The sequence below is a fragment of the Trichosurus vulpecula genome, chromosome 2 (assembly GCF_011100635.1).
Source record: "Trichosurus vulpecula isolate mTriVul1 chromosome 2, mTriVul1.pri, whole genome shotgun sequence".
Taxonomy (NCBI): domain Eukaryota; kingdom Metazoa; phylum Chordata; class Mammalia; order Diprotodontia; family Phalangeridae; genus Trichosurus; species Trichosurus vulpecula.
The window spans coordinates 374656315-374800493 of record NC_050574.1 but is presented as its reverse complement, the minus strand read 5'-3'; the positions used below and the strand labels follow the sequence as shown (position 1 = coordinate 374800493).

The 144179-nt window shown below is 36.4% G+C and overlaps 1 protein-coding gene across 1 annotated transcript; it reads right to left on the bottom strand.

The window, feature by feature from the left end:
- Positions 1-37888: 37888 nt before the first annotated feature.
- Positions 37889-124728, bottom strand: ADAMTS5 (ADAM metallopeptidase with thrombospondin type 1 motif 5). Its single transcript, XM_036745781.1, has 8 exons — positions 123458-124728; positions 110073-110205; positions 80004-80171; positions 50817-51100; positions 47893-48076; positions 47248-47423; positions 44123-44298; positions 37889-38472 (listed from the first exon to the last, which is right to left on the bottom strand). Exons 1-8 carry the CDS (start codon positions 124595-124597, stop codon positions 37905-37907), a joined length of 2829 nt encoding a protein of 942 aa, XP_036601676.1. The 5' UTR covers positions 124598-124728; the 3' UTR covers positions 37889-37904.
- Between the last annotated feature and the right edge of the window lie 19451 nt (positions 124729-144179).

The following is a 144179-nucleotide window of genomic DNA, read 5'->3' as shown; positions in this document are numbered from 1 at the left end:
AATCATATAACATAACTTGTTTAGCCATTTCCTAATTGATGGATATCCCCTCAATTTCTAATTCATTGCTACCACAATATTTTTGTACATATAGGTCCTTTTCTTTAATCTTTCTCTTTTTAATCTCTTTGGGATACAGTATCACTGGATCAAAGGGTATGCACAGTCTTATAACCCTTTGGGCAGAGTTCCAAATTGGTCTCCAGAATGGTTGGATCAGTTCACAACTCCACCAACAGTGCATTAGTGTCCCAATTTTCCCATATCCTCTCCAACACTTACCATTTTCCTTTTCTGCCATACCAGGCAATCTGGTAGGTCTGAGGTGGTACTTCAGATTTGTTTTAATTTACATTTCTCTAAACAATAGTGATTTAGAGCATTTTTTCACATGACTATAGATTTCTTCATCTGAAAACTGCCTTTGACTATTTTTTGATTAAGGAAGACTTGTATTCTTATAAATTTGACTCAGTTCTCTATATATTTGAGAAATGAAACCTTTATCCAGAGGTTCCCAAACTTATTTGGCCTACACCCCCTTTAAAAAAATGACTCAGCACTTCCCTGAAAATCTCCTTTCTTTAATGGTTTTTTGAAATTTGCATCATTTCAAAAATATTTAAAAATATATTTTTTAAAATGATGCATCTTAAATTTCATAATTTATTACAATTTTTTCCTGCATTTTTTCCTGCATTGAAATTTTGATGATACTATATTGCATCATGTAACCATATAGAATCATATTGTAAACAAGTTATTACATACACATATTCCTGCTGATGCATGCTGGATTTCCCAACAATGGGTGACATGCTTGCCTGTCAATACTTGGTTGTTAAGACCTGCCAGTGGACTTGACCACTAATATTTTATAACTTGCATTTTGTATATTTATTTGGAAAATAAATGTAATCACTATGACTTTAACTCTGTTACACAACAGATGGAATATGTACTATTGTTTTTCAAAAATTTTTTATCTTCTTTTTTTGCTTCCACTGCCCCCTTATTTTTATTCAATGCCCTCCTAATTGCACCCAAGACTAAGACACCCCCCTACCATGGATTGGTCCAGCACTTCCCAGGAGGCAGTATTATCCACTTTGGGAACCTATGCATTTATCAGAGTCACTTCCTATTAAGATACCCGCCACCCCCCACCCCCGCTGGCTTTCTGCGTAATCTTGGCTACATTGGTTTTGTTTGTGCAAAACCTTTTAAAGTTAATACAATCAAAATAATCCATTTTTCATCCTGTAAATCTCTCCCTCTCTCTCTCTCTCTCTCTCTCTCTCTCTCTCTCTCTCTCTCTCTCTCTTTCTCTCTCTCTCATTTGGTCATAAATTCTTCCCTTCTCCATAGATCTGATAGGTAAGCTATACCACATTCCCCTAATTTACTTATGGTATCACCCTTTATCTCTAAATCATGTACCTATTTTGGCTTTATCTTGGTATATGGTATAAGTTATTGGTCTATACTTAGTTTCTGCCATACTTTTTTTTCAGTTTCCCCAGCAGTTTTTGTCAAATAGTAAACCTTGGATCTTTGGGTTTATAAAAAACTAGATTACTATGGTCATTTATTATGGTGTATTGTGTACCTAATCTATTCCATTGATCCACCACCATTTCTTAGCCAGTATCAGATTGTTTTAACAATTATTGCTTTATAGTATAGGTGGATATCTGGTATGGCTAGGCCACCTTTCTTTAAAAATTTTTTCATTACTTCCTTTGATATTCTTGACTTTTTGTTTGTCCAGATGACTTTTGTTATGATTTTTTCTAGCTCTATAGAATACTTTTTTGGTGGTAATTTGATAGGTATGGCACTGAGTAAATTAATTTAGGTATAATTGTCATCTTTATTATATTGGCTCAGCCTACCCACGAGCAATTGATATTTTTCCAATTGCTTAGATTTGGACACCAGTGAAGAGTTTGTCCTTTTTATTCATGTAGAAAAAAACACAAATAAATGGAAAATATTGATTGGCCAAACCATAGTATTCATTTGGATGGGTTATCCTGAATAACTGTCCCACTTGTAAAACTTGTCCATTGGTGTGTGTGTGTGTGTGTGTGTGTGTGTGTGTGTGCATTTGTTTTACAATTATACAATTAGACTATCTGTGTGAAAAGTGTTTTAGAATTGTGTTCATATAGTTCCTGTGTTTGTCTTGGCAGGTAGACTCCTAAGTATTTTATATTGCCTCTAGTTATTTTAAAAGGAATTTCTCTTTCTATCTCTTGCTATTGGATTTTGTTGGTAATATATAGAAATGCTGATGATTTATGTGGGTTTATTTTGTATCCTGCTACTTTGCTAAAATATTAATTATCTCAACTAGACTTTTAGTTCATTCTCTATGTATATCATCATATCATCTGCAAAGAGTGATAGTTTTATTTCCTCATTGCCTATTTTAATTCTTTCAATTTCTATTTTTTTTCTCTTATTGCTAAAGCTAACATTTCTAGTACAATATTGAATAGTGGTGATAATGGGCTTCCTTGCTTTACCTGTCACTTTATTGGGAATGCTTTTAGATCATTTCCATTACAGATAATGCTTGCTGGTGGTTTTAGATAGATATTACTTATCATTTTAAGGAAAGTTCTCTTTATTTCTGTTCTCTAGTGTTTGTAATATGAATAGGTGCTATATTTTGTCAAATTCTTTTTTCAGCATCTGAGATAAATCATATAATTTCTGTTGGCTTTGTTATTGATACGGTCAATTATGCTGATAGTTTTCCTAATTTTGAATCAGCCCTGCATTCCGGTATAAATCCCACCTGGTCATAGTGTATGATACTGATGATATATTGCTATAATTTCATTGCTAGTATTTTATTTAAAAATTTTGCATCAATATTCATTAGGGAAACTGGTCTATAGTTTCCTTTCTCTGTTTTGGCTCTTCCTGGTTTAGGTATCAGCACCATATTTGTGGCATAAAAAGAATTTGGTAGGACTCCTTCTTTGCCTATTTTTCCAAATAGTTTGTATAGTATTGGAATTAATTAATCTTTAAATGTTTGGTAGAATTCACTTGTGAATCCATCTGTCCCTGGGGATTTTTTTCCTTAGGAAGTTCATCGATGACTTGTTCAATTTCTTTCTCTAAGATTGGGTTATTTTACTTCTTCTGTTAATCTGGGTGATTTACATTTTTTTTATTTTTATTTTTATTATTTTTTTTGTGATTTACATTTTTGTAGATATTCATCCATATTCATTTAGATTGTCAAATATATTGGCATATAACTGGGCAAAATAGCTCTCAGCAATTGTTTTAATTTCCTCTTCATTGGTTATGAACTCACTCCTTTAATTTTTGATACCAGTAATTTGGTTTTCTTCTGTCCTTTTAAAAAATCAATTTAACCAATGGTTTGTCTATTTTATTGTGGTTTTTTTTCCATAAAACCAGCTTCTAGTTTTATGGTTTTCTAACTTTAAATTTTATCAATCACTCCTTTGATTTTCAGGATTTCCAATTTGGTGTTTAATTGGGAATTTTTAATTTGTTCTTTTTCTAGCTTTTTTAATTGCATGCTCAGGGGCCATTTCTAGTTGCCCTGATTTATATCTTGCCACTGGACCCAGATGGCTCTGGAGGAGAAAGTGAGGCTGGTGACTTTGCACAGCCCTCCCTCACTTAAATTCAATTCACTTGCAAGTCATAGCATCACTTTCTTGATGCCATGGTCCTCTTCAAGAACAAAGGGCAAACAACAACAACAGCAACAACAATTGCATGCCAAATTCATTGATCTGCTCTTTCTCTATTTTATTGATATAAGAGTTTAGAGACAGAAATATTTCCTGAAGTGCTTTGGCTATATCCCATAAATTTTGGTAGGTTGTCTCATTGTTGTCATTCTGTTTAATAAAATTATTGATTGTTTCTATAATTTGTTCTTTGACTCACTTATTCTTTAGGATTATATTATTTAGTTTCCAATGAATTTTTTAAAAACTTTTTTTTTGGAGGCAATTGGGGCTAAGTGATTTGTTCAGGGTCAAATAGTATGTCTCTGAGACTGGGTTTGAACTCAGGTCTTCCTGACTCCAAAGCCAATGCTCTATCCACTATATCACCTAACTCCCCCAATTAATTTTTAATTTATGTCTCTATGGTCTTTTACTGAATGTAATTTTGTTGCATTATGATCAGAAATGGATGTCTTTAATATTTCTACTTTTCTGCATTTGATTGTGAGGTTTTTATGCCCTAATATATAGTCAATTTTTGTGAAGGTGCCATGTAGTGCTCAGAAAAAGGTGTATTCCTTTCTATTTCCATTCAATTTTTCTATCATATCTAACTTTTCTAACATTCTATTCCTCTTTTTAACTTCTTCCTTGTTTATTTTTTGGTTAGATTTATCTAATTCTGAGAGGGGAAAGCTGGGGTCTCCCGCTAGTATAGTTTTACTATTTATTCTTCCCATAAGTCTCCTTTAAAAATTTGGATGCTATACCGTTTGACGCATATATGTTTAGTATTGCTATTACTTCATTGTCTATGGTACCTTTTAGCAAGATATTGTTTCCTTTTTTATCTCTTTTAATTAGATCTATTTTTGCTTTTGCTTTGTCTGAGATCATGATTGCTACTCCTGCTTTTTTTTTTACTTCAATTGAAGCATATTAGATTGTGCTCCAGTCCCTTACCTTTACTCTGTGTGTGTGTCTCTGCTTCAAATGTGTTTCCCGTAAACAACATACTGTATGATTCTGTTTTTTGATCCACTCTGCTATCCACTTCCAGTTTATGGGTGAGTTCTTCCCATTCAAATTCACAGTTATAATTATGGTGTATTTCTCTCCTTCCTTTCCCCCCTTTTTTATCCTTCTTTTTCTATCTCCTTTCACCCTGTCCCTCCTCAAAAGTCTGTTTTACTTCTGATTACCACCTCCCCTACTCTCCTCTCTCTTCTCCACCCTCCCCCACCTTATCCAGCTCCTCTTCTACTTCCCTGTAGGGTAAGATACATTTCTGTACCTGAATGTGTATGTTATTCTCTCTTTGAGCCAATTCCTGATGAGAGTAAGACTCAGATATCACCTGATACCCTCATCTTTCCCTCCACTGTAATAGTTCTTTCATGCCTCTTCGTGTGAGATAATTTAATCCCATTTTACCTCTCCATTCCCTCCTTTCCTGGTGCAACCCTCTTTCTCATCTCTCAATTTTGTTTTTTGAATATCATTCCATTATAATCAACTTATACCCATGCCCTCTATGTATACTCCTTCTAACTGCCCCAATAGTGATAAAGTTCTTAAGAGATACAAATATCATCTTCCCATGCAGAAATGTAAACAGTTTAACCCTAATGAATCCCTTATGTTTTCTCTTTCCTGTTTACCTTTTTAAGTCTTTCTTAAATCTTATCTTTGAAACTCAAATTTTCTGTTCAGCTCTGGCCTTTTAATCAGGAATCCTTTAAAGTCCTCTATTCCATTGAATACTTATTTTTCCCCCTGAAAGATTATACTCAGTTTTGGGGTGTGGAGGGATAGTAGAAAATAGCTGGAAGAAGTTTGGATTTTCTCTTCTTTTAATGGGCTGCTTAACAGGTATGTTCAAGTGTGTCTCAGCAGAAGCCTTTTCCCCCCTACAGTTTCCTCAGTCAATTTCTCTGAAAGAGGAAAAGGACTCATAATGACAAAATATTTAGAGCAGCTGTTTTTGTAGTTGAAAAGAACTGGAAACTGGAGTGGGGTATCCATCATTTGGGATATAGCTGAAAAAATGATAGTATATGATATGATATGATATGAATATACTTTGCCGTAAAAATGATGTAGTTTCAGAGAAAACTAGGTGAGGAGACGGGAACAAGCCAAATCTTTATAAATATTATCTCATTTGATCCTTACAACAGCCCTGTGAGGTAGGTGCTATTATTATCCTAGATTTGAAGTTGAAGAAAATGAGTCAGAGATCAAGGGATTTGTTCAGGCTCATGTAGCCAGTAATGTCTCAGGTCAGATTTGAACTCAGATCTTCCTGTCTATGTCCAGCACTCTATCCACTGTACCCTGTGAAGACCTCAGTGAACTGATCCAGAGTTTTGTGAACAGAACCAAGAGAACAATTCGTACAATTACAATAATATTATAAAGAAAAGCAATTTTTGAAAGACTAGAACTCTGACCAACAAACCACAAATCCAGAGGTCTAAAGTTGAAATATACCACCTATCTTCTGCCAGAAAAATGATGGACTTAAAATGTAGAATGGGACATACATAGTCAATGTAGGAATTTGTTTTGCTAGTCTATGCGTATTAGTTATGAAGGTTTTATTTGAAAAAAATTTATTGTCCAATTTTGGGAGTGCATGAGAGGGAAAGTTAATAAATACTTTTTTTTCGAATATGTAATTTTAATTTTCATTTCCAAATTTTTTCCACCTCCTCTCCACCCATTGAGAAGACAAGAAATACAATATCCATTATATACATGAATGCATGTAAAATATATTTCTTCATTAGTTACAGTGCAAAAAAAAGCAAGAAAAATAAATCTTTAATTTTCACAAAGAGTTCATCAATTCTGTCTCTCATGGAAAAATGGATAGCATTTTCCATCATGGGCCTTTGGGAATTGCCATGGATCATTGTATTGATCTGGTGTTGGTGGTCCCCATAGGAGTCTAGGAAATTTCCTCTCTGTCCATTAAATGATCCCAGGCCCATTTCTTGGAGCCAAGGTAAGAGAAGGAGCAGGGGGACTTCCCCCCTCACCATTTCAGTTCATGGCATCTGTGCTGTGGCATCTTCGCCATCTGGATGAATACAGGAAAAAGCACAGCATAAAAAGTTGTGGAAAAGAGAGTTACTGGCTCACTTTCACCAGTTTTAAAGACATGCTGCCAACTAAAAGAGACTACCTTTACTCAGGTTGTAGGAGATGCAGTGGCCTCCAAAGTAGGCAATTTGGACATGCTCCAAAGTCCCCTCAGGTTGTCTCCATGTTAGGAGAACTGGGCATGCCCAGACAACCCTAGATTATACATGTACGTTAATTTACTTCAACTTGAATTCTGCTCTTGTTCTTCTCCATCACAAGAGCAAATGCCTTTGGTTATTGATGAAGGTTATTTCTGTTGTTATATCTTTCAAATAACCTTTAATGATGAGTATATATGGATTGAAGAAACTCATAAGAAATTCTTTAAGACGATGTTTTGCTCTCCATTCAAAAAAGGTGTCTCTCTTCCCCTACAAAATCAATAAACAAGCACAGCAGGATCCTAAATTCTCTACATTTTTCAATCATTTGGGAGATAGTAAAGGTGTAGTCTCTTTTTGAATATAGCTTGCAGAAACCTGCCTATTCCCTACTAACGTATTCATTGAAAATGTCCTTGATGCATGTTTTAGATAATTCTCAGTAAGATTTTATTTAGATGTCAGCATTTATTAATATTCTTTTGTCACCTTTGTTTTGTATTATTACAGTCCAGGATTTCCCCATAACTTTGTTATTACTCCTTTCTTCATTCCTTGTAAATTCATTCCTCAGTGCCTCACTTGGGTCACCTCTAGCATTGATTTTCTTCATGATATATATGACATAATATGTAGATATATTTATCTTCAATATGATTTCCCATCCTTGTTCTCTTTAGTATCATTTGTCCATAAGAAGGAACACATCTGTGACTGTGAGATTAGAGTCCAAGTGTGGTGGTAGTGCTGTTCTAGATTGCAAAACCAGTTTGTGATAAAAATCTTTGCAGGCATTTTCCATTGTTCTATTTGTGATCCTTCTCCTACTTCATTCTTAAATGACCTCAGGATAAGGTCATTACTTACTTGTGTATTTTGCCGAGAGAAGATATCCTGCATGTGGAGAGTACACTTGACTCCTAGTCAAGTCTGTTATCTGAGACCTTACTCCCAGTGACAAGAAAGTCTTGTGTCTGAGATTCAGTTGTCATGTAAGTCTTGATGGTGAGAAGCTTAGAGTCTGAGCACCCCTTGCTACAGAGGTCTGAGGTATACATGCATACATACACACACATATGTCAGTAAAGCAGGTGTGCACACACACACACACACACACACACACATATATATCAGTGAAGTGGGAAGAAGTGGTGTGGATGACTTACACATTTAGTAGAAGATTCAGGCTTCCAAATTCAGTCTATTCATTGGTAGGGAACAGTTGCAACTTGATTATAGTGCTAAAGTAAACAGTAGATTTAGAGTTCACAAGGTGAGGAAGCTTCCAAATTGTAATTAAGAGCATTATGGGGTGTAGCTCCACTCTTTCTAGGATTTGTGGTAGAGAAAAAAGAAGTTGAAGCTGGGAAAGGAGTCTCCATCTGTCTAGGGACTTAATGGTACATGGAGGAATATGGTATTGTCCAAGGAAGAATTAGGTGCTGGGACAGGAGCCTTGGTGTTAAAAGATATAACTTTCTTTATGGCGTCTCTGGTCAGTCAAAGGAGTTCCCTGATCAACTGGATGAACTATTCAGTTCATGTCTAAGGTTAAAGGGTCTAGTTTCAAGACTAGAACGTTGGTTGCATTTTTTTTTTTATGGAGAAAGAAGACATCTTCCTTGGAATTTCCTGGAGGATAGGTTTCACTGATGCTGGCTGAATGGGCTGGCATGGACTCTAGTGGAATATACTTTTATGAGAGCAATCCCTGCTTGTACTGGCCTATAAAAAGAGCCAAAAACCCTACTCAATTTCTTTCTCTGTTTCCCCCTATTACACCCTCCTACCATATTTCCCCCAGAAAGGCCAAGAGAATACAGCAGAGCTCAGGCTATCTTGGGGCAAGGCACATGGAAGCCACATGCTCTTATCTATGTGGAAGCTGTGGAAAGAGTAACCACAAGGCCAAGTGCCACAGAGATGGCAACCTTTCTACTCAAGAGACAGTAACAAGCAGGGCCATGTCGGAGTATCTGTAGTCACTAGTCCCAGTCTTAAAGAGGTAGTGGTATAACCTCTCAGCCTAAGAGATGACACTGAAGGAAAGAAGTAATATCGTCAAGAGGAGTGATCCAGAATTTATCACATATTGTATGTCTGAAACTTGAGGAATAGCACTTTACTATCATTGTTATTTGAATGCAATAGGTCTGATCAAAACAGGGTTGCTTGTCTAGCATCCCCAAACACATTTCCCTTCTAGGGGAGACCAAGTCCTCAAAGTAGTTCCGTAAGACTGAATGCCAGGATATATCCCTGGGGAGCAATGAGATCACATGAATGTCAGGGAGCTGACTCTCTACAAGCTTCAATCAATCCATCAATCAGTAAGTATTATTAAGAGATATCTATGTGCAAGGCACCATGCTAGGCACTGGGGATAAGAAGGAACCAAACTTTATTTAAAATTTGCTTTATTTCTGTTCTGGAGGGATTCCAAACTACAAAGTACTGCTATGAATCTTGATGAAAAGCAGTATTTGCTGGAATGTTGGGGATTTGCCCCTCTAGAAACTCCAAATGTATTGAGGACAGGCCATGAGTGTGAAGAACTTTAGAATCATATGGAAAATGGAACTCATTGGAGAGAGGGGGAAATTGCATAGATTTATGGCTACTGTGAACCCTTTATATGCTTTGCTGTATTGTTTGTGAATATTTTATGCCTTTACATTTTATATGAGGTGGATTAAAGGTAGACATATGCCTGTTGTTTGTAATGTGCTAGCTTGAGTTCTAGTGCCAGGATCTGGAGACCCTTTAACCTTAGACATGAACAATATTAGAGATATATTTAAAGATTTTCTTTAGTGTAAACTGTAGGTGGGGACATAAAAAGTTAAAGTGTTAAAATTCAGGACTATGCCTGAAATAAGGATTGGTTCATGTAAATCCTTGGCTTGGTACCAGAGGCCACAGTTTATGGGGGTAACATAGACCTGCAACATTGTTGCAGTGACTCAGGGAAAAGTAATAAGGTACTCAAGAACAGAAGTTTCTCATAGGAGATCTGCAATTGTGTAGGACCATATAAATAACTCTCAGTTTCCATACTGTGTGGGACAGTGACCCTTCCCTAAATTTCACTCAGAGGCTTCTCAAGGTAGAAAGTAGAAAGGAATTTTATTGCTTTCTCATGAGAAAGGATGCCACCTAAGCGGGGCATTCTAATTATGTTTTACATTTATTCGGTCTCAATAAATGGGCATGTCCCCTGAATGGAGTACAGGAGAGTACGAAGGACTCAGATGAACGCCAGTCCTTTTATTGATTTTTCCCTTCGAATCTCCCACCAGGCTCTTCATTGGCCAGATACAGTCCCCTGACTGCCTATGTCATGTCGTCCTCAAATGGTTCCTTTAAGTATGTGTACAAGCCCCTCACCTTTCACCGACTGACCTGAGGCCTGGTTTCTGCTAGATCAGAGCTCTGATTGAAGTACTTCCAATCAGTCACCTGACTTACATTCTGCTAAAGCTAGGGGAGTGGGTGAAGGACACCTTCAACTCTGCGGAAACAAAACTCTTTCTCCCATCTCTTACAATACTACTTATGCATAAACATTTTCTGATGTGTCATTATTTCTTGGGTTTTCAAAGGTTGTGCCAAAACACCATAAGCTTTGGAAGATCCTCTCCAAATGAAAATTCTTTGAATAAAGGTCTGGACATGGACTGTATTTGATTTGTGAAGGTCAGCTTGGCTAAGTTTGAAGAAGTGTATCATCAGAAATTTTGCTGCAGAGTAATAAATTTATAGACCAAAGTAAGTCACAAAGGACTTCATTCAAGGCATGGGAGAGTTGATATCTATATTGACAGAGTGAGTACAGAAACTGAAGGTATAGATCCATATGACTGTGAAAGAAATGAATAAAACAAACAATTTTTAAAAACTGAATACAGCAATAAAAAGGATAGTAGTTTAAAGTATTTATGGAAATCTTTACGTTTTGTAGTGGAGAGGGCACCGGATTTGGAGTCAGGTAGATCTAGATTCAAATTCCATTACCTGTGTGATTTTGAGCAAGTCACTAAACCTCTCTGGACCTCAGTATCCTAGTCTGTAAAATGAGAAGGCTGGACTTGATGGTCTCTAAGTTCCCTTCCAGCTCTAAATCTTTGGTTCTATCAGATCTTATATGTTTTATTTCATCCGATCCTCCTAATAACCTGTGAGACAGGTAATGCAAGTATTATTAGCCACAATTTTCATATAAGGAAATGGAGGATAAGAGATAGTATAATTTTTTTCTGGTTATATAACCAACAAAGTGGATATGTCTTCTGTCTTGAGATTCAGTGCTTTTTCTGCTACATATACTCCATATAATCCAGTTATTTCTATTTTATCTAGAAGGTCTTAGTACTTATATGGGTATGAGCTCAGTGTATTTTATAGAGAGCTCAATAAACCAGCCAACAAGCATTTATTAAGCATGTATGGGTCAAATACTATGCTACATTCTGGCAACACAAATATGAAGACTGCAACAATGCTTACTTTACTTTGTGGCATGACTATTGTTTCAGGATTGCATAGATTGTAGACTAGATGTGCCAGTACACTCAAGTGAAGTATTCCTATTCTCTTCTCCTTAAAGAAAAGCCAATTGCAATGTTCCCCTGAGGGTGTTAATTCACCTATTTTGTGCTATATTCATAATTTTGACAGCAGACTCCCTCCATACCTTGAGGTAGCTAGGTGGTACACTGGATAAATCATTTTACTTTACATTCCCCTTCACAGAAACTAAGAGTGTAGTGTAACCTATATAGAATTGGCATGTGCCCACACATGATTTAAACATGTGGAAATGGCTCACAGACAGCATGGGATGAGATATTTTGGGAATCTGATCTGCCTCTATAGAGAGAAAGCCAGCCAGGGTCTGTGCATATAAAACCAACAACCTAACTGGGGTGAGAGGTACAGGCAGGCCTCAGAAACACCTCAAGGCTGGATACTTTTCTCCAGTTTCTCAGAAAATGGATTAGAATTATATTTATCTGCCCCCTCAAATGTATCTGGTTCCATGGGAACAGTGGGGTCAGAACAAAAGCCTCTGCTTCCCTGATTGCTCTTAAGAGGGAAGTAGACCTTAACTTCTATTTGCCTACCTAGCTCTTTCCCACTCAATGCTGTTTACACAAAAGACCATTAAAACAACAAATAGTGATTGTACTAATTTATTTAAGCAAACCAGCGAATACAATTTGGACAAGTTCTACAGACTAGGATATATTTGACAACCCATACGAGTAAATGGGCCCTTCTCATGGGATATAATCTGATGGGATATAATCCTAGCTCAAATCAAAGGAAAGTCTCTGAAATCTCTAGGGAGGCAAGTGAGAAGAAATCACTTCTTTTACAAATCTGCAGCTTCCAAAATCTTCCTCTTTCTGGAAGAACACCTGGAACCACATGTTCTCCAAAGCTTTCCAACCACTTCACCAATCTACTCTGCCCATCAGGTGCAAAATCTCCTCAGCCTTCTCTTCACCAATTAAGAAGCATGAAAATTCAGCAGGGTGCAAAATGTCCCAGGTTTGGTTGGAAGCCTGGTTACATTAGTAAAGTCTTGAGAAATGAAGTGAAAGAATTTGAATACAGCTTTCTTCATTTTTCTTCTCTGGAGCTTAGTTTCCTCTGTGGAATTAAGTGGTTGGAATATATAATATTTAAGGGGCTTAGAATTCTATGATTCATCAGTATAATTTAATCATTAGTGATTAAAAATGCATACTTAAAGGTATATGCTTTTTGAGAGGCTAAAGGTTTTAGCTTTGTGTATGGACGGTAGATTACAGTGTTAGATTTTCCCCCTCCCCACATTTGTGAAGATTTTCTTTAGGTCACTATAAACACGTACTTTTTGAAGATTTTCTTAAAATGTGTTCTATGTAGGGCTACCTCCATTTCTAAATTGGATTTGAGATAAGCTCATCCTCTGAACACTTACCATTTACTGGATGGCAGGAAGCCAGTCTTCAATCAATTATATGCTTCTAGTAATCTAAAAAAAAATTGTATCATTCCCTTACCAATAATTGAGAGATGAGCATTTTTCCCAAGTAAAGCAGGATTTTGGAAACATGTAGACATAAACTAATTTTTATCATTTTTGTATTTAGTCAGACTTGATCAAATATTAGGGAAAAGATACTGCCTCAGAAAATAATTGATTAATTTAGCTTGTGATCTAAAAAAAAAAAAAAACTAGAAACATTCATTTAGCCAAATCCATGCCATGTCTAGTGAATCAAGGCCAAAGTAGAAAGTTAAAACAAACTAAAACACTTTAAGTTAAGAGATGGTACAAATGAAAATATCAGTCATTTGTATCACTTTGCACTAAAACTTACTGTTATGTTTGAGGGGGAAAACCTCAGGATTCCTTCTGATTCTGGTATTCCAGGTTCAAATGGCAAATAAACAGCATACATGTAAACATTAATAGCAACCTCATGAAAAGTACTCAGTGTTCCAGAATATTTTCTCCTACTCTTGCCATGTCCATCACCACACACCCCCAACCTGGCATGTGCACACATTGGCATAAACACAGACATACACATTTTTTGCCTATAGAGTCTTAAGATATTGTAGCTCCATTTTTGGTTTTGACCAGACTTGCAGCCTTTGTATTATTGGTGATTTTCTCTATGTATTAGGAGACTGTAATTGGTCAAAACCCAAACAAAATAAAAAGAAAAAGAAAAACCTCCCACAATTTCCCCTCCCTTTGAAGTCAAATAGCAGAGCATTAGAGCTCATCTGAAGGGCCAAGTTTATGAATATATGTTTTGGCACTGAATTGAGTATAAATCTGGTTGGTATTTTCACCATGATCCTTTTTGTATGTCATATTCTAAAACAAAAGAAACTGTATCCATAACTAATTATTCATGTTTGAGATTGAGTCTGAATTCTCCATAAATAGCATTGTACTTTTGCATTTCCTAGAAGAAATCTGCTATTTAATGTTAATGTTTTGGAAATACATGTAGTCCACAACGAAAAGTAAAATATTATTTAAAAAAAATAGGTGGAACAGAGATTTCATTCTCCTCTATGGTTTTTATTTGGCTATATGGAAAATGTTCCATCCAGCTCAGGAAGAAAATGTGCAAACCTGGCTCTATGCACAAAACTAATGACCTCAAAGGAATGAGCCTAATTTGCATACATTTCTTTAAGTAATTCACATGTGACTGAAAGCAGGAATCTAGGTGCCTTATTGTAATCGCCTGTGTGTTTGCCTTCCTTGCTGCATAATCCATCAATTGTCCCATTGATTCTCAGGGTTCATTCAATATGATAATGTCTCCACAGCCCCATGTGGTATACAAGGTCACATTCCACCAGAGTTTTCTTGATTCTCTAAAAACACACAAAGCAACAGTGTTCAGGGTAGTAACTTCTAGATAGCAAAGACAGACCAAAATATGTTGCAAGTATATAAAATTTCCCTAAAAAGTTGGGACAATACAGGAAATAGTTCCCTAAGAATGTTTATCATTCTTAGACAGTGTTGCAGGACTAGGTAGTAGCCTAATGGCTTTAAAGTTCATTCTCATTAGTCAACAGAATTTATTGAACGCTCACTGAAGGCAGAACATTGACCTAGGACCTAGTTGTGCGGTCTTTTGACTGTGTCCCAAGTTTTACAGAACAAACCCTTTTATTAAGGGAATTTGTTCTGTGAAGTTTAGATTCTGTCAAAGTGCTGCACTTGAGGACATAAAGGGTCACATGTGGCCTCGAGGCCACAGGTTCCCCACCCCTGATCTAGGTGGAAATGGGAAGATTAAAAGGGAAGTAAATAAGATCTCCACCATTGACCTAGTTATAATCTAATTGAAGAGACAGAGGAAATTTTTTTAAAATGAGTAAATGATGTAAAGTACATATTTTCCCTGAAAACTGCTTAAGCAGCAGCACATAATGGAAAGAATGTTAAAATTGGAGTAAGGAGGCATGGGTTTCAGTTCTGTATCAGATACTTGTTTATAAGCAAGTAACCTAATATTTCAGTCTCAGTTCCTTCATCTTTAAAATGAGGATAATTAGACACTAAAACCCTTACAGAGAAAAGGGCTTTGTAGACTTTAAAAACTACACTCATGTGAATTATTTGCTTATTTTAATAAAATTTTTTTTGTATTGAAAAATCTTATAGATACTTTTAAATGCATTAAAAGCTGTTTTATGATTAAATATATAAAAAAACCTTTCGTCATGAAAAAGTGTCTTTAGATCCAGAGAATAAATTTTTCCATTTTCTTTTGATTTCCAGGAAATAATTCCACAGTGGATCAACTACTTTGCCTAAAAAGAAAGTCACCTTTAGTGCAAATAACTTTTGAGACAAACATAATAATGATAGCTTACAATTATGTAGCATTTCACAGTTTACAAAGCACTTCCCTCAAAATGACCTTATGGATTACTATAGAAAAGGGCACTCAGGCCCTCCTTCGTTGTGTCCAGGGTTTTATAAAGTGAGAGAGCTGGGATTTGAACTCAGGCTCAGTCCAAGTTCAGTGTTCTTTCCACAGAATTATGTTGCCTCTCTAGCATATAAAGACATTTTTGAAAAGGCAAATTTATATTGTGAAAAGTGGATGATAGCAGAATCACAGTTTTTCAGAATTAGAAAGGACCAGGTGGCCATTTACTCTAATCTATACCTGAAATTCCCTCTAAAATGTTATCTAGTCTTTTCTCAGAAGAGGGGGAGCCCATTATCTCTCAACCAGTCTGTTTAAATTTTATATATCTCTAATCAGGAATTTTCTCTCTTATATCAAGCCAAATTTGTCTTTTTTTTTTAAACTTCCACTCATTGTTCCTTGTTTTGTTCACTAGGGCCAATGTATAACTCATAGTTGAAAAAAGTTATTGTGCTTTCCCTAAATCTCTTTGTCATGCAAAAAAGTCCAGGATCCTCAAACACATATTTATGGGACATGCACTTAAGGACCTTCACCATCCTGGTTGCCCTTGTCTGGGTACATTGAGTGTCCTTCCTAAAATGTAGCACTCAGAACTCTATGGTCAGACTAGCATAGGATGCAGCAGAATTATCCACTCTAAACGAATGAAAGCTTTAACTCTTATTAATGCGGTTTGATTGCATATCACACTGCTTACTCATATGGAACTTACAATCCATTAAAGCCCACAACCCTTATTCAGATAAATTGCTGTCTAGCCATGCATTCTATATCTTTTATTTGAATGAATGAATGAAAAAAGCATTTAAGGACTTGCTTGTGTCAAGTACTATCCTAAGTTCTGTGGACACAAATAGAAAAGTGAGATAGTCCCTATTCTTAAGAAGCTTGTACTGTAACTGGTGGAGACAACACATATAGTAGGCAGGATTTAGCTGCAGGACTGACTGAAAGGATCAATGGTCTGCCATCTTACTGGAAGGATTGTAGTTTTCCTCTGTTCATCAAAGCGGTGTAAGTGGCCATGTTTATCTTGTGGGGTGGGGAGTATGAAGGAGGTACCTAGAAGTGCTTGGTCCACAACCTTTGGGAAGAATAGAATGAGACTGAGGGTGAGGGCAGAGTGATATTCTCCCATTAAGGGTGGGAATGTGTAGGTTAGCCTCTATTTAGGACAGCAAAGGGGGAAAGGAGTTGTTATAAAAGTGGTAGGGAAAGGTTATCCTGGCAGGATCTGGGCAAGAGGTGAGGCAAAGACTCATATGATCTGGTCCACTCTGTGCCTTCTTTTAACTGGTGGGATCTGATCAGGGGTGAATTCAAAGGGCTTTTCACTGCTTGAAGTTGTAGACAATAAGAGTGACCCTTTCTCTGACCCTCTCTTATCTTCCCTTTCCCTTCTTCTCCCAGGAAGGAGTTCTTATTCCAAAGCTTATTTCTGGCCTTTAAGAATACAGCTAAAATTTTTGTTTAATTAGTTTGAATTCTGGGTGTAGTCTTATTGATCATTACTTTTTAATCTATTTGTTATATTATCTTGAAAAGAGAAAGGCAAAAAGAGACAAAGGGCAGTGAGGATAAAATACACAGATGATGATGAAAGGGGCAGGTGTTCAAATCTTCTGTTTAATTGCTGAGATTTGATTTTGGCTGGGCACTTAAGTAAATGAGAGAATGTTATTGATATTGATTTCATATTTTGTGAACTTTCCAAAGGTGAGTAAGTATGGATACAAGTCTTCTGCCCAAGGAGCTAAAAAGAACGATGGATATCTGGTCCAGTTGAGTAAGGTGGCTTATCACTGTATTGTTTTCCTACATACATTCCCAGAAGACATCCTCCTGGATTAGTGGAGTTGAGGACAGTGAATAGAAAGTTGAGCCCAGTGGGAGGAGGAGGGAAGTGGCTAGAAAAGGGCAAGTATGCCAAAATCACCAAGGTGAGGAACAGATGAGAGGGAATAGCTAGCTTCCTATTCCCTTTATACAATCAACTCAAACAGGCTTTTTGGCGAAGCATGGAAATTTTGTCTGGGATAATTTTTTTTGTGGGGGAGAAGGATGCTTTGTTTTATTTTCAGCTTTGAGTTTAAATATTATTTTAATTCTTTCTTGTTCTAAGTAGAATTTCCTTTATTATTACATTTTAAATGGGAAATACCTGTACTATAATATTTTAATTTTTAAAATTTTGATTTAATTTTTAAGTTAATTCATTTTTCCTTCATAACTTTGAGTTTAGATTTAAATTTAGCTCTAAAATTTACATCTTTTAGGGAGGCATAACTGTTTTTAATTTTGATTTTTTCTTTTTCAATAGTATTTTACTTTTTCCAATTACATGTAAAGATAGTTTTCAATATTCATTTTTAAATAAAATTTTGAGTTCCAAATTTTTTTTCTCCCTCCCTTCCATCCCTCCTCCTCAAGATGGCAAGGAATCTGATGTAGGTTACATATGTGCAATCATGGATAATATTTCTACATTAGTCAAATTGTGAAAGAAGAAACAAAATAAAAGGGAAAAGCCACCAAAAACAAAAAAAACAAAGAGTAGTATGCTTCAATCAGCATTCAGACTCCATAGCTCTTTCTTTGGATGTGGTTCCATGATATTTGAATTATTTCTTTCTGACTGCTTGCACTATTTTCTCCTTGACCTGGAAGCTCTGGAATTTGACTATAATATTCCTGAGAGGTTTCATTTTGGGAATTTTTCTTTATAATTTATGATGTCTAGGCTTTTTTTTAAATCATGGCTTTCAAGTAGTTGAATAATTCTTAAATAATTTCTCCTCAATCTATTTGCCAAGTCAGTTACTTTTCCAATGAAATATTTCATATTGTCTTCTATTTTTCATCCTTTTGACTTTGTTTTATTGTTTCTTGGTATCTGAGGGAGTTGTTAGCTTCTACTTGCCTGAATCTAATTTTTAAGGATTTATTTTTCTTCAGTGAGCTTTTGTGCCTCTTTTACCATTAGGCCAATTCTAGTTTTTAAGGTGATGTTTTCTTCAATATTTTTGTGCCTCTTTTACCAAGCTGTTAATTGTCTTTTTCATAATTTCCTTGTATTACTTTAATTTGTTTCCTGAATTTTTCTGCTACCAATCTTTTAACTCTTCTAGAACTTCTTGTTTAGTTTGGGTCCAATTAGCATTTTTCTTTGAGACTTTGCTTGTAGATGTTTTTTCTAACTTTATGTCTTGGTTTTCCTTGCCACTGTAGTAGGTTTTTATGGTCAAGTTCTCTTTTGTTGTTTGCTCTTTTCCCCAGTCTACTTCTTGCCTTTGAACTTTATGTTAAAGTTGGGCTCTGCTTACTTTGGGGTGCGGGGGGGGGCATTGTCCCAAGCTTCAGGCTTTTTTGTGCTACTGTTTTCAGAGCTAGTGCTGGGAGTCTATAAGATTTTGGTGCTGCCAAGATGTTATTATCCTGGGAAAGGTGGGGTCACTGCTCTCCTACTTTGTGCTCTGGCCTTTATCCAAGAAGGGCTCCTGCTCCCTTGCAAGTACTAATGCTTCTCTTTGGCCCTGAAACTGTGACCTTGTTTTCTTCATTAGCTTTTTTTTAATGTCTCTTTTTTAGTGCTTTTTTCTAAGAATGGTTTCTTTCTCTCATTTTCTTTACTCTTTCCGTCTATTCTGTTTTTTTAAAAATTCATGGTTTTTATGTTTACTTAGGCCTCCTTCATTTTCTATAATTCTAGTGGAATTAAAATTTTTGAGGTACCTATTTTGGGTTCCCCTCCTAAACAGTTTCTGTTGTTGCCTTTTAAATATCTTCCCTGAGTCCATGCCTTCCAACTCTTCATGTTGTCAGTTAATCCCTTCAGATAATACTCATTGTAAAGTCCTGAATGACAAATCATTAGAGAGGATCCTCCATATTACAGTGTAAGATGTGTCAAGCTCCCTGCCCCCTTTTGCAGACCTTTAGACTCTCCCTCTTGGAGACTGACAGGCCCTAAACAAAGAACAGGAACTCCTCTCCCACTGGAGAAACATTAACCTGGCCAGTTTTTAGGAATGAGGGTGGGGGGCAGGGGTGGCTCCCTTCTCTGGTGGGAAAAACTTTCTTTGTTCAGGGTCCTATAAAAGTCACCACATGGGACAGGCACATTGGGATCTCACCCATGGAGAGGATGCTTTGCCTGGGATCACCTTCCCTTTTGGGGCCTTGATCGAGCTGTGTAAACCGGGACCCCCACAGCTTTGAGAGGATCAAGTGCAGGAGTTTCCCCGAAAGGTGATGAATCTATGTCGTCTGTGTCTTTGTCTTTGTTGTGTTAACTGTGTTTGTTAGAAATTGTTGATTAATGTGGGTGTGGGTTTGGTAGAGTATTTCCCTTGTCTTTCAATAAAAACTTTATTCTGTTGGAAGTGTGTCTTATTGCCAGTGAGAATCCGAATCTGAACCTAACCTAGCTTAATCGAACAAGTCCCCATCTCCCTTTATAGAATATCTCTCTTATCCCATAGGATCATTCATCAGTGATAACCCATTCCCCCAATGGAAACAACATTTATGCCCCTTTTGGCCCTTCCCTTTTCCATCCTTCCTTTTGATTCCTCACCCATTCTCTGGATAGACACTACAGGAGTTAAAATGTCTTCGCTGCTAGTTTTTTAAAAAAATTTAATTAGGGAGCATTACATTTTCCCCTTTTTCTTCTTCCTCCTCCTTTTTATACACCCTCTCATTCTGTAATTTAGTCCCCCTTTAAAAATTGATTGATTTGTAGAGGAAGTGTTGTGAGTTTCATCCAAGATGTTTCAGGCCTGCTTCTGTCATCACTTCTACTTGACCACTGTTTTAACATACTATGTATTCATAAGTGAATCTCTTAATGGTTTCTCTCTTGTTATTTTGCTGTTGTCTTTCATCATTGTAATGTTTATTTACCCTTCTTGAATATCTATTGTCTAGGGTGTTTTAAAAGCAAATCATTTTTTTTAGTCTGCTTTTCTTTTAGGAAATATTTTAAATGCCTCTTTTTTATTGCACATCTTTTTTTCATTTGTGGTTAGGTTCAGAGTTACAGGGAAGGTCACCTTCCGTTTCAGCTTGAGTTCCATTGCTTGTCAGAACACATTATTCCATTCCCTCCTGCAGTTTCTGTTGGGTGCAGAATAGTTTTGTGGTATTTGAATTTCCTTTCCTTCATATTTAAAGGTATTTCTCCTGACCATTTGCAGAATTGTTGTTTGTCAGTTGAATTGTCAGTGGAAATTTAACTACTATGGATCTTGGAGTCTGCAGCATAGTTTTCTTTTCCTCCTTCTGGAGGTGATCTGTAAGTTCTTTTGATTGGCACATTTTCTTCTGTTTAAAAGTTCTGGGAAATTTTCTTATATTATTTCTTTCTCTGTGGTGTTCAAGTGTTTTTTTAATTTGTCACATTCTTTTAGGAGACTTATGATCCTTGAGTTATTTCTACACATCTTGTCTTTGAGGTCAATATGTTCTGCTTATATGTAGGTTGTGTTTTCTTTCAATGCTTGATTTCTCCTAGATTGCCCTTCACTTCTACACATTTACATTTCTAATAAGTTATCTTCTATTTTCTTTCTTTGCTGAGATTTGTCACCTATATATTCAAGTTTCTCTTCTTCTGCCAATCATTTCTTCCTATACACCATACATTTTGCTTTCATAATTCTCATTTCTCTTTTAAACTATTCAGACACATCCTACTATGGTTCCACACTCTATTGGGAATCCACCGAGTCTTCTATTTCATCAGGTGTTTATTAATTTTCTTTTGTCTTGTGATATTTATTCACAAGTACCTGAGCTCTTTTACTTGATCTGGAAGCATATTTTCTTCTGAAATTATCTTCTCTGTTAATATGTCTGCTTTTGTCTCTGAGTTTTCTTCCTCGTGAGATTTTTGATAATTTCAGTCTTTTCCTCTCCCTCATTTTCCCCTATTGCTTACTTTTTGGCCTACTTTTTACCCTTCAATGTCAGTTTCCCTGAGTGCTGAATCTCAAAGAGCCTCAGCCTCCTCTAATACTGGGTGCTTCACAGTTCACCAGTCTCAGTCTCTGAAGCTATCGATTTCTCAGGGGACAGACCTGGTCCCAGTTGGATACTTGGCACTTTTCCTCAGGCTTAGTGGAGTGCCGTACAGTCACAGTCATTCTTTTCCTGTTCCCTCTGTCCCTCAGTTCTCTGACTCAGAGGTTCAGCAGTCTGAACAAAATTATATCTTTGGAGTTTGGATCTCTGCAGCATTAGGAGGAGGTGGAGGTTGGGGATCAGGGTGTAGAGTTGAGTTCTGTGGCAAGCAAGGACATGTGTCCTGCCTGCTCTCTTCCATCTGTTCAAACTGACCTCTTTCATGGCACAGAGTGCTGTTTGAGTAAATTTCTACTCTGGATCTCCACAGCACTGGGAGGAAGGGAGTGGGTTAGGGTGCTGATTTTTGCTGACTTCCGTTGTATTATGTGTGGGTTGGCTTGTGCAGTTCAGCTTCTGGGAATGTGGTGGATTGTGGGAGTTAGAGGTGAGGGATTATTTGCTTTCTCTGCTTTTAGTTCATTAAGTTTTTACCCTGTTTGTGTTCTTGGTGTCCTAGATTGAGAGGAGAGCTGGAGTTGCTTTATCTTTGTTGTATAATTCTATTTTAGAGTGGTTTGAGATATAGTGAGGACTGGACAAAATGTTTAGTATTCCATTTTGTTGGTCACATAAACTGAAAGTCCTGTATTTTCTGTTCCCATTCAATAATCACCAGATGTATAGCATATCAAAATTTTCTAAAATTTTATTAAGTTTCTTATTTTTGGTTTATTTTGAGGGGTAAGGCCAGATGGGATACATGAGGCCCTCCACTATAACAATTTTACTGTGTTTCTCATAATTAATTTAGTTTTTCTTTTAGGTCTTTAAGTGCTATGCCATTCAGTACATGTATTAAAATTAATTCATTGTCTATGAATGAATGTTTTTGAAACAGAGTAACTATATTTTGCTAAAATCAACCTTTTAACTATATTTTGCTAAAATCTCCTTTGTTTCTTTTTGCTTTTGCTTTATCTGAAATCATATTTGCTATTACTGATTTTTTTTTGTGTTCAGCTGAAGCAAAATAGACTTTGTTCCAATCTATTTTAACTCTGATAGTTTTTATGTTTTAAGCATGTTTGTTATAAATGACCTGTTGTTGTATTTTGCTTTCTAATTCATTCTATCTTCCTATTTTATGGGTAAATTAATCATATTCACAATTATGATAATTAATTTCATCTTGCCCTCCACTCTACTCTTTTTTCTATCTGAAAAGGATGCATTTAATATTTTTGTTTTTTCACATTTAACTTTAAAGATTTCATGCCCGAACATATGGTCAATTTTTTTAAAGATATCACATGTCACTGAGAAAACAGTATCTTTCTCTTCTTATTCAATTATCTGCAGATATCTATAATATCTAGCTTATCTAAGATTCTGTTCATCTCCCTGATTTCATTCTTATTTATTTTTCACTCTACTCTTTTATACCTTTTCTTCTTTTTGCTCCACTTTCCCTTTTCATTACAGGTTCTTACTCTTTCCTTCTTTTAAGCTTAAAGTCACTATCTCCTTATCTGCTTAGGGTTTCTTTTATGATTTCTCCTTGAATCTGTTTTCTATCTCATAATGTCTTTTCTCTCTCTTCCTGTTTCTTCTTGTTTCCTTATTGAGTTGAATATATTCCTACATAAAATTATTGTAAGTATTTGGGTATTTGTGTGTTTTTTGCCTTCCCTTGGCCAGTTTAGATGAAAGTGAAGTTCAGGTGTGACACCCATTATCCCCACTTCTTTCAAGTTTGCACATATTTCTACTTGTGTACCCTGATTGTGTGAGTTAATAAGTTCCCCTATCCTTCCTGCCATTTCCTTCACTGGTGTATCTTCCTTCTTTTGTTTCTTCCTTCAGTATTGTCAAAATAAAACTATTTCTAGGTACAGAGGGAGAAGGGAAGAGAGCCGAGGAAGTTTGATGGCATAGTTGAGCAGTGGGTCTGGAATCAGCAAGATATAAACTTAGTGCCAAACTGCACTAAGACTTTTGGGACATACTATAAAGATTTTGGAATCATCTTTGAACCTATGGGAGCAGATCAAATTATCAAGAGAAATAGTATATAGGGAGAAGTGGCCTAAACTTTTGGGGACACACATGGCAGCCATAAACAGTGGGCATGACTTCAGTGAAGACCCAGAAAAGGAGGCCGAGTAGGAACAGATAGGAAGGAGAAGCCCAAGCAAGCAGTGTCATGACAATCTAGAGAGGAAAGAGTACTCAGAAAAAGAGGATGATTAACAGTGTCAAAGGCTGTAGAAAGTTCAAGAAGGAAGAGACATCCTCTGAAGGATCTAGGGAATTGGAGGTCATAGTAAAGGTTAGAAGGTCATATGGCATTGGGAAAGGTGGAATATTATGATTATGACATGTTTATGATTAAGGTTATGATCAGATACAGGAATTAGTGGACCATTTTGAGGTGATGGCAAGATCAAGGGTCTGTGTAGCTGAGATGGAATAAGAAATGAATAGATTGACAGACTGGGAAATGCATATATATGAGAGAGTATATTGGAGGTGGATTCCAACACAAGTTTCTCTTGGTTCCAGGTCAAGCATATGTTACACTATGCCACGCTATGGAAAAGGCAGATTCTTTAGAGAAGATTTTGTGACTTTGGATGCATCTCTATAGATTTTTTTAAACCTTCAGATTTAATATTTTAAACCTTAAAATCACTAACTTAATGTCGATTTTAATATGTTCTTCAGAATATATAGGTATGTATATATACTATGTTCTTCAGAAATTAATATTTTAACATGCCAGTCATCATAGTAGCTCCTACAGTAGCACACACCAAGGAAAATTGTATTGCATATGTCAATGGGCAGGTACCATCATTAAAAGTGTTCATTTAACTGTGGTAGATAGGACAGATATCCCCGTTTTTACAGATGAGAGAATTGAGGTTCAGAGAGGATGGGTGTTTTGGCCAAAGTAATATAATTAGTTGTAAATGACAGAACTGTCAGTCAAGTCCAGGTCTTCCTATGGATAAGACTTGGAGTGAGTTTTGGAGAATGGATTAAGCAATTATAACAGATGACAGAGCAGGTAGAACAATTAAGCTATTATTTTGTTTTTGTTTTGTCCATCAAGGAAAACAAAATTTGGATTAGAAAGGATAGAACAAAATTGGCTAATAAGGGCATATCCACCAGGATCTTCTAGTGAAAAAGGTGGGAAGAACTGTCAATCACTCTTGCCTCTCCCTTCACATGTAGAGTTTCCCTGGCAGCTCATGACCTTCTAGAGTATGGCTTTCATTTTGAAACCTGTATACTGTCTTATAGGAGAGTAAAGCAGAAAAATGGCTGCTGCCTCAAGACACTCTCCTGCCTCTGTGACTACTGACTCATATTACTAGAAGTATTTTCCCAGGAATTATTATTTCTCTCCCTCAGGTAAGCTCTCCACTCTATTAAACGTGTGGCTCAAACTCTCAGTTTGCACTGGCAAAAAATTTTTCATTGTTTGCAGCATCTCAGTAATATAAATCTTCCCTCCTCCACATTGTGTCTCTTTCTTTTCAGTTTCCCCATTTGTATGAAAGTAGACAGAATAAGTAGATATGATGGTAATCTTGTCTCAATACAGTTTCAAATCTATAACATGAAAACCCCCCCCAAAATCCTTAAAATGATAATAGGTATAATGTCAGTCTTTCAGTTTGTTTCCTTCTTTATACTGCTCTTTGTTGGGATGGGCAAAACCAGGAAGTAGATGAATGTGCAGTTAGTCCAGAAGGATCCCAAGTTAGTCTCATCAAGATTCTACCTTGTATCATGCCTTACTGACACTAGGAATCTCTGCACTTTCTCCTTTGCAACACTAGCCCCAGTGCTTAGAGCTGTTTTTGTCCCAGGCAATTGAACTATGGCTTGACTCAGGGCCGGTAAAGTTCAGTATAAGGAGCCAGGCTACTACTCCTCTCAGCCACCTGAAAGTCCTTCGATGACCACCATTTAAGGTCAAGGTACTCTCTGGGAGGAGGGCTAACTCATCTCTTTCCTAAATCAATGGGAACCAGGATCACTACATAGTGATCTAACTCATAGTTTACATAGTGATCTATCTGGAATATAGGTCTCTGATCTAAGGGATCGGTGATTCCTAAAATTTTTGGTTCCAGAATGAAACAGCCCTGATCTGTCTAGCCATCAGATCTCCAATCCTTGTAGGCTTCTAGAAGGGACCAGCAGTGCTACATGGAGTTGGAATCCAATATAACTGAGGAAATAGTAACAGAGTATCCCCCATGAAGGAACTAAATCAGAGGGTAATGGAAGAACTGACAGATGCTGTTGTTTAGCTAGTGTTGGTGACTTTTGAAAGATCTTGGACAATAGGAGAGGCACCATAGGATTGGAGTTGTATAAAGGTTATCTCTATATTCCAAAATGCAAAGACAGTAAATGCTGCAAACTATAAGCTGATGAATTGGGGAAATTTTAGACCATATTATGAAAGGGTTGGTTTGTGAACATTTGGAAGACACAAGAATCACTAATAGCCAGCATGACCCCATTGTCAACAGATTAACTTCAACAGAGTTACTAGATTAGATTAGGGGAATTATAGTTTGCTTAGATTTCAGCAAGGAAAAAAGTCTCTCATGCCATCCTTTCTGTACAATAAGAAGAGATATAGTTATATGTCTGTACACAGGGATATAACTAACTTATAGTTTACATAGTGGCCTATGTGGAATATAGGTCTCTGATCCAAGGGATCAGTGATTCCTAATATTTTTGGTTTCATGTACTCCTTTCAATAACAACAAAAAAAGTATTGTGAATACTCAGTGTAATTTAATACACTACTCAAAATGTTCTTTTATATTTATTAAGTGATTATAAGTAAATAATTTATGCCTCTAAGATAAAATTTATATCATGCAATTATAATTATAAAATATAAATTTTTATTCCAATTATATTATGAAAACTCCAAATATAAAAATGAAAACTCCAATTATGAAATAATTATAAATACTTTATGTGGGACATTCTGCGAGAATTAAAAGAAGTAATCCAGTAAGGTAAAAATCATATGCTTATTATTACCCGTAAACCTACATATAAAATTTCTTTATTTTTACAAATTTTATTGAATATAAATAACATTTAAATGAAATCAGTTACAACTTGGAAGATCTTTTAGCATAATATAACAATCATATGTAAACTTAATTTTAATGTTGCACTCCTTTATTTGAATAAAAGTTTGTAATATTTGGTTCAACACCAGACAAACACAGTCTTAAATCTGGTCCCACATTGAATTTATTTCCATATTTTGATTTAAAACAAGAAAAATGTGAAAATGCTTAGATACACAAATATGTAGTAGAAGATGGTAGGAGAATTTTACAAGCTCTCTTGCTGAGAGATAGAAGTTAATTTTTTTTTTTTTAGTTTTGGCCACCTAACCAATCAATGAAAATAAAAAGTCAGTTGTCATATAAAATATTTACTTTCTTACTGGCTACTGACAAGTGCTGTATTAAATGAAAATGTACATTTAAGTGCAAATATTGCTTTAAAAATGTTATGTAAACTAACTTTTATAAGAAAAGAATCTCTTCAGACACGACTTTTTTTCTCTTCTACCACTGGCACATCATCTATAGTCTCAGAGAAATCTACTGAACAAACTGACCAGTGCTGTCAACCAGTTCATTTGATAATTCGCTAGACAGAATAGTAACACCAGCAAAAGATAGGTTTAAATTGCAAAACTGCTTCAACACTTCAATGATAGGAAAAATAAGGTTTGTTTCTGCACAACATTCACGATAGGGCATGATGGTTTCAAGATAATGTACATGCCCAGAGATCACGGTTTTCAAACAACCTGATATTTGCACTGGAAGAATTTAAACATTCATAACAGAGGAGAATAATGGAGGTATTCTTGTACACTGTACAGAATGCAAATGAGGTTATATGTATATATCTGACATATACTGTGAATGAGTTTGAGGTTGAATGTTGAACCCTTGTACTTCTTTGAAAACGATTTGATGCAACGTCAAAAAACGGTAAGAACACATTGCAGTCAGAAGCAGTCATTTTGATGTAACCACTGCAGAAACACCAAAATCGTTGTGAATGTGATCTCATGATCAGGATTTTGAATCACTGCAGAATCAAACTTGTATGCTTCAAACATATACATGCCTGTTGTCACAGAGGAAAAATGTCTTTGTAACATAACTGGATGATTACTTACTGCTTAAGGTGTCATAAGGAATTTTTAGCACCAACATCTTTGACCACCATTGCAAACCTGAAAGGGTCTGCAAACCACTAAATGGGAACCACTGGACTAGTTGATATTGTCATTAGTTGAATTAAGAATGACCAAACCCAAAAGCAGTCATTAATCTGTTGATGTCTACATAGAAGGTCAGTTTGTCACTGACCCTATGATATTCAACATTTTTACTAAAGTAAAAAAAAATGGCCTATAGCTGTCATAAAATAGCTGATATGGTTGATAACTGAGTCAGAATTCAAAAGTGAGTAAGTGGAGGGAAATAGTAAGAAGACTGGAAAGGTAAGAAGAAACTAAGTTATAATGAGCTTTAAATGCCAAACAAAGGACTTTCTATTTGATCCTAGAGGTAATAGGGAGCCACTAGTTCATCGAATGGGGGAAGGGTACATGACATGGGATGTGGCTGTATGGGTAGCGAGAAATGGGCATATAATAGACATGCTGTGAATGTAGAAATGATAAGATGTGGCATTCTCCCAGTTATACAGGTTTGAGGAAGTACAAGGGACATAAGATGTTTTCACTCACATTTGTCATTCCTCTTCTATAAAGGAACCTGAAGCTCAGATGTATTATGACATGAAAATTAATTAGCAGCAGAGTTAGAACTGGAACCCAGGTCTCATGGCTCCTAGTCTAATGGACCTATCACATCCTTATCATCAAGGCTATTAACTACTTCCTAGTATTTTGCTTTTACTTCTGGTACCTCTTATCTGCTGATTAATTAAGCTCCATTAATTAATTCAATAGTTTCTTCAGGCATGGAAAAGCGGAGATATCACTCTTTCACCAATGCTTTAATAAAGAAATATAATAATTTATTTAGAACAAAAATTGGTTAATTTCACTTTCAAGATATCGAAACATCTTAATACCATAGAATAGGTCAAACGCAATTAATTACAAAGGGCATATTGTATTACTTAATTGGCATAAAGCTTATTGTAAAATCATTTCAATTTTTTAAAAACTGTTAGTTTTTTTCAGGCTTTGGCCCTGCCCAAAGATATGGAAGTTAGTTTTCAAGAGTTGGATTTCAAGTATTATATGCTGCAATAATACATCCATACTATTTAGTAGTTGTGACTTGTTTTAACTGCCTCTCTCCCTTAAATTTTCCTGTTTGAATTCAGAGCAACCAGCCTCTGCATAGCTCTCAACTCTGCACTTTCGCTCTTCTGGCTTTTCAATTACTTTCATTTCAACATTAAACTGCCTTGTACTTTGGAGAAAAGTCTATCTGCACTTAGTCTGGGCCTAACCTTGTTCTATTTTAATAACAGCCCCACTTTCTCTGTGTGAATCACACGCCTTATCACAGCAGTCCCATGTTTTACCACAACCAAATGTAGCCTGGAACAAGTTAACCTGTTACCTACCCCCAACAAATATGCTAGAAAAATATAAAACAGCTTTCTTTGTATTCTTCTGTTTCAATTTTTATGACACTTCTTGAATGAATGACTGTAATAGTCTTCTAATTCAAGTCCATGCTTCCAGTTTCCTCACCTCTTCCCCTTTGTCTCAACCAAAACATCTTACTCTTGACATTTTAACTTTCCTGCAGCTTCGTCACATCATGCTCCTAACCAAGAAGCCATGATTGTTTCTCTTGTCTATTAGGTTACCTTATCTATCCTAGTAATTTCCATTATTACTTAATTCAATAAGGTTAGTCTTACTATTGTCTCTAACCATAAATATTTATTACAAAGGAATGAGAACATAAAATGGAGAATAAGGGAGATTGCCTGTTGCTTAGTAATTCATTCTTACTACATAGAAAAGGAATGGATGTGTAACAAAGGTGAACTAATTAGACAGTGAATTCCATAAGCTCTCTTTCAATAGTCCATTGTATATACAATGATCTGTGCAATAGTACAAATTAAAAGTTTATATGAACAAGGAGACCAGATAACCAGCCTTTGATTTGACCTCCTACGGAAGATTAGTTATAGAAAGGAATGTTAGTTACGAAATAGCAGGGCAATAAAATGAATGCATTGGCAAAAGAGATGTACAGTATTTGTTAGTAATATATTTCAGTAGTAGAGGGATAGATTGCTTTATGTAAACTCTTTATGGGACATAAAGTCATGTGCTTGCAAAACATCACCACTGCACTATGCATGCTTAGAGATTTGCGCAAGGCAAACCCAGGCAAGAAACGTTTGTTAAGCACCTACTGTGCTAAAGTGCTGGTGATACAAAGAGAGGCAGAGGAGCTCACATTCTAATGGGTGAGAAAAAATGCAAATAACTACACATGTCCAGTATATACAATGCAAAGAGAGGCAGCTCCTTCACAAAAATGAGTAGGCAGCTCTGTCTTAACCTTAGAATGTACATCTGCCTTTTAGAGAAACCTCTCCTTGGACTGCAGATTTCTCTCCATCCTAATGCCATATTGTTCCACTGCATAAAACTATGTTTTTTCTTCTACTGATTCTACCCATCTTTCAAGGTTCAGTTCATCTATGAAGCCTCCCTTCACAACTCCAGTCCATATTTATTTCTCCCTTCTTTGAACCATCACAGAATTATATGGCAGGATTTAATATTTTCTATGTTGTTCCCTAGTTATTTCATGTGAGTTGTGTCCTGTGAACATGAATCCAATCCTCTGAATGCTTAGTAGTTATAAAATCTATGTATGTAATAACCACTTATTGGAATAGTTTTTATGATGCTAAAATAAACAGTCAATTTGATAAAACATTCAGTCAATTCAGTTTTTTGAAAGTCAAATTCCATAGCTAAATTTATTAGTACTATTAGTATGTTGACTTAATCATCTGGCTAACTCTATTCCTAGCAATACAAGTGCCACTTTGTCCATCTCAGTGAAGTGATATTTTATGACGTGGCATGATTTCAAACTTAGGATGTATGTGAGGGGAAAAAAGCGCTATTTTGGGTATGAAGTGAATCAAAATAATTTTGCATGTTTAAAAACATTATTGCTTTTGTCAAGTCAGATAGTACAAATGCTATTGGGAAAATTTTTTAAAAACTTTTTTGTTATCCCATTCCTTTATGAATAAGTGTGTTTTGATCATTGTTTTGTGTCATTAATTTTATATTCAGAATATTCTTTTTAAAAAATAGCATGTAGAGAGTAATGAGTACCATTGGCTTCAGGAGATTAAACTCTTTCAATGTACATTCTTGAATATAGTACACCCAAGGAGAATCACAACCCGCAGGCATATCATATGTAGCTTTCTAAGTGACCTAATATACAGTTTTATGTTTATTATTTCTATGTAATCTAGGTATGTAGCAATTGGTATGTACCAAGTGTTTAATTTCACGGAGCAAAATAAATAGTCACTAATCATTAACATGTAAACGAAACTTTTATAAAGAAGGTAAAATAACATGTCTCAAATGGCTCAGTTCAAATGGATTTTACCTGAAAAACTGATTGTTGAATAGTGTAAACTACATGATAGTGCCTCAATAATTATTCATATAGAACATAAATTTAAACAGTTTAAAATCCACTTAGAATTATGTATCTCTTACTTTTCCAAAGAATTTTGTTGTTGGGTTGGGTTTTTTTTTGTATTAACTATAATACATAAATCATGAATACACAAAGAAATGCAACCTTCTGAAAGTAGATGATCATGGACTATTACTATTGGTTGCTCAAGTACAATATGTATGTGTTCAGTCTTTTACTCTTCTGTGCAAATAACTTTCAAGATGGCTTTTTTCCCCTCTCATCTTTTTAATACTCAATTAGCGTTTCCTGCTTGGTGATTTGCTGATAATTCTGTATCATTTGGTACAAAAATAAAATAACAATGTATATCATTCTTAAATCATTCAAACTGAACCTGTCATTTTTTCTATTTGTTTAGATATTGGCAAAGTATACTTATAAAGCACTTACATAATTTCCACTAAGTGAATTTTATAATATATAAGCAATATTTTATAATACTAATTTCTAGAAGTACAGACCAATAACTTTTAAGCCATGCTTGATAAACATCCTTTCACAGAGAATATAGATATATATTTACATATATATTTATACATATAAACATATAATTACAGAGTCAATTTTTGCAGTCACAGAAGTAACTGATGTTCAATTTTAAATCTACATTTTATAGTCAAAGTAGGTAGGAATACTTTTAATATTCTGAAATATATTATGAATGCTAACAAAGATATGTTTAAGACATAGCAGCTTTGTAGTCTACAACACCACAGAAGACAAATAAAGTAGGCCAACAAATCCATTGTTGTCACTCAAAGGTGATATGGAATGTATGGATAAATACTTAAATTTTATTCATTGAGTATTCTGCTTCTCCAATTTGATTCTCTTCAATTTTCCATTCATCATAAATGTATATAACTACAATAGCATTTGTCCCATTCTTTAAATATAAAGATGAAACAGATGCTATTGTAGCTATACACATTTATGATAACTAGAAAATTAAAGAGAATCAAATTGGAGAAGCAGAATGCTCAATGAACATAGCCATGATAGCCTTAAGGACAGCAATCATAGTTGAAAAGAATGAACTTTGATTAATTATGTTTTCAAAATTTTTATAGTATCACACTCACATTCATTCTTACACAAAAGAATAATGATGTTTGCTTTCATTGAGGAATCATTAGAAAAAAGCACATATGCCCAACCCCCTCCCCACACATAGACTCACATGGTTATATCGCATTGAAATGCCATACTTTGGACATTATCACTGGAGAAGTCAGATAGTGCCCCTATAAAGCTTAAGTTTTCTTTGTTTATAATCACAGTCTTCCATCACAGCGTTAGACTTTTGTTTATTCTGATGAGTCTTATATAACCATGGGTGATGGGGACTGGATCAAAAGAATTGGTTAGGGTATTTTTGTTAGTTGGTTCTGTTTTGGGCATGGCAAGACTTTTCCATATAGTGAAACCATAAGATTAAGGCCACAAGTATCAGTCTTGCTTCGTTGTTACTGTGATATCAAGCCAGTGATCAAGCAATTGAACTGACTTATTCAAAAAATTTGGCCCTGACTTCCTTATAGGACATAGTTATTAACTTAAACCTAGATTCTCATTGCATCCTACACTGAGAATACGCTCAGCATAACAAACACCATAAAATATTAACTACTGAATACTTTCCTAAACTGAATATAGATTTCTACAAAACTGTTTTTGGTTTCCTTATGGATTCCCAGTCAATTTTTAATATCTACTTAATTGCATTGTACACAATCTGCTGACATTGGCACTTAACTATAATGACTATAGAGAAATCACTTTCATAATTAATGACAACGTAAGGCTACTAAATAGACTATTTCCATTGACTTGAATGGTCAGCTCAGGTAAGTAATTGTTTGAACAATGTGAACTTAGTCTTAGGTTGTAGATTTTAAAAAAATAGTAAAGTTTTACACATTTCTATTTATATATTCAGTCAGTCCACTTTGGCTTTTGGATTAGAATACCTATAGTAATAATCTATGTAGTTATTAATATTTTTGTTGACTTTTACACAGAAGAGTAATTCATCTTAATAAATATAGCTGTGAATCAATAAAAAGTAGAAGTGGCTATGAATTCATAAAGTAGATTAGGCTTATACCTCTTTCCTAAAATGGGAAATATTGTTCTATTTCCATTATCTACCTCCCAGGGGTGTGGTGAGGAAAGTGTTTTGTGAACCACATGGAGAAGGGAATTAGAGAGGAAATAGAGAACTAACAAAATTACCTACACCACTAGTATAATACTTCTAGAAAATACTGAAAAGCTATTATTAGCTATATCATTACATCCACTTAGATAATGAGCAAAGGCTTAGTGTGAATTTTTCAGATCTGATGAATGTATTTGTCAATTTTGATGTGACTGCACTTTCTGTTTTGCTTTTGTTTTTTGGTCTGACACAAACCACTCCTACAGGAATCACTGTATGTGTAAGGCATTATAGCCAGGAAATATATTCCACTGTTTCTGACGCTAACCACTGGGGCTCTGGAAGAATTCTACCTGGCACTTCCACCACAAGGACCCTTCTCCCCACCCCCAAATGGGCATCCAACACTCTTATACATAGTGAATGTATTCACTACCTAAATTATAGTAATATATATGATTTGAGCACATTCGTGAACTCCACCTGGAAAGGTTCGAACACTTTCTTAAATTCAATCCCTCTATACCTGGAACAGTGCTCTGAACATAATAGATATTTAATGTCTGTAGAAGTGAAATGAATTTCTTGCATCATATCAATGTAAGGGCAACATTTGGTGAACAGACGTTGCATCCTAAGCCGAAGCTTGTTTAAGAGGAAAACCCTAAGCCTTGTCTTAAAAAGATCATCATGGTAGAAAAAAGAGATGAATACTATCAACAGTGGAATGTCAAATTGAAAACTTCCTTTAAAAAGGAAAGGCATAGTATCAGAACATGGATATACATATGTATGCATGTATAATTTTGGTTGTTATTCAGACCTGTGATTGTATCAAATGATCCTTGGTGTGGACAATTTTTCTAACAATGCATATCAGCAATCTGCCTAGTGTCACACAAGGTCTTGCCTTTTCTGTCTTTAGATGTAGATATTTTAATATATATGTATATATGTGTAATATCACAAAGAAAGCTTTTCTATTAAAGATACAAAGGCAATCAGTGCAAACTCACAAAAATGTACTTCATTATACACAAAGGAAACATAACTTTTTAAAAAGGAGGACATCTAGCAAAACATTATATATACATATGCATGTATATATAATATATACATATAATATATGTATAAATATATATTATATATAAGAATTTGAAAAATTGACATTTTTATTAAATAAAAATAAATAATTTCATCACACAAATTCATATACCAGGTGCAAAACAGTAAATTCTCAGTGCAATATTTCTTTTTCATCTTTGTGATTGAATTCTGTCTTTTTAGTGGGATAAAATTATTTAGCTAGAAGGGTAAAAAGACTTGAATTTGCCAAATTCATAAGATTGTCCTATCAAGTACTTTTAAGCATGGAGGCAAAATTAAATTGCATAATCAGAAAAAAACTATTTTCACTCATTATTTTTCTTCATAAGGAAAGAAATTCTAGGAGTTATTAACTTTTGTAGGTGAAATTTCATTGTCATCAAACCTGAGCATTTCAATTCAACTCAAATTTGTTAGGAGGAAGCAGCCCTGAGCTTTAAGGACCCTAGGATTTTTTAGGCATAATGAAACTAAGGCATGTTTATAGGATCACAGGATCAGAATTGGAAGATGCCTTAAAAGTCATCTCCTGTAAACCCTCCCATTTTACAGATTATGATACCAAGACATAGAGATTTTTTTTTAAAAACAATGTAACTAGCAAAGAAGGGATTTGAACCCAGGTTCTCTGATTCCAAAACCAGCACTTTTTAATGCACCATGCTGCCTCCCACTTCTAAGCAGAAAAATAAAATCTATAGGACCATAGATCTAGATCTGGAAGGGACCTCAGAAGATTGAATTGCTCTCCTTTTCCCTAATGCATACTCATTATTTTTTTAGAGAAATGGAAGTGTCCATTTCTCTGAACTGCATCACTCAATCTTAGTCATTCCATTCTTTGTGCATACATTCTTACAATCATTCTACCCCTATCTGTTAATAATAGCAGCAGATACTGCTTGGACAGAAGAAACAGGGTCCTTTAAATAGAGCAGTTAGATATAGTGGTTTGTTTTTAACTCTCTATGTCATTTGAGTAATAAATATTAACACTGTAGATTAATATTCAAGAAGAATATCTTCCTCAGAAAGAAAATGAAAAGCACCACTTATTTTTAATGTCTACAATTTTTTATGGCTCCATCACAGAGAAACAGGAATGCATGTGATGATTTTGACTCAACTCAGGTTTGTTAGGAAGAGGCAGCCCTGAGCTTCAAGGACCCTAGGATTTTTCAGGCATGTTTATAGGATCACAGACTGAGAATTGGAAGAGGTCACCTCTTTTATATCCTCCCATTTACTTGCAATGATGAACTCAATATCCATCTTCAGCATGATCACAATCAAATGATGGAAAATTATGAATTAAGGATATATGTACAAGGTATCCAAGCAACTAGCTGAAATGTGAGCTTTGGTTATACAAGTAAACAACTCCAATTGATTTTTTTTACAGAACCATGTACAATGTGTTTTGATCATGTGAAGAAGTTATGTCACATAAGAGGGAAATCAAGAAAAATGGCCTGAATAAATACATTGGACATTATATCGGTTAGTCTCTGAGACTGCCAGGATAACAAAGCAGGTGTTATGCTAAAATACAATGCAATGGACTAAAATACTCTAGGCAATTGGAACATACAGAGACTGTTCATTGAAAAGACATAAATTAAAACACGGAACTCAAACACAGCTGCCGCAGTCTGTGTCAGGAAAGCACACCTGTCTGCTGGATTGGCATGTGTTGAATAACCTATATCAAATAATTTTTTTCCTTCTGCAAAATATTGAGTAATTCTAAAGTTAAATACTTATAAATAACTATTTAAATCAATGGATTATAAGCAATCTTTGCTTTATGCAAACACAATGCATAAAAATCCATGCCTCCATAAGATATATCATCTACCGGTGCTACAACATCAAATATATATGGTTATGACTATTATAAAACTAAGATAAAAGGATACTCTGAAGTTTCTCCAAGTTTAGCTCTTTATGATTCTTTTTAAGAAATTATAATATGGTCTAAATGGCGTAGTCTAAAGTAGTAGTCTAAAATTGTAAAGGCCTACATATTTTCAGACTTTAAACTCATGTAACCAAAATTTGGTTGGGAAGTAGAGAAATCTGCATTTTATGGTTAATCATATCATAGCTTTTTTTCCCCCTAGCATAATACTACTACAACAATATGTTTTCCATTTGGGAAAAAAGCTTTAGCATATGAAGTATGTTTGATATACCAATTATTTCTCTCTTTTAAAAAATAAATTATTAACTTCTACATGGAAAAGGTCTTACTGATGCTGATAGCAACCACAGCTGGATATCGTTAATTTCTGAGTGACAGTTAATATTTTTAGTAAAACTGAATATGTAAGATAATCAAAATACTAATTCCTTATATAATATAGTTTTTAACAAAACAAAATAGACAAATAGCACATTACATATTTTCTGGTAAGAGATTCTAGGATTTAAGGTGTTAAGGAGAGATACAATACTATTTGTTGGGTGTCTTTCCTTATTAAGGAAAATATAGCCTCTCCTATAGCTATTTTTAGGCACATGAAACTTTAGATTTCACTTGCAAGCCACAGGAAAAAAACAGTCAAGAACATATAATTGTCAATATTGTAAAATATTTGATTTTTCTAAATACTAAATTTCAGCATCCCCCCCCCGGAAGTTTTTAAAAAATCCAAATTCTATAGGCATACATACAAAATATGTTCTAATCAATTTGTCTGGCAACCTGAAAAATACAGGTATGAAAGCCTCTATATAAGTTTATAAGTATTCTGATAATCTCTGCTCAAGAATTTTTAAAATTACATTGTGTCATGGAGTTAGTCCTTTAAAAATATATTGTCTGCTATCAATAGCAAGTTTATATTTTCCAGTAAAATATCCACAGCTCTTTCTGGAAAATTAGGTAAAACTAAAAACAGCTGCAGACCTACTTTGGTCAATCACTTTATGTAGAGAATGAATTATTTCTAATAGAATCAAGTTATATAAAATAATATATTTACAAACAGCAAAAATAAATCATGACTAAAAATTATGATGATGTCTTCAAAGGCATTCTCAAAGAGGTAGGTGATAAGTGGGAAATAGATTTGTACTCTTCAAATACCTTACGAGCTTACATTCACTCATTTTTCTATTCCTTTTAGGCCTAGAGGATTTATAACAATTTTTAAGACTTTCTTTGTCATACTCCAAGGTTTGAAAAGCAGATGCTGCCCATAACTTGAATCATTAAAGTAATTACAATGAAGTTTAGATTTTTCCACCCAAGGTATGCCAGTACTGACTTGTTCAATTATTTTTCTAAACAAAATCATTACCATGTGCTAGCATTTCTTTAGGAAACACTGCTTGAATGCTGAGGGTCTCTGTGACAGCAGACATCCTTTTGCTAATTTTTTGTGTCCATCCTGGCATTGAACAGTCCTGGTGTGCCAGCCTGTGTCACATGTTCTAGAACAGGAAAGCCAAGGGCCTGTAACCCACTGTAGCTGTGAGGTCTGTGATCCCATTTTATTGCTTCCATGATGACTGACTGAGTTTGATTTGGATGTTGACTTTTTGGGAACGAAGAAGCTATAGCGGACATCTACTGTTTTGCTTGGGTCTGTGGCAAGAATCTGAACTATAAGAATCTCTTTTGTAGCTGAATATCCCATCCCATGCAAGAAGTCATCCTTGTGGCTCCAACCACTGTAGTTCATGACAGTTCCATTGATGTCAATAATAGTCTCTGATGTGGATATCATATACTTTCCATTGATCAAGTACTCACCATTTTTCTTTTTCAGGGCTAGGTAAGCAGTGAATCTGTTCTGGTCTTTTGCCTTGAATTGTCGAACTTTGATGTGGGTGGCACCTTCAGGTATCCTCACTACATCTGTATAACCCTTACTAAGAGACAGAGAGATGGAGGCAGAAAGGGAGAGACAAAGGAAAAGAGAAAGAGAAACAGAAGCACAGAGATAAAGAAACAGAATAGGTAAGTAACTGATGAAACAAATGGATATTCATTTTAACTTGGTATTACATTTCAATTTAGTCATGATTTATAGGATAGGTACATTTAGTCTAACCTTTTCATTATATAGAAAAGGAAACTGAGAGGCTCAAAGGCTCAAAACTCATGTTGTGATACTTTGGATTTTAAATATTCTAAAACTTTAGAAAACACATTTATATATTTTTGCAGTTAAAGTAAACAGGCAGTCAAAGATAGCCAAGAGAAAGTTTGAGTATTGGTACTTCTATCTTAATAATATAATGATAATTTTAACTCACATTTATATTACTTTTCATGTTTTACAAAATAAATATCTCATTGGAATCTTACAAAAACCACATGTGGTAGTTAATATAAGTATCATTTCCAGATTACAGATAAAGAAACTAAGCCCCAGATGAAGTTACTTCTCTGAGGTCACACATCCAGTAAATTTCAGACTGAGAACTTGAAATGGTTTCTTCAGACCCATAATCCAGTGTTTATTTCACTAAACTACAGCAAACTTGGATAAAAATTAATTTTGTTTCTAGTCAGCTTTCTTCCTTCTACTTCACTGACTAAAATGGAGATGACTCTGGGTTTACAAAGGCTAAGTACTGAAGACTAAGCTCTAGCTCTACTGTCTGGACAATCTTCAAATATGGTCCTAGAAAAAGACAGATTCAACTGCTTGATGACCAATATTAACTAAGAATGGAAAGGCTAATTATCATGTAATTGGTAAATCATTCGTTTATGGCAATCCAAGAAGCCAAAAACAAACAAACAGGACAAATGCCCTCAAATCTTGTGAGGCTTTCCGCCACCACTTCCACAACAATGATGGTTTGGAAACAGACAACAGAATGAAGGGTAATTAGAATCACAAATATCTAAGCTTATCAAATATTAACTTTAAAGTGACTACAAGAAGAATCTACCCACATCAATACTGATATTATTGTGATAAATGAAGATGGAGAAAAAACCAAACAAAAGGAAACTATATCCAGTGGAGGGAAGACTCATGGGTTCTCTGGGTAAAGTCAAAGGGCACAGACCACAGGAGCCATAGCATGGTTTGCTGCCTTTTCCATGATGGCAATCCACTTAAAACTGGCCAAAAAAAGGAAGATAATCTTCCAATGCTAAAACTGGCCAAGGTCAAAGCAAAGGTTGAAAGGAACAAGTGGGGATGTATGTTTAGACCTTCTAACACCTGGGTCAAAGCCGCTAAAAAGAACTGGTTGTTCTAACCAGAGTGAACTGAATTTAGTGACCAAGTTTCATCCCAAGTACAGGGCTCCTAATATTAATAGAAATACATAAGACATATAATAATGATCTATACACTGTCTAACTAAGAGATAAGATTAACCTTAAATAGGATACATCTTAATTTTGTTTAAAAATATGAATATGCAAGAATAAGAGTGGTTAACATGAACAAATCTTATGAATAAAATACATTTTAAAACCTCTTTAAAAAGTTGGCTTCATCTGCACCCAGAAGCAGTAAGCAACCTGATTTTGTGTGACACTTGATCAACTTATCTCATGGAAATCATGATAAGTGTAAGAAAAATGACCACTATGAAGAGAATGACAGCTTATGTACTAAAATCTATTGCAGAGGGTGAAGAATGTTATGAGACCCACCTCCCCATGGGATTCAACATATGATACTTGGTAACTTCAATATAAAGGTGGCCATATAAGAAGAACGTAAAAAGTTTGTTGCAAAATACAGCTAAAGGTTGAGGAACGAAAAGGACCAAAAATATGAATGCTACTCGAAATCCTCACATATACAAATCAAGAATAGTTTCTTCCTGAATTGAGTTGATAAGCCTGGAAATGGTGGGCAGCAGCAACAGGACAGAAAAAAGACACATTAAATTTGTTATATCTTAATAGAAAAGAAACAACTAATTATTAATAGGGGAGTTATATCAAAATCAGCTGTCTCTGAGACAGCAAACTCTCTACTAGTCAAAATCAGCATCAAATTAGAGCTAAACATAAAGATGAGAAGATGATGAGAACTGAAACAGTTCTGATCTATTCAAATGCTTAAAAATGAGCAATGAAACTTTAATAAATATGCATCAGTCACTACAACAAGGAGATAGCCTTGCCATTTCTTTTATATTGGCATAGTGCAATATAAGTAATTAGTATCTCTCCAATTATTTAATTGTCTTCATTTTTGTAAAGAGTAGTTTGTAGTTGTATTTAAATATTCCTAGTGTATCTCTTGGTAGGCAGAGTTGTTATTTTGAATGGAATTTGTTTTTCTAATTCTTCTTGCTGAGTTTGTTGGCAATATAAAGATATAATTTATGAGAATTTATTTTATATCTTGCAACTTTGCTGAAGTTATTGTTTCAGCTAATTTTTTGAGTGAATCTCTTGGGTTCTACAAATAAACCAATGTATCATCTGCAAAAGTGATATTTATTTTCTGCCTGTGCTCATTTCTTTTCCCCTCTCTCTTCTTTATTCTCTTGACACTAAGAAACCAACAAAACTTCACCTAGTTCCTGAGTATGTATATTTCTTAACTCCTGCTGTGACCCTTGGAGGCAGTTGGATTCAAATAAGACACATGTCTCTTTCCCCCCATTAGATTTTAAAGCACTTCATTATTTAGCCATTCCCATACCTATCTGACTTTCTGGGTTTCTCTTGTGTATCAGTAAGGCAATAAACACAACATCAACAATAATCATGAATATGCCTATGTAGTTCTGTATCACAAAGTATGAGAGACTCTCCATAAAGAAGGCAGAAGAAGTATAACATTTATTCAGACACCAGAGAACCATAACCAAATGTTCAGCTCCCACAGCCAGTTAACCCACTTCATCATAACAGCAAGGAACTTAAAACATGATACCACAACACGGAGACTTGTCATCCCAAAACCTCTCTGACCCCCTGCTGGGGTCTTCCCCAAAACAAACTCACAGTACACCTAAGTCAGCCTGTTCAGTTCTAACCATCACGAGGGCAGCCATTAGCAGCCATAACTACTCACTCTCTCTCTGCATTTCCTGTGATATAACTTCCTTTTCCTGTCAGGAAGCTCCTCCCACCACATGTGACTTAGGCTTCCCGTGATGTAAGCAGGCCACATGGCCTATTAATGGGTGGGAAAGATCTTCAAATCTAAATTGCTACTACATCTTGTTGCCTGTGTTAGAATTTCAAAGTGTCTGCTCAAGTCTGATCTTTTTATCATGAAAGCTTGAGTCCTCTATCCACTAAAAGGGACAGTTTCCTAGTTCACAATTTTACTTTACTAATAATGTGTCCTAATAGTCATACCACCACTGAAAAGTGATTTGCCTGAGCCTGATGAAGGAGATTGGTTGGAAAAGAGCAAGAGCTTTCCCACATATCAGATCAGGGACCCTAAACTTAGAAATTGTTCCATTCTCATATTTGGAGAGTTATTTTATTTCCATACCATTAGATCTATTAAATTGAAGATCAGCATCCATTCCCCATAAAGGTCACTGTGAGCTTGGAATGATGGAAGGAGGAAAGAGACCAAAAGTTTTCAGGTCGGGTGCTTTCTGGCAGGTAGTGGAAATACCTTTGGGGAAGTCAATGTAGATACACTGTGCTAATGGCCTAATTGGCATCACCTTGTAGACAAATTGTATATTATGTTCTCTTGCTGATTAATTAACTGAGTGATTAACTACTTTTCTGTAGGCTTGCGGAAAATAATATAGGACCCAGGGGAGATTGCTAATGCTATTATAGCACCTCCAATGTAACCTGGATACCCAGGTAAACCATGTCTGCACCACTGTTGTACATATGAACTAAAAGGCAATAGAGATGTATAGTGGATGCAAGTAGGTTGCAAAATAGTTTTGATTTAATTTAACAAACATTTATTAGAGCTTATTATATACAAGGAGTTTGGGGAAAGGCTTGCAGCAGTTTGGCTGGATTGTAAATTTTATGAAGGAGAATGTTATAACACAAGGCTAAAAAGAATGTTGGAGCCATATTATGGAAGGTTTTAAATGCCAGAATAAGGAGTTTATATTTTATCCTATATGAAGTTGGAAGCTACTTACTTTTTTTGAGCAGAAGTGCAAATTTATCTTATGAAGATTATTTTGGCATCTGTGTGGAACATTAATTTAGCATACTAACCTGGTCCAAGTAGAGTGAACCTTAATTGGTATTAAGAAAAACATATTTTATGTAAAACTTTACCTTAAATAGAGATTTGTTCAAAACATTTTTAGGATTTTGATATGAGAGCTCTAGCCTAGACCATATGCAGAGAGAATTAGTGAGTGAATCTTGTTAAAAATATTTTATGTTAAAGTTGGTAACTTAGCTTCCTGTGTACATAAAAACAAGCAACAGAGTAATGAACACTGGCAATTCTAATGTAATCATGACTCTGAAGTGCAAACACATGGGTGACATTGCTTTGTACAGTCACATTCTAAAATGAAGCACCAAAAGTACCACTATTGTATACAATAAATCATTTACATCATGTGTTATGTCAAATTGTATAACTGGGGATTCCATTTTTCAAAATCTCAAATTGAGTATTTTGAGGACATTTGAAATATCATATATGGAAAAGAGCTATAGATATAATACTTCCCCGTATGTCAGTGAAGGTAGGGTAGCTATCATATAATTTCAAGGTCATACTATAACCTCCCTAATGCTATCTATGATGTAAGATGACTAGTAATGGCAATCTTAAACCCAAGGGATATCATTAAGAAAATATACCCAAAAAGTGTGCTGTGCTGGTACCTATAAAACAAAAAAATATTTAGAAAAGAGTCTTTAGCATACTGAGTTTGGGATGAATAAGAATTGCATAAGACAAGAAGGAAATAGATTATGGTCAGTAGCAATTGAGGAAATATTCACATTGAGGACATTACAGGTTCATTAAAATATCAATTTTGCCATTAACTTTCATTTTAAATCAATAAATATTTTGTTCAAAGATGTAAAATAAAACACACCTTTAAAAATTGAGTTGAAAATTTTTATCAAGAAAGTGCATTGCACTATTCCATTGTAATATAGAACAATATTGAACCACAGGTTAGAACTGGAAGGGAACTATCAGAGATTATTTAGGGCAATATGCTCATTTTAAAGAAATGAGTTAATTGATCTCATATAATTTATACATGCTGTGAGTTGTTATTACTATAGAGTATTCCAAAGACTTTCCAAAGTCTCAAACTAGGTTAAGAATCTACTTCAGCTCTTGATGACTCTTTTCCTTGTGCCCTCAAGGCCAGAGGGCATCCTCATAGCCTGAAGATGGTATGGCTCCACATTCACAGCTCCCAGAGCTTTGCTTCTCTTCTCTTTCTGTCTTCATATTCACAATTTTCTATCACAGCAACACAATACATTTCCACCTAACCTCTACGGATTCATACTTCTTCACTCATAAGCCTATGTAAAATATGTTACTATATCCATTTGGAAATTTTAAATTTTGAATACCAAGCTTAATTATAATAAGGGATACCTGCATCATCACATTACCTTTTTTTAGTAAATGTTCCCATGACCTTGGTACAGCTGGAATTATCTCCTCCGCATACACCACACTTATCATATTGGAGCTTTGAACCAATAATGTTGTCACAACCAGTTCTTACACATTTCCCTTGAACACAGATTGAATTGCTGTATGGTCTACATTCAGTCCCATCCTTCACCTAGGCAATTAAGAAAAAATTAACTTAGAATTTCAATGACTTGGTTCATTTGGCGCACCTATAATTTCTACTCTGCAATTTTAAAAAGTTTGCTTAGAAGGATATTGTGCCTTCAAAGCATGTTGTTCCCAGAGCAATGAACTGGTGGTTGGCATTTTGTTGGGCAATTCCAGGCAAACCTTTGTTTTCACAAATCTAAAAATCTTATTTATAAAATGATCCAAAGTCCTCAATTCCTTTTCTGTATAGGTAACCCTTTCCAAAATTAATATTTTCTCTTTCATTGTGGTCACTGTGAAACCTGCTTCAACTGGAGGTGAGGAGTATTGTTTAGCAGCTAGATAGTGTATGGGGGGGCACATTAGCTAGGGATGTGCTAGCAAATGTTTAATAATTGACTGCAGCATGTTTGAACGGGCTCTAGCATATTTCTGATGCCACTAGGAAAGCTGAGGTGTTAGTGTATCACTATTATTAACTTAAAAGTAATCATCTCGAAGTTAAAACTAATATCTCAATTTAGGAGGATATAGCTTGACACATATACTAGCTGTGTGACCTTGGGCAAGTTACTTAACCCCAACTGCCCTACCAAAAAGCAAAAAAAAAAAAAAAAAAAAGAAGGATATAGCTATTTTCTACTGAATGGTCCCAAATCACAATGGAGATGAACAGATGGAGATGTTCTTGGTCAGTCTGAGGAAGTAACTCAAAAAACAGACTAATTGTGATCTGGCCAACAGACTCAGGAGAATCTTCTTTGGGGCACATTGGCAAGGTTCGTTAACCATTTTCATCTGATAACGTCCATTGGTTGCATTTTTGCTTTGATTCATGAACTCCAGAAACAGCGGTTTAGATAGATAAATAGAGAGATAGACAGATATAGATATGTGGGTGTGGGGGTATGGGTCTGTGTGTGTGGGTGCAAAGAGAGACAGACATAGAGACAGAGAGAATTTAAAAATTCAATTTAAAATTGAAGAAAATTTGATAGGGGTGAACTAATTTAAGTTCACTTAGGTTATTTACCATTTAGAAAATAAAAACTGGAGTGGGGAGGAGGGTAGAAATGGGGAGAAAATTTTTAATTCAAACTCTTGTGAAAATCAATGTTGAAAACTAAATATATTAAATAAAAAAAATTTCAAAAAAAGAAAAGAAAAACATTTGAGTCAGATTTTCATAGATATTCTCATGTTGTACTTACTTGTTTAGTTGTTGTTTTGGTTCGGCCTTACAAAGACAGACTTCTACTCTTAGGGTAGAAGCTCTTTCCTTTTAGATCAGAAACTCATCTGGGAACTTAAAGTATAGAACTTGGTAGCCTAAGGGCATGGAGGCAGCATTTGCTTATGGGCAAATTAATGGAACTTATCTCTCTCCTCAGTACAAAGAGGTTGAGGGCTGTTTGGCCTATATGTGGTCACTGCATGAGATGTTTCTGCTTAGCTGATTTTATTTGTTATGAGAGAGGATTCAATCTCAAAGGATTTTTTTTTTCTCTAGAAATGACTGTAGTATAAAGACAAAAGACAACTTAATGATTTAAAGAGAATAGCCTGGAGGATAAAAGGCTAGGTGACTTGCTCATTGTTCACAACTAATATAGTACTAGAAACAGGGATTCAACTCAGGTACAACTAATTTATCTATTTTATAATTTTGAAAATTGTAATTTTTGATCTGTAAAAAATTTAAACCATAAAAAGAATATTAGATTGTTATGAAGTTTAACCAAGTTTTCTTAATAATAAAAAAGAGGAATATGTTTACTGTCAAACTTAGACTTACGAAGGATTTAGGGCCTTTTAGAGTAGTTGTGTTACAGTATATACGTGTATTTGTGTGTGTGTGTGTGTGTGTGTGTGTGTGTGTGTGTGCGTGCGTGTGTGTGTGCATAGTTATTATAGCAATACATCAAAGATCCATAGTATAATTGTGTAGGAATGCCCTCCCCCAAACATAGATTGCAATCTGTCTGTCATTTAATAGATAAATGTTAGAATTGCCTATGGTTCATAGAGATTGGCATATGCCTATGGATTTATAGCAAATAAATGTTAGAATTGTGGTTACGATCCAGTTCTTCATGAGTGCACAACCAGTACTCTTAACAACTACAAAAAGCTGCTTCTTAAGGGAAAGAGAGATAAGAGAAAGAAAATTAGAGGTAAACCTCTTAATCACTAATGCTGTCACAAACTTCCCTTGAATACAGATTGTATGGTCTGCATTTAACTCCATCCCTCATCTAGGTCATTGAGAATACATTAATTTAGAATTTCAGGAAGGAATATAACTTTGGTTCATTTGGCATACCTATAATTTCTGCTTTGTAATGTTAGTTTTCTTGGAAGGATACCTGAAAACTGTGTAGTCAAAGCATACAGTTCCTAGAAACAATGAACCGAATTGTTGGTGTTTTCTTGGGAGATTCAAGGCAAGGCTGTAGTTTTGTAAAACTAGAAATTATATTAGGAGATCTAAAGTCCTCAATTCTCTTTTTGTATGTGTAACCCTTTCCCAAAATATAATTTCTTATTTTATTTACCAAAAATTTATTATATACCCAATATCATATATTTGGTAAAAGGTATAGAGGTAAAGGTAAAGAGAAAAACAAGTAAAGCACTTTTATGTTAGTCATTGAGAAAACCTTTGGGAAAATATACAATATATAATAGCACTTATTCAGTACTATATAAAGGAGAAAGATTATTTTATGTTAATTACTATAAAAATCCTTGGAAAATAGGTATATGTATCTTCTTTATATATTTCTTAATAAATGTGTTTAGTTACTTACCAATCCTAAAGAAGGTATTTTGTTTGGTGTTTGAAATATTTGCTACCATGAAATCCGAACAGCACCCAATCACTTTTTCTCTGTCATAGAGCTTATATTGCCAAACAATTTAAACACAAATAATAATTAAATGCAATTACCTTTGGGGAAAATACCACATAGTAGCCTGTTCCTTTGGCTCGACAGGTCAGCTTGCAAACATCTGCGGGCAGAACTCCTGCATATTTGGGGACCCACTCCACAAATGTCTTGATCCCTTTTATATCTGACTGAAATCCATTTTTAGCTTCACATTGTTCCTGACGAAAGGCTTTAGCTAGAAAACAAGCATCTTTGCATTCATATCTATATGTATATTTGATGTAAGTACCAACATATTGGGAATTTCCTGTTAAGTCTTGGAACATTTGGAGATTTTCTTTTAGAGACAAGATGTAAACATCAACTCTGATTTTTCTTTTTCTCCTCCCTAAATATTCATATACTTAGAGCTAACAATGAGGTAGTTTTCTCCCAGAATTTTGGCTGTCATCATCATCATTATCATTACAAAAATATTTTTCTAAACTGCCCAATTATTTGACTACTGTAGGAACCAAGAGGTCCTAGAATGGCATTCCTTAAAAGTGCCCTTCCATTTCTACCACTTTTCAAAGCTGATGTCATCAATATGAATAATCTCTCCACTGATGCAGGTCACAGCATCCTGTGAGATTAATCTCTGTCTGCTAATGTCTACAACTATTAAAAGGAGAAGAATACAAGACAAGTGTCATGGAACATACCATATGTTGGGCAGGCTGTGACACTGCAGGAGCGGTAGATGGCCCTCTTCCCAGTACAGTATCGTCCATTGTTCCTAGGTGCTGGGTTATTACAATGGCGAAAAGCAAATTGAACTCCTCCCCCACATGAACGGGAACATTGGCCCCAGGAACCCCAGGAACCCCAGTTGCCATGGTTTGATGTCTGAAATGCAAAAGAGAAGATGTTTCAAATGGAAAAAAAAACCTTGCTACAATTTATAATAACTTTTGGGGAGATGTTTGGAAATTACTGTTTTGATTTCAGTTTTCATGGTAGTCATAGGATTTATGGCTGGGTGGGAATTTAAAAGGTCATCTAGTAAACCCTATCTCATTCTATTGATAAGGAAACTGAGGCCAGCAGAAGGCTAGTCACAATTCAAGATCACACAAGTAGTGAGCAACCAGGCCAGGATTTAAGTAAGTTTTCAGAATTTAAATTCTGTTTGCTTTCTACCATACCACTTCACCATGTCAAACTATGAGATGTTGCAGAGACTGCAGAGTCCAGAATGGATGCAGTGCTTATACACAAAGAGTTAACTAAACAGTTACTTGATCCTTTCCTAGCACAGCAGGATCCAAGTGGTTCATATTATCTAAGTGCCCAGTAAAAAGAAGGCATCGCCTCATGGTACCTACAGAATATCCTTCTGCCTATGGGTTTTAATAGAGTATTTTTAAAAACAGAGCAGGCTCAGAGCCATCTTGTTACCTACTATTACCCTGGGTTGTCCCCTATTCTTTTACTATTACTGATTTTTTTTCCTCTCATTAGATTTTCTATCTTATAACTTTAGATAAGGCCTGCTATTGATAATGAATATATTCTGTAGCAGGGAAATCTAAAGAATCTGGTAAGTGGATCATAAAACTGATTCATAATTATAACTTTAGGATGCAAAGCATATAAAATTTATTATTTCATTTGATTCACATAACCCTATGGTGTATATATATGTAGATAGATAGATATTGGTATATATCGATATGTCTATAACTATATATCTATATAACTGTCGTCTCCTTTTCACAGATGAGGCAACTGTCTCAAAGATGCTAAGTTACCCAGTGACACAACTAGAGCACACTGTCAGTGATGGGATTGGATCAATATCTCTCTTGGTGTTAAGCTCAGTGTCCTTTCCATTATATTATGCTGCTTTTCCTTGTGAGTCATACATCAATTCGTAAGTACAGAATATTAGAGCTGAGTAGGACAATGAAGACAAAGGATACAATGTCTACTTACATATAGTGATACATTGAAAAATTAATAATTTCATCAGTGTGAATATCACCACCACTGCAACAGATCAAAGCCCCTGCATCTTTAGCATTTGCCCTGGTAGTCAATCTGCTAGGGACGAGCCTCTCCACACTTAGCCAGGCTGTTCTTTGAATGACTGCTGGATGTCAAATGTTGACAGGCTGTTCTAGCTCAGCACTCTCATAATTTATGTATGAGATGTAACATAAGATCAGGACTTTCACGAGAGTCAAAAATGCAGACAAAAGTGTGAAGGCTCTCAGAAATGAAAGAGACCCCATGTAACAATTTAGGTTTTCTTTTGCCCTGTAACAAAGTCTGGCAATGGTCCAAATTCCTTTGGTTAGTGAATTTTGTGGAAGACTTGTAATGACTATAGAAACAACCCAGGGTGTTTCAAAATACTGCTAGGAAGGGGATATATGGAGGTTATGTGACTGCCTTATAAAATTAAAAAAAAAAAGAAAAACAAAACATGATGCTCCTATCCTGCTGTACTGAGGATCCGAGAAGGATTAGAAGTGAGAAATAGAATATTTTGCTCCATCCCTGCAATGAACGGTAGCAAGTGTGGACTTGAAATTAGGAGTTGTAGAGTTACTCTACACTAGGAGTCTTAACTGCTTTGTTGTCACAGATGCTTCTGGAAGTCTAGTTAAGCTTATGGACTCCTTCTAAGTATCTTTTGTGGCCTACATTCATAATGGAAAGAAATGCTTTTAGTTAGAGGTTAGTGAAAATAAAGACACATTTTTTTCCCCATCCAAGTTCACACAGCCCTTGAAATCTATTTATGGACCCCTAAGGGGTTCGCGAGCCACAGGTTAAATAAGAACCTCTGCCCTAGATTCTGTGGTAAGGACAAATGACTACTTGGAAAAAAAATAAACAAGAGCGCCCACACTGGTGCTACCATGATTTATAGAGTGGTGTAAAATTTTTAGAAAGAAAAGCACTAGATTTGAGTCCTGGCCCTGTCAGACTACATCAGCTGTGTGACCCTGGGCATGTCACCTATCTCCTCTGGGCCTCAGTTTCTTAATCTGTAAAATGAGGGGGGGCGGGGCTGGACTAGATGACCTCCTTCTAGCTTTACCATTCTGTGATTGTGGTCTCTTAGTTGTAGCTCTGTTATAATGTGCTCGAGCAAATTTAGTTCTCTTCTGGATCTGGCTTTTAGTCTGCCTCTAACTGTGTGACCCAGGGTAGCCATTTAACTTCTCGAGAGCCCAATCAATTTCTTCATTTTAAAAATTAGGAAGTTGGATTTTAGGATATTTACACTCTCTTCCAATTCTAAAATTCTTTGAAATGCTAATAATATCAGAATGTTGAAGTATACACAACACAGGTTTTCATGTAAATACTAAGTGTTGACCCACTTCCCCAGTAGTTAATTTCATTCAACAAGCACTTGCTAAGCATCTACTATGTGCAAGACACTATGCTGGGAATTATGCATATAAATAAATGACCACTATGGTTAAAATGAGCTAGAATACAAATTTTCAAATTGAAAACACTTTCTTCACTGAATATTTTTGAAGATTTGTTATGGCAGTCCTAACACCTGCCAAATAAATCAACATCATTTTTGAATTTCTGGATGGTGTACAATATAGAAATAATGTACCAAATAATATTTTTTCTTGGTTTTGTCGACGCACTTGCCCTGAAGGCAAATCCTTCCTTTCCCACATGGCGTCCCCTCCACAGCTGGCAGCTTCTTGGTCAGACACACCATTTGGCCCTGTCGAACAACTGCACACCACAGGCGAACACAGACATCCATGCCAGGACATACTGTGTACTCAGGCCCAAATGCCAGCTTGCATTGATGGATAGCATCATATGTCTGTCCTGGGAGCTCTTCAGGGCCCAGGATCTGCTTTCTTGGTAAGTCCAGCAAACAGTTACCTGAAGGGATAATCCAGGTTTTGTTATTACTTTGTTTCTAGGCTTTAAGCTAAGTTAAATTATGACCTCAAAAATAAATACATAGGCGACAGCTGAATTGAAGTATTATTATGAACCGCTTATTATATTTTGCACCATGGAGGAGAAGCAGGCTAGAGAAAATGGCTAAGGGGCATGGCTTCTCTGAGCATGCTTTTGTATCCTCAATTGTGTCAAAAAGTCACTTAGTTTCTCTGTTTCCTTACTTGTAAAATAAAGGAATTGGAGAAGATATCTGAAGTCCCTCTCTAGTTCTAAGCTTCTGTATCTATATATTCAGGAGTATAAGAATTTTAATAGGATATGTATACAAAAAGCCTTGAAGATTCAAAGGAATGAGAGAAGAGTCAAAGTTTGGGGGCAAAGGTAGGCATTGGTTTGGAGCCATCCAACTGAACGGGTACTGGGTACTGCCTACTCACAAGCCTGACTTGCTTACTCTTTCTCTTATTTCAATATCCTTTGGATTCAGCTTTTATAGGAACTTGTACTTGTTACATATTTTTGTAATAATAGCAAGGACTCAATTATAATCTTGAATATGTGACTGCTGAGTTACCTTAGCTAACTCTCAACCACGGGGTGCTTTAGTTTTCCCACCCATATAATAATCACTATTCTTACATTCCTGAAATATCTTGAGGATGAAATAAATGTTAAATATTCAGGAGAAAGATAAAATTACTATTCATATGGTAGATTATAGCTAATCAATTAGTAATGTGTTAGTAAACAATTATTAACAAAATTGACAAGGTTAATATTTAGTAATAATAAATTAGTAATGAAAATTACTAATAATCAATTTTTAAATGACACAATTCTAAGACTGGAAAGGCCCTGAGAGTTTATCTAATCCAACTCCCTAATCAATGAATGAATCCCTTCTACAGGATCCCTGACACTTGGTCATCCAGTCCCTACTTGGATTTGCCCTTTGACAGGGAGCTCACTACACTAGTGAGGTTCACACCTATGGCAAACCAAATAGGTTAAAAATCATAATTTTCATGTTTAAATACAGAAAAATTCAGGAATTGTTCCATGTGTTGCTGGGGAAGGAGGTGAACATTCTAGGCTTCCTGGGACAGCCATTCCATTGAACTTCTTGCATCTTCTCCAGCAGCCTCTACACTGTTGCTTTGCCCCAGGGAGTATACCTTCACCACCTCTACCTTCCAGCTATGAAGGCCAAATCCCTAGATACTATAACACATGTGAACTTATTCCTCAACGATTAACATACTCCCACCCCATTGAATCCTTCCCATGCTATTGCTCAAACCTCGTTGTCCATCCCCCATTGATCCTTCCCTTATTCTCATCCCCCTCCATCCAGCTCCTCCAACATCCTACTTTAAGTACGGTGTTCTCTGGAATGCCAGTTCCATAGTTTACTTTCACCTTAAACCTTTTTTTCCTTTATTTCTACTTTCATCTTATACTCAGTGAGACCTGGTTCCTTCCTGGTGACATAGCTTCCCCCACCACCCTTTCCAGCACTGGTTGAAGTTTCACTCACATCCCCTGAGAAGTCACTGCGCATGGTAGGGGAGCTGGAATACTCTTTGCTCCCTAGTGCCACTTCCAGGGTCTCCTATCGCCATCATCTCTCCTTCTTTGGGGTCATGCAATCACCCACCTAGGATTCTGATAGCTATTACTACCAGCTTCCAGGAAACGGCTTTCTTCCTTAACGAGTCCAGTGCCTGGCTCACAGTCTTCTCCTCTCCATGTATGCACTAGAGAACTTCAGCATTGATATTCTCTCCAATATCCTAACCTCTCAATTCCTCAATTTGCTCATTTTCCATTTTTCTCCACCCCACCTCAGCTACTCACAGAAATGGTCATACCATCACCTAACAAGTGTTTCACTACCAGGTTTATGAACTCTGAAATTCCTTTATCTGATCATAACCTGTTACCCTTTGACTTCTTCTGCCTTGCACCCTCTAACTCTGTTCTTTGTCATCACTATAACTTCCGACCTATCCACCCTCAGTTCTTTGGCAGGCTTTCACCACTGTGCCTGCTATATTTTCCTCCCAACCTCATATTGACTCTGACTCTGTTATTGACCTTGCCCTGCCAAGTCTCAACCTCAGATTATTCTCTGCTTAAACTTCTATTCACATGCTGCCGAATGAAAGAAAAAAATTTTAAAAATCAAAAACTATGTTGGCTGGATCCACTACAACTTTGTTGCATATTATCAACTAGGTCCTCACCTCAGCAATCTTTTTAACCCTTTCTTCATTGATTCACTATCCCATTCATGAGAAGCTTTTCCAAATCTTTTTACCCCTCCTCAGATCTCCCGTGGCTCACATCCTCTACCCTCTCAGGTAAGAACTTCACCTCATATTTGACTGAAAAATGAAGTTATTCACTAAGAGCTCCATTTTCTGCTCTCCTCCTCATCTCACATGACTCAGATTCCTTTTGACCACCGTATCCTTCTTCATCCCTTTCTCCCAGGAAGAGATGGAGTTTCTCCTAGGTATGGCAAACCCCTCTACCTGCACAAGTAATCCCACTCCATTCCATTCCATCTTCTCCATCAGACTGACTCCTTTTGAGATAAATGATTTTAATCAGACCCCTATTTTTTCCTATTTTACTCCCATCAGTATTAATCAATTTGGTGTTATTCCATATGGGTGGTGATTACATTGATATGCTTATCTAGTAATATACAGTTAGTCAGTCTAGTCAACTAATTTTAGCATATGAATTACCTCTATTAACTCATATTTTACATGTATTATATTTACGGATAATTAGATAAAGTAAGTTCTTTCTGTAAGTTCATTTTAAACTACAAGCTAGAAGTACACTTGTGTAAAGTTCACTTGCCTAACCACAAGAATGCTGACTAGGGGACCCCCACCCTTCGGCCTGTAGAAGCAAGGCCAATGTGGGTGAGAAGACAGTAGGACTCCGGGCCTCTACCCTCTTTGCGTAATTATCATGACCATGCCCAGTGTGGGATGTCTTGACATGATATGGAAAGTTCCCCAGCTTATTTTTGTACCTCTGGACCACCTCTCGGCCAACATGAAGAGGGGCTCATCTTATGACCACTTAGTCAGTGGAGATGATCCTTGCCTTGCCCATCCTGTGGCCACCCATAATGATGCATCATTTCTGGACCTCATGGCAGGACAATAGCAACCAATGAGATTCTGTATTTTATTTTGCCTCTTTTGTGTGTATTTGTATCAAGCACTAGAAAAATGAAGCCCTGGGGACAGGGGGCATCTCAGATCATGAGGAAGATATGAGGTTTTATTCATTAAAGGAGGCCAAGTCTCTTTAATAAAAATGGTTATTGACTCAGAGATCTGCCTCAGTTTCTTCTGTTGTAAGATTGGGCATTTTTGGACCCCATACTCTAACACATTTACCATTTCATTTGCTTTCAATATCTCCCTACTAGCTGATTCTCTGTTATCTATATATGCTACAATATCTCTCCCATCCTTAAAAAAAAACCAAACAAGCAAAAAACCTTCGTTTGATCTGTTAATTTCTACTACCTATCATCCTATAGCTCTCCTCCATTTCCCAGATAAATTCGTTGATGAACCCATCTACCATTGGTGCCTTCAGTCCCTTTCCTCTCACCACTTCCCAACTCTCTACAGTCTGGCTTCCAATTTCGTTAGTCAACTGAAACAACTTTCTCCAAAGTCACCAATGATTTTTTAATTGCCAAGTCTAATGATCTTGTCTTAATTTTCATCCTTCTTGAACTCTGCACCCTCTGATACTATCAAAGACTTTTTTGGCTAAAATCCCACAGAAGGCAATTGATGTCTCCCATACTCCCTTCTTAACTTGCCAAAGTCTGGCTTTTGACCTCATCACTCAATTGAAACTTCTCTCTCCAAAATTACCAGTTATCTTTCAATTGCCAGATCTAATGGCCTTATCTCAGAGATTCTCAACCTTTTTGACACTGCGTATCACCCTCTTCTCCTTGATATTCTTATACCTCTAAGTTCTTGTGACACTGCTCTCTCCAGTTTTTCCTACCTGTCTGACTCTTCCTTTTGCTGGATCTTCATCCACTAACTGTGGGTATCAACTAAGATTCTGTCCTGGCTTTTTTCTTCTCATATATTACTTGCTGATCTAATCAGCTTCCATGTTTTCTACTATCATCTCTAAACAGATGATTTTCAGATTTGTTTTTTCAGCCCTAACATCTCTTCTGACCAATTTTAAATCTCTAGCACCTAACTGGATATTTCAAACTTTATATGACATATTAAATCCAACATGTCCAAAATGGAACTTGTGATTTTTTCCCCTTTATACCTTTTTCCCAACCTTCCTATTAGTCTGCAACTACCACCATCCTCCCAGTCACCCAGGCTCACAAACAACCCAGGCATCATCTTTGACTCCTCACTCTGAGACGCCCCCCTATATCTAATCAGTTGCCAAGTCCTATTGTTTCTATCTTCACAGCATCTCCCCCTTCTTTCCTCTTCCACTGCCACTATCCTGGTGGAGGCTTTTATCACCTCATTCCTGGACTATTGAAACAGCCTGATGTTTTGTTTCCCTACCTCAAGTCTTCCTCCAATCCAGTCCATTCTCTACTCAGCTGTCAAATTGATCTGTCACTCCTCTATTCAGCCAACCCCAATGGCTCCTTTTTTTCCTCCAGGGCCAAATATAAAATCCACTGCTTGGCTTTGAAGCCCTCCATAACCTAGCTCCTTCCTACCTTTCCAATATTCTTATTCCTTACATTTCTCCTCACCATCCCCTTCCAAAATACCCTGCCATGCAGTTACATTGGCCTCCTTGTTATTCCTCAAACAACTCCAATCTCTTTACTCTGTACATTTGTAGTGATTGTTCCCCATCATGGAATCATCTCCCTCCTCATTTCCTCCACCTAGCTTCTCTGGCTTCCTTCAGGTCTTAACCAAATTCCCACCATTTACAAGAAGATCTTTACATTTTCACAAAACCCTCAATGCTAATGCCTTCCCTCTGTTGATTATCTGTATTTATCCAGTATATATTTTGTTTGTACAACATTATTTGCATGTTGTCTCCCATTATACTATGAGCTCTTTGAGAGCAGAGAATTTTTTTGTATTATATTTTGGGGTTTTATTTATTTTTTTGCTTTTATTTTTCCTCAAGTACTAAACATAGTGCATGATACATACATAGTGCATGATACAAGTAGTTAATAGATGCTTTTTGACTTGAGTTGATTTGAAATGTTTTAACTTTATTCAAGTTTCTTCAAATTACATGCCCATGTATTTATCAAACTATAATTGTAGCAATATATAAAAAATGAATAAAGAGAGTACAGTTATTTTTATGTACTCAGCCGAAGTGTTTGACGTGGTAAAAATTCTTAAGAAATGCCAGGAAAAGTATTAAAAATGGATAAGCAGAATAAAATGAAGGCTTGGACTTTCCTCCATTCCCCACTAACTCTCAAAAGGACCCTCAAAGGGGAATCATATACCATGTACAGAGCAATTATAGCTTAATTCATAGGACATGAAAGAGAGAAACTCTGTTATCTAGAAGCCTTATGAGTTGATTCAACACCAGTCCCCCACCAGACTCTACACTCTCAAAAGGGACACACAAACTAACTTAGGGGCCCCATGATACCTCTTCATGCTGTAAAGATTTTGCTTGCATATTTCACTGGCAACTTGTTCCCACTCAAAAGGCAGACTATGATTCTTTCCAACTATGTGAGGAGTAGGGAGAATAAACATGTTGCCTTATGCCTGGGGTGGCTCCTAGGACACAGATTCCCAAGGCTGTAGAGATTCTTCCAAGATCATCCTTATTATATTTCCCTAGCTTTCCAACACATAGCAGATGCTGATTCACTTCCATCCAGAGAAGGAAAAAACTGCCAGGGAAAAACTGGGGCAGGTGGCCAGCATGAAGAGATACATTATGTCTGAAAGAAAGCAGACTGAAACATAGCTGGAGACAGTTCTTTATGCACCTCCCCTCAGGCTACTTAGGGCAAGGATACTGGTCAATGAGCCATAAAGCCCCCAACAGAGAAGGACTTTGAGGAAATTCTTCATTATAAGCCTGGAGGTATACCCACCAAAAAGTAAGATATCTCGAAATAGAAAGAAAAATATACAGATACCAAAAACTTCAAAAGGAAGAATATTCAATAAAAATCTACAACATGGGTAATTAAATTAACAGAGAAGACGAAAAAACTAGGAGGAAAGATGAGTACTAAGTTCTCAAGATTATAAAGCTCTCAACTAATATTACAAGATTATCAAAGAAAAATGAACCAATACTTTGTGAAACACAAAAAGCTGAATTATTTTAATAGGGCTTGGAACAACAAAAAGAAATTCAATTGTTTAAAAGAGAAATGAAATTTGTAGGAGAAGAATTTAGGAATGACCAAATGTTAAAGAAGAAAGAAAAGACTCTATTAGCAGATCAGGGAAACAAATGAATCTACTGTGGAAAGTTCACTGAAGGAAAAGGGTAACTATTAATAACAGATACTTGTAATACACAAATAGTAAAGTGGAGGAAAATCTCACAAAAGAGAAACAAAAGGCAATAATATTAAGGGAACAAATGATTATTACACAAGACAAATCCACTGACCCCAAAGACAGGATATGCAGAGAAAACTTAAGAATTATAGTTCTTCCAGAAAAAAATGACAAATAAAAAACCTGAACATTATAATGCATAATAAAAGACCTTCCAGAACTCTGCATATAGAAAACAAAGCACCAATTGAAAGAATCCATTAATTGCCATAAAAACTTATACATCCAACTACAAGACACATAGTAATTAAATTTAATAATACCAATGAAATAATAAATTCTACAAATACCTAGGAGAAAGATCTCAATATAGAAAGGAAAGAAAATTCAAACACAAGACTTTTAAACTCACTAAAAATATAGGAGTGAAATAGCATTTTTGAAAATAAAGGAATTCAACATGAAAACCAAAATAAGCAGAAACAAGAGAACATTGTATAGAGTAGCAGCATTATTGATTTAAGAACAACTTTGAGTGGCTAAGTCATTTTGACTACTATAATTACCCAAATTAACTACAAAGGACCTATAAAAGAAGATGCTTTATGCATCCAGAGAAAGAATTGATAAATAGAAGTATATATATATATATATATACATATATATATACTTATATAAATATATATATTTTTTATATATATATATAAATATATATATATTTATATATACATATGTGTATATATACACACACACATATCTATGTCTAATGGCAGCCATTTCTAGGGTAGGGATGGGGAGGGGAAAAAAAGGAAAAAAGAAAATTACATGATAATTTTATTATATATTTAAAAGGAATAACAAGTTGTACACAATAGATTTGCAGTTTCATGTGCAATCATGTGCAAATTAACTACAAAGGACCTATAAAAGAAGATGCTTTATGCATCCAGAGAAAGAATTGATAAATAGAAGTATATATATATATATACTTATATAAATATATATATTTTATATATATATATAAATATATATATATTTATATATACATATGTGTATATATACACACACACATATCTATGTCTAATGGCAGCCATTTCTAGGGTAGGGATGGGGAGGGAAAAAAAAGGAAAAAAGAAAATTACATGATAATTTTATTATATATTTAAAAGGAATAACAAGTTGTACACAATAGATTTGCAGTTTCATGTGCAATCAGTTTTTAATTCTATGTTAGGGAAATGTGTTTTATTTCATAAATAAAAAATAAATAAATAATAAAATAAATCAAATTAAATTTTTAAATGACATATATTGTAAATCTGAGCCTATCCAGCAAAGAAATAAGATGGATATTAAGCAAAACAGAGATGTTTCTGGGGGAAACAACAACCCAGCAACATATTTGAACAGAACAGTAAACTTGCAAATACATCAAATACAGATACACAATTACCAAGGAAACAATCATCAATCGAATAAATTACACCGAATTTATGGGTGTTTTATTTTAAAGAGAAAGAAAAAGAAAGAATAATTTACAGGGTAAAATTTTTAAAAAGTAGATTAAAAAATCAGATAAAAATGTACCCAAGGCAATAAAGTTGTAAGTGGAATTTAAAGAAATGGAGAGGTACAGACTAAAATGGAAGCAACAAGGACTAAATCCCACCACTCCACTTCAGGTGGATCGATATATCAGGTGGGATGGACTTACAGAATAGAAAGGGTACATAAACGAGGGGAAAGTAGGAGGTGAGAGAAGAGCGGGTGAACAGTGAAAACATGTCAACTTCTATAGTCTCTCAACAAGAAAGGTGACTACAGGAGAATAGGAGAGGTAGTACAAGGGGGAGTTGAAACTGGTGGAATTAGAGGAAGAGTTTTTGGGAGAGGGAGTCCCATTCAAGAATACTGCCATGGGGGAAGATGTGAATGCATGTGATGGCAGATGGAGATTTTTTAAATGGGTTTTAGAGAGGGCGTTGTGCCTTCATGGATGATAACCTGTCCTAGATGCAGCTGGTACCCAAAAGGGTGGGACTCAGAGATGAGGTAGATGCCTTGGCCAATGGGACAGAGAATGATCACTGGGAGGACAGGAGGTAGAAGTCGATCACAAATGAAACCATAAACTACTCAAATTAACAGAACAGCAAATAAAGACCTTAAATAATCCAGTCTCAGAACAGGAATTCGAATTAATTGTAAAGGAACTGCCAAGGAAAATATTTGGAGTCCGGAGATTTGCAGAAGAATTCTATCAAACATTTAAACAGTCAATAGCCCTATGATATCTTTTAAAATATTCCTAAAAATTGAGAAAGTACTTTAGTATACCCAGGAAGTTCATTTTGCCCCTGTGGCTTTCTCAGCAGTTCACTCTGACCTTGGGCTTCTCACAGTGAAGTAAACTCCTCCCCTGTGGCCCTTTCCTCTGAATAGTCAGTTCTTCCCAGAACCTGCCTTTTAAGGAAAGTGCCCAGGCCATTAATGTGACTGTTCCCCTTTAGGCTCCATTCCAGACTTTCCTGGATTTTTTTTTCCTCTCCCACTCCTATTTTTCAACTTCCTTTTATGTGTTGCCATCCCCCGTTAGAATGTAAACTCTTTAAGGGTAGAGACCTTCATCTTTTTTTCTACTTGTTTTTGTATTATCAATGCCTATCACATAACAAGTACTTAATAAATGCTTACTGACAGACTAAAGAAAAAATATGTACACCAAAATCTTTAATAAATGTTGAATCAAACTTTAAATAAGGTCATGTCAAACAGATTATAGCAATGTATAAGAAATGATATTATCAAGTTGGATTTGTACCAGGAATGCAAGAATGATTCAATATTAGGGATATAATTGACATAAGCATACTAAAAATCAAACTATTCAAAATGACATGATTACATTAATAGATGAAGAAAAGGCCATTGACAAAATACAACACTCCTTTATGCTAAAAATCCTACCGAGTATAGGCACTTTTTTAATATGATAAGAAGTAGCTAGCTAAAACTAAAAGCTAGCTTTGTATGCATCAGGAAACACTAGACGCTTCTCAATAAATATAGACATAAAGTAATGATGCCCCCTTGTCCCACTATCATGGTTTGATTAAGTTCTTGAAATGCTAGTAATAGCAATAAGAGAAGAGAAAGAAATTAGAACCACAAACACAGGCAAAGAAGACAAAATGAGGTAACATTTTCTGTTAACATGGTGTTTTACTTAGATAATCCTAGGCAATAAGCAAAAAAATTAGTTGATTTAATTAATAGCTTCAATAAAGTTGTAGGCTACAAAATAAATACGGAGAAATCAATAGCATTTCTACATAGTAATAGCAAAATCCAGGAGGCAAAAATAGAAAAGGAAGCCTAATTCAAAAAATATTTAGGAGTAAATACTTGCATAGATTCAATCACAAAATGTTCCTTAAGGAATGAAAGAACAACTTAAATAGTGGGAAGAAAATTCAGTGTTACATAGCTGGACCATGTCAGTATAATAAAATAGCAACAATACTGAAGTTACTTTAAGTTTGTACTATTGTGAATACCTAATGGATACTTTATAGAGCTGTGCAAAATCATGATGAAATTTATTTGGAGGAAAAGATCTTGAATATCAAGCAGAAAAATGAAAAAAAAAATTAGGAAAGTGGAGTACTTCCAGACTTCAAGCTACATTATAAAACAGCAATTAACAAAACCTTTTGGTACTTGTAAGACAGTCTCACTTATTCATTATTGGTAGAGTTGTGAATTGGTAGAACTATTCTGCAAAACAATCTGGAATTATCTAAATAAAGTGACTAAAATGTCCATGCCTTTTGACCCAGAGATTGACTCCAATGAAGTCAATGACAAAAAGCCCCACATATTCCAAATATTTGTACTAGCACTTTAACGGTAGGAAAAAAAAAACAGAAATAAAGTGGATGCCCATTGATTGGGGAGTGGCTAGACAAATTGCGGTACACAAATGTGAAGGAATGATATTATGAGTTGAGAAATGATGAACATGTTTAATTCAAAGAAGCATGGGAAGAGCCCTTTCCAATAAGATTAGTGGCAAAGTAATCAGCAAGACAAGAAAAAGAAATTGAGGAAATAAGCATAAGCAAAGAAGAAACAAAATTATCATTCCTTTTGGATGAGTGCTTCCCTCATGAGTTAAGGTATGGTATGTGTTAATAATCCTTCTGGACTCACATCTCTTCTCACTTGCTGATCTCTTATATAGGTGCAACAGTTTGCTTCTCAAGGTGCTCCCAAACCTGGAAGCTCTCAAACCACTAATGACATATACATGAAATGTCTTAGGATCTAACTTTAAAAAAAATCTAGCTTTTCTGGAAAGCAATTTGGTATTGTGTTTAAAAAAAGAAAGGAAAAAGACAGAGAGGAGAATGTCTATACTCTTTGACCTAGAGATCCTAATGTCAGGTATAAATGCTGAAGATTTAAAGAAAAAAATAAAATATTCACCAAAACATTCATAGCATCATTCTATATGTTATCTAAGAACAGAAAACAACCAAAAAAAGGTTCACAAGATGGAATAGCTGAAAAAAGTACAGTGCATGAATGTAATGGAATTTTACTGTGCCATAAGAAATAATGAATAGGAAGAACTCAGAGGAACGTGGTATGGTATGGCTAACATTTACCATCATTTCCCTGATTCAACTTCCTTTCCCACACCGACAATATGGGAGGCCAAGGTCCCTCTTCCTTCCATAATCCTTAGGGATTATCTCTCCTTAAAAGAAGACAAAACTGTTCCCAGGTACTAATTGTTTTTGATTTTCTGACACAACTTCCTGGTCACCAGAAGGCATAAAAAATCCCAGCCATTTTTGAAGACTGAGTTATCATGTCTTTCACCGTAGCCTAACATGATGACCAGACTTGTTTCTGCATGGTGATGGGAGGTGGGGCACAGAGAGGGAGAGGGAGACAGGTCCAAAGAAGCTGAATGTCACTGTAATTCTTGTTGCACATCCTTGCTTTGTTAGAACATCCTTTTGTCCCAACATCGAACCTAAACTAAGAGAGTGCTGGCATGAGAATTACCTCTGACACAAGAGAAGGTTTATACAGACTTTGTAGAGTGAAATAAGAAGAACCAAGGAAACAACACACAAAATACATGAATAATATACAAAATAACTACAACAGTGTAAATAGATAAAAACAACAATGAAACTGAAAAAATTTTCCACTAGGCTGTTCTCCTGACTTTATCATTGTCTCCAACAACTCATCTTCCTGCAAGATTGAATCAACTCTGAAACTCAAACCTCTGGCCCTGGGACCCTTCCCTCTGACTGGAGAGAGTTGAGGATGGACAATAGAGAATGCCTTGCAGATCCTCAGCTTAAGGAAGGAGCCACCTCATCCTTCCTCACCCAGCTGCAGGTCTTTATCATTCCCTGCCTGTTCTCTCCCTCCCTGCTGCCCCCCGTCCCTCCCCCCCACCCCATTCCCCACAAGTACTCTCTTCTCTCCTCTCTTTTTAGCTTCATTTTACATTTTATCTTCCCTCATTAGGTTGTGAGGTCCTTGAAGGCAAACAAATCTCTAGCACAAAGCAAGCGTGTGGCACATAGTAGGTTCTTACTAAATGTTTATTGACTGTGTAATTATAATGACCAAGCATGGGCCTAGGGAAGACATTCTAAACTGCACATACTTCTTTATTTTCTTTTTTGTGCCACAAAGGTGGACAATTATGGGTGTGGGATAATCCCTATGTTAATGAATCAATCAATAAACATTTAGTAACTGCCTACCACTCAATGTCAGATAGTTGAAGTGCTGATTGGTTTTGCTGTGCTGCTTTTTTTCTCTGTTTTGTTGTTCTTTGTTATAGTGGATGGTTCAATGGGTAAGAGAAGAGAAAGGAATATATTTTGGAAATGAAGTTAATGTAAAAATGATACAAATAAAAAGTGGATTAAGAAGAAAGTAACAAAGAGAGAAAAAACTAAGTTGCAAAAAGATGGGTTATCACACAACATCACTATTCCTCTCTTAAAGCTTCATAAATACAACATAAAGCTAAACAAGAAGGACAATATAGCATTGCAGACTGTTAAACAAATTAGATTTGAATGACTTGTGGTGACTTCTAAATGGGATTTTTAAAGAATACACTTATATCTCAGAATTCAATGGTAGCTTTATTTTTTTAATGAACAAATAATATAGTTTAAGGGAATCATAACAATTTATAAATTATAGAAACAATAAATAACCATGTTAAGAGAATAACAGTGAGAGCAAGTCAAAGTTGCAACTAAAGCAGTTGGATGAAAATGTATCTCTGAAAAAATTAATAAAAGAGAAAAGAGAAGATCAATGAACTTAATATTCAATCATAAAGACTAAGTAACAGAGAAATTAAAATTCCTAAAACAAATATAAAATAAATATTCAAAATTAAAGACAGAAATTTTAAAATCAAAATGATAGAATTGACAAATAAAACTAAAATTTCCAAAGAAAACCAAAATCAATAAACCATTAGTCAATGTGATGAAGAAAAAGAGAGAATATCAAATTATCAAAATAAAAGATGTACAAGATAAATTCATAGCAAGTAGACAGAAAACATGAAGAATTATCAGGCACAATGACTTGCACATTTTAAGCACTTAAATGCTTGTTGACTGACAAAAAATGATCTGCAAATATATGCCAATAACAATTAGAATTCAAATGAAGTAGACACATATTTATAAAATACAAAATGTCAAAATCGACCAATAAATAGAGGTCTTGAGCTATGTCAGAAAAATTAATCAATCAAGCAAGGGTGGGGAAAAAATCCTGAGCCAAATGGATTTGCTGTTAAATTCTATCAATATTTAAAGAGTGTCTCACGCTTCATCTGGTCTTTGCTGCATTTGATACTGTTGACCACCCATTCCTATTAGGCACTTTCTTCTCCTTGGCTTTTCATGACACTGCTTTCTCCTAACTGTCCTCTTGCCTGTCTGGCCACTTTCAGTTTCCTTTGTTGGATCATCCAGGACTCTGTCCTGGACCTTCTTCTCTCTTGAAACTTTCTCTCTGGATAATATCAACTCCATGGATTCAACTACAATCTTTATACACCTGGCCCACAGATCTTTATGTCCAACCCAAACATCTCATCTGCACTCCAGTATCGTGTTAGCAACTCTCTATTGGATATTTCTAACCAAATGCCTCAGAGGCATCTCAAATTCAACATGTCTAAAACAGAACTCATTATCTATACCCACAATCCCATGTCAAAAACCGTAACTTCTCTATCTCTGCTGGTGGCACTTACCTTCCTTTTGAGCATCCAGGTTTGCAAAGAATTTTCTTTGCAAAATTCTTTGCAAACAATTCCCTCTCCTTCACCCATCATATCAGATCAATTGCCAAATCTTGCTTAGTCATCCTTACCAATTGTTTTCTTCTCTCTACTAGCATAGTAACCACTTTTTTTTCAGGTCAATTCTCCTTACATTCATTTTCTCTCCCTTTCCAGTCTATCCTCCATGCAGCTGCCATGTCACTTTCCTATTCAGGAAACTCCAATGGCTTTCTCTTCCATCTAGGATAAAATGGAAACTCTTTGGTTTGGCTTTTAAAGCCCTTTGCAATTTGGCACCAGCTCTTCTGTTCAAATTTATTCTGCTTTAATCCCCCTTACATATATACCTTCCGGTCAGATTGTCCTACTTTCTACTCCTAGTACAAAACATTCCATGTCCTACCACTATACCTTTGCACAGGCTTGCCTGGAATGCTCTGCCTCCTCATCTCTGCTTCATGGAAACCCTAGCATTCCTCAAGGTTGCAGATCAGGTATCATCTCCAACAGCAAGCTTATCTTGGTGCTCGCAGTTTCTAATTTTTCTTTCAAATTGCTTTGAATCTATTTTGTATATATTATTTAATTTTCTGTGGATACATTATTACTCTCCCATAGAATATGAGGGTAAGGGATTTTAAAATTTTATTTTAGTATTTCCACTGCCTAGCACTGTGTCTCACACATTGTTATTATTCAGTCATGGCACCATATGGGGTTTTCTTGGGAAAGATACTGGAGTGGTTTGCCATTTTCTTCTCTGGTGAATTTAGGTAAACAGAGGTTAAGGAATTTGCCCAGGGTCACACAGCTAATGAGTGTCTGAGGCCACATTTGAACTCAGGTCTTCTTGACACCAGACCCAGCAGTTTATGCATTGAGCCATCGAGCTACCTCAGTAATGAGACAGAAGGTGCTCACCCAAACTTCTTTCATGAAAGAAATATTCTAATTTCCAACCCAGGGAAAAGCAAAGGAAAGGAAACTGTAGACCAATTTCAGTAATACATATTGATGCAAAAAAATTGAAATATGTAAATAAAGTCATTGTAAGGGGATTGCAGCAATATATCCAGAAAATAATTCACTACCACCAATCAGAATTCATAACAAGGATACAAGGTTGGTAAAACAGGGGGAAACATTTAGGAAAGCCTTCAGAATAATCAATATAAGAAAAAACCCAACACATTAAAAAAAAAAGATTAGAAGACATTAATGTTCCTCTCTCAAGTCTGCATAAATCTAACATAAAAATAAACAAGAAGGAAAATATAGCATTAACTGTATTGACTGCTTAACAAATCTGATTTGAGTGACCTTGGGGTGACATCTAAATGGGAATTTTAAAGAACAAACATATATCTTAGAAACTAGTCATTTATTTAAAAAAAAACCTTGAAAAGTATCATCTTACAGGGTCCACTCCTTCATATAATGATGATGATGATGGCGATAGCATTTATATAAGTGCCTTAAGATTTGCAAAGAACTTCAAATATTTTTTCTCATTCGATTCTAGTAACAACTCTATGAGGTAGATGTTATTATTATCCCTGTTTTTCAGAGAAAGGAACTGAGGCTGAAAGGTTGATTGACCTGCTCATAGTCATGTAGTTATTAAATGTTTGAAGGAGGATTTGAACTGAAGTCTTACTGACTCCAAGCCTAGTACTCATGTCTGTTATGCCACGTAAATGTCTAATATGATCAAAAGCAAACATCTCAAACCAAGGGCTAACATTATTTGCAATGGAGAAACATTATTTGCTTTCCCTCTGTAGAAAGGATATCCTTTTTCTCCATTAATATATAACATCGTTCTAGAAATTCTAGAATATAAGCTATAGAAAAAAAAATTAGAAAAGATAAGAAATAGAAATAAGACATGACAAAATTAAATATATGTAAACAGCAGGAAAAAGGAAACAAAATAAGAGAAACTGCATTCCCAATATCCCCAAAATATCTGGGAATTAACTTTCTAAGATGAATGAAAGATAACTACAAAATACTCTTTGCAAATATAAAGGAAGAAAGATACTGTGCCAATATAACAAAGCAACAATACTATTTAAATGGATCTGTAGATTTCTAGCAGTCAAATGACCAATGAGATGCTTTATAGAGCTAGATAAATTAATAATATAATTCATTCAGAAGAAAGATACAGAATTTCAAGGGAAATATTGAAAGTATCATAGCATTACCATAATATTACATTATATTATAAAGTGGCAATAGTTAAGATTATTTGTTACAGGTTAAAATGTAAAAAAGCAAATCAGTGGAAAATAATATATAAGCAAGAACTAGAATAAAAATGAAAACAATAATCCAGCAGTTGAGAAATCTGATACTTTGGGGAAGGATTCCCTATTTGACAAGAATCACTGGGAAAAACAGAAAACAATTTGATAGAAATTAGTTCTAGCCTAGCATCTAATACCAATTATCATACTGAATTCCAAATTAATTCACATCCCGAATGTGAAAGGTAACATGATTAAAGAAATCGGTAGAGTTAGGAAGAAGGTACCCTTCACAACTGCAGCTAGGGAAAGAATTCCCAACAGAACAAGGGATAGATGTAACCACAAATGCCAAAATAGACAATCTGGATTACATAAATTAAAAAGCTTTTGTACCAACCAAAATCAAGAATATAGAGAGATAGTTGAGTGAGAAAACAAACCTTTGCATCAAATATCACTGATAAAAATCTGTTATACAAAATATATACGAAATTGACACAAATATAGGGTGTTCCAGTTTTAGTTTGAATTTTCGAGAGCTCAAATTGCACTCAGACTTTTGGGACATCCAGTATATTTTCTTCTTCAATACATAGATGGTCAAAGGATATGAATAAGCAGTTTTCAAAAGAAGAATTTAAACTATAAATGATCATATGAAAATATACTCCAAATCTCAAACTGGATGTCCTATAGATATCTAAAACTCAATATATTCAAAACTAAACTCATTATTGTTTCTACCAAACCTTCCCCTCTTCCTAACTTCCCATCACTATTGAGGGTACTACCATCCTACCAGTCACCTAAGCCCACAACCTAGGTGTTGTCCATGTGACTCCTCACTCTTTCTCATCTGCATTTCCAATGGTTTACCAAGGCCTGTTTATTTTTCCTTCATAACACCTCACATGCACATGCACAATCTCTCCCTTGAACTGCTGCCACCCTGGTATAATCAGTCAGTCAGTAAACATTTACTAAGTGCCTACTATGTGCCAGGAACTTGCTAAGTGCTGAAGATTCAAATTGGAAAAAGAAAGACAGTACCTGTGTTTAAGACTCTTAAAATCTAATGGGGGAAGACAACTCACAAAAGGAACTGGGGAGGAGAGAAGATGAATGAGTCCAAGTCTCAGGGTGCATAGCCAGGAGGAAAATGAAGCAATGCAGACCCTCATCATCTCACATTTGGACTACTGCAGTAGCATGCTGATTGGTCTGACCCACCCGTCAAAGTGATTATCCTAAAGCAGAGGTCTGACCATGTCATCCCCACTGTTCAATAAACTCCAGTGGCTCCCTATCATCTTCAGGATTAAAAATTAAATCCTCTGCTTGGCATTTGACATCTTTCATATATAACCTACCTTCCTAGTTGTTAGACACCACCACGTATCCTGTGATCCAGTGACGTCGGCTTCCTTGCTCTTCCCTCACACAAGATACTCTATCTCCCAACTCTGGGAATTTCTGCTGGCTGTTCCCCTTTCTGGAGAGTTATCCTTCCTCATCTCCACCTCCTGGCTTCCCTGGCTTCCTTCAGGTCCCAGCTAAAATTTCACTTTCTACAGGAAGCCTAGACCTGATCTCCATTAATTCTACAGGGTGCTCCTAAAGTCTGGACACATGGGCAATTAACAGCAATGTGGAGTTATTGCATTGAGTTCACATGGCACATCAACCTTTGCATCACAAATGATGGAAATCATATTGAAGATGTTATTTGTTAATATTCCAATTAAATAAAATGTTGTTGAAAATTTCATTCATTTCATTTCTTGAAAATATGCATTTTTGCCTACGTGTCCAGACTTTAGGAACACCCTGTAGTGTCTTCCCTTTGTCCATTATTTCCAATTTATCTGGTATTTATCCTGTTTGTACATAATTATTTGCATGTTGTCTCTCCCATTAGACTGTGAAGTCCTTGAGAGCAGGGACTACTATGTCTCTTTCTACCTTCAGCACTTAGCACCATGCCTGGCACATAGCAGGCATTTAATAAATATTCATTGACTAACTTTCTGAAATCATTAATAGTGAAAAAAATAATTTTTTTGAGATTTCACTTCAGATTCCATAAGTTGGCAAAGATGACCAAAAAATGAGAATAGTCAGTCTCTCAGGGGTTGTGGGAACTATGGGAATAGGCACACTAAGAAATTTTTGGTCCAATAAATTGCTCCAATTATTCTGGTTATCAATTTTGAATTATGCAATAAATGTAAGTATTCCTGACCTTTGACCCTATGATCCCATTACTGGGCCTATATCCCAAAGAAATCAAAGACAGAAACAAAAGGGTCAACATATACCAAAATATTCATAGTACCACCTTTTGCGATAGCAAAGAAGTGAAAACAAATTGGCTTCCCACCAATTGGGAAATGATTGGAAAAAATAAAAAACAACTGTGGTATATGAATGTAAGGAAATGCTACTGAATTGGAAGAAATGATCTCTGAATAACTGAAAGAAATATGGGAAGATTTTAATGAACTAACACAGGATGAAATAAGTGAAACCAAAAGAACAATACACAAAACAACAACTATGTAAATTAAAAGATCCGATCATTAAAAGGGAGTCAAATTCCAAGCAACCCAAAAACCAATATTGGTCCTGGAGATTATATAATGAAATAGACTTCCCTAATCCCAGTAGAACAAATGAGACTCCTGCAGCAGGATTTTTTATAACTCATCAGACTTAGTTATTGTATTAGCCTGAGAGTCTAATATCTGCCCTCAATAAAGGAAGGCATTGGGAGGAGTTTGGCAGTCTAGCCTTCAGTTCTCTAATCAGAGCAGAGAGGAGGCCGAGGGAGGTGGTGTCAATTAAGGCTAGAGTTATCTGCATGGTACCCAGATTAGAAGTGACGGGCTTATCCCACGAGGGGTAATTTGTTCCTTGGAGCTGAAAGCAGGTAGAACCAGCATATGTAAAATGGAGTGGTTTACTAGGTCACAAAGAAGTGACAACATGGGTTTGCATCATTTTGTCTCAACAGTTTCATATTGAGGTACTAATGTTTCATCTTTATAGCTTTTTTAAACCATAGGACTTTTAGAGACCTTTTTCTTCTTCTAAACTGAGCTTGTAACTAATAAAAAACAATTAAGTAGAAATATACCCCATACAGTCACCAAGCTTGACAATATAAATAAAATTCTGAACTAAAAGGCACCCACTTCTCTCTAATGAGTAGGGGGTTATATTTCATTATATTTTTCTTCAATATCAAATTGTTGGTTGGCTTTTAAATTGCTCAGATGTTGGCTATTGTTTGTTCATGATAATTTGTGAGAAAAAGTAAATAAGTTATGAGTGAGAGCCTAAAGGGTTTTGTTCAAATACGGGTAGATGAACCTTAGTGCATGGATATTATGACTTGTTAAAATCCTGGCTGAGGTTCATTTATCATTAAAATTGTTTTAACATACCTAAGGGCATAATTGTTCTTACACATAAATTGATCCATCAAGTAGAATATTTTGTTTCATTTTAGAAATTAGTTGAAGAGAACTGTGAATAATAACATCAGGAATACTTCTGTCACTTTAAAATTTAAGACCATTGTGTTGTGGAAATATATCTTATTTAAAATAGAATCTGTTGCATTCCAGGATCCCTACTCTTAGAAGTCATTGTGAATTCATCTCATTAAATATAGCTAGTCTTCAAAATTAAAACTAAAGATTAAAAATATACACAAAAGATAAAATAGTAGAAGACTATCTCCTTTCAATTACCACAACTAAAACAAGGAAGAATAATAGAATCTGAATTTTTAAAACAAAAAAAATTGTCTATAGAGTTAATTTGATAACTGGCCATTTAAATATTATAGATTTATTATAATTAACAAAATAGATATTTAGATTCTTGAGATTTTATCAATTCCAAGGAATAAAGTATCATCTCCTTGAATATGTCAAATGAAAGATGCTTTTTAAAAAAAATATAGATGTCAGGGGAGTGTGCAGTGAGTCAGGGCTTTATGGAATCATCACAATGTCATCTGAAAATAACATCTGCAGGGCTTCACATAAGGGATCCCTCTTCCATTTGATCTCTTTTTTTTTAGTTTTTTTCTCCCTCCATGTGTCTTATATTTAAATAAGTTTTTGAATTAAACTATATTTCATTTTTAATAATGAAAGTCCATCTTTTCTTCCTTCTCACCCCCCCATAGGAAGAAAAAAACAAAATTCCTTCTACAACCTCATAGAGTTGAAAAAAATTTCTGCATTACTTATGTCCAAACTAAATAGGTCTGAGATTAAATCACCTCTCTATCCAGATGCAGTTAGTTAGCACATTTCATCATGAGTCTCCTGGGTCTGCTCACTTCTCTGTCATAATTTCTTACACCACATATTCCTTCATATTCATGTATGACAACTTGTTCATCCATTTCCCAATGCCCAATGATGGGCACCCATGTGATTTCCAAGTCTTTGCTACTAGAAAAATGAAGGAGCTGCTAGAACTGTTTTTAGAAATATGGATCCTTTTCATTTTTCTTTCATCTCTCTGGGGTATAGATTTAGTAGTGGTATCATGGGGCCAAAGGATTTTTACAGTTTAATATTATTTTGGCCATAGTTCCAACTTTCTAGAATGCTTTCCAGACTGGCTGGATCAGCTCACAGCTCCAACAACAGTATATTAATGTACTTGTTTTCTCCAGCATTTATCATTTACCATTTTTGTCATCTATGCCAATTGGAGGAGTATGAAGAAGAACCTCAGAATCATTTTAATATGCATTTCTTTATGTATTCATAATTTAGAAATTGTTCTATATGGATATTGATAGTTTGGATTTCTTCCTCTGATAGTTGCCTATTCACATCCTTTGGCCATCTATCAGTTGGAGAATGGCTCTTATTTTTATAAATTGAATTAGTTCCCTACATATTTAAGAAATGAGACCTTTATCTGAGAAACTTGCTGCAAAACAAAGGTTTCCCCCCATTTATCCACTTCTCTTTTAATTTTAGTTTCATAGCTGTGGTTTAAACAAAAACTAATTTTATATAATCAAAACTATCCATTTTACTTCCTGTGAACTTATCTCTTGTTGGGTCATGGACTTTTTCATTTATCCACAGATCTGACAGGTAATTTCTTTGTTTCTTTTCTAATTTGGTTGTTATCTCACCCTTCATGTCTAAATCAAGCACCCATTTGGAGCTCATCTTGGTATACAGTGTGAGATGTTGGTATACCTAGTTTCTGCCATATTGCTATCCAGCTTTCTCAACAGTTATTAAATGGTGAATCCTTACATCAGTAGCTGGAATCTCTGGGTTTATCCAACACAACAATTCTGTGCTCATTTGCTTCTGTAAATTGTGTACCAAACAACTGATCAAACTCCTTATTTCTTAACCAATACCAAATTGCTTTGATAATTACTACTTTGTTGTAGAGTTTGAGATCTGGTACTGCTAGGACCTCTTCCTTACTACTTTTTTAAAAATCATTTTCCTTGAGATTCTTAACTTTGTATTCATCCAGATGAACTTTCTTATTTTTTCTAGCTCTATAAAGTAATAATTTGGTAGTTTCATTGGTATGGCATTGACTAAGTTAATTTAGGTAATATTTTACATTTTTATTACACTGACTCAGTCTTTCCACGAGCAATTCATATTTCTCCAATTACTTAATCTGTCTCTATTTTTGAAATGGGTGTTTTGTAGTTGGATTCTTATAGTTCCTTGTAGATTGGCAGGTAGACACTCAAGTATTTTATACTTCCTATGATTATTTGAAATGAAATTTAAATTCTATTCCTGCTTGCTGGATTTTGTTGGTAATATATAATCATCCAATAAACATTTATTAAATGCATATACAGAAATGCTGATCATTTGTGTGTGTTTATTTTAGATCTTGCAACTTTGTTGAAGTTAAGTGTTTTGTAGTTGACTCTCTAGAGTTGTCAAAATAAACTATCACATAATAAGCAAAAAAAGAACATTTTTACCACATATTCTTTTTCTTGTCTTGTTTCTAGAGCTAGCATTACTATCTCTCTATTGAAGTTATGGTGATAATGATCACCTTTGCTTTATGCCTGATTTTACTGTAATGGTATCTAATATTACATATAACACAGGCTCTTAATTTTAGATAAGTTTTTGAAGAGGACCAATAACATCATGAGGAGATGTCTTGACTTAAGCATGAATTGGAATAAAGCGAGCCAGAGCTACACAGTCATCAGCCTCACTCTCTCTTCAAGTCATCAAAATCTAGTTGCAAGACAAAAGTCAAGATGCCTTCTGATGCCCCAGGATGAAGTAGATGACCTCGGCATGTTCAATGTCTGACTAAGCTGTAAGTGCTCCACAGAGCCTACTTTAGCTGCCTACATAGCCAATGGAACAAATTGTACTCAAATGCCCATTCCACCAGGGGAAGTCTTCACATTCTTGAAGTAGCCAGTCCCCTAATTCACTGATGGGTTTGAAGCCTGTTGATTACTCTCAACCTGGTTTAGCCAAGATGATTTTTACAGGGATATGGCAGCTGTGCATGCTACAGTTTCTTTACTCATGATAATAAGAAAAAATCCATTTATTCTTGTCTTGTAATTTTTTTTTGAAAAAAGGAATGGATGTTGTATCTTCTCAAAAGCATTTTTTTTGCCTCCTCGATGTTTGTTGTTTTTGTTACTAATATGGTCAATTATATATATAGTTTCCCCGATATTGAATCAACTTTGTATTCTTTATATAATTCTAACCTAGTCATAGTGTATAACTTTGCTATATTGCTGTAGTCTCTGTGCCAATAGTTCATATAAAATTTTTGCACTAATAGTCATTAGGTATATTGGTCTATAGTTTTCTTTCTCTGCTTCAATTTTCCCTGTTTTAGATATCAAATCTGTATTTGTATTGTAGAAGGAATTTAGCATGACACCCATTCCTCTTTTTTCAAGTAATTTACATAATATTGAAATTAAATGTTCTTTGAATGTTTGATAGAATTCACTTATAAATTCATCTGATAACAGAATTTTTTGAGGTGGGGAAAAGAAAAAAGAAAAAACAGAGCTTTATTTATGGTTTGTTCAGTTTTCTTTTTCTGAGATTGGATTGTTTTCTATTTTTGGTTCTGCTAATTTGGATATTTTATATTTTCACAAATATTCATTCTCTTCATTTAGATTGTCATTTTAATTGTCATATAATTGGCCAAAATAGTCTCTGATTGTTCCTTTTATTTCTTCTTCATTGTTTGTGAATTCATCTTTTTCATTTTTTATCCCGGTAATTTTGTTTTCTTCCTTCCCTTTTTAATTGAGTTAGTCAATGGTTATCTACTTTATTGAGCTAAAAAAAAACAGCTCCTAGTTTTATTAATTCAATGTGAATTGGGTTTTTTGCTTTCAATTTTATCACTTCTTTGACTTTCAGTATTTCTATTTTGGTTTTTAATTTGTTGGCTTTTTTTGGTTGTATGCAGTTTGTTGATCTGCTCTTTCTTTCATTGATGAAAATATTTAATGGAGTAACTTTTCCCTAAAGATTGTTTTGGCCATATCCCCCAAAATTTAGTATGTTTTCTCATTGTGGTAATTATCTTTAATGAAATTTATCATTGTTTCTATCATTTTCTTACCCACTCATTCTTTAGGATCAAGTTTATTCTTCAGTTAATTTTAAATCTTTGCTTTAGTAGTCCTTCACTGAATATAATTTTATCACATTATGGCCTATAAAATATGTTTAAATTTTCTACTCTCCAACACTGTCATGAGTTTTTTTAATGTCCTAATATGTGGTCAGTTTTTGTGAAGGTACCATGCATAGCTGATAAATAGGAACATGCCTTTTATCCCCATTCAATTTTTATAGGTTTGTCATATCTAAATTTTCTAAAATTCTGTTTACTTCTTTCTTGTCTCTTGTTCATTTCTTTGTTAGATCTATCTAGCTCCAAAAGGGTATGTTGAGGATCTCCACTATTATAGTTTCCTTATAACTCATTTAGCTCTTCCTTTAAGAATTGAGATAGTACATTACTTGGTTTGCAAATGTCCAGTGTTGATATTAATTCCTTGTCTATGGTACCTTTTAGGAAAATGGAATTCCCTTATTTATCTTTTTAAATAATTCTATGTTTGCTTTTGCTTTGTTTGAGATCATGATTGCTTCTACTGCTTTTTAAAAATTAAGCTGAAGCACAATAAACTTTGCTTCAGGCTTTTGCTTTAAGTACATGTAAATCTTTATGTTTCAAATGTGTTTCTTTATACGGCATATTGTTGGATTCTGGTTTCTAATCCATTCTGATATCCTCTTCTGTTTCAGAGGCGAGGTCATTCCATTGGTATTCACAGTAATTATTGTTAATTGGGTCTTTCTCTCCATCATCCTCTCATACTTTTGTTGTTTAAATAGGGTTTTGTACCACATGCCAAGTTGTTAATTCTCTTTACATATTTTTTTCCACAGATCCCATTTCTCTTCCCATTTTCATCTATTGTTTTCCTTTGTTAAATCATTTTTAGCTCTTTAAAAAACCCCACTCTTGCTTCGTCTCTTCTAGGAATTCTAGTTGAAGTTGAGAACGATCTGTTTTTCTTTAAGTCTTTCTTGTAGATGCTTTGGAGTCTTTCTCTTCTTCTGGCATTGTGTATGGACCGTCTCTGCCATTTTAATAGCTCTATGTGCTAAGGTTCTTTTTTGTTTACTTCCTGACTTCAGGCTTTATGTTAGGGCTAGGTTGTGAGCACTTCTGGAGGGAATGTCTGGGCTGAGCTTGTGTTTTCTTGGGTCCTTTTGTAGCTTTCTTAGAGTATCAAGTGTTTTTTTTGTTCCTGATCTCAAAGACAGCTCAAGATGTGGACCTGCAAGCTTTCAGTGCTCCAAAAGTGGTTTGATCTAAGGAAAAATCTGACCTCCTGGTCTGAGTTTTGCAAGTTCCTGATCTGGGACTGAGGAGCTCACCTGTGGACTTGCCCCTGGTTGTACTTTTAATACATTGCTGCTGACCTCACCTATAATTAGCCAGCTTGAAAGTTCTGGTTCAAAATCATACAACTCATAGTTGATGTGGAATACTTACCTTGGTTAGATTTCCAGTTCGGGTTAGGTTAGGCTTCAGACTAGGCTAGGGGCTGGAACTGAGACCTTGCTCCCTTCTTGAGGTGAGTGTTACAGTACTGTGGCTTGCTTCTACACTTTCTCCTTGCTTAATATTCAGCCTAGGGCCTGCAAGTGCTTCTCACTTGGAATTCCTAAGTATAGGTCCTTTCCTCAGACCACCCTGGATATATGAGGTGGAATTGGATAGAGAGCCATGCTTCCCACCAGCACTTGTTCCTGAACTCTGAGTTGGGTTCTATCTGTGTAGTTCTGGGACCATTTATTTTTCTTGGTACATGGCCCTGGTCCTCTTTCAGTTGCTTCAAAGAAGTGCTCCTGATTGTGTGCTCCCAAGTAGACCTCTGTCCTCATGGTCTGCAAACCTCTTTTTCTCCTTTTGTTGGTCTAGGCTGGAAATATGATTTGCTATAATATTTTTTCTTGGATTTTCCAATCAATCTGATGTATTGTCTATATGGTGTGTATATCTTTATGGAGGAGCTGTGTTAGGGTGCTAGGCTATATTTTTTCCACTACTTTGCCATCTTGGTTCCACCATCTTCCATTTGATCTTATTGAGTTGTTCACAGATTTTCTCTCCTTCCTCATACAATATGTAAAGATATTGGTACATAAGCTCCAATTATTTTCACGATAGTTTTCTTGAAAATACTTATTATGGTATTGTAATACAAAACGACCAAGTTTCCTTTGAAATTATTTTTCTTTTTGATTTTGTAATATGATTTTTAAAAAAAACCAAGCTCTTTCAAATCCTTTATTTGCCTCTCCAAGACTATCCTTCCATTTAGCTATAATTTTCTTTTGTCTTCTGGCTCTACCCTTAGAGAGAATGCTAAAATTGGTATGATTCAGTTACTCTATTTTACAAGGATCTCACATTTAAAATACTGATAATTAAGCTGATGAGAGAAGCAGATCTTGAGAACCTGGTATAAGGATTCTTTTAAAGACAGAAAGAACTTTCATGCCCTGTCAAACAAGGAATTATGATTATCTTTTGTCATATGTGTATCCTATATGTGTCCTTCACTGGTGCTCTAGGTTTAAGACCACTTTTCCCATAGTGGTTTTATATATTTGTAGGGGAAAGAACCCAAGGTTAATGGGGGAAATGTTTTTAACAACTCTTCTTATGATCCCGTCTAGTATGTGCCTTTGTTAGAGCTAATTGAGATGACTGTATTAAGAAGCACATGGGTAGAGGCTTGGGAGCTATAATATTAGGAATATCTGATCCACAATATTGTCCCTAGAAACTAAGAGTAATAGTCACATACCTTCTGAGGACTCACCCTATATGTAAGATTTAGATTAGAGAAGTAGCACAGATATTTATACATACACATACATACAGGCATGTATATGTATATATATAAAATGAATAAAGAACTAAAAAAGGATAAGAATAAGTAATATAATTAAAGAAGTATGGTTAAAAAAATTGGCTGACTGTGATGGGAAGGACATCAAGCCTACGACAAAGGACCCCACACTGAGTTTATGGGAAGACATGGACAAAAGTACCAGAGAATGGGCAAGAAAACTGCATTGCATTAATGGGACTGCATATTCATGTAAGTATTTTTGGGTTCTTTAAATAGCTGATTTTCAATAAAACTTAAATTTCAGAGAATATTTTAAATGTTATTTTCTTGCTGTAGTGTAATAGTTACTCACCAATTTGTAACATAATAAAGCATCTCCTGCCTTTGTACTCAACAAGATAAACCTAAAATTTATTTAGAAAACTTGAAGTGTTTGCAATCATTCAAACCGTGGGTTGATTTTTTTTCCATTTCTATTCTTTGAAGACCATAAAACTTATCCACAAGTCATTTTGAAAAGAAAATCTTCCACTTTGTTTTTCTTAGGGAGAGAGCAAGAAAGAAGCTAATTCACCAGCCTACAGGCATTCCTGTAGATGGTTAAACCATTCTGATAGCTAATAATAGATGGGCAAGAGAAGCAAAATTAATTGTTTCCTATCTGTTAATTATATGTGACAAATAGCTCTAAGTCACAACAGTAACAGTGTATACTTAGATTTTAGATAGTATCCTTAGATTTTTCCAAAGTATTTGACAAGGCTTCTAATGCCATTATCAGGGACTGGATGGTAGAAAAAAATGGAGAGTTACTGAGCAGATCATCAGTTACCCAACCTTACTTAAAGGAAGTGATAAGATGCTCATCCCTGATACACTTATTAGGTGAGAACCTATCTTTTTTGTTCAATAGGTGTGAATAATCCCTTCACTCTCCCCACCTCTTTGAATAACTAAAAAACTTAGGTAAGACAGTAAGTCAATTTTAATTTAGTAAAGCTTTGGAACCTTAGAGACATAAGCAAGTAAAGATGTACTTCCACTTAATCCCTGAGAAAGAATCAATTCCTCTCAGAGCCCCAGGCTCTCTCTTGATCTTTGTCTCCTCTGTCTTCCCTCCTGTTACTTCCTTGACTAGAAAAGGACCTTGTAAACTCTGGGTGTCTGGAGGATACCTTATATACCTTATTGGTTTCCTAGCATGGTCACTGGACCACAGCAGCAGATAGTGGTGACTGCATCAGGAGCCAACAACATACTGGATGTCTACATCCAAGCGCTCTCAAGGCTCTACAAAGAGCTGATACAGAAAATCTACACCACACATAGGGGAATATCTTGAGAACTCCAGCAAAAGGACTTCCAGAAGCTGTGTTACCGTTTTGCTCCATGTGTACTACAAGCTCAATTCTCCTTTCTCCTGGATTTGGTAGGTATTTGTAAAAGAATATGTTATAGACTTTTTTGGGGGGAATATTTTTTTATCGATGCTCTTACTATACCAGCTTAGTAAATACCTCTTTCTAAAAACTAATTAAATCTGGTTGACTGATATTGAATGATGATTGTAGACAGAGATACACAGGTGGGAACTTGAGCTATATAGCATTAGGAAAAAATATCAAAGGTACCCCTTGAGTCACACTTTTGAGACTCTATTCATTAGTGTGTAGGAGTTGGGATAGTCACTTCAGAGCATGTGTTATAATGGATAAATATGGGCTAAGTGACAAGTAGAGTTGAGTGGATTCAGAACTATTGAGAGACCATACCCAAAACATAGTTACTGATGGCCTTCTTTAGACTTCAGTTCAATTTAGTGAATATATATTAAGTACTGGAACTCTTCAAACAGAGACTGAATGCTTATCTGTGATGCCATAAAATGGATTATTGCTTAGATATGGATAGAGCTACATGGTCTTTGAAGTCCCTAACAACTTTTAGTTTATGTGATTCTCTGATATCTGCAAAAAGTCTCAAAGGAAGACAGAGGTGAAAATGAGGATAAAATCCAGGATCTCAAAGTAATGTTGAGGTATTTACTTGATAGCCTTCAAATTTTCTAAATTTCTAAAATTATCATCATTATTTAACTAGTGAGGTTGGTATTTTATGTTTTCTCCATTATCCTCTATTGTAATGATTAACTCAAATTGGATTTATTGAAAACTTCAAATTACATGGATATAAAATAATACAGTGCTCACGAGAAACTAAATGGCTTGATTTTATATACAGTTTGAACTGAAACAATACATACCATGACCATCATCCAGGAATTCTGTAATGGTTGCTGACGTACATTTGGACCAGGGTTTGGAAGCATCGATGCTAGTTAGGATAGAAGACATCAAGCGTTTATCTTCCATGGAACCGTAGTTGTCTTCACAAAACTTAGAATCATCATGAGATAGTCCAAGTAGATGTCCTATGAGAAAAAAATAATAATAAATTCAATTCATAGATGCTGAAAGTACAAGAAATAATGTGTGATAATTTTTAAAAAGTACTTGAGCACTTGAATTAGAAGGCCTAGGTATAAATCCAAGTTCTGCACTTACAGTTTTGTGACCTTAGGAAGTTCACAAACATTCTGATTCTCAATTTACCCAGCTGAAAAGCTGAGACTAACAATATTAGGACTATCTACCTTACAGATTAGTCAATAAAAATGAACCAAAATACCATATTTGAAGCACTTTGCAAAGGTAAGCTGTCATTACTGGTTTTCCATGATACTTAAGGTACAAAGAGCTAGTTAAATAGTACAATCTTATAATAATAAGCATCATAAAAATTAAGACAACACAGATTCTGATATTTCAAGCAATTACAATGCTGTTAAAAACCCAATTCTAATCAATAACCTGGAGAGCAGACTTGATAGAAACCCTAAAAATACGCAGCGTCCATTGCTACAGCAATAGATTGAGTTTCCTGAAAAGCCTAACTCATATTCTTGCCATTGTTCACTGAAGAGGAAGAAGATACTTTGTACTTTGAATCTGGGCTCTCGTGTGTATGTACATGAATGGAAAAGCAATGGGCTCAATGGCTGAAAGGAACCACAAGTTTAAAAATAAACCCTGCAATTCTTAAAACAATTGAAAAATGGCATATGAGTTGTTTCTTTAACTCGTTAAATCACCATCCCCTTATGTTAAGCTTGTTCAGTCCCTGCTGGATATCTGGCAGCTATTGTAGCATTGTCTCTGAAGATTCCATCCCAACCAGTATCCATGCTAAAAGGTTGTATGTTGGGTTGCCAGGATGGTTACTATGTAAGACTCCAAGGAATTCTGTGGGTCCCTGCCCCTAAAGCTAGAGCTTCAAACAAGCACACATATCCCAAGATCGAAAAGATCGAATAGTAGTAATAGCACCAATAAAACATTCCTCCTATAAGCCTTGCTGTCCCATAAACACAAAAAGTAACAGTGGGAACAGGCGGAACAAAATTCAGTACACTGGTTGTGAAGCATACACATAGAGAACACACGGGGTCAAGGTCACTCATGCCTCTGGCATTTCGGTGCTCTCATGTCCTCTTTCTTTTTGTAATGTCCTCTGGGTCTCTATTGGGTGGGTTACTCAGCTGGAACCTCTGGACTTGATTCCCAACTTCCAGGACTTTTATCTTGAATCTGTAGTTGGCTCTCTGCTGCTGGGGATTACTCTTTTTCAGGCAGTTAGGTGGATAGAGTGGTTAGAGTGCTGGGCTACAATACTCAGGAAGATTCGTTCAATCAGTTTACTGGCTATGAGACCTTGGGCAAGTTACTTGTTTAGTTTCCCCAACTGTAAAATGGGGATAATAATAGCACCTACCTCTCAAAGTTATTGTGAAGATCAAATGAGATAATATTTATAAAGCCTTTAGCACAGTGCCTGGCACATAGTAGGCACTTAATAAATGCCTATTTCCTTCCTTCCTTCCTGACTTCCTCCCTTCCTCCCTTCCTTCCTTCCTTCCTCCTTTCTTCCCTCTCTTCCTCCCTCCCTTCCTTCCTCTCTCCCTCCCTTTCTTTCTTCCTTCCTTTCCTTCCTCCCTCTCTTCCTCCCTCCCTCCCTTCTTCCCTTCCTTCCTTCCTTTCTTCTTCCCTTCCTTCCTTCCTTCCTTCCTTCTTTCCTTCCTTCCTTCCTTCATCTCCTGTAGACTGCCAGGAATCACTCTCCTTGCATCTCCTTCCATCTCCAGATCTGGCAAGCTGCCTGTTTAAGGTCCACACAGGGATAGGCTGATCTTGGGCCAGCCAATGGCAAGCTACCCTTCTAAAGCCATCAAGCTTGAATACAAATTTATAACTCATAAAGGGATATAATAGGAATATAAAGGATTATGTGATGGTTGTTAGGATAGAATATAAAGGAATATAAGTCCTCCTGTACATTTTGTTTAAAACTTTAACACGTTGTTGTCCCTTTTATATGCCCCTTATTTTTTGTCATTATATCAACTGGTCTTGGAGATTGGGCATCAGGGAATCAATTCATCAACTGATTTAGGTATCTGGACCTCTCCCCTCCTCCCCAAAGTAGTTTTAATCCAACCAAACCACCTGGTGATATAGTGTCTAAATACCATAGGTCAATTATAGTCACTCTCCCAGAAACAATTTACCATTAAAGATTTAGCTCTAGTAGTAATACCTCCCCTTCCCATCAAACAAAATCCATTACCATCGATGGCATGGAGAAAAGGGCTTCTATAATGTAAATATAAAGCAATAATTATGCCATTAAAAAGAAATTTTCTCAGTTTAGTATACAGTATCATATTTTACTTCTAAAGCATTTTCAATTAAAATCTCATTAATTGGAGGAAATGTCTATACAAATTAATGAAAAGTCTGAATTATAGATGTTTTTAAAGACATGCAGTTCTATGAAGGGCCTCCTTTAGTAAATATTTAATATATTTATATGATATTAGCACTATGTGTATTCAACTTCTATAAGGTCCTCTAAACAACTTTTGTCTAAAACCTGTTTAACAGGGGATCTTATCTACACTATTAACACTAGGGGCTGAGCTATCCTGACTGGGGAAAGTCCACTTTAGCTAGCCAGCTCTAGATCTCTGATCATGCTTTACCCTGACCATCTCTCTGCTAAGCTGCCATGTGCATAACACCCTCTTTCCCACTTTCTACCTTTTACTCTGGGGGCAGTGAACATATCAATACGACCACTGCTTCTGGAAGGGATGCAACAATTGAACGTTTTGTTTTACTACTCATCATACTTGTGACTTTCTAGATCAAAATATCCTTCTCTAGGCATAATTCTGCTATGTGTGTTCTCTCTCCCATTAGAAGGCAACTTTCTTGAGAGCAAGGGCTGATATTCATTTTTATTTGTATCCCTGGCATTTAACACAGGGCTTGGCACATTTGTTGTTCATGTCCAACCCTCTGTAACCCCATAGCACACCAGACACTTATATCCTCCACTATCTCTCAAAGTCTCTCCAAGTTCATGTTCACTCTTTCCATGATACAATCATGGAACTTATCCAATTATCCATCTCATCCTCTGCTGTCCCCTTTTCCTTTTGCCTTTAATCTTGCCCAATATCAGGGTCTTTTCCAATGAGTTCTGCCTTCTTGTTATGTGGCCAAAGTATTTAAGCTTCAGCTTCAGTATGTGACCTTTCAGTGATGTGAAAGGATTCATGATTTTCATATTAATTAATATGATATGTGTAATGAATATACTAATAATTTAGGTTTTTCAGAGCTACTATTTCACCAGCAGATTCTGGCTTGGGAGTCAGAGACTCACAATGCAACTTAGAGTTATCAATCACTCTGACATTCCTGTGTTTGTACTGTGCCTATAAAAGTTAAGTAAAGTGAATCAAAGAATGTAGAACCTATTCCTGTCACAGAACTCTGTTCCTGTACCCCACCAAGTAATGACCCCTAAGACTTGAAACAATCAGCTTGAAAACTGTTCCCACAAGACTCAAGAACACTTGTATTGTTCTGCACTCGTGAGTTTGTGCTGGGAAACCACTCAGGCCCTAGAAATGATTGTGTTGTAATCCACCTTCTCTCCCCTTTCCCACTTGTGATTTATGTATTTAAACTGTGCCTTCATTCCAGCATGTAGAGCCCTTCTTCTCAGGAGAACTACAAAAGTCTGCAGGCTGCATTCCCCACTCTGAAAGTGATTAATTAAGTCACTACTTGATTCCTGGCACTCCTGTCTCTGGCCTGCTTTCTGCAGCTCCAGCTATTCACAGGTTAGAGATCAGTCCTGTTGGGACTACATTTAAAATTCTGTTAACAATGAATAGCCTGAATTATTTTTTTAAGTATAGACTGATTTGATCTACTTGCTGTCCAAGGGACTCTCAAAAGTCTTCTCTAGCACCACAATTCTGCATAGAAAGTGCTAAATAAATTCATTTTTATTCATTCATTCACAAATCATAAAGAGTGTAACTATAAAGGTCAAATTTAAAAATATCTGGATATAAAATCAGGCTATAACTCAATAAAAAGCAGTTATTAAATACTTTGTGCCAGGCACTGTGCTAAACATTGGGGTACAAAGAAAGGTAAAAAAACTCAAGAAGCTAACAAACCAATGGGGGAGATAATGTATAAGTAACTAGGTGCATGCAAGAAATTTGCACAGTAGATGGGAGATAATCTCAGAGGGGAAAGCATTAGGAGTTGAAGAACTAGGAAAAGCCTAATGTTGAACACAGGATTTGAACTGAGACTTGAGGGAAGGTAGGGAAACTAAAGGCACAGGAAAGGAGAGAGAGCTTTTTGAGTATTGGGTGGGGACAGCAGCCAATGTACACAGATGAAAGATGAAATATTATGCTGAGAGCAGCAAATAGGCCACTGGACCTGGATTTTAGAATGTGTGAAGGAGAGAAAAATAAGACAGCAGAAAATGTAGGAGGGTACTAGATCATTAAGATCATTAAACATTTAAACATGTCAAACTGAGGACTTTATGTTTGATCCTAGAGGCATTAGGGGGCTACTAGAGTTTATTGAGTAGAGGAGTTGTAGGCATGGCTCTTAGTTCAGGTTTGATGTTGTGAAGAAAAGAATCAATCTTGAGTCACTGAACATTTAACGACAATGGAAGTTTCCTTAGGTCTAACATAGCAAGGATATTCAGCAAGGATACTGTGGAGCATAACTTCTCTGGACACAATCCCCCTCATCTCTATCCGGAAACCCATCCGATCAGTCAGTCATAAGGTATAGTGACTTGCATGGTCTTGGGCAACATTTGAGAAGCTCAGAACCCACATGGCTTGAGCTTTTTATTGGCCCTAAGTCAGGAAGCTACATCCAAGAAGCTGGAGCCAATCAGATTTTGTGAAGGAAGGAAGCTTTACCAGAGAATACTAACGAAGATGGAACCTGAGGAAGTTGTGTGGGATTTGTGTATGGTAAGAAAGCTGTGTCAGGGAAAGGAAATTGCATCAGGAAACTGCTGTCATACCACAGGAGTAATGTAGTCAGACCTATGCTTTCGGAATACCACCATGGCAGCAGACTGGAGGATGGAATGGAGGGAGGAGAGACTTACGGCAGGGAGATCAACTGGTAGGCCATTGAAATAGCTGAGATGAGAGATGATGAAGGCTTGAAGTAGGGTGGTAGTTGCATAAGTGGAAGAGTACATATGTGAGAGATGTTGTGAAGATAGAAATAACAAGATTTGGCAATGGACTGGACATGTGGGATGAGAGTACAGAGTAGATGATGGCACCAGCTTAACATCTTGGGCAACCAGTAGCATGATGGTGCCCTCAACAGTAATATGGAGGTTTGGAAGAGGGGAAAAGTATGTGTGTGTGTGTGTGTGGAGATGGTGAGCTCTGTTTTAGACATATTAAGTTTGAAATGTTTATGGGACATGTGTTTTAAGATGTCTAATGAGCAATTGGTGATTTAGGATTTAGTTCCATATATAAACATATGTATGCATATGTGGATGTATACATACTTTATATAGATGGGTACAGAGATCTTTTAAATCCACTGGAGCTGATGAGATCACCAAGTGAATTAAAATACAGCAAAAAGAGACGAGAACCCAGGACAAAGTCCTGGGGGACACCTATGGTTAGTGGGTATGACATCAATGAAGATTCAGGAAAGGAGACTGAGAAGGCAGAGAGAAAGGAGAATAGAGGACTGTATCTCTCTCTCTCTCTCTCTCTCTCTCTCTCTCACACACACACACACACACACACACACACACACACACACACAAAACCTGGAAAGAGTTTCCAGGAGAAGAGGATCAACAATATCAAATGCTACAGAGAGGTCAAGGGCAGGATTGACAAAAAGTCATTAGATTTGGTAATTAAGAGATTTTTGGTAATTAAGAGATTTTTGGTAATTTTGGAGAGATCAATTTCAGTTGAATAATGAGGTTAGAAGTCAGATTGCAGAAGGTTTATAATGGAGGTCCTTAAACTTTTTTGTGTCATGGACCGCTTTAGCTATGGAGCCTATGGATACCTTCACAAAATAACGTTCTTAAATGCATAAAACGTAATATATAGGATTAGAAGAATTATAATTAATTTCTAATCATATTGAGAAAGCTATCAAAATGTTAAAAAGAAAAGCATGTTCATGGATTCCACATTAAAACCCTTGATTTGGAAGAAAAAGTGGAGAGAAAAAAAGGCACCTAGTGTAAGACAGCTTTTTGTTTTTCTACTACCACCATTAGAATGTAAAATTCTTGAGGATATAGTCTGTCTTTTCCTTTCTTTGTCTCTCCAGTGTTTAGTACATAGTGGACAATTAATAAAAACTTATTGACTTGACTCAGTCATGGAGCACAACTCAGAGAAGAGATATGGAGTAGTGGGACTGGTAGCATCAATTGATGAAATCAGGAATACATAAGGAAGGCATAGGAAACCATTCATGCTGAAGTGGTTGTGGGAAAATATGTACACTAGTTCATTGTTGGTGAAGTTGTGAATTGGCACAACCAATTCCACACCCTTTGACCAAGAGCGTCTACTACACAGCTTATACTCCTATATACACTAAAATGTTTGTAGCAATATTTTGCCCTGTAATAAAGAATTGGAAACAAAGTAGATACCCATTAATTGGAGAATGGTAAAAAATTACATGAATTCCATTAATTCCTTTAGAATATTGCTATGCTGTAAGAAATTATGAATGTGATGAATATGGAGAAGCATAAAAAGACCTACATGAATTGATGCAGAGTGAAGAAACCAGAGTCAAGAAAATAGTATACATAATAACTTAGCAATGGAAATAGAAAGAAAGATACACAAATCAAAAATGAATGTTGCAAAATTACAAAGAAAATTCATGACTTCAAAGAAGAAAAATGAGAAGATATTCCCAATAGCACCCCCTTGCAGAGGTGGGAAGTTCATAGGGCTGGTACATGGAATACATTTTGAGACTTTTCTGACATATTAATCAGTTATGCTGACCTTTTTCTTTAAAAATATTATGTGTTGAAGCAAAGCCAAGATGGTGGAGTACAGGCAGAAACTCAGCTGAACTCTCCCAACATTCCCCTTCAAAAAAACTTTAAAATAACACCTCAAATCATATTTGGATTGGCAGAGCCAATAAAATGTCAGGGTGAGAATTTTTTCTAGTGTAAGACAATTTAGGAGGTTGGTAAGAGAGGTCTGTGACATCAGGGTAGAAGCCTGTCTGGAGCACATGTGTGCAGTAGCAGCAACAGCAGCAGGCCTTGAAGGCAGTTGCAACAACAGCAGCAGTTTTGGACCTCTCAGCCTGCAGATGATAAGGAGGCTGGATACCTGGTCAGAAAGAGGTTACGAGTAACCCTTTGTTGGCACTGGGTGTAGCTGGCACTGATTGGCATCACTATTGCCCATAAGCAGTTCTAGGTCACAGTTCCAGGATGGAGAGGAGTGCTTATAGTCATTTACAAAGGAGCAATGACCCTGGTCAAAGTTGCCAAGGCAAGGAGGAGCACTAGCACTAGCACTTGTGGCTACAAGGGAGAAGGAACCCTTCCTGAGTAAAGACAGACAAGGAAAGCAGTGAGAAAGCTCTCTCCACATCATGCCACCACAAGCAGTGAAAACTTGCAGACCTCCAGATCTAGCTTTGAAAACAGCAGTACAAAAAAGCCTGAAGCTTGATGCAAACAAAAAGTTCAAAGTCAAGAAATAGGCTGGAAAAATGAGCAAATAACACCATCAAAGAGAGAGATTGACCATAAAAAGCTACTATGGTGACAGGAAAGACCAAGATACAAATTCCTAAAATAACAACATGAAAACAGCTACAACTAAAGCAGCAAGGAAAAACGCTCATTGGACCAAAGCCCAATAAGAATTTCTGGAAGAGTTATTGGAAGAGATGAGTGGTAGAAGAAAAATTGGGAAAATAAATGCGTGTTATGTAAGAAAATTATGAAAAGAGAATTAACAACTTGGTAAAAGAGGCACAAAAACTACTGAAGAAAATAACACCTTAAAAATAGAATTGGCCTAATGGCCAATTTTTTTCATTGAAGAAAAGAACTCTTTAAAAAACAAAATAGGCCAAATGGAAAAGGAAGTACCAAAATTCACTGAAGGAAAGAACTCTTCCAAAAGCAGAATTGGCCAAATGGAAAAAGAGGTACAAAAGCTCAAAGAAAATAATTCCTTAAAAATTAGAATTGTGCAAGTGGAAGCTAATGACTCCATAAGATATCAAAAAACAATAAAAACAAATTCAAAATACAAAAGAGAAGAAAATGTGAAATATCTCATTGGAAAAACAACTGATCTGGAAAATGGATTAAGGAGAGATAATTTAAGAATTATTGAAACCATAAGCAAAAAAAGAGCCTAGACATCACATTTCAAGAGATTATCAAGGACAACTGCCCTAATTTCTTAGATACAGAGGGTAAAATAGAAATTGAAAGAATTCATTGATCACCTCCTGAAAGAGAACCCAAAATGAAAATTCCCAGGAATATTATCACCAAATTCCAGAGCTCCCAAGTCAAGGAGAAAATACTTCAAGCAGCCAGAAAGAAATCATTTGAATACTGTGGAGATATAGTCAAGAGCACACAAGATTTAGCAGCTTCCACATTAAAGGAATAGAAGGCTTGGAATATGATATTCCAGAAAGCAAAGGAGCTAGGATTGTAACCAAGAATAATCTACCTAGAAAAACTGAGTATAATCCTTGGGCAGGGGGCTGAGGGGAGGATGGGAATAGATATTTAATGAAATAGAGGACTTTCAAGCATTCCTGATAAAGAGACCAGAGGTGAATAGAAAATTTGACATTCAAACACAAAATTCAAGAGAAACATATAAAGGTAAACATGAAAGAGAAATCATAAGGAACTTAATATGTTTAAACTATTTACATTCCTACATGGGACAATGATGCTTAAAACTTCTAAGAACTTTATCCTTATTAGGGAGTCTACATAAACAGAGGGCATGAATGTGAGTTGATTATGCTGGGATGGTCTTCAAAAAAAATGGGAGTGAGAAAGAAGGATATACTGGAGAGGGCGAAGAGAGAGGGAGAATGGGAAAATTATCTCACATAAAAGAGGCATCAAGGAACAACATTTATGATGGGGGGGGAAATGGGGGAGTGAGCAATGCTTGAAGTTCATTCTCATTGGAATTGGTTCAAAAAGAGAAGAATACATATATAGAGACTCAGTCACGTATAGAAATCTATTTGACTCAATAGGGAAATAGGAGGGGAAGGGAATAAGAAATATGGCACGATGTGATAAAATGGAGGGTGGATTAAAGAAGGTTATGATCAGACACAAAACAGACTTCTGAGGATGGACAGAATAAAAAGAGAGAAAGATAAAGACACATATAGCATTAAAATAAAGGTTTGGAGCAGAATCTATTGTGTTTCAGCTGAAGTAAAGAAAGGCAAGGGCAGTAAACATGACCTCGAACAAAACAAAAGCAAAAACAAACCTAATTAAAAGAGATAATAATTGAAACTACACTTTGTTAAAAGGTACCATAGACAAAGAAGCAGTATCAAAAATTTGTATGAGTTTCTCTGATAAAGGTCTCATTTCTCAAATATATTGGAAACTGATTCAAATATATAAAAATAAGAGCCATTGATAAATGGTCAAAGGCAGTTTTCAGAAGAATAAATCAAAGTTATCTATAGTCATATGAAAATTGCTTTCAATTATTATTGATTAGAGAAATGCAAACTGAAATAACTCTGAGATACCCACCTGACACCTATCAGATTGGCTAATATGACAGAAAAAGAAAGTGACAAATGTTGGAGGGCATTTGGAAAAGTTAGAACACTAACACATTATAGGTGGAGTTATGAACTGATACAACCATTCTGGAGAGCAATTTGGAACTATGCCCAAAGGACTATACAACTGTGCATGCTCTCTGATTCAGCAATACCACTACTAGTTCTGTAGCCCAAAGAGATAAAAGAAAAAGGAAGAGAACCAATATGTAAAAATGTTTATAACAGTTTTTTATGGTAGTAAAGAACTAGAAATTGAGGGGATATTCATCAACTGGGAAAGGGTTGAACAAGTTGTGTTGTATGACTGTGATTGAGTACTATTGTGTTATAAGAAATGATGAGGGGGGGGTTTAGAAAAAATATGGGAAGACCTATATGAACTGATGCAAAGTTAAGTGAGGAAAAAATGGGGGATCATTGTGCACAGTAATAGCAATGTTATAATGATGATCAACTGTGAAAGACTTGGCTACTCTGATCAATACAACAATCAAAATGACTCATGCTATCCACCTCCAGAGAGAGAGCTATGAGTGCAAATTGAAATATAATTTTCTCACTTTATTTTTGTGGCTTTTTTCTATATGGCTACTATGGAAATATATTTTGCATAATTTTACATTTATAATTGATTTTGTTTTACTTGCCTTCTCATTAGGTATGGGAGGAGTGAAAGGAAGAGAAGGAATTTGGAATTCAAAATTTAAAAGGAAAAATGTTGAAAATAATAGTAAATTAATTTTTTTAAAGAAAAGATATTATTTATAATGTGGGATACCTCTCTGTGAAGGGGAGAGAAAAGGACACTAGAGGAAATTATAGATAATATTAAAAAAGGACATTAAAATTTATAAAAACAGAGAATCATGTAATTCCTGAGGAATCAAAATGTGGGGCAAAAGAGAAGAATGCACAAAGAGGATTTAGCATATTACCAAAAAGTCTTGTAAAAGAGATCATTCATGAAATGCAGCATCTGAAAAGGAAGTGGGCTAATCCTGTAGCTAGAATAAATGATAACAGACAGCCTGTGTGCTGAACTGGTACTAATATAATGTTAAAAGACCTAACAGTCTTCCCACATGTTGTATGGTACCCTATGGAGGATTCAGGAGAGGACAAGGAAAAGAGACCCATAGAATGGGTAGGGATGCGAAGCAATTGCACCACTGGATGCAGTGTGCCCAATGACAATACCAGAGATCTAGTGACTTGTTGAAGAGTGATGCTGAAGGGTGTTGAAGGGTGCTGATAGCCATGAAAGACTAAAAGCTTTTATCTATATGTATTTTTTAAAATGGTTTCAATAGGAAGAGAAATAGATATAAGAAATCACATAAATTACATAATACAGTTATTAAGTGGTGCTGACTATAATGTTGAGATTTGGTTTTGTTTGCTATTAATAACAAGTGAGGGTTCAAAGGTTAACTTTATGTGCTACTATAACAAATTTGAGATTTAACAGATAATTAATTGAGATCTAATTAGATTAGTACTTTCATTAAGTAAAATAATTTTTTGATGTTGATAGCTCGCTAAAATGTCCAAAAACTATAAATTGACAAGAAGATGTAATTTAATTAGATGAATTAATGCACTGAATAGTAAAAATGTCAGCAGTGAGGTAGTTCAGTGGATAGAGCATGGGGCCTAGAGTCAGCAAAATCTTATTTCAAATCTGGCCTCAGACACTTCCCAGCTGTATGACCCTGGGCAAGTCACTTCACCCCTATTTGCCTCAGTCCTTCATCTGTAATATGGGAACACACTGGAGAAGGAAATGGCAAACCATTCCAGTATCTTTGCCAAGAAAACTGCGTGGACAAGTTCATGGGGTAACAAAGAGTTGAATACAAATGAATGACTGAACAACAACAAAAAGTGAAAATGTCAATGTGGTATGTAGGATCTAGCTCTCTTGCAATTTCTATTTCTCTCCGAAAAAATATCAGACAAGTGCTTCAATTACTTTACTAACATATGAAAAATGGCAAAGAATGCTTTGTTATTGAATTTATTTCATACCTCACTCAGAATTCACAAAATACTGTTAACTCTGCTGTCTCAATGCAAAGATGAAAAAGTACGCCTGGGAGCATTTGTGATACTGCAGATTCTGATAAACAACCAATTATTGGAAAGTAATTTGTGATAGAACTATAGAAACCCCAATGATAGATTTAATTTGGGTGAAATAACATTATATTTAGGACCAACTGATGAGTTTTAGATTCAAGAAGGTAATCTATTATTTAAAACACTGGTCTGGAAACAGAATTCTAGGTTTGTGTTTAGGAACCTAAATCAAGCAACAGACAGGGACACTGGCAAACACACCTTACAAAGAAGAAGTTCTGTTAATTATTTAGGGGGATATACTTCCTATGAACTCTCTTTTTTTCAGTAAGGTAATGTCCCATTACTCTCATCCTCCCCCAACACATGCATGCTCCCACACTTGTGTTTTCCTGCTGGGATTAAAGATGCTAAAAGATAAAGCCTTACAGGGTTGCACAGTGACTCAGTATCTCATTTGGGATCTAAAGCCGGGTTTGTTCAAGACCATGATGGAAGAAGATCTCCAAACTATGCTGCAGACTTGGGAAATTTTTTTAAAAAGAGTTGGGAAGAGAAACATATACAAAAGGCTATCATGTGGGGAAAAGCCCATGTGGATTGGCCCCTGACGACTAGAAGCAGTGGGTAGAAGTTATGGAGAGACAGATTTAGGCTTGATAGTATAGCAATCTAAAAGGAAAAATGGCTCTCTTTGGAGATAGTGGGTCTCCTTCTAGAAGTCTTCAGGTAAAAGCTGCTATGGAACAGTCTGTTGGGGAGTTGCAGAAGAGATTCCTGACCGAAATAAAGATTGAGATCCTGCCCGATATTGAAATTGTTATACTCCAAGAACGCTCATTTATGTCATTGTTTATCTTGAAAAAATTCTGACAGCAGAGTCTCATGTTTGAATCCAGAAGAAGCCCATTTTAAGATGGGGAAATTGAGACAGATGAAGGGACAAACCCCAAGTCACAAAGGTATTAAGTGGCAAAGTTGGTATCAAATGCAGTCTTTTGATTCTAAATCCAAATTGCTTTGGACTGTACCATACTGTCTTCTATTTTCTAATATTCTTTGGAGAAGTAGGAGAAGGGTTGAGGAATGATTATTTTATTTTGTAATCATCAGAATAAAAAAAAAGGAAACTAGTATCTGATATATTCACTTCTCCTTCCTGCCTTATGTTTCTTTACAACTCTCTGCGAGCCTGTGGAAAGTTTCTCGTCCAATTAGAATTTCCATTAAAATTTATTGTTTTTAATATTGCTAAAAGTTTCCTCTAGAAAAAGTAGCAACAGATACTGGTTATATTTCCAAATAGTGCTCTATAGATCAAAGAAAATCCAATCCATAGTGTATTTTCCCAAAACTTAATGCACGTTAATTAAAACAATAGTGTTAGGGAAAAAGAAAAATACTCTCCTAAACACAAAACAAAAATTCAGGTCCATTCTCTCTTTGCTTTAGATAGGTTGAATTTTGATATTTGATTCTATGAATCTGGATTTCAGTTAAGATGTTTCAAGCACCTCTGAAATTTACCAAAATAGAGACTTGTTAAATATAGTCATAAATGAGGATGTACGAATCATCAAATTTTCCTCCATTTACATATAGCAAATTGGAAAATTGTCCAATATCAGTAAAACTATTTTTTTCTAAGCACTCATCTCAGAGTTCAAAGGACGTTAAAGTTCATTTAGTCAATCCGGGACTAAAAGAGTTATTATTATAACCCAATCTAAATATGACTAAACAAGCCAAGAACGTAAGTTCAAGACGCAAGTTATAATTATAATAGATACTGTACAGTTTATGTTTGCATTTTCAAATGGTAGCTGATAACTTGTTTTCAGGTCCAGATTCTTTCTTTCACCTGCCCCTTCTGCCATTGAGAAATTAAGAAAAATAAAAATGAATACAAATATATATAATCAAACAAAACAAAATCCCCTGTTGACTATGTCCTCCCCTCCCCCAACATGTATGTACACATATATGCATATATATAATATATGTATGTATGTATGTATATCTTCTGGAGTTCAAATGTGACCCCAGACAATTACTGTGTGACCCTGGGCAAGTCACCTAATGCTGTTTCCTTCGGTTCCTCATCTGTAAAATGAGCTGGAGAAGGAAACGGCAAACTACTGTAGTATCTTTGCCAAAAAAAAAAAAAAAACCAACCCAAATTGGGTCATGAAGAGACAGATACACCTAAAATTACTGAACAACAACAACAAAGGAATTTGGAGTTATGACCAAAAAGTTGTTAGACTGGGTACATTTTCATTTCTCTAATCACTAGTGATTTAGAGCATTTTTTTTTAAAAATAGAGCTATTGATACCTTGGAGTTTTTCCTCTGAAAATGATTTTTCATATCTTTTGATATGTGTAATATTTTAATGTATTTTGTTTTTTTCCAGTGACATGTAAAACCATTTGTTAAAAATTTGAGTTCCAAATTCTCTCCTTCCTTTCCCTCCCCCTTCTCTGTGAAGGCAAGTAATTTGATATAGATTATTGATATGCTTAATATTTGTTTTCTGCACTTGTTTGTGAAGTTTTTATGACTTAATATATGGTCAATTTTGTGAAGGTGCCATGCACGCTGAGGAATAGGCACATTGCTTTTAATTCTTGTGCAATATTTTCCATTTCTAACTATCATATCTAACTTAAAAAATTCTATTCAAGTCCTTCATTTCTTTGATTTTTAGTTAGATTTATCTAGGTCTCAGAGAGGGTAAATTGAAGTCTCCCACTACATTAGTTTTGCTATCCATGTCTCCCTTTAATTCATTTACATTTTCCTTTAAAAAATTTAAGCCATTTGTTTTACATATGTTTAGTATGGATATTAATTTATTGTCTATGGTACTGTTCAGAAAAATGTGGTCTCCCCATTTATATTCTTTAATTAGATTTGTTTTTGCTGTTTCTTTGCAGACATCATAATTGCTACCCTAGCCTTTTTTTAAAAAAAATTCAGTTAAAGCATAAAAAGTATATTTTTTTTTGATTGAGCCCCTTATTTTATTTCTGTGTGAATCTTCCTGTTTCAAGTCTGCTTCTTGTTGGATTCTGGTTTCCAATTCGTTCTGCTATTGTCCTCCGTTTTATGAGTGAGCTCATCCTATTCACTGTTATAATCGTTAATTATGTATTTCCCTTCCACTTATTTCTCTTTGTTTAAGAGTTTGTTTTACTTCTGACTAATTCCTCCCTTAACCCACCCTACCTCTTATTTTTCCCTTTCCCCTTTGTTTCCCTATTAGGTGAAATGTATTTCCACACCCAACTCTGTGTATGTATGAGATTCAAGTTTTGCTCACTTCCCCTACCCTCTCCTCTTTGACTTGTACTTGTGAAAAAAAAAATTTCCCCATCCTACCTTTCTCTTACTCCCCTCCCACTGTATTCCTTTTCTCTGCTCTTTCCATTCTTCTCTTAAGGGTATCAGGACATAACAGAACTACTTCCAGGCAAGCTATTAGACTCCCTCTATGATGCCTGATGAGAATAGGATTCTGAAGAGATGGATGTTTCATTCGTCCAGATTAGAATATAAATAGCTCATCCTTATTTAGTCCCTTTTGTTTACATGTTCATTCATATTTATCTTTTTATGCTTCTTGTGTTTCTCTTTCAAAGTATCTATGCAGTTCTTGTCTTTTCAACAGGAATGCTTGGAAGTTTAGTTCATTAAAGGTCCATTTTTATCCTGTAGGAACTATTCTCAGTTTTGCTGGGCAAGTTACTTTTGGTTGTAAGCCTGTATCCTTTGCCTTGTGAAGGTAAAGGCTCTCCACTAAGCACTGTACTCCTTTAACACTGGGGACTGAATTGTGTGTGATCCTGCCTGTGGCTTTTAGGTATATGAATTCTTTATTTCTGACTGCTTGCAGTATTTTTTCTTTGACCTGGAAGCTCTATCTTTTGCCTATAATATTTCTGAAAGTTTTCATTTTAGAGTTTCTTTCAGGAGGTGATCAGTAGCTTCTGCCAATTTTTACTTTGCCCTCTGGTTCTGAGAGATCCGGGTATTTCTCTTTTATGATGTATTGAGACATGATGTCTAGGCTATGAGTGTACATCATGATTGAGTGTTGGGTTTACTAACAACCATGGCTTCAGTGCTCCTTCACAGGAATAATTGACTCCAAAGTTGTGGAAATACCTTGTGATTGGGCTGAAGATGGTATTATGTAGGCTTTGCACCATGCTGAAAACATATTGAGAGATGTAATGTATAGGCCAAGGACAGAGGAACAATAATAATATTATCTATGCTGCCTAAAGTAGTGATACCATCTAACATTAACAAAGAAGCAACTCTTAATCAGTTTAATTAGCAAATCAGTTGATAAGTTTAATTAGTAAGCCTCCTGCTGATGATGATAACCAGAAAATGAGAAAACTGGAGGCATTCCTGGTTAAAAAATAAGAGGAAAAAATAAGGAAGCTATTAATAAATAGAATGTCACCTAACGAAACTTATGTATCATCTTCAGTGGATCAAGGCATAAGGACAGCATCAACCCTGGTAGCTCCAGATGAAGTATCATTACATAAGAAGAGTACAGCATATTAGGGCAGCTAGGTGGCATAGAGTGCTGGGCCTGGACTCAGAAGGATCTGAGTTCAAATCTGGCCTCAGACACTTACTAGCCGTGTGATCCTGGACAAGTCACCTAACGCTGTTTCCTTTGGTTCCTCATCTGCAAAATGAACTGGAGAAGGAAATGGCAAACCACTACATCTTTGCCAAGAAAACCCCAAATGCTGTCATGGAGAGTCAGACATGACTGAAACAACTCCACAACAAACAGGATATATCTACCAATCCTAATGTGGAGAAACTGTTGCCCTTTCCAGGGGAAAAAAATACTATCTGCCAAATGAGAAACCTTTTGTTTCCTGACTAATGATTTCCTGCCACTGATGAGTTACAGAGATGACAAAGCATCAGGGATAAGAAATGTGAATGTTTATCGAGACCCTTTAGAGGCTGAGTGTGTACACTGGAAATACGATGTCCAGCAACAATGATTTTTTTTAATGTTTGAAAGTGCTGGATGGTCAGTTTGTCAATATTTAAAGTACCTATATGAAGTTGCTAACTATCTCTGAGTAGGCAGAAGTGATGATCTTGGACTTTGTATTAAGATTGGAGAGGCTACTACAAGGGAAAATGAAGAGAGGTACAGTGTATGTGGTGGGCACGTATCATGTCAGGGTGGCTCAAGTATTCATGGGGACTGTGTATGACCCTGGAAGCACAGTAAAGATCCTTCCCTACTCTCCGCGCCTTACCATTTCCTCTTTCATAAGTGTTGAGAAATCGTATTTTCTCAGTGACTTTGAATAAAGTCCTTGATGTCATGTGAATAAAACACATCTTTAAATTCTGAAGAGACAACGCCCTGCATTGAAGTCTTTTTGCTTCATTCTTATTGAAAGCCTAACCAGAAGAGGCTTGATCAGTCCAGCAATCCATCCTGCAGCTGCCCTAAGTTAATCAATAAAGAGCAGTTGTCCTTTCTTTGCTACATACTCTTCAATCCAGTGACATGGGCCTCCTTGTTGTCCCATGAGCAAGACATTCCAACTCTTAGCTTTGAGCATCATCTCTGGCCATTCCTCATGACTGGAATGCTCTCCCTCCTCATCTCTGCCTACTGGCTTCCTTTAAGGGCTAATCTCATATTGTACAGGAAGCCTTTCCCTGCCTTCCTTAATTCTAGTGCCTCTCCTCTTCTAATTACTTAATTTTTATCCTTTGTATAGCTTGTTTGTAAATATTTGTTTGCTTGTTGTCTCCCCCATTAGACTGCTAACTCTTTGAGGACAGGGACTATTTTTGCCTCTTTTTGTATCCCTAGCACTTAGCATAGTGCTTGACACATAGCAGGCACTTAAGTGTTTTATTGATTGGCTTTCCCCAACTTTGATCAGATTGAATGGTTTTAGGAAAATAATCCTTCAGAGTGAACCGAATGTTTCAATTTTCTGTTTGATGAATCTAAGCTATTATCCAGCTTTGTACCCCTTTTAAATTTTGATTATAAATTTTGAGTCATATGAATTATTACTAGGTCAAATTATTACTTGAGTCAAAGAAAGTTTCAAAAACAGAACAGATTTCTGTCCCTTTGAATCTCTTTCCTTCTAAGTAGGGATGCTTAGAACACAGTAAATTTGTCTCTGATGGACTTCTAGCTTCAAAATACTGAGTACCTTTCCCTCACAATGTCTTGTTACCAATGCAGCTATAGCTTTATCAAATGAAGGACCAGTCCCATGGGTAAAATAACTGATATAATTGATGATTTGAAAGAGAGAAGGATCTATAACAAGGGGAGCATACTGAAGTAATAGAAAAGTCTTACAGTATCCCAAGACATCTTCCTAAGTACGAGCCACTTGAGGTCAAGCAAGAAGATACTCTGACGACCCAGACTTCACTTCAGGAGATTTATTCATGTCTTCTATGTAAGAGAGAAAAGCCAAAAAGAAAAAATTCCTCCCCTCCAGAAATAGGAAATAGACTTGGCAGTTGAGGTCAAAAGAGTCTGATGTCAGAAAAAAACAGAGCCCATAAAAGAACTACCTTTGGTTGGTTACACAGGTGAACCGGATAGTCACAACATGTTACACATTCTCTACTGGGCTCTCACTGCTGCTAGGCAATCCCACTACAATTCCTTTATCAGTTCACTATTCTGACTCTCCACAGTGGCTCTTCCAAACCTTTTCATCATACTTTACAGAAAAAAAATTGAGGAAATTCACCATGAGCTCTCTCTTCTTCTCTCTTCTTCATCTCCTATTACTCAAATGTCTTTGCCACTTTATTCTCCTTCATCCCTTTCTCACACAATGAAGTGGCCTTACTCCTCAACAAAGCTGACCACTCTATGTGTTCAAGTGAAGCAATTGCATCCTGTTTCCTCCAATAGATTGCCCCCTCTATAGTCTTTCACTTATTTTCAACCTCTTCCTATCTATTGATTCATTCCCTCCTGCCTCCAAACATACCCATGCCCTCTTGACCTTTCCATCCCCTTTAACTATTGTCTTATATCTCTTCTGTCCTTTATGGCTAAACTTCTCAAAAAGGCTATCTACAATAGGCACCACCACTTTTCCCTTTCTTCTTAACCCCTTACAATATGGCTTCTGACCTTACCATTTCATCAAAATTGCTTTCTTCAAGATTACTAATGATCTCTTAGTTGCCAAATCCAGTGGCCTTTTCTTTATCCACATTCTCCCTGACCTTTCTGAAGCCTTTAACACTGTCAATCACTCTCTGCTCCTTCGCATTCTCTTCTCTCTGGGTTTTCAGGACATCCTGGTTCTTTTCCTACGTATCTAACCACTATTTTTCTGTTTCCTTTGCTGGATCATCTTCAAGATCACATCTTCTAACTGTAGGTGTCCCTCAGAATTCTGTCTGGGGCTGTCTTCTCTTCTCCCTCTGTACTACTTTGCTTGGTGATCTCATCAGCTCCCATGGATTTCATTACCATCTCTAGGTGGATGACTCTCAAATTGACCTGTCCTGCCTGAATCTCTCAGCTGATCTCCAATCTCCAAAGGCCTTTCAGACATCTTGAACTGGAGGTCCAGTGGAAACCTTAAACTTAACATGTCCAAAATGGAACTCATTATCTTTCCCCTTAAACCCTCTTCCCCTCCTAACTTCCCTATTACTATAGAGGGAAACAATATCCTCCCAGTCTCTCAGACTCCTAACCCAAGAATCATCTTGGACTTGTCACTATCTCTCACTGTGCATATAAAATTTATTGCCAAGGCCTAGGGATTTCACCTTTATAACAGCTCTTGAATATATCCCCTTCTCTATTCTGACACTGCCACCTCTCTAGTGCAAGCCCTCATCATCTCCTTCATGGACCATTGAAACAGCTTGCTGGTAAGTCTGCCTGCCTTGAGTCTTCCCCTACTCCAATCCATCCTCCATTTGGCTACTAAGATGATTTTCCTATAGCACTGGTCTGACCATGTCACCCCACCCTACTTAATAAAATCATGTGGCTCCCTATTGTTTTCAGTATCAAATACAAAATGTTCTGTTTGGCATTCAAAATCCTTCATAATCCAGCCAGACACATACTCTTTGATATAGTGACACTGGCCTCCCAGCAGTTCAACAAACAAGACACTCCATTTCTTGTCTCTGGGTTTTTGTTTTGTTTTTGCTATCCCCTATGGCTGGAACATTCTTTCTCCTCAACTCTGATTACTGAACTCCCTGGCATCCTTTAAGTAACTAAAAATCTCTTCTTTTACTGGAAGCCTTCTCGAATCCTTCTTAATTCTAGTGACTTCATTCTGTTAATTACTTCCTGTCTATCCCATATATAACTTGCTTTGTATATATTTGTTTGCATGTTCTCTCCCCCATTCAACTATAAAAGGGTAAGGATTGTCTTTTGCCCTCTTTCACATGCCCAGTGTTTAGCACATTTCCCAGCAAATAGTAGGCATTTAAATATTGGTAGATGGATTAAATATGCTCAATGTACTCTATGGAGTGGAGTGGAGAATCTAGAATTAGTATATCTGAAACTGAACACCATTGAAAGAGCATCAGGAAACCTGAATGGTTGAGGATAAGGGCACTCCCAGACCTTGTCAAAGCCAACTTATACACTACCTAGTCTACCTGGCTTGTGGGACCTTGTAAAGTTCTGACTTTGGGAACTGAAAACATAGTATTCTGCTGTGTTAGCACCTTTATGAGAAATCTTCCCAAAAGATCACCTTTCAGTCTATGCAGAGGCTAGGATTCTGCAGATTGTGTGAGAAAGACTAGGTATATTTGGGCTATACTGGTATGAACTTCAAGTTCCCTAAAGAAGCTATGGGAGTCAGAGAAAAGATGGACACTGTGGCTCCAATGTGTGCAGAGCCAAAAAATATCTCTGGCATATAAGCATTTATTGGAACCAACTCCAATCTCTTCAAAGTACTAGCTGAATATTGCAGGCAGCAAACTTGGATCCAGCATCTAGACACTGTTATCATCCACGCACTCTGTGTGGAAACTTGAAGAAAGGTAGAAACTAATGATGATGGAACACTGGACACACTGGCTCTTCCATCTCAACAGTAGATCCATTCATCTTTGAGTTTAATTAGTCTCCCATGGCTAAGGAAGGGAATCATATTTCTAGATCTAGAGTTGGAAAGGAAACCTTAGAAGCCTATTGAATCCAACTCCTTCATTTTATAGATGAGGAAACTAAGGCACACAATGGTTAAGTAATTGGTCCAACATCACATAGCTAGTGTCTGAGGACAGATTTGAACCCATGTCTTCCCTACTTCAAGCCCAATGCCCTAGTCACTATATGTGAGGAACAGTTTGAAGAACAATGTGTTGTCACTGTATGAATGGGATGAGGTATGCCTGAGTAGTGACACAGAATCTTGATCAACAATTTCCAGCCCATTCAAGAGTAATCTCAGAAGATAGGCTTCTCCGATAGAAAAGACTTCAGAAATCATTTGAAAGTATTAGTAAATGGCAGTGTCAAAATGGCAGAGTTGAAAAGTCCATGTCTTACCCTCAGTGGTTTTACTAAAGAAGCCTAGTGAACACTGAACAAAACAACTAGAACAGACCTAGAATATACCATGCCATGATTCCAAGATGCCCAGGACTATTTTTCTAGGATTCATTTGGGTCAAGTACTACCCAGACAGTATTTTCCAGTACTGGACTTGCACGGTCTTAGCACATCTTAAGGATAGATGAAGACAAAGTAAAGACAGCCTGCATTGGCCTCACCTGATTCTCCCAGTTTGAGCATATGCCTCAAGGAATCTCAAAGGTACCAAACATATTTCAATTGCTTATGGAGAAAGTGGGGAGAGACATGAGCTACCTAGATGTGTCTAGATGACTGCATTATCTTTTTAAAAATTTTCTTGTTCCAATCTCTTGCATACATTCCCTTGTCTCTTCTACACTACCACTCTGCTACAGGTCCTCATCACCTTACTCCTAGACTATTTCAGAAACCTTCTGATTGGTTTCCCTGATTTAATCCTCTCTCCACTCAGCTATCAAATTTATCTTCTTAAAATGCAGGTATTCTGTCACCCCTTTCCCCATTCAATAAACTCCGGTGGCTCCCTATTACCTCTAGGAACAAATATAAAATTCCCTGTTTGACTTTTTAAAGCCCTTCATAATCTGACCCTCTCCTACTTTTCCAGTTCTATTACACCTTACCATAAGCATGGGGTCAAGAGTTTGTATAAAGGCTCAGAGGCAGAAATGAAATGTTATGTATGGGAAAAACAAGTAGTCCAATTTAACTGAGAAATGGGTACATGAAGGAGATTAATGTTCAATAATCGTAGAAAGATAGATTGGAGGCAGATTCAGAAGGCTTATGGTAGCCAAAACAGTTAATGCAATATTAGACTGCCAGTAATTAGATACTTTGAGAATTTCGTTCAGTTCTAAATATCGGATATTAGGGAGGATTGAATGGTGCCCAGAGGAAGGAAAGCAGGATTGTGAGAGGCTCTTTTAAGTCTCCTTGGCTAGATCTTCATCCAGGTCATATCCAGCTAGAGATATATGATAGGCTCTAGATAACAGAATTTTTAGTGATTAAAATTGTAATGACAAAAATCAAGGCATTTGTCAGCTTGCCACCTAATATTTCCTTCTTTAAAAATCTTACTTTTATTGATATCTTTTGTTTCTTTATCACCTTCAATTCCAAATATGTCTCTTCTCCCACCCCTCTCTAGCAAGCCATTCACAGTAGTAAATTATTTAAAAAGAAAAGAAAAGAAAAAGAAAATCCAAGGCTCTCTCCTAGGCCCTTTTCTCTTCTCCCTTGATACTATTTTGCTTGGTGAGCTCATCAGTTCCCACGGATTTCATGATTATCTCTATGCAGATTATTCTCAACTCTATTTATCCAGCCTGACCTCCGCTCTCACATTACTGCTTATTAGTTATCTCAAACTGAATGTCGCACATAAATCTTCAACTTGACATGTTCAAAACAGAACTCATTATCTTACCCCCGCCTCCCTGCCCCCGAAATCCTCCTATCTTCCCTACTTCTAATCACTGTCCATGACACCTCCACCATCCTCTAAGTTACCGAAGCTCACAGCCCCAAGGTTAGGATGTGATGCTGTCATCCTCTATGCTTTACTCCCACTCACTCCTCAATCCAATCTGTTGTCAAGACCTACCATTTCTACCTGTGAATCATTTTAATGCATGTCTTTTTTTCTCCACTCACACAGTCACTGTCATGATACAGATCCCTATCACATAGTGCATGGATTACAACAATAACTTTTTAGTTGGCCTCTTTTATTCATATTATTCAATAAACTCCAGTAGCTCCCCACTGATTCCAGGACTAAATATAAAATCCTACAATTGGTGTTCAAATCCTTTGATAACCTGACCCCTTCCTAACTTTTCAGTCTTCTTACTCTTTACTGTCCCACACACATACTCTATGTATGACACTGTGACACTGGCCCACTTGCTATTTCTCATATGAGACATTTCAACTCTTGACTCCTCTATACCTGAATTCTCTTCTTCCTTATTTCCTCCACCTGGCTTCCCTAAAGTCTTAGTTAAAATCCCACATTCTGTAAGAAGTCTTTACTAGTCCTCCTTAATGAGATCATCTCCGGTTTATCCTGTACATATCTTTGTTGTACACAGATGTTTGCATATCATCTCCCCCATTAGATTGTGATCTCCTTGAAGGCAGTAACTATTTTTTTTGCCTACCTTCAGTGCTTAGTACAGTCATACAGTAGGTGCTTACTAAATGCTTATATATTTGACTTTACTTTTATTTTGAAGCATTTCTATATATACAGAACACAAGAAAGAAGACTGTGTATGAAACTTTGCATCTTCATTTCCTAACACTGACTTTAAAAAAAAGTTATATAAAGAGTTCATACATTACTTTTAAACCTGTCCTGTTTGTGTTTCCCTTTGAATTTCCTTCTGTTCCTTTCTGTGAATTTTTAAAATGTCTTAATTGCTCTCTTTTTTTCTGACATCATCATGTCTAATCCATTCATATCCTTAAATCCTGCCCCCTGAAACTAAAAACTGAAAGAAAGAAAAAAAAACAAATAAATATAGAAGCTATGTCAAAAATATATTTCTCTTTCTACACCTTTAGTCTTTTGCTTCTCCCTCAGGAGGCCTCTGGAAACATGGTTGGTCATTGCACTGAGTTCTTAAATAGACCCATCCCAGGTCTTCTGCTTTTGATATTTCCTCTCTCGATATCTTTGGAAGGAACACTTCTTCCTTCTCTCCCTATTTGAAGGTTAACATTAAGTCATCATACAACCCTTGGCAATTTCTCAAATAAATTTACCTTGCTAGGTTTTTCTTGACTCCCAAGTTTGCATTTCAATGTCTTTCTCAGCTCTGGTCTTTTCTTCAAAAATGCCTAAATGTCTTTTATTCCATTAGAGATCCATTCGTGAGTGTGTGCGCGCGCGCGTGCACACACACACACACACACACACACACACACACACACACATACTCTTTGCCAGATAAGTCATTCATGATTGTCAGCCCAAATCTTTTGCCCTTCAGACTACTGTATTCCAAGATCCCCTTGTATTCACTGTAGATACTGCTAGTTTTTCTGCCAAAAGCAGCATGATACTTACTGTGATTCCTTGGTACTCAAACTGCTTCTTTTGGGGATTTCAGTATTTTTTGTTTGACATGAGGCCTCTGGACTTTGGCTTTTACATTGTTGGGTCTTCTTTCCTTTTGTTTTTAAGGTGAAAAGAATCAGCAAATTCTTTGTCTCTTCATTTTGCTCTTTGTTTCTAATAGATCTGGACAGTTTTTATTTGTGATTTCTTGAAATATAATGTATAGGTTTTTAAAAATTGTTTTCAGAAATCCAGTACTTTAAAAATTATTTCTTCTTGATCTATTTTCTGGGTGAGTTGTTAAAAATATCAGATATCTTATATTTTCTTTCTTTACAATCTCTTGATTTTGTTCTAGTGTTACTGTGTAATGCAGTTCTTAATTTTTTTTCGTTTTGATTTAGGGGTCTCAATATCTACAATAATTTGTTTACACTAATTTGTTGGGTATACTAAATTCCTGCTTTAGCTTCCAAATTGAGGCTTTTTACTGAACTTTGGTCCTATTTGTTGATCCTATTGGTCTCACCTGGGCTCCCTGGGGTTCTGTATTAACTTTTACTCCCAAGGTTAGTCCCTTCTGGATCTTTGAGGTTCAGAACACTGGATCTTCAGGGACTTCTACAGGATCTTAGTACAAATGGCCAGGGACTTCATATCCCCTGGGAACCTAGGCTGTCCTTGTTTGAGTGTTGCCATGTGGCTCTGATTGCTGTCTGGGCTTTCAAGGTCCCAACTCTGGGGCTTTTTCTGGGGTCTCTCTGCTCTTGCTCCCTCTAGTCATAGAGCCTTGAAGAGTTTTTGGGACAGTGGTAGGGTAGTCCAGTTTGCCTATGCTGGCACCATCTTTGCTGTGACACCTTTTCCTTTTGCCCAGTAACTTATGGCTGACTTTTTGTGCTGTTTTGATTTGGACGAAGTCATATACTCTAGTTTCTCAATAGACAGCTTACTCATTATTTGATCTGATGTAAATTTCAGGTTTTTCCTGCAGTTGGTATGTGGGAGTCATATCATCTATCTTCATTCAGGCAACCATATCAGCCAGAAGTTCCCATTGTCTATTGAAAGACCTTGGAAGAACATGAGGAAAAACTAATCAAAGTGTTTGGTTGACTATAGGAAGCTGGTCTGAAACTGTCAATTAGCAAATGCTAGTTTGGCAAAGCATCAGTGTCTTAATAGAGAGTGAGCACTGATCCAGAGAAAGCCTCACTATTTGAATATATCCAAAGATCCTCTGTGAACTATGTTTTTTGAGGGTATAGTTGTTACAAAAAAATGTAAAGAATTTTGCTATCTTTGCTATGACACTCAATCTCATTTATCAACATATAGTTGGGAAGAACCAATGCCATAAAGGCAAAAAGGTCAAATTGGCCTCACCCTTTCAGCACCATTTGGAGATCACTGGAGTTAGGAGTATGAACAAACTTCCAAAGATTTTGTTAACTGCTTCACTCACAAACCAATGTTGACCCATGTGGACAAAAACCCTTTGTCCTATATATTCATAACTAGCCTAAAATACTTGTAACAATCTTATACTTAAAGCATTTTCAGAAACTTAATGAATTTTCTAATAGAAGATTTATTGGCAATGAGACTCAGTATAAAAGCTAGTCATTGGCTTGGAATTGGGCAGTTCAAAGACAATAAAACCAAATTTAAAGTATAGGCAAGCAACTACCCACTAACGTACATTTTGACCAGTGCCAAGCTGGATATGACGTAACAGGGATGTGTAGCAGCATTAGCCAATTAGGAGTTCAGTAAATCCACCCCATATTAAGTAGTTTAAAGACTTGGCAATGTGCCAATTAAGATAGTAGAGAGAGTGTTCAGAGCCTCTCAAAGACAATATAACCACCTTGCTTGTTGGAGAGTTAATCAATCTCTTCTGACTAATAGTGGGCCTTTGACATGCATGTCATACATGTTATGTATGAAATACATAAAACTTATGCTGATTTGGACTTGAATGCAATAGAAATTAAAAGATGATTTAATGTTTCAACTTATAAGGAACTGACAAATCTACTGTTACCTTAATATCATAATTACTCTAAGTCATTTAAAACACAGAGAGAATTTAAGGAAGAATCTCGGAAAGATAACAAGCAAAACTAGATATTATGTAATGATCAAGAGAAGGTAAGGTAGATTAAAATTATTTATCCTCAAATGGGGGACACAAAAGACTATTAAGGGTGAGAAGAGCGGGTGATTTCTCTCACAGTCAAGGAGGCTGTGGGAAAGAAAAGAAAAAAATTATACAGGTAAAGGTGGAGTCCCAGGCTCTATCTCTGTTTGTTATTGAGAGCAGAGGTAATGAGGATTGTGATTAAGATTGGATTATTATATATAACATTATGTGTTTTATTGTTATAGGGTCCCCACAATATGATCCCTTCCTCCACAAAAACTACACTATGATTCAAATACTCATCACATCAGCATCTATCCAAACCCATGTGATGTTCTGCTCTAATAGATAAAATCAGATTATACATTAATTCAAAGCAAAAATTAATTATATAAAACAGAATAACCAAATAAATACCAAGTAAGAGTTTCCCTGCCTCACAACACCCAGTGTATACAGGGGTACACATCAAAAATGGGAAGGCAGATTCTCCTTCCTAGACAATTCATGCCCCAGTCACGTCCTAACTGGAACACCTTTCAGCCTTCAAGTTTGCTAATGTGTTTTGTCACTGAGCTACCAAGGCTGGACAGCTTTTCCCTGACAAGGAAGGCAAAAGGATGTTTCTACTATTTGAAGCCATCCAATACTTCAGGCTATTTTAGGTCTTATTAGAGGCAGATAAATGGTATAGCAGATAAATCACTGGTCTTGGAGTCAGGAAGACTTTGAATTTGAATCCTGCCATGGCAATATGACCCTAAGCAAGTCACTTAACCTTTCTCAGGCTCAGTACAGCTTTCTGTAAAATGGGAGAACTAAAAAGCACTTGTCCTACAGAGTTGTACAGATCAAATGAGATACATTTAAAATGCTTTGCAAGACTTATAGCACTACATATACATATCTATATACAGTGTTATATATATGTATATATATATATATATATGTCAATTACGTGAATTTGAGCCCATTTAATGGTATATATACATATATACACCTACATATGTATATTCACACTAGCTGCTATTATTATGTGAATTAGGACCACAGCCATATATATACCTAATAAGTGCAGTAAAAGGTCTCAAAGTAAAATCTATCTTTTCTTTAAAAAACAAACTTTGAATGGAAACTCCTCTATACTCACTTCATATTTGGGTTGGAGGGAGTACCTGTGCTGCCTTCACCATCATCAGACAAATTTATTCTACAGCTTCACTAAGTACCCCTAGAAGAGTGGGGTGAAGCTGGACCCATTTACTCTGAACTGCTATGGTTGTGTGTCACTACACTTCCTTATACTTACAAAGTACGGTAAGTTTTATCTGTTAGCAGGTGAGGGTTTGCTAACTGCATGATTATTTGGCATTTCCTGGTACCAGGTAAGAAATAGAAAAGTTAATCGATGGAAGAGATTAGATAAACAAGACCTATTAGGAAAAGTGCATAACAGTCTAATCTTTGATTAACTTGAGAAGACAAAATATTTGGGAGGTAATTTTTCAATAAGAGCTGCTGGAAAAACAGGGTAGCAAATTGTCAAAGAATGTGTTTATACCAGCATTTAAACCACATACCACAATACATTCTAAATGTATAAACAATCTAAATAGAAAAAATACATCATTAATCAGGGGAACCCAGTGTAGTAGCAATTTAGAGTTGAAGATCTTTCCTTCCCATTAATAGGCCATGTGACCTGGAACCCTAAATCACATGTGGTGGGAGGAGCTGACAGGAAAAGGAAGTTATGTCACAGGAAATGCAGAGAGAGAGAGAGAGAGAGAGAGAGAGAGACAGAGAGAGAGAGAGAGAGACAGAGAGACAGAGAGAGAGAGAGACAGAGAGAGAGAGAGACAGAGAGACAGAGAGAGAGGGAAAGCAGTTATGGCTGCTAATGTTGCTAATGGCCATTGTGATAGAGCTGAACAGACTGTGGTAGCTGTACTATAAGTTTGTTTTGGGGAAGACCCCAGCAGGGGGTCAAAGAGGTTTGGGGACGGCTAGGCTCCATGTTGTGATATTATGTATTGAATGTTTTACTGTTGTGATGGATTGGGCAGATGGCTTGTGGGATATGGTTCTCTGGTGTCTGAATAAATGGTTTACTTCTACCTTCTATGTGGAAGGTCTTGTATACTTTGTGATACAGAACTATATAGGCATTTTGACAATCATCATCTACATTGTTATTATTGCCTTACTGATACACCCAGAAACTTATATGTTTGGGGAATGTGAATAAAAGATAAATTTGTAACCAGTCACCAGACAATCTACTGTCACTTCTAAGTCTGTGATTTTATAATTAATTTTTCATTTTAAAATTATAATACATGCAATGAAAAAAAGAAGAAAAGAAAAAACACGAACAACATAAATAATGTTGCCCCCCTGATACAGAAAAAAGATGAAGTCAGTTTTTGAAGCCTTCAGTATCCAAGTCATCAGCTAAATTCAAGTGCTCATCATAATTAGTAGATTATGAAAACAAGTAGATTGGAAATAATGCTGATGAACAGAAATGTGTTTTTATTGACAGATTTTTGTGAGTTATTTCTACATAACAGCAAATAATCAGGTGAGTGATGTTTAAAACCAAAATTTTGTCTCAAATGTTCAATTTCACTCACTTCTTTCATAAGGAAACAAGGTATGACAAGTTTTTACTTTACTGATAGGGTTACTCATCACTGTCTATGACAACTTATTTGCTGCCCTTTGTGGCCAATTGATGCATATAAAGTGGTGGTTCAATATGACTTTTGATTAAATCATTCACAAAATGTGTATATGGGAATACATCATAGTAAACTTTCAAATTCATCTGAAAGAGCTACATTTTGATGTTATAAAAGAGTTATAACACTTGACTTCTCCCTTCAACTACTGATTTAAAATTATACTTTCAAAAAAAAAAACACCTATTGTGTGCCTTCCCCTGTCTTCTGATTCCTTATCAGAAAGATAATATCCACATAGACGTAATCGGCAAGTGTTCTGATAAACCGAGGAAAATCTGGAATTAATTATAAAGTGTTTTGGGTTCCTAATGCAGCTGTTACAAGTGTTTGATTTGGCAAATGATCATAAAAAGCAATGCATACCAATTTCATGAGCGACTGTAAAAGCTGCATGGAGGCCATCATCCTCAATCACCGCACAGCTGCGCTCAGGAGAGCATATGGTCCCAACATCTGCCATTCCAAGAGTATCACATGAATGATGTCCACATAAATCCTGCAGGGGAGAAAAAAAAGAAATAATTAAAACCAATTTACATGCAGGAAAAGCCACTATGAACAGTCACTTGCTCTCCCAAATAGCAAGAATTTGGATAAATGTAAATGTCACCTGTTCTTCCACGGCAGTTCTCCAAAGATGATCTGAGGGTATCATGCTTTCAGAACTATTCTGGGCTACTGAAGCACAGAAGTTGTATCATGAGGTTCAATTATGTTTAAAAAGATATCTTAAGTTGTATTTTCCATTTTATAATAGAAGCATTAGTAAAGCCATAATAAATGCATTCTTTAATATCTAGAATATTTAGATTTCATTTTGGAAAGGCCTCTATGTTCAATTTTGTATTCAACCTGATCAGTTTATCAAAGGGTCACTACGGGTACAAACTATAATGTATCTTAGAATGTAAATATTCTAATAGGCTAGAAAAAATCCAAACTTATCTATTCTAAATGTGCACCTATAAACAACAATTCAATGAGTGAACATTTCTAAAGGAAGTTGCAATTTCATAGGGAACCATTAAGTGGGTGATATCTGTAAATTAATAAAATGCTCTTTCATTCAGTCAAAACATCAGTTTAAAATATCTTGTCTCCAAAGAAAAAACACAAGAAAAACTACTGAAATATGAATCTTAAGAGAAAAGAAATGTCAGAAATCAGCAGTAGAAACAGAGACTGTCAGTTTGTAAATATATAAGGTTCTAAATTACAATCATATTAATCCAATGATTTTTAAATAATTTATTTTAGCTGCCAGATTTTTGCTTTTAATGAGAATCTCTTCTTGGTAGTTCTATTATTTTAAAGTGGTAGTGGAAGGAGCTTGGCTTTGGAATCAGAGGATCTTGGTTCTGCTACTTGTTTGCCCTTGAACAAGTCATTTAATTCTATTTTTCAATTCTTCAAATGATAAAAATGGGGATTGGACTAGGTGACCTTTAAGATCCCTTCCAGCATTAAAACCTAGGATACTAAATTATACAGTAGTATTTTAAGTGATCTTTAGAATACTCAGGAATTATTTTATAAAGGTAACATTGCTTAAATATTAGCATATGCTTTTTTTTGACTGATGTCAACATGGAAAATATTGTCAATAAAGAAAACTATTCACACTAAGAGAGAGCTCCCCTCTAAAAATTTAAAACCTGGGAAATTTTAACATAAAAGCAAATATGATTACCATTTATGGAGAGCCATAACACCATGCCTGACACATAATAGGCACTTAATATTGAACCTAAAATGCCAGGCGACCAGTCTGAGTCAGACCCAGCCCAGAGCAATGTCATAACCATAAAACTTTTTGAAGACTTCAGACATGTTTTTAGAATACCAGAATTCAAAGCTATATTCTACCTCTCCCCTACAAGATTATAAGCTATTTGAAGGCAAGGACCATGTCTTATTACTTTCGTAATCAATACTGAGTCCGGTGCTTTATACACAGCAGTTGCTTAATGTTGGTTGAACTGAATTGGGTTAATATGGTATTCTGAAATAATAATGGGACAATATCGTATAATGAACAAATAAAGCACTAGTTTGGAAATCAGAAAGCCTGATTCTGTCACTAATTAGTTGTCATTTTACCTCTCTTACCCTTAGTTTCTTCATATATAAAATAAGGGGACAAGATTATTATGCCTTAGGTTCCCTACAGCTCTAACTCTTTGGTTGTTTTGGCTAACATTGTCCATGTACTGGGCATAGTGTAGATTTCCCCTCCAAATATTCCCAGGTTCACTCTCTTCTTGGGCTGTGGGTTTTTCACTCACCTGACTTACACCCAATACAGACATTAGGGTGATTTCCAGTAGGGGTCCTCAGAGTAACCCCTGTGAGCAGTTCTTGTTCTCTTCTCCATCTCCATCTTCTCAACAAGTCAATATAGAGAGCAGAGAGCATTTTCTCTATTCCCTCTAGCTTCTCTTTTTTTATAGAGGGGGGAAGGCAGGGCAATTGGGGTTAAGTGACTTGCCCAAGGTCACACAGCTAGTGTGTTAAGTGTCTGAGGTCACATTTGAACTCAGATCCTCCTGACTCCAGGGCCAGTGCTCTACTCACTGCGTCACCTAGCTGCCCCCCTCTAGCCTCTCATTGGCCAAGCTACCCAACAACAAGTGACAGGGCAGAGAAAGAGTTACATTCTCCCATTAATACAGAGTTTTAAAATCTCTCCTTTCACCTCTGATAATCTGCAGTTCGGTCCTCTCTGCAACCTCACTTTACCTTAGTAACCAAATCCTTATTATCTGTTTTTAATCAAGTAAATTAAATTTGTCCCATAATGCTATAGAAATTCATGTCCATATTTCTCCAGTTATTAACCTAAAAGTTCTCTAATTTTTCACATGCAAATCTATTAGGCAGATGGCATACTCCATTCACTCCAATGTTCTACAGTTCGTCACATGCAAATTACTGTATCAACACTATGGAGTCAGACAACGTAGTAATTGCTTCTCCAGAATGTTAAGTACTTAAGCCCAAAACACATGAATTGTCAAGGATCATTTCCTTACACTAAAATCACTGAGTAGTCCACTTTTAAAAATTAAATTTCATGAAGATATAGTTATTCTGAACAGGTCATTATTTTAGAATGTTTGACATCACTTACTTTTCCCCCACAAAATAATTTAACCTCAGATGTTGGTGATGATGTGAAGGATAAATAGTAAAGGTTAAAGACTCATATTAAAGTTATGACAATAAACATAAACCAATTTTGAAAAGTATCAACATATTCTGAATTATTTAGTTAAACAACTGGTCAGCAATTAGTCACGACATTGCAAATGAACCAATTTTTTAACTGGTGATCAGCCTTGTTTTATAACCAAGTCAACCTTGTTTTATAACCTGTTTAAGCCAAATCACAGATGTAGAAATAATTCCTAATTTATGAAGGCCCTATTCAGTATAGAGTTCATTTAGACTAGTGTTATATAATATGATCACTCTAGAGGTGATCACCACATTTACCTATCTAATAAAGATATTTTGAGGAAAGTGTTTTACAAGTTTTAATGTGCCAAACAAATACGTTAGTATTGTCACTTTTACTCTTGGACCTGAGATTTCTTCAATATAAGGAAATCCAGATAAGAAGACTCCCTCCACCAATGAAAATGAACAACTGTTTTTCAATTTATAGTTAAAGAATAAACTTACAGTATAAAATATTTCTACATGCAGATAAATATAGTTCTGTGTTAAAGTCAAATTGATAAAATTAAAAATAGTATGAAATTATTCTATTTTCCTTCTTGCTTTCATCTTTTAAAAAAGTACTAACTTGCAAAGCTTCATTAAAAAATGTTAACTATTTATAAACAATGTAGAAACAATGAGAACTGCAAGCTTGTGTTAAAGAGTTTCCAGGGAACACTGAGAGTTTAAATGATTTTCCCCCCACAGGTCCAAAAGCCAGAATTGGAGGTTTTAAATTCCCTCTCCAGTTTGTTATCCTTCCTGCCATGCCATATTTCAGTAATAATATTACTGATGATAACCACTGAAGGAAGACAAGATGCGCTGGCATCCCATTCTCTCACACATACCTTATCAATAGACAGAATTGGAGATCTGCTATGATTTGTGCTCACATACCAACTTTCTCTGCTTCCTCTTCATAGTATCATCAGGGATAGAAATGAACTTTTCTGATCTTTATAGAACATTTTCCATAAACCTCCTACTTGACCCAGCTTTCTTGCTCTGAGTGTGACTTTACAGTGTGGTAAATTGCTTGTTGTAAAGTTTACATAAAAGGATAGTGGATAGAGTCAGCCTCAGAGTGAGGAAGACCTGTATTCAAGTCCCGATTCTGGTATATTAGTCCTGTGATTATAGGCTCGTTACTTGACCTCTCAGGGCACCAGGCAGCTCTTTATTTTTTTTTTAATTTATTTAACATATTTAGTTTTCAGCATTGATTTTCACAAGAGTGTGGATTACAAATTTTCTCCCCATTTCTACCCTCCCCCCCACTCCAAGATGGCGTATACTCTGGTTGCCCTGTTCCCCAGTCAGCGCTCCCCTCTGTCACCCCACTCCCCTCCCATCCCCTTTTCCCTTCCTTTCTTGTAGGGCAAGATAAATTTTTATGCCCCATTGCCTGTGCATCTTACTTTCTTGTTGCATGCAAAAACATTTTTGTTTGTTTTTGAACATCTGTTTTTAAAACTTTGAGTTCCAAATTCTCTCCCCTCTTCCCTTCCCACCCACCCTCCCTCCCTAAGAAGTCAAGCAATTCGGCATAGGCCACATGTGTATCATTATGTATAACCCTTCCACAATACTCATGTTGTGAAAGACTAACTATATTTTGCTCCTTCCCAACCCATCCCCCTTTATTGAGTTTTCTCCCTTGACCCTGTCCCCTTTCGAAAGTATTTGTTTTTGACTACCTCCACCCCCATCTGCCCTCCCCTCCATCATCCCCCCCATTTTTTTTTATCTTCTTCCCTCTTCTTTCCTGTGGGGTAAGATTCCCAACTGGGTATGTATGGTATTGCCTCCTTAGGCCAAATCTGATGAGAGCAATGTTCACTCATTCCCCCCTCATCCGCCCTCTCCCCTCCTCCCACAGAACTGCTTCCTCTTGCCACCTTTATGGGAGATAATCCATCCCATTCTATCTCTCCTTATCTCCCTCTCTCAGTATGTTCCTCTCTCATCCCTTAATTTGAATTTATTTCTTTTAGATATCTTCCTTTCATCTTCAACTCACCCTGTGTCCGCTCTCCCTCTCTCTCTCTCTCTCTCTCCATATATATATATATATATATATAAAATATATATACACATACACACATAGATATATACATACATACACATTCACCCATATATATACATAAACATATATGTATGCATATTCCCTTCAGCTACCCTAATACTGAGGTCTCATGAATCATACACATCATCTTTCCATGTAGGAATGTAAACAAAACAGTTCAACTTTAGTAAGTTCCTTGCAATTTCTTTTTCTTGTTCTTTTCCTTGATTACCTTTTCATGCTTCTCTTGATTCTTGTGTTTGAAAGTCAAATTTTCTATTCAGTTCTGGTCTTTACACTGAGAAAGCTTGAAAGTCCTCTATTTTATTGAAAATCCATATTTTGCCTTGGAGCATGATACTCAGTTTTGCTGGGTAGGTGATTCTAGGTTTTAATCCTAGCTCCATTGAACTCCAGAATATCGTATTCCAAGCCCTTTGATCTCTTAATGTAGAGGCTGCCAGATCTTGGGTTATTCTGATTGGGTTTCCACAAAACTCAAATTGTTTCTTTCTGGCTACTTACAGTATTTTCTCCTTGATCTGGGAGCTCTGGAATTTGGCAACAATATTCCTAGGAGATTTCTTTTGGGGATCTATTTGAGGAGGCGATCGATGGATTCTTTCAATTTCTATTTTGCCCTGTGGCTCTAGAATATCAGGGCAGTTCTCCTTGATAATTTCTTGAAAGATGATATCTAGGCTCTTTTTTTGATCATGGCTTTCAGGTAGTCCAATAATTTTTAAATTATCTCTCCTGGATCTATTTTCCAGGTCAGTGGTTTTTCCAATGAGATATTTCACATTATCTTCCATTTATTCATTCCTTCGGTTCTGTTTTATATTTATATTTCTCATAAAATCACTAGCTTCTACTTGCTCCAATCTAATTTTTAAGGTAGTATTTTCTTCAGTGATCTTTTGGACCTCCTTTTCCATTTGGCTAATTCTGCCTTTCAAGGCATTCTTCTCCTCATTGGCTTTTTGGAGCTCTTTTGACATTTGACTTAGTCTGTTTTTTAAGGTGCTGTTTTCTTCAATGTATTTTTCGGTATTTTTTTGGGTCTCCTTTAGCCAGTCATTGACTTGTTTTTCATGGTTTTCTCGCATCCTTCTCATTTCTCTTCCCAATTTTTCCTCTACTTCTCTAACTTGCTTTTCCAAATCCTTTCTGAGCTCTTCCATGGCCTGGGACCAGTTCATGTTTTTCTTGGAGGCTTTTGGTGTAGGCTCTTGCACTTTATTGACTTCTTTAGGCTGTATGTTTTGGTCTTCCTTGTCAGCAAAGAAAGAATGCAAAGTCTGAGACTGAATCTGGCCATATTCCCAGCCAACTAACTTGACCTTTGAGTTTTTCAGTGGGGTATAACTGCTTGTAGACTAGAGAGTTCTATGTTCCACGTTTGCGGGGGAGGTGCCAGCTCTGCCACACCAGCACTGCTCCTTCCCCAACCCCCAACCCGGCCTGGGCTTAGATCTTCAGCAGGCTGTTGCACTCCTGCTCTGATCTGCCACTTAATTCCTCCCACCAGGTGGGCCTGGAGCCAGAATTAACCACAGCTGTAGCTGCCCCACCTCCGCTGCCCCTGGGGCTGGAAGCCGAACCACGAACTCCTTCTACTCCCGCAGCTTTTCCCACTAACCTTCTCCGCAGTCTTTGGTGTTTGTGGGCTAAGGAGTCTGGTAACTGCCACAGCTCACTGATTCAGGGCGCTAGGGCCCCCTCCGCCCGGCTTCTGGTCTGGATGGTCTACGCCGTTCAGGCTGGGTTCTGCTCCACTCCGTTCCCAGCTCCCAGCTCCCAGCTCCCAGCTCCGTGTGGGATAGACCTCACCCAGAGACCATCCAAGCTGTCCTGGGCTGGAGCCCTGCTTCCCTCTGCTGTTTTGTGGGTTCTGCTGTTCTAGAATTGGTTCAGAGCCATTTTTTATAGGTTTTTGGAGGGACTCAGTACGGAGCTCACACGAGTTCCTGCTTACCAGCCGCCATCTTGTTATCAGCCACCAGGCAGCTCTTTAAAGCTCTAAGTTTACAGACAAGCTAAAGATCTGCATCAATGAAGAGGTTCCATATGGGGACATTAGAATAGTAATGCAATAACAGATCTGGACCCCCAGTAAAGTTTAAATGAATTTTAAAAATTATTCCCTCAAATTCTGATTCCACTGGATGTAGTTTAAACCAAATAAAATTATGTAGCATAGTTTTAAGTATTATAAAAAGATTGCAACATTTATTCTAGCTGCCACAGTAATACTGAAGCTGCCATCTCAGTTTTTAGATGAGTAGTGCAACAAGTACATTCATCAGAAAAAAAATTTAAGCAGAATTAGTAGTTGTCTTAAAAATCTAGGTGAATAAAGTTACATTGAATTATAAAATACTCTAGACAAGAAAATTAGATGAGAAAAAATGAAACTGTTAGGGAAACTTAATGGTGAAATGAAACAAAAACTGTATATTACAAAATTCTTTTCTTTGGGGAATTATATTGCTTCATAAAATTCTTAACATTTCAGCCTTAGGCTCTCAACCAGGACTAGTTAATTTGTTAACAATCTTATTGTGTCTATATTGCTTAGCTTTTTTGAGATTGGGACCAAAATGTAGGCTCTAATGACTTGATAAGGTTCACGTCTGACCTAGATGAGCTTTGAACACAAATATATGATAATTAGTGAATATGACTTAATTTCTCATAGCTTTTGATAAAGTATCCATCAGTATTTGTAGGGTGGGAAAAGACGAATAACTTTCTGTTTTGTAAACAGAATAGTTGGATGTTTTGCTTCTAACGAACAATGAATAACACACTATAGGAGCAGAAACCAAGAACAAAGAACTGATTCTGGAAGGCAAAATTTAATCTTAAAGAAATCATTTTTCTGTTTATTTTAGGGCAAAAGTGATATGAATTTTAGCAAAAATGCTATTCCAGAAGGAAAACATTTTTTGTGTCAGAAGATTGTATATTTATGTTTTTTCGATGCAGATACTTATTACTTTAAGAGAGGTACTACAACACTTAGGATAGTTAAATGTGCTAGTTTGATAGATGATGCTAATCTTTATTATTGTTAGCATAATGACAGAAAATACATAGTGACCACAGCTAGTAAACAAGGACAGAAAAAACAATCTCAAATTTTGTTTCGTGCCTGAAAAACAAGCCATTTAGAAGATATCTGAACATACAAAATTTGAGCAGTATTTACTACCCATCAAACTACGGACTCAACTGCTAAGCAACCTATTTCAAACATCCCATGGCTTTCTCCCCTCCCCCTCAAATAAGACACTTGCCTTGTATTTTGCTGAAAAACTTGATGCCATTCACCTAGAGCTCCCTCTTCTCCCCTCCTCATTTCATATTGCTCAGGGCTTTCTGCTACCATTTTCTCCTTCATTGCTATCTCACAGGAAGAGGTGGCCTTTCTCATCGGGAAGGCAAACCCTCTATCTGCATAAATGATACCATTCCATCTCCTCCTCTCCCACAGACTGTCCACTCTAGCATCCCCCTTGTCTCACTTATCATCAGTCCCTACTGGCTGCTTCCCTGCTACCTAGAAATCTGTCCATGTCTCCCCATCCTCAAAACAAACAAACAAAACCCTCACATGATCATTCCATCCCTGCTATCATTCCCTATTTCTCCTTCCTTTTGTGTCTAAATTCCTTGAGAAGGCTGCAATACATGCTTTCACTTATTTTCCTCTTGCTTTCTTCTTTTCTCTAAAATCTGGCTTCCAACCTCATCACTGAATGAAAATTACTCTCTCCAGGGATCTCTTAATTGCCAAATTCAATGACTTTTTCTCAGTCCTTGTCCTCTTTGACCTCTCGGCAGTCTGTGACTTTCTCAATCACCCTCTTCTCCTTGATACACTCTTCTCTCTAGATTTTTGGGACATTACTCTCTCCTGTTTCTTCCATCAATCTGACCCAATATCCTTTGCTGGATCTCCATCTGGGTCATGCCTGCCAAGCAATGCATGTCCCACAGAGTTCTGTCCTAGAACTTCTTCTCTAACTGGTGATTTCATTAGTTCCAAAAGACTCAATTGCCATCTCTATGCTGCTGATTTTCAAATCTTCTCCTACAGTATTAACCTCCCTGTTAAGCTCCAGTCTTGCAGCTCCCACTGTCCACTGTACATCTCCAACTGGATGTCGAGTAAACATCTTAAACTCACTATTTCCAAAACTGAACTCATTTTCTTTTCTCCCCAAACCCTCCCCACTTTCAAACTTCCCTATTACTGTTGAGGGCATCACCATTCTTCCAGTACCCCAGGCTCTCAAACTAGATGTCATCCTTAACTCCTCTGACCACTCCCCATCTAACCTGTTAATTTCACCTTTGCAACATCTCTCTAATGTACCCCCTTTTTTCCTCTGACATCATCTTAGTGTAGGCTTTCAGCTACTCACAACTGGACTGTTGCAATAGTTTGCTAGTTAGTAGGCCTGTCACAAGCCTCTTCACACAACAATCCATACTCCACTGAGCTGGCAAACTGATTTTCCTAAAGTCCAAATCTTACCATGTCACCCTCATCCCCACCCCCATAAACTCCAGTGGCTTCCTATCATTTCCAGGATCAAACATTTAAAGTCCTTTATAACCTGCCCTCCCTACCTCTCCAGTCTTCTTATACTTCACAATCCCCCACCCCCACTAAATGAAGACTTAGTAAGTCTTTAGGTATTTTTCTCAATTCTTAACTAAAATTAGACAATATACAAACTGAACTCATCGGTAGTTTGAATGTGGTTTTCAAATAAGTACATGTGGTTTTTGAATTTTTTTGACATATTACATAGCAAATAAATGCCAGAAAACCAATTTCCTCCTGAAAGTATGTTTTTGCTTAGTAAGGGCTGATAGAATTTTTCACTTGCGGATAAATACAGTATATTGTTTCAATAATAATTAAAGTCAAGTTGAAAAACTTAAGAATACTATTATAAAATTATTATGTTTTATGCTTTCATCTTTTAAAAATTTGCTATATTCCAATGCTTCAAAAAATAAAATGTCAACTACTCATTAAAATAGTATAGAGTGGACTACTCATTAAAACATTTAGAGTCTAACAGTTAGAGTCTAAAACATTTGGAATCAAAAAGAGTCAAAAGCTTATATCAGTTTACTCAGGTTCAGTAAGCAAAATGATAGTTTTTAGAAAGCAAACAAAAATGTCAAAACTCCACATATAATTTTCTTTTAAAAATGTAAATAAGAAATTTACATTTGAATTTAAGAATAAAAACAAAACCCCAGGATGAAAATCAACTGTCTGAAGTAGTTTAGCAATAGTAAGACAACCACTTGGATATCTTTATTGTGCATCTTCCTTTAGCAAAGAAAGAATTCATGAGAAGTCATGAACTGTTTAAAAGAATACTAAAGGAAAAAATCTCCCTAAGCTTGGAACCCATATTAGAAAAAGACTTAAAGTATTTTATTTCAAAAGGATAGCCGCAGAACTGCTGTGGCAGTGTTATACAAACTAATGTCCTTCAAGAAGGAATTCCAGAGGATCATTTCATTAAAGGAAAGATTTTTCATCGTGTACAAAGAAATATGTTGTCCATTCTTGTCCAAATCTGTCTTTAACACCTGTCTCTTTGTTGACATTTGGTTTACATTTATGCCTAGCCCTTGGACAACCAGGGATCCCTCCCTTCAAATTATCAGCCTCTTCCCTTCCAACCAGAGGTGCCCTGTGAGTGAGCAGGACAGGGAATGTGGGAGGAGTAGAGTTATTTGATTCTGAGTGTCCTGAAACACTTCACTCAGTTTCCTAAATGATTCCATTTTCTCTCTTCTGTGCCTTACATGTTATTTTTAGTTTTGTTAATAACAAACAAAAATTCTACCTGTATTTTCCTCAGACATTCAAAGAATGAGCTTGTAAGTCAATTGTCACTACTCTCCTGAGGTCAAGTATCAATAATATCACAATTTATATATGTAAAATCTGACTCTCAGGCAAATTATGAATTGACGGTAGGAAATTTGGTTTTGCTTTTCTTCCAGGGCAGAGTCCTGATATTGTTTATATGTTTATATTCTGTTTTCCCTTAAGCCCTTAAAGCCTCATTTTCCTACTACAGAACCAAAGGATTGTGAGAGTAAGATGATATTAAAGAATCCAGACATCCTCTTTACAGTTGAGGAAATCTAGGCCCAGAGACATAAAGTGGTCTACCCAAAGCAAAACAGCCAGTGAGCAAAGCCAGGATTAGAATGCAGAGGTTATTAAAGCAACTTGCACCATCTTAAAAATGATAAAACATTTCTAGAAGTTAAGCGCCTTGCTTAGTCACAGAACTAGGAAGCGTCTGAGGTAGGATTTGAACACAAATCTTTCTAACTCCAAGTCCAACATTCTATTTAACACACCATTTGGACACTCTCCATTAGATCTCCTGTCAAATCCATGGCCACTCCATTACACTCCTCTGGTTAAATAATTCTCCAATATAGGAATACTCTGAAATGCTAAAGGATCTTTATTTTAATCCTTTGCATAAACTATTCAGCATTGGAACCTCTAAAGCACTCTTTTATTACACCAAAAACCATATAAATAAGTGATATTCCTTAAAGGGAGGGCAAGCATAAATTCTATAGAAATGAGTTATTGGCTACACTGTTTTTAAAAACACACTAAAATACCCAGAATATGTATTTCCTTCACTGACTTGGTTTTTAATGTTTACTAAACGACTCTTTAATCATCTCACTTCTCCTATATTTATTTGTTCTTTTTATCAAACAAACATCAATTGAATATTTGCTGCCAAGAGAAGGGCTTGTTATCAGGAAATATTTAGCTGAGTCAACAGCTGCACAAATCATACCATACCTGGATTCCCCAACGTATTTAAGAGCATTTACAAGGTAGGAGCGGAGCTATGCCACTATAGAATCATGTAAGGAAAGATTTGAGAAGAAATTTAGTCCATCTAGGCCAACTCCATCATTCCACACATAAGAAAAACAAGGTCCAAGGATGTTAAGTGTCATGCTTAAATTACCCTGCTGGTTAGGGTCAGGACCTCGATTAGAATCCAGGTCTCTGGATTCCCAGCACTGGACATCATGCTGCTTGAAATTCCTTCACCACTAGGTATAAAAGGGACAGCAGAGAAGGAAACAATTTTGTTTATTTTACTTTATTTTTGGTCCAGACCTGTGATGTTTCCTCAGTGTAGGGAACTCAGGGTGAGGATACTCTTACCAATTTGGAGCAGTAACTCATGCAATTTATAGGGAACTGCCTGGGGTACAGAAAGATTAAATAACCTTCCCAGGTTCATAGCCAAATATTTGTCCAGTCAGGCCTTGAAATCCAGGTCTTTAAAACTCTGAGACCAGATGTCTACACACTATAAACTCCTGCTTCTCCAAAAAACAACGCCTTTGCAATGGGTGTCCCCCATGCCAGGAATGCTCCCCATCCTCACCCCTCTGCCTCTTAGCTTTCCTTGCTTCTTTCTGCTTAAATCCCATCTTCTGCAAGAGTCCTTCCTGAATCCCTCCTCCAGCTAGCTACTAGTGCCTTTCCCACTGCTGAATGTCCTTATATCTCTCTACTATGCATGCATCTGTAAGCATCTTTTTATTTTCATGTTCTCTCCCTCATTAGAATGTGAGCTTCTTGAGGTCAAGCCTTCCCTTCTTGACACATAGGTAAGCACTTAATAAATTGTTAGTTGACAGACAAATGATAAGCAAGAGTGAGAAGGAATGAAAGAGATTAAGAAATATAAATTATCAAGCTAATGCAATCACATGGGCAAGTAGTTGCCCTTGGTTTATTGAGAGGCAGAAAGATGGTAAGGTTAAAATCTTTTTTATCTTTCCTTTCAAACTAAATGCCTGTTACATATCATACAGCCTCTAACAGATCCAGCATTAGCTCTATTAGCTACATGTATATAAATATCACGCAGCTTTTAATAGACCTAGCTATCCCTAAATGAGGATATCTGAGATTTCCTCAGATGGCACCAGGGCAGGAAGTTGTTGAGAGTGTGTACGGACAGAGATTGCATTAGATTAACTAGATGAGTGATCTCATTGGTACAGGGAACTCCTGCAAGTGGAAATTAACTCTACCAATGTAGGTCCCGCCTTCTCAGCTATTTAAAGTCAGAGAATTTTCTAGGTTTAGTACCGAATTCAAAGTCAGTATTTGTTGCTTCCAGCTGTAAACCTGATACATTAATGAAATAAGATTAAGTTCCATGAAGTCTCAAAACTCTTTTTGGGGGATGTGGGGGTGGGGTACTAAACTACCACAGCTTCTCTATTAATCCTCCCTATAGCTCCCTGGACTTTCCCAAATGCATATTGTGCAAATTACACCACAGATAGGCTACTCCACACATGCTCAGAGGGTAATCATCTGTTTGGTGGTGACCTGATTTAGCCTCAAACTTACCTCCCGGGTAAAGAGGATAGCTGCATCATAATGCTCCTCATGATCATCTCCCAATTGGTTGTGTTGGTGTTGCCATTTGCAGAAGTTCTTGAGAGTAGTGGCCGCGTTCTTGTTTATCTCCAACCCTTTCTCCTTGTCATCCAGCACCACTACCTTCACCACCGCTAGGCGGATGTGGTTCTCGATGCTTGGGTGACTGTAAAGCCGGGAAGCGATGGAAGCCAATGTCAACAGGTAATGCTGTAAGTCCCGGCCATACTTCTTGGCCATAGATACATCCGCCACAAGCAGCAGCTCCACCTGCCTGGCCCTGGAGATGGAGCGCCGCTGACGTCGCCACCCCTTCTGTGGTTCGGTAGCTGGTGCTGCAAAGGGCTGCGGAGATGGCATGATCCGGGACGTTTGGTTAGCCTGAGAAGGGAGTGCTTTTGCTTGTCTATGGCCTGCCCTGGGAGAGCTAGGGGTCTCGCAGCTGCTGCGGAGCTTCAGCGTTTTGAAACTGAAGCTCTCTTTAATAAAGACGTGTAGCACCCGGAGAGACCGGTCCCCAAACAGCCGCCCCTCTTCAGCCTCCCTTGTCCCCAGCAACAACGGCTTTATGGTGTAACGAGTATGTTTAATAGCGAAGAAGCCCTTCATCCCCCCACAGAGGTTAAAAAGGGCTAGGGAGCTATCGCTCCCATCCACAGTGCCTCGGTAGAAGCAGTGATCCCGGTGGCGTTGAGATGGAGGCAGTGTCCCCTGATGACTGCTGTGGTCAAAACCAGGATACAAAAGCTCCGGGAAGCCCACTGAGCCATCTTGTTCCAAATCCAAGAGAAATTTCTTGCCCTCCGCATATAAGAGGTATCCCACTTTGCCTCCTCCGGAGTAAAGTTGGTCAATGTTTTGCACTAGACCTCTAGTCTTGCGGTTGATAGGGGGAGTGTAGGGGGGCTGCTGACGGTACTTTTGCTGCTCCTGCTCCTGCAGCAACTCCTTCTGCTGGTGGTAGTGGAGATGAGCTTCTGCTGTCTCCACTGCAATTGGTGAAAGTTGATGAGTTTGACTGTGTTTAGGTGCTGGCGGAGCCCGGACTCCAGCAGAAGCAAAGTGCGACTCGAATGCCAAAAGGAGCAGAGAAACCAACTTCAAGACCATATTGCTCCCTCAGAGCGTCGGAATAGATGAAGAAGGGAGAAAAAAATTGGAAGGAGAGGGTTTTTTTTTTTGTTTTAAAATAAGCAGTAATGCAAATTACCATGGATTAAAATAAACCTATCTGCCCACATATCTTTATATCTATATCTTTCTATACACACATATACGTATATTTAATATATACATATGTATGTGTGCGTCTGTGTTGCCTGTAGTGTTGAATGAAGTGTAAGAAGGAGGGAAGCAGAAAATGCTGGCAATAAAGCTTATGGATTGTCAAAGCTGAGGTCCTAGTGTGTAACTTTTCTTGGCTGGTTTCTTTTTTTTAAAAACAAAAGTAACGTTTGGATTTTGGCTAGGAAAAAGCTGGAAGAGGAGAATCGGCATAAGGAGAAAGGTAGAAAAGGCAAAAAATTCCAAAGCCATACACAGCAAACAGTTAGCTGCACAAGAAATAAGATTCAGAGTCTAAAACAGGCAACTTTCAGCATTTCCTCTCTCCTCCTATCTCTTTTCCGATCTGGATCATCGATGCTAAGAATGATCACTTTCCACACTAAGCTCCAGCGGTTCTTTCTTTTTAATTTGTTGGTTCCATCTGGTCTCTTGAGAACCTGAGGTGACTGAGGAAAACCCAGATCGCTTTTGGTGAGATGGCAAGATGTCCTCACTTTATCCCCCGTGGCTCTGTATTTTCATTTTTGTTGTTATCCCCAGTTGGTCGATACAGGCAAGGAGAGAAGAGAGAAATGTGAAGATGAGAGGAGGTCGAACAATGAATTTATAGTGGAATGCCATCCTGCAAGGGCAATTTCAAGAATTCGTCACTGCAGGCTGCCTCTTAAAGGGAGAGCTTCAAAACCACCCCTCCCACACTCCCATCTCATTTAATCAGATAGAGAGGAGGGGAAAAAGAGAACAGGATGGGTGGGGTGAAGAGTGACGATTGGAGAATGAGCTAGGGGAGAGAAAAGGAGAGGAAAGAAAGAGGAAAGACGAGGGGTGGAGAGATAGAGAAGGGAGGGAGCAAGTGAAAATATTTTGGTAAGAAAAACTCAATTTCCTTTCAATCATAGTGTTCCCAGCATTATTTTGTATTTCGCAACCAATCGGGATTGCTTGGTCTTTGCTTACCTCATCTCCTGCAGGGATGTTTTGGTGAATGCTTGAGATAGTTATTAGTATGTTTTTAAGTTGAGCTCTCCCTCCCTCCTTCTTCTTCCCTCTTTCCCTCCCTCCACCCTTTTGTAGGCAATTGCTGCTGCAGAACTTTTTCTCTGTGCGTCCAGTAACCCTTTTGATCTCCTGCTTGAGTGGAATTGTAAAATCCGCACAAAGGATTGGATTTTTTTTTCTACTTAACGCGCAAAATTCTTTTCTCCCTCCTCTCCTTTTTACTTTCTCCATTCCCCACTTCCCCTTCCTTCTCCTTCCCCCCAAGCCACACTCTCAGTCAAATCCCTTGTTTGGGATTTTTACAAGGGGTTTCCTGGCACATTAATTGGCTGTACGGAGCATATTCCATCCCTGACCGCAGCTCCCTTCCCATCAGCTCAAGGCAGTACATGCCACATTTGCCAGGCAGCTGAAGAGTCTGGGAACTCTGTCCCTTTGTGTGGGAACTTAGGTTCCTCCTTTTCTCAAATAAGCCTTTCATTATTCCGTACAATCTGTCATTTAGTTCACGGTGTCTGCAATTTCCTTTCTTTTCAGAGGGCAGGGTGGTGAAGACTTAACTCTTTAAATATACTTGTTTTTCATAATTTTCGAAGTACCCTTTATTTGCTTTCACACTCTCTCCTTTTTCTTCCTTCTGAAAAAACTACGGTCCTGAGTACTACTGCTGGGGTGGGGTGGGGGTGGGAGGGCAGAAGAGCACAATTATTCTCTTACTTTTAAGGGGAAAGGAAATATCCTCTCTATCTTAGCAGTTTTTCCACAGGATTCAGGGCTAATGGTTCCTCCATCTTCTGCCATTACTCCTTAGCTTTTAATTATCAACTCTGTGAACGGTGAAGTAGCAATCTATTTTGTCCATATTAGAGAATGGGGTGCCAAAGGAATGACGGTGGTTCTGATCATGAAAGAACTAAAAAAGAATGAATAAAACAAAAAAAAACTTCATTCATAAGAAATTTTCTTTCCTGACAAGTTTTTCACTTAGCTGTGACAGAAGTTTAGCGTGGACCCCAAGGAAAGTGGACCCCACACTGGAAGGGCAAAGGCCAGGAGTTTCTGGAACCATATCAGAAGAATCAAAGCATTTAGAAGAGAGGAGACTGAAATAATGGCTAAAGTTTATATAAGGTTCGAAGTTTTGAAAAAGTATTTTATGTAGATGCTATTATCATTCCCAATTTACAGATAAGAAAATGGAGGCTGAGAGAAGTTAAATGCCTTGCTCAGAATCCCAAAGCTAGTTGTGGTCTGACGCAGAATTTTGAAGTCAGGTCTTCCTAGCTCCAAGTCCAAAATGATCTATTATACCACCTCGATGCTTGAAAATATTGCTTTAGTCTGAACCCTTCTGACTGACCTAAAAAAATGATTTAAGAATATCAGTTCTCATTGTTGTGATGCCATTAATATTAGGACCAGACCAAGCCAAGAAGAGACTCAACTTGACTCTTGTAGGGTAGGGAATTGCTGCTGTCAGGTTCTGTAGGATACCCCAATGCTAACTTTAAGAGTTGGGCTGAAATTACACATGCTGTAGGAAAAGGCATAGATGAAGCCTGTGAAACTTCAGTTTCACAGCACCCTCCTAAATGATGCCTCCTTTCACCCAATTCTCCATTACTTTCCATATCAATGACATTGGGAGGGCAGCCATGGTGATAATGGAGTAGCTGAAAGTGTGGGAGATGGGTCCTCACAGTAATAAACATCTCCAAATATTCTCTAGCTGTCCCTCTTCCCATCAGCAATAACCATAAATATAGAGGCAGAAAGGCATTTCAGGCCATCTATTCCAATGCTTTAATTTTACAGATGTGGAAACTGAGGCCCAGAGAAATAAAGTGACTTCTTTTTTAAAAAATGTTTTATTGATGCTTTTTCAGTCAATCAACAAGCATTGTGCTAAATGCCAAGGATGGAAGATCATAGATATAGGTCTGAAAAGGATCTCAGAGGTCATCCTGTCCAACCTCCTCATTTTGCAGATGAAGCTGAGGCCCAGGGATGTTAAGTGGATTGCCCAAGGTCATACACATACTAAGTTTCAGAGGTGGTATTTGAACACATATACCCTTTAGTTTCAGAGGTATTGCTCTTTTTCCTGTACCACATGTCCTCCCACCAAAGTGATGGCACATGCCCTTAAAGAGCTCATATTCTACTGCTCATAGATAAGTAAAGACAGGATAAATAATATATGTAACCCTTGTTTAAAAAAAAACAAAAAAATTTACTCTCTCTTTAAGAAAGAGAGATTAGAATTCCAGTTTTGACTATCATTCTATGAGATGTTTCTCCCTATAGAGTCAAAAAAAGTATATATTTTCTTAACTTTGAACTATAGGACCTATGAGAGGTTTCTGGAGAAAACAGAGATAAAGCAGATGAGGAGAAACTCATTTCATCTTAGATCTGTCAGCTGTTACTTTATGAAGAAATAATTTTATAAGGAGTGAGTCTAGAGAGATATTCTTAGTAGTGATAGCTTTAGATAATCTGAAGACTGTTTTCCTGTCATGCTGGGAAATAAACTAGACAAGAAAGAGAGAAAGAAGTTGAAGATATCTTTCTTTATAAAATTATTGAACCTTTACATTACAAAGAAGAGGATTCTTTCACAGAGTACTTTGTTTCCAGAAATGGGGAAAAAAGTCACCTTCGGTTATAGTTAGGGTTTGAGGTGGCTCTGGCTGTGATTGTTCTTAAAGCTAAAATAGTGTAACTAATTATGCAATTTTTAATTATTGACTTCATTATTAATAAATTGTATATTCAGCAACTTTAAAATTTATGGTCCTTGAAGGATAAAAGACTGAATATATAGAGAGATAACTAATTACTTTGGGCTTAGCACATTTGCTGCTTGCTTAGTGGATACTTGTGTGAGAGGAATGTAGCCCCATTCCCACCTCAGATATTTTTGACAGTCCCCTGAAGAAGAGTGCTGTCATGCTGTGTACTGCGTATGAAAAGGCTGGAACAAATAGGAGGCCACGTAGTCATATGAATGTGGGGAAAATTGGTAACCCAACATGCCCCTTGATTCCAATGCCTGCCTTTCTCAGAGCCTCCAAAAAGCAGACTTCCTGGATGAGATTGATCTCTCCTTGGTTAACTTAGATTGCACCTCAATCCAGAGTCAATCACAAAGCCTCTTTATTTTCTATCACCTAATTATATATTTTTTATATGGATACATATATGTGTATCTTCCATAATTACTGTTTCCTTTGTAATGTTTTTTTGATACCCATGATTGTCTTTTGTGAACTGTTTGGTGGACGGGGAAACTAAACTGGCCTAGATTAAGCTAACTGTGACCCTGCCAGTCTGGGTGGGACTATGGATTGAGAAAACCAATTTCTCCAGTTTATTAAATATATAATACTTTATGAACCAGGGAGAGCTCTAAGCTTAGTTTATTACTTGAGAGATATGTTGGTGTTAATACTAATTAATGGTGAAATATTTTAAAATGCCATGGAATTTCCTTAGAGCTCAGGATAAGACCAAATATGAGAATAAATCAAATAAGTAGGCTTGCCCAAGGGGTTGTAATGTGTAATCTGCCTTGTAGGATAGGTTGAAAATTAGAAATAATGTTTTAAAAAGTTATTAAAATGTTTATAGTTTTTCACTCAGAGAACCGCCCATCCTTCAATACTAGCAGTATACCCTAATGTGGTCAAAGACCAAAATGAAGATCTCATGAAACAAAATACTCATAACACTTTTTGTGGTGGCAAAGAATTATAAAATGTATAAGTGCCCTTTAGCCAAGGAGTGGCTAAACAAAGTATGATATGGTAACAACAATGCTGCTAGCAGCTCCTGTGGAGGTGTAAGACCAATAACACCAGCACACAGGAGGACTGCTAGCACAGATTCTCTGATCTGCTTTTTTTAAAATTTATTTAATATTTTTAGTTTTCAGCATTGATTTTCACAAGAATTTGAATTGCAAATTTTCTCCCCATTTCTACCCTCCCCCCCACTCCAAGATGGCATATATTCTGGTTGCCTCGTTTCCCAGTCAGCCCTTCCTTCTGTCACCCCACTCCCCGCCATCCCCTTTTCCCTTACTTTCTTGTAGGGCAAGATAAATTTCTATGCCCTATTGCCTGTGTATCTTATTTCCTAGTTGCATGCAAAAACTTTTTTTTTGAACATCTGTTTTTAAAACTTTGAGTTCTAAATTCTCTCCCCTCTTCCCTTCCCACCCACCCTCCCTAAGAAGGCAAGCAATTCGGCATAGGCCACATGTGCATCATTTTGTAAAACCCTTCCACAATACTCATGTTGTGAAAGACTAACTATATTTTGCTCCTTCATATCCTATCCCTCTTTATTCAGTTTTCTCCCTTGACCCTCTCCCTTTCCAGAAGTGTTTGTTTTTGATTACCCCCTCCCCCATCTGCCCTCCCTTCTGTCATACCCCCTTTTTATCTCCTTCCTCCTTCTTTCCTGTGGGGTAAGATACCCAATTGAGTGTGTATGGTATTCCCTCCTCGTCAAATCCAATGAGAGCAAGATTCACTCATTCCCCCTCACCTGCCCTCTCTTCTCTTCCTGCAGAACTGCTTTTTCTTGCCACTTTTATGAAAGATAATTTACCCCATTATATCTCTCCCTTTTTCCCTCTCTCAGTATATTCCTCTCTCATTCCTTTATTTGATTTTATTTTTTAGTTATCATCCCTTCATATTCAACTCACCCTGTGCCCTCTGTCTATGTATGTATATATGTATGTATGTATGTATATTCCCTTCAGCTACCCTAATACTGAGGTCTCATGAATTATACACATCATCTTTCCATGTAGGAATGTAAACAAAACAGTTCAACTTTAGCAAGTCCCTTATGATTTCTCTTTCTTGTTTACCTTTTCATGCTTCTCTTGGTTCTTGTGTTTGAAAGTCAAATTTTCTATTCAGCTCTGGTCTTTTCACTGAGAAAGCTTGAAAGTCCTCTATTTTATTGAAAATCCATATTTTACCTTGGAGCATGATACTCATTTTTGCTGGGTAGGTGATTCTTGGTTTTAATCCTAGCTCCATTGACCTCCAGAATATCAGATTCCAAGCCCTTCAATCCCTTAATGTAGAAGCTGCTAGATCTTGGATTATTCTGATTGTGTTTCCACAATACTCAAATTGTTTCTTTCTGGCTACTTGCAGTATTTTCTCCTTGATCTGGGAGCTCTGGAATTTGGCAACAATATTCCTAAGAGTTTTCTTTTTGGGATCTTTTTGAGGAGGTGGTCTGTGGATTCTTTCAATTTCTATTTTACCCTCTGGCTCTAGAATATCAGGGCAGTTCTCCTTGATAATTTCTTGAAAGATGGTATCTAGGCTCTTTTTTTGATCATGGCTTTCAGGTAGTCCAATAATTTTTATATTATCTCTCCTAGATCTATTTTCCAGGTCAGTGGTTTTTCCAATGAGATATTTCACATTGTCTTCCATTTTTTCATTCCTTTGGTTCTGTTTTATAGTATCTTGATTTCTCATCAAGTCACTAGTTTCCACTTCCTCCAATCTAATTTTTAAGGTAGTATTTTCTTCAGTGGTCTATTGGACCTCCCTTTCCATTTGGTTAATTCTGCCTTTCAAGGCATTCTTCTCCTCATTGGCTTTTTGGAACTCTTTTGTCATTTGAGTTAGTCTATTTTTTAAGGTGTTATTTTCTTCAGTATTTTTTGGGTCTCCTTTAGCCAGTCATTGACTTGTTTTTCATGGTTTGCTTGCATCATTCTCATTTCTCTTCCCAATTTTACCTCTACTTCTCTGACTTGCTTTTCCTTATCCTTTTTGACCTCTTCCATGGCCTGAGACCAGTTCATGTTTTTTCTTGGAAGCTTTTGATGTAGGTTCTTTGACTTTGTTGACTTCTTCTGGCTGTGTGTTTTGCTCTTCTTTGTCACCAAAGAAAGATTCCAAAGTCTGAGTCTCAATCTGAGTTTGTTTTCGCTGCCTGGCCATGTTCCCAGCCAACTTACTTGACCCTTGAGTTTTTCTGTCGAGGTACGACTGCTTGTAGAGTATAGAGTACTTTGTCCCAAGGTTGGGGGGCTGCTCTGTTGTTTTCTGAGCTATTTCTACACAGCAAGCTCTGCCACACCAGCACTACTCCTCCCCCAAGAACTGCCAACCCGGACCTGACTCAGATCTAAGCTGGCTCTGCACTCCCATTCAGATCTGCACCTTAATTCCTCCCGCAGGGTGGTCCTGGGGCCTGAAGCAACTGCAGCTGTAGTTCTGTAGCTGCACTTTCTCTGCTGCCCTGGGGGTGGTGGCTGAACCATGAACTCCTTTCACTCCGTCCCAGAAGCTTTTCCCACTAACCTTCTCTGTTGTCTTTGGTGTTTGTGGGTTGAGAAGTCTGGTAACTGCCACAGCTCACTGATTCAGGGACCTAGGGTCTGTTCTGCCCAGCTCTCAGTTTGGTTGGTCCAAGCACAGCTCACGCTGGGCTCTGCTCCACTCCACTCCCAGTTCTGTGGGATAGACCTTACCCTGCAACCGTCCAGGCTGTCCTGGACTGGATCCCTGCTTCCCTCTGCTAGTTTGTGGGTTCTGCAGTTCTAGAATTTGTTCAGAGCCATTTTTATAGGTGTTTGGAGGGACCTGGGGGGAGCTCACTCAAGTCCCTGCTTTCCAGCTGCCCTCTTGGCTCCGCCACCTCTAGCTCCAATCTGCTTTTCCAAGGAAAGCAACTTTAAGAGGTTTACAATCTCATTTTAATTAAACATACATATATCATTCACTTAGTTCAGGGGAAAAAGTCAGCACCTTGAACTTCAGAGAAAACACAAACAGAAATTACAAACAGAGAAAATATAAATAGAGCAAATAACACAAATCAACAGACAGGCTTCTAGCTGTCTGACCAAAGGTATACATACATAGTTATCAGAGAGAGAAGCACCAACATCTGGGTTTACAAAGCTGGGGTGCTCCTTAATGGCTACACACAGTCTCCACACCAACACTTTTCCAATGAGTGAGCCCCCAAGGCAAAACCTCTCCTCCCGAAGTTCTGAGAGTTCTCAATTCTTGATTCTGAGTTCAATGACTATCCTCTGGGTATAGATACCCTTTTTCAGGGCCAGAGGGCTTCACACCTCTCCTGACCTAATTAGCAAAAGGGTGTGGGCCTTCCTACAAACAAAGGCAAGACTCAATCAAAGGCACTTGATTGCCTTAGTGCTGAGAAGCACTCCAAAACAAAAAAACAGTGAAAAGTCCCACTTTGCTTGCCCTTACAGATATATAAATATAAAATAATATTATACAACATTGTGAGAAATTCTTAAAAATTTAATTTCGAGAAATTTGGGAAGGCATAAACTAATATGGAATGAAGTAAGTAGAACTATGAAAAAATATACACATTGACTATTTCCAATGTAAATGGAAAGAACAACAAAACCAAAACTGGATGATGTATAATTATGATGACCAAGATTGTCCACAAAGGATGAGAAAATGTAATCCCTCTCTTCTTCAAAGAGGTGGAGGACTGTGTGTTGGAACTTTTCACATACTTTTCACAGACTATGTTGATGTGTTAGCTTTGCTGAACTACTTTTCTCTCCCTTTTTTTGAATAATTTTTTTTATTTATGTCTTTTTTATATCACTAAAATTTTACTGTTTGCCTTCCCTTCCCCTCCTAGAGAGCTAATCTATATAACAAATAATATTTTTATTTGTTTTGTTTTGGCTGGGCAATTGGGATTAAGTGACTTGCCCAAGGTCACACAGCTAGTACATGTGTCAAGTGTCTGAGGCCAGATTTGAACTCAGGTCCTCCTGACTCCAGGGCTGGTGCAAATAATATTTTTTAAAACAAAAAAAGAAGAGAAAAAATTACCAAAATTGGTTAATGCATAGGAAAAGCCTGAAAATGTATACAATATGCTGTACTTGGGAACCTCCCACCTCTGCAAAGCAGTAGGATGGGGGTGTCTTCTCATGTCTCAGCTTGGAGCCATATTTATTCTTTGTAATTTTGCCACATTCACTTTTGATTTTTTTTTGTGGTGGTGGTGGTTCTTTACCATTACCTTTCATGTCCAAAACTCAATCTTTTCCCCCAAACCCTCTCTTCTTTCTAACATTCCTATTACTGGTGAAAGTACCCTCCTCTTCTCAGTCACCTAGTTTCTGAATGGTAGGATAGTTATCATCCTTGACTCCTTACTCCCCTCTCACCCCACCCAAATCCAATTAGTTGCCAGGTTCTGTTGATTCTCCCTCGTCATTATTTCCTTTGCAATCTCTTCCCTCCTTTCACACTGCAACCATTCTTGGGCAAGCCCCCATCACTTCATAGCTGTTTGGTGTTCCTGCCTCATCTCTTCCCACTCCAATCTATCCTCCACTCAGCTGTCAAATTAATCTCCTTAAAATGTAAGCCTGTACAATGGGGTATAGAAATCTGTCTTGCCCTACAGGAAAATAGAAGAGAAAGGGATAAAGCGGGGTATGGGGTGATAGAAGGGAGGGCAGATTGGAGGAAGGGGTAATCAGAATGTATGCTGTATTGAAGTGGGAGGAGGAGAGAGATGGGGAGAAAATTTGGAACTCAAAATCTTGTAAAAATGAATGTTGAAAAGTAAAAATTAATTAATTTAAAAAATGTAACTCTCTATCACTCTCCTCCCTATTCAATAAACCTCAGTGGCTCCTTATCGCCTCCAGGATCAAATATAAAATCCTCTGGCCTTTAAAGCCTTTCATAACCTGGGCACTTTCTCCGAGTACACTGGAATCCTTTGCTGCTTCTCACACTCTCCTCCACTCCATCTCTTAACTGAACATTTTCATTGGTTTCCCCGGTGCCCAGATTGGTTTCCCCTCCTAATTTCTGCCTCTTTGGTTCCATGTATTTCTTCTAGTCTCAGCTAAAGCCCCATAATCTGCTTTGTTTCCAATTCTTTACTGTCACAAAAAAAGAGCTGCTATAAATATTTTAATGTATAGCCTTTTAAACAACATCTTCCTTGGAGTATAAACTTCATAGTCGAATGAATCACTGGGTTAAGAAGTATGGACATTTTAATCATTTTATTTACATAATTCAAATGGCTTTCCAAAAAGATTGTACTGATTCACAAATTAATTAGTCTAGGATAAGAAGGGAAGTGATTGATTGACTTAAAAAAATCTTTAAAAAATAATAGTAAAAAATGTTTCGTGTAAGAAGACTTTTCCCAATCCTCTGTAATCTTAGCTCCTTCACTTTGAAACTACCCTCAGTTTATCCTGTGTATGTCTTGTCTGTATGTAATTGCTTGTTTGTTGTCTACCCCATTAGACTATGAACTTCTTGAGAACAGGGAATGTATTTTGCCTTTCTCTATACCACTAGTTAGCACAATACCTGGCAGAAAGTAGGTTATTAATAAATGCTATTTGATTATCTGACTGATCACAGTGTGTATAACCACTCACTTCATGTTGCATGTAAATCTTTCAATTTTCTCTGTATTTATTATATTCATGGTAATATTTTTAATATACATCAATTTTGTTTAGCCATTCCCAATCAATCTTTTCTATTCCCAATTCTTAACTGTCACAAAAAGTACTGCTATAAATATTTTAGTGTATAGCCTTCTTTTCAGTGTTTTCTTTGGGGTGTAAAACTGGCAGTAGAATAAATCTTAGGTTAAGAAGTGTGGATATTTTAGTTGTTTTATTTGCATAATTGTAAATTGCTTTCCAAAATTGTTGTACTAATTCAAAGCTCCACCAAAAAAAATGTGCTAGTGTGTTTATCTTCCCACAAGCCCTCCATTATTGACTACTTCTATCTTTTGTCATCTTTGCCAGTTTGTAAGGTGTAAGGGAAAACCTCAGGGTTATTTTTTTAAATTTGTCTTATTATTTTTAGTGATTTTTGAGCTTTCTTTCATATGATTGCTAATAGTTTGCATGGTTTTCTGAGAGACTGTAGAGACTTTGCTTTAGTAGAAAATGGCTTTTGGATATACAATATATATACATATGTTATTTGTTACATATATATGTGTATATATATATATCTTAATTATTTATATATATTTGGATACAAAACCCATCAAAGAAATTTACTAAAAATATTTTTAAATCATCCAACCACCTCACTTCTTATCCTAGATTCATTAATTTGAGCAGGAGCTTTCAATTTCATGTAATCAAAGTTATCATTTGGAATTGCCTCTGTTCCTTATTTGATTAAGAATGTCTCCTACCACTCTACTCGAAGGGTGATAAAACTGTGCATACCCTTTGACCCAAAAGTAACACTACTAGGTCTGTATCCCAAAGAGATTTTTAAAAAAGGAAAAGAACTTATTTGTACAAAAATACTTATAGCAGCTTTTTTGTGATGGCAATGAATTGAAAATTAAGGGGATGTCTGTAAATTGGGGAATGGCTAAACAAGTTGTGGGTTGTAACGGAATACTATTGTGCTATAAGAAATGAAGAGTAGGATGTTTTCAGAAAAAAACCTAGAAAAACTTACATGAATTTTTGCAGATTGAAGTGAGCAGAATTAGAAGAATGTTGTACATAGTAACAACAGTATTCTGTGATGATCAACTGTGAATGACTTGGCTATTCTCAGCAATACAATGATCCAAGACAACTCCGAAGGACTCATGATGAAAAATGCTATCCACTTCCAGAGAAAGAACTGATGGAGTCTGAATGTAGATTGAAGCATACTGTTGTTTTTCATTTTCTTTATGTTTTCTTGGGGTTTTTTTGTCTGCATTTTCTTTCACAACATGACCAAAATGGAAATATATTTTGAATGATTGCACATGTATAACCTATATCAAATTGGTTGCCATCTCAGTCAGGGGCAATGGAAGAGAAAGAGAGAGAATCTGGAGCTCAACTTTTTTTAAAAAAAATGAATGTCGAAAATTGTTTTCACATGTAATTAAAAATATTATTTTAAAAAAGAATATCTCCTATCCATAGTCAGGAAATACATATGATATTTCTCTTATAATTCTATGGCATTATCTTTAATATTAATGTCACACATCAATTTAGAATATATTGTAGAATGTGGCATTAAGTGGTCTTCTAAGCCTAACTTCTCCCAGGCTGTTTTTCAACTTTCCCAGCTGTTTTTATCAAATAGGGAGTTCTTTCCTAAGTAATTTATGTTTTCCAATTTATTGCTGAGTTACATTGTTTCTGATTCTCCCTTGTCTAGTCTGTGCCATTGACCTACCTCTGTGGTTTTTAAAAAAATCAATACCGTAAGATTTTGGCGACTGCTGATTATAATATTTTCTGTTTTCCTGTTTTTATTCAAAGAATTAACTCCTAGTCTTATTTATTCAATGGTTTCCCTTCTTCCAATTTTGCTAATCTCAGCTTTGATTTTCAGGATTTATATTTTGAAATTTAATTAGAGGTTTTTAATTTGACTCTATAATTTAGAAAACATTACATTCCAATTTGTTGATCTGGTGTTTCTTTTATAGATGTACTTAGAGATACAAATATTTGCAGAAGTATTGCTTTGACTCCATCCCAAAAATCTTGGTATAATTTCTCATTATTGTAATTATCTTTAATGAAATTATTGATTGTTTCTATTATATGTTCTTTGATCCACACATTCTTTAGTTATTTCATCTTTACTTTATTTGTTTTATCTTTATTTCAAAGGTTCTTCACTGAATTTAATTTTGTTGCATCATTGTCAGTAAAATATGAATTTAATGTTTCTGCTTTTCTGCAGTTATTTGTGAAGCTTTTAATTCCTTAATTTGTGGTCATTTTTTTCTGAAGGTTACCTAGCTGAGAAAGAGCATAGTTGGGGCAGCTAGGTGGTGTGGTGAGTAGAACACCGGCCCTGGAGTCAAAAGGACCTGAGTTCAAATCCAGTCTCAGACACTTGGCACATGTACTAGTTGTGTGACCTTGGGCAAGTCACTTAACCCCAATTACCCTGCCAAAAAGCAAAAAGAAACAAAGAAAAGAAATAGTATACTCATTTCTATTCCTATTTAATAATTTACATAGGTCTGTCATATCTAACTTTTCTAAAATTCTATTCAGGTTTTATATCTATATATATACATATACGTATATATATATATATATATATATATATATATATATATATATACATATGTGTGTGTGTGTGGATAGATAGGTAGATAGATAGATAGATAGATAGATAAATTAATCTAGGTTTGAAAGGATTTCTCGTTGAGGTCCATCACCATTAAAGTTTTATTCTCTTTGTCCCTGTAATTCATTTATCTTTCTCTTTAAGAATTTAGATGCCATTCCATTTTTACATACATGTTTAGTTTTCATATTAATTCTATCTATCATATCTTTCAGCAAAATAGTTTTTTTATTATTGTTTAACTAGGTATATTTTTGCTGTTGTTTTGTCTGATCATTTGATTACTGCCCTGCTTTTTTTTTCTTCAGCTGAAGTTGATAGATTGTGAGTTCTATACTAAGAGCTCTAGCTCTTTATTTTAACCTTAAGTGTATCTTTCTGTTTCAAGTGTGTTTCTTGTAAACAACATATTGTAGGATTATGGCTTATAATCCATTCTGCTATCTTCTTGTTTTATGGGTGAGTTAATCCCATTCACACTCAGAGTTGTGATTGTTGCGTGTATTACCCCATCCTGTTCCTTTCCTTCCTTCCTTCTTTCTTTCCTTCCTTCCTTCCTTCCTTTCTTTCTTATTCTCTTTCTTTCTTTCTTTCTTTCTTTCTTTCTTTCTTTCTTTCTTTCTTTCTTTCTCTCTCTCTCTCTCTCTCCTTCTTTCTCTCTCTTCCTTCCTTCCTTCCCTCCCTCCCTCCCTCCTTTCTTTCTTTCTTTCTTTTTGTTTCTCTCACCTTTAAAAGTTTGTTTTGATTATTATTAATCCTCTCTTAATCTACCCTCCCTCCTATTTCTTCCTTTCCCTTAGCCCGCTTCCTCCTTTTCCCCTACTAGGTAAAATGCATTTCTGTTACTAACTCTGTGTGTGTCTGTGTGTGTGTATGTGTGTGTGGTGCATTGTTCTTTTGAACAGTTCATATGAGTGATGTCCAGGTGTTACCCAAAACCTGGCCCCCACTACCTCCTCCTTCTGCTGGTATTATTCTATCTATGTGAGATAATTTTTCCCCATACTTCCTCTCTCCCCCTGTCCAATATATTCTTCTTCCCCTCCCTTTCCATTTTTCTTTTAAGATCATCAAATCATATCAGAATCACTACCAGACCCTCTATCTAATTAGACTCCCTTTATGACCACTGATTATGATGGAGTTCTGTGGGAATACATTTAACATTTTATATAAAAATCTAAACAGTTTATCCCCTTTTAGTCTTTTATGGTTGCTTGCTCATGTTTATCTTTTTATGCTTTTCTTGACTCCTGAGTTTGTATGTCAGATTTTCTACTCAGTTCTGGTCTTTTCATCAGGAATGCTTTGAAATCCTCTATTTTATTTAAGATCCATTTCTCCTCTGCAGGATTATACTCTGTTGTGCTGTGTTAGTTGGTGATGGTTGTAAGCCTAGATCTTTTGCCTTCCAGACTATATTATTTCAAGCTCTCCACTCCTTTATAGCAGCGTTTGCTAAATCTTATGTGTTCCTGATAGTTACTTCTTGCCACCTGAATTCTTTCTTTCTGACTGGTCGCTGTATTTTTCCCAGATCTCGGTATTTTGTTTCTAATGTTCCTGGGAGTTTTCATTTGGGAGTTTATTTCAGGAGGTAACTGGTGGCTTTTGTCAATTTCTACTTTGCCTTCTAGTTCTAAGAGATCTGGGTAGTCTTTTAAAAATGATTTTGTAAAATATCATGTCCACACTCTTATGTTTATGGTTTTTAGAGAGCCCAATGATCCTTTTGGGGGGGAGGGGCTGGGCAATTGGGGCTAAGTTACTTGCCCAGGGTCACACAGCTAGTACATGTCAAATGTGTGAGGCTGGATTTGAACTCAGGTCCTCCTGAGTCTAGAGCCAGCACTCTATCTACTTTACCACCTAGCTGACTCAAGCCCAAAGATTCTTAAATTATGTTTCATTTATCTGTTTTCTAAGTCAGTTAATTTTCCTGTGAAATACCTTACAAATTCTTCTGTTTTTCAGACTTTTGAATTTGTCTTAATATTTCATGATGTCTTATGGAGTTGTTACCTTCTATTTGGCCAATTCTAATTTTCAGGGCAGCTAGATGATGTAGTGGATAGGATGCCAAACCTGAAGTCAGTAAGATTCATCTTCCTCAATTCAAATCTGGCCTCTTACTAGCTGTGGGACTCTTTGCAAGTCACTTAACCCAGTTTCCTCAGTTCCTCAGCTGTAAAATGAGCTGGAGAAGGAAATGGCAAACCACTCTAGTATCTTTGCCAAGAAAACCCCAAATGGGGTCATGAAGAGTCAACATGACTGAAACAACTGAAAAACAATAACAAAAATTTTTCAGGGAGTTTTTTTTCCTGAGTAAGATTTTGTACCTTTTATTCTTGGCTGTTATTTCTCTCTTTTCATATCTTCCTTTCATAGCTTTCATTTATTTCTCATTTTTTCCTTTACCACTTGCCTTTGTTTTATAAAATAATTTCTTAGCTCTTTAAAAAGTCTTATTTTCTGTCTTCCAGGAATTCTAGTTGAAATTGCATTCAAGCTTCATTTTTCCTTGAGGGTTTTCTTGTACATACATGCTTTGAACATATTTATGTACACACATACATACATTTTCTTTATCTGGGTTTCTCTTGAGTTTCCCTGTTACAATGACTTTTTTATTGTAGGATTCTTTTCCCCCCTTATTCTTTCAATCTACTTCTTGATTTTGGACTTTATGTTAGTCCTGGGAGCTATGCACTTCTAGGGGAATGTCTGGGCTGAGTGTCTGTCCTTCTGCTTTATTGATGTACTAAGTGTTGTATTATTTCTGGATTTCAGGGACAGTTAACAAGTAGGAATCTGCATCTTTGAGTGCTCCCCAGGTGATGTTATCTAGAGAGACGTCTGTTTACTTCTCTTCTGAGCACTGCAAGATCCTGACCTAGATTTAGGTTGGAAGCCAGTATTTGTTGGATTTTCCCTGGTTGGAGGTTTCAGTAGACTGCTGCTGGATTCAGACAATGTTAGCTAGCTAGGGGACTCTCTAGGTTCAATAACAAAAAAGTAACAAACTGTAGCCTCTGCTTTGGCCTGGGATTCCTTCCCAATACAGGCTTCAATCTGAACTGAAGGCTAGAACTCTGCTCCTGGAATTAGAGCTAGTCATACCTTTTTGCTTCAGTATTCTGCAAATACAAAGAAAAGGAAGTAAAATGAGCTAGAGAAGAAAAGAGCAAACCACTCCAGTATCTTTGCAAAAAAAAAAAAACAAATGGAGTCATGAAGAGTCAGACATGACTAGAAATGACTGAATAACAAGAAATTTTCCTATATCTCTGATGGTGTAGGTCTTTACTACCTTTAGTCTGCCCCATGAGCATTTTCCCCACATTTGCCATGAAGTATCATCCCTGGGTTCAGGCCTTCCTATTTTTTTGCTCGACAGTTGTCTCCAGGAGTTCTAATTCTCCTTTTCCCGAGATAAAATGAGAGATCTAAGTTAAAGATCCCTGCATATTATACACATCGAAAGGCCCCCATTTCCAATTATACGCAATCTCTCTTGCTTCATGGGAAGTTCTTCAGTGGGAACTCCTCCCACGACTAAATCAAGATTCTGCCCCCTCCCGCCCCCCGCAAATTTCAGTCCTTTCCTTTGCCTTCTCACCCATTCACCTGTAAATCCTTTTCTTCTTAAGAGACTATAGAAGAGTAATTTTTCCTTCATCATTAATCATTGATCGATTAAGATACATCATATGTTTTCTGGCTTTTTTCTTCTTCCTCATTTATATATCTTCTCATTCTGCAGTTTCTTTCCACAAATAAATTTGATTTACCTGTAGGAAGGGTACTGTAAGGTTTAATTCATGATGTTTCAGGCCCGTTTTCCACCATCACTACTTATATTTGACTTCTACTTTCACCATTGTACACTTTTAGAAAAAAATTGTTAGTGGTCTCTCTGTTGTTATTTTGTTATTGATGTCATTTTCTTTTTAACCCCATTCTTGTCTTTACCTTTTTAGTTTATTTTTTTTCCTTTTCCCCCCGGGGTAGTTAATTTCATTGCAAGTGTCTTATGTGGTTGCTGTAGTTTAAAAAAAATTCTTGTTTAGGCTATCTAGGATATTTACAAAGAAGTAATCTGTTCATATCTTTTTTTTTAAGTAGGAATATTTCAAGTACTTCCTTTTTATTGAACATTTATCTTTTCTCTTTAATGGTTAGGCTCAGGTTTTCAAGGTGTATGCCCTTGGGTTACATCTTGAGCTCCTTTGCTAGTGAGAATACACTATTCCCCTGGATACAGAGTAGTCTTGTGTTATTAGAATTTCCTTTCCTTTGTATTTGCAGGCCTTTCTCCTGGTTGCTTACATAATTTCTAGTTATCAGATTAACTAAATTTATTCAGCCAGTTGGTTAAACATTTGTTAAATGCCTGCTAGGTGCCAACCACTGTGACAAACACTAGGGACACAAAGAAAGGCAAAAGACAGCCCTTGACCTCAAGGGGTTCAGAGTGTAATGGGGAAGACAACATACAAACAACTATCTAAAAATAAGCTATATATAGAATAAATTGCAAGTAATCAACAGAGGTAAAGCACTAGAATTAAGAGGGATTAGGAAAGGCTTCCAGTAGAAGGTGGGATTTTAGCTATGGCTCAAAGAAATCCAGGAGAGCCAGGAGGTAGAAAAGAGGAAGGAGAGCATTCTAGGCATGGGACACATCCAGTGAAAATGTTTGAAGTCGGGTGATAAAGTATCATGTTGAAGGAACAGTTTGGAAGTCAGTGTCACTGGATCACAGAGTACCTGGAGAGTCATAAAGTGTAAGAAGACTGGAAGGGGGGTAGGCTTGGAATGCCAAACAGGATATTATATTTGATCTTGGAGGTGATAGGAGGAAAATTAATAGTACCTCAAAAAAACTAGAAAGAAGAATATCAAACAGATGATGGTAATCTACCATGTGAAAAACTATTGAGAAGTCAAGGAGGATTAAAGATTAAGAAAAGGCCATTAGATTTGGCAATTAAGAAATCATTGGTAACTTTGGAGTGAGCAGTTTCAGTTAACTGAGGACACTGGGAGCCAGATTGTAGAGTTAAGAAGAGAGGAAAGTAATTGGAAGTATTGATTGTACATCACCTTCTTAAGGAGTTTAGATACAAGAAGGTGACAAATGAGATGATAGCTATCAAGGATGGGTGGAGCATGAGAATTCTTTGAGGATGGGGGGAAACATGGGTGTGTTTATAGGCAAGCAGCCAGGATAGGGAGAGATTGCAGATAAGTGAGAGGAGTTAATAGAGGAGGCAAGCTGTTGAACAAGTGGAGAAGTAATGAGATCACATGTGCCTGCAGAAGGATTTACCTTGGTAAGTAGGGCCACCTCTGTGTGTGAGAGAGAAGTAAAGTAGGAGATAATTGCAGAAGGATCTGAGTGATGTGAGGTGAGGATAGAAGAGATGGGTTTTGGGGAATGGCTTCATTCTTCTTTTTAGTGAAGTAGGAAGCAAAGTTCTCAGCTGAGAGAGAAAAAGTAGAGCAGCTGTGAAAGGCTTGAGGAGGGATGATAAGGTGCTGAGTGATTAAGTTACACGTTGGAGATTTTCTGCACTATTAGTTCACTGGGTTGTTTCACCAGAGTTCTAGGTGTCAGACTATGAAGACAGTTGAAAGTGTTTTATCTTTTGCACATAGTTCATATTTTAGAGAGTTTTGAGAGACTGTGAGGATCAGAGACAGTGTCTAGTCATGGCTTGGCTAGTAAATGTTTATCAACCAGTTCTCTGGGGGAAAATTATCCATGACACATTTTAAAGTTTCATCTGAATTATTAATATTTTCCATCAGTTTCTTGAGTCTACATAATCAATAAAACAATAAATTTAGACCCAATTTAGTGTTTATGATTTCTGAAGTATAAACATTCACATTGAAAATTTGATAATTGATTCTCATAAACAGGTATGAGATGGCTTAAGAAAACCCTTGACAATTCTCCATTGTCTCAATTACTTTTTTCTATTTCTTTTTTATTCTTTGTTAAAAGAGATGCTGTACTTGAAAGAAGTGTGAGGAAATTTATTGTTTCAAGTGTAAATCAAATCTAGTATGATTAAACACTTGGAACCAGGAGACCTCTCAAGTCTGAAAAGCTAAAGAACAGGAAGCACAGTAATGCTTTTATATTCCTCAAGAATACATGATGACCCATATGATTACCTTCAATCAAACTTTTAATTATCTCCCTGGAAGAAGTATCTTAATTGGTTCATGCTTTCTGTGAT

What these genes read in the sequence shown, in the direction of transcription:
- ADAMTS5 (XM_036745781.1), bottom strand. Translation starts at nt 124,597, where the DNA reads ATGGTCTTGAAGTTGGTTTCTCTGCTCCTTTTGGCATTCGAGTCGCAC. An exon ending in TACAGTCGCTCATGAAATTG is followed by an intron (nt 80,172 to 110,072) that starts GTATGCATTGCT and finishes TTTTTCTCATAG; the next exon opens with GACATCTACTTGGACTATCT. An exon ending in GGAACATTTACTAAAAAAAG is followed by an intron (nt 38,473 to 44,122) that starts GTAATGTGATGA and finishes TCTGTCTCTTAG; the next exon opens with TAAGGGTTATACAGATGTAG.